The sequence below is a fragment of the Perognathus longimembris genome, chromosome 1, assembly GCF_023159225.1.
Source record: "Perognathus longimembris pacificus isolate PPM17 chromosome 1, ASM2315922v1, whole genome shotgun sequence".
In the NCBI taxonomy this organism is placed as follows: domain Eukaryota; kingdom Metazoa; phylum Chordata; class Mammalia; order Rodentia; family Heteromyidae; genus Perognathus; species Perognathus longimembris.
Genome location: NC_063161.1, coordinates 142,721,563 through 142,848,780, shown reverse-complemented (window position 1 = coordinate 142,848,780; position 127,218 = coordinate 142,721,563). Strand labels below are relative to the sequence as shown.

At 39.4% G+C, this 127,218-nt stretch overlaps 1 protein-coding gene across 6 annotated transcripts; it reads left to right on the top strand.

The window, feature by feature from the left end:
* The first annotated feature begins 13,512 nt into the window (after positions 1–13,512).
* On the top strand, positions 13,513–119,298 carry Ecpas (Ecm29 proteasome adaptor and scaffold). 6 transcript variants are annotated; one of them, XM_048338989.1, is made up of 50 exons: positions 13,513–13,922; positions 21,808–21,911; positions 34,872–35,002; positions 39,159–39,275; positions 41,255–41,373; positions 43,935–44,084; positions 49,357–49,522; positions 52,141–52,280; positions 56,562–56,643; positions 59,112–59,231; positions 65,283–65,368; positions 66,071–66,149; positions 68,351–68,400; positions 69,433–69,499; positions 69,590–69,712; positions 72,342–72,445; positions 74,526–74,649; positions 76,821–76,901; positions 78,224–78,449; positions 78,943–79,034; positions 80,130–80,264; positions 81,444–81,606; positions 82,406–82,578; positions 84,777–84,878; positions 86,007–86,130; positions 90,926–91,071; positions 92,041–92,095; positions 93,256–93,370; positions 93,990–94,058; positions 95,344–95,461; positions 96,091–96,258; positions 97,680–97,759; positions 98,495–98,600; positions 100,057–100,104; positions 100,698–100,819; positions 102,732–102,882; positions 103,268–103,333; positions 104,925–105,014; positions 106,549–106,615; positions 107,183–107,274; positions 107,354–107,420; positions 107,630–107,821; positions 108,976–109,184; positions 110,244–110,287; positions 110,383–110,575; positions 112,632–112,770; positions 114,971–115,076; positions 115,319–115,407; positions 117,764–117,835; positions 119,012–119,298. In XM_048338989.1, the coding sequence occupies exons 2-50, from the start codon at positions 21,890–21,892 to the stop codon at positions 119,149–119,151; spliced, it is 5,520 nt and encodes a 1,839-aa protein (XP_048194946.1). In that variant the 5' UTR covers positions 13,513–13,922; positions 21,808–21,889; the 3' UTR covers positions 119,152–119,298. The 6 variants fall into 6 exon arrangements, with proteins under 6 accessions (XP_048194946.1, XP_048194955.1, XP_048194939.1 ...); XM_048339008.1 differs by lacking the exon at positions 13,513–13,922 and adding an exon at positions 14,526–14,545; XM_048338998.1 differs by lacking the exon at positions 21,808–21,911.
* Positions 119,299–127,218: the final 7,920 nt, after the last annotated feature.

The following is a 127,218-nucleotide window of genomic DNA, read 5'->3' as shown; positions in this document are numbered from 1 at the left end:
AAAAAAAAAAAAAAAAATCGGGGCCTGGGTGCTGTTCCTTAGCTTTTTTTTTTTCTTAAGGCTGACTACCACTGAAGTTTTTGGTCGTTAATTTGAGATAAGAGTCTCAGATGGTTCCTGCCTTGGCTGACTTTGAACGGTGACCCTAAGATCTCTACCTCCTGAGAAGTTAGGATTTGGGGCACCGGCCTACCCAGTACCCAGCCCATGGTTTTGGTCTTTTTCTGGAGGCTTACAAGGTCTGATGAAATCTGGTCACCCATAACCTCCTGAGCTCTCCCACACTTCCCTGTTGCAGTCACTGATGGTCTCACCCTGTTTCACCAAGTTGCCTGGCAGCTGTGCTCCTTCCTAGTAGCCCCAGGGGCCCCACCCCTACAGATCTCAACAACTCTCCCAGGACTTGGCATAGGAGAGAATCCGTGTCACTCCTGGTTTGTGCTTCTAACATACCATGTCGTCTTCTTGCTCATTAGCTTCTGACTGTTCTAGTTTCTCCATCCGAATATGAAATTCCACAAGAATATTTTTATTCAGGTTGCTCCATGTTGTGTTTCCAGGCTGTGCAAAATAATGAGCAGGAGATGCTCAACAGATATTTGTTATGCTGTGTCCATCTAATAATGAGATGACTCTTGGAGAGATGGACATGGGAAAGACATTCTCTACTGAAGGGACAGTGTGAATCAAGTCCCCGAGACCTTAAAAGATCACAGCAACCTCAGGCAAATGAAGTACTGTGTTCATCTCACAGGCAGCAAGGAGAGTGAGGAAACAGGGTTACCTCACAGTCAAGGAGAACCCCAGCCTCTAGACTGAGTGCATATTATTCTCCCATACCTATTACCACCCCTACCCCCCCCACCATACACAGTTGGCTGGCTAAAGATGGGAGGGATATCAGGGATAAATTAGAGAAGGCAGAGGAACATGAAAGAAATTAGCTCATACTTCTAACTGGACGAGTTAGAAACACTTTTAATTAGTGATTTTCAAACTTTAGTATACCTTAGAATCACATATCATACTTTCTTCAAAAGTAAAATTTGCCAACTTCCTGCCCATCTGTTACCGGTTGTCCCTGGACTACACTTTAAGAAACAGTATAATTAGTTGAAATATCACATAACTAAATATTACCAGAGAGTATGCCAACTGTGGGAACTCATAGCCCAACTGCAACTTGTGACTTAAATCAACATTATGGTAAAGATTGATGGGTTGTGCATCAATAAGGAAACAGGAAAGTGGAAATCAATTAACTTCTTTTTTCTTTGTTTTTGTTTTTGTTTTTTTTTGCCAGTCCTGGGCCTTGCAATCAGGGCCTGTCTTCTTTTTGCTCAAGCCTAGCACTCTACCACTTGAGCCACAGCACCACTTCTGGCCTTTTCTATATATGGGGTGCTGAGGAATCGAACCCAGGGCTTCATGTATATGAACGAGATGAACACTTTACCACCAGGCCATCCATATTCCCAGCCCCCAATTAACTTCTTATATAAGCAGTCTGGTCAACCTAGAAGACTAGCATTATTATGAATATATAAGTGGGCTGTGAACTTCTGGCTTCCATATGAAGAATAGATTGGAAAGATGTAAGGCTGAAGTAAAAAAAAGGTTTATCTTGTTGGGAGATTGTTACAATCACCCAGATTAGATAATGGTGATATGAAATAAATGTAGTTTGAGTGATAATAGAAGGGAGAGCTGCAATATGAGAAGATGGTAATATTAGGGCTTGGAGATTCATTGCAACTATATTGATGGGTAGAAACAATGAAAAGTTCAAAAGAATGCAAATGGTGGATTACATTTTGTAAAGATAAGCCACACTAGTCTATATCCTGTCTTAGCTGGGCACCAGTGGCTCACTTCTGTAATCCTAGCTACTCATCAGGCTGAGATCTGAGGATCAAAGTTTGAAGCCAGCCAGGGCAGGAAAGTCTGTGAGATTTTTATCTCCAATTAACCACCACCAGAAAACTAGAAATGGTGCTGTGGCGCAAAGTGGTAGAGTATCAGCCTTGAACGATAAAAAACAAAAAGCTTAGTGACAGACTAAGGCCCTGAGTTCAAGCCCCACAATCAACAACAACAACAACAAATATATATATATATATATATATATATATATATGTCTTCTGCCTCATAAGTTCTTTTTACCATATAATGTTGATATGTTTCCTATAAGAGAAGAGAGTATCAATATTTTTCTTCTTTGAACACAAGTTGATCTTTATTACTACCTGCACCAATAGAATGTGATTGAAGTGGGCCAGGACAAAGTTCAGAGGTAGTGTACTTGGGTAGCATGTAGTAGGCCCTGGTTTTGACTCCCAGCACTGGGATGGGAGGAGAAGAGGAAGAGGAGATGGAAGAGGAGGAAGAGGGAGAGTGGTGAGTCAAGGAAAGGTTGATTTTCCTGCCTTCTTTCTAGGACCATTCCACTTTAAGTAAACTAGAGAGTCAAGGTTCTGCCCACCACTCTTCTCTGCCTTCTATTTTACAGAAAATAAGGCACAGTGCGTGCTACGGACTTGCCCAAGATCAATCAGCTGGTAAACTGGCAGCTGACCAGCTCTGGATAGAAGTGAGTTTTAGAAGGAGAAACCCTTCTCTGTCTCTAGTGGGGAAAGGGCAGGCTAAGACTCCAGTAAAGCCTCCAGAACACGTGCCTAAAAGTTGTTGCTACCTGGCTGTGAGTGAGTCTAGTGGTGTATTCCTATACTTAGACTGGGACAGGAGGATCATGAATTCAAGTAAGTTCATCCTGGACAACACAGGGCCCTATTTCAAAAAAAAAAGAAAAAAGCGGTTGCTGTTTGTGCTAAACTCTAGGACAACTATACAAATGAGAGAAGGATGTTCCTGATTGAAGTCTGCACTTCCTCTACCCAAGGTAGCCTTTGAGATACCTCTTCAGGACCCCGAGAGTGTTGTCTGGAGGCCCTTTGCTCTAAAGGCCCGAGCTGCTTCAAGCATACCAAGCTCTTATTTTCCTAGCTTAGCTGGTATACCAATCCTCTAGGTGGCCAAATCCTGAAAAATTAAAATTTAAAAACAAGCAAACAAACAAAACCCTCCTGTCTGGTTCCAGAAGCATTCCCAGAAGAGAAAGGAAAGAAACAGAAGTAAGCTATCTATAAAGAACTGTAAATTAGGGCTGGGGATATGGCCTAGTGGCAAGAGTGCTTGCCTTGTATACATGAGACCCTGGGTTTGATTCCCCAGCACCACATATACAGAAAACGGCCAGAAGTGGCGCTGTGGCTCAAGTGGCAGAGTGCTAGCCTTGAGCAAGAAGAAGCCAGGGACAGTGCTCAGGCCCTGAGTCCAAGGCCCAGGACTGGCCAAAAAAAAAAAAAAAAGAACTGTAAATTATCCATTAAAGAGAAAGGAGATGACAATGCAAAACAAACGAGTGCTCTGCAAAGTGAAGACTCAAAACGAACAAGCACTCTGCTAAGTGAAGACTCTAAAGACTTTTAGGAAGGACAGATGGACATACCTACCCTAATGAGGCAGAAGCAGCCAGCACTGGTGGCTCACACCTGGAATCCCAGCTACTCTGGAGACTGAGGTCTGGAGGATCATGGTTGAATGCTCATCCAAGCAGAAAAAGTTGCTGGATTCCATCTCTAAAAATAACTATCACAAAAGCAAGGCTGGAGTCATGACGCAAATAGTAGAGCACCAGCCTAGCAAGTGTGAGTCCTTGAGTTCAATCCCCAGTACTACAAGGCAGAGGGAGGTCCATTATTCCTTGCAAGGAAGGAAAAGAGGCAAGAAGGTACAGCTGCAAGGAAGGCATAGATGCAAGGAGATAGGTGACTGATCGTATCTGAGGTTATTTACTGAGGTCTGAAGGATTATTTACTGAAGCCTTGATAAAGCAGACTTGGTGGCGACAGCTATTAAGGAGCATCTAAGCTGACTAGTAAAACACAGCAAGATTTTCCCACAAAGTTATGAGCCCGTCTGAAGTTAGAGACTACCAATTTATGTCCCATCTACCTGTACACTAAATATTTTTTCTCAGAGTACATCAAGTTGGTCTACAATAGGAGGAAACAAGAGGGATAGTTGGGCTTATCCAGGGAGTGGGATTTTGAGCAGGGTAGTGGGTCAAGAAATTGAGTGTAGAAGCAAAATGTGTTTGAAATGTGAATGCTGGGATCCAGTTCAGATAAGGAAGGTAAAGATGGGAGTGTGTGGTAAATAAGAAATAAAAAAGTAGAGAGATCAAAGGATAAGTGACATCAAACCTTAATAAATAATGCACTTCTAATCCTTACTAGAACACCCAGAAGACTCCTTCCTAGGTATTTACACATAAGAAATATGAACATATCCTCACAAAAAGAACATAAAGAAATGTTTGTGGCTACTTTTCTAATAATTGCAAAAAAAAATTTAAGAATAACTCAAATGTTGGCACTGGTGCGTTAGTCTTTTTCTCATAGTGGCAAAGTACTTGAGAAAGCCAGTTAAAGGAGGGAGGATTTTGTTCTGATTCACTTATGAAATGTCTCCACAGGCTCATGTGTAGAATGCTTGGTCTCCAGATGATAGTACTATTTGGAGAGGTGGTAAAAACTTTGGGACCAAGATGGAGGAGGTGGGTCACTAGAGACATGCTTCCGAAGTTATATACCTGGTTCTTTGTTCCTTGTTCTTGTCTTTCCTTCCTGTCTGCCATTAGGTGAACAGCTGCTGCCACCGTCACCTGTTCCTGCCACCATGATGTTCCGTTTTACTGTGGGTTCAGATCAGCAGAGTGCATTCCATTTTGGACAATGTGATCTCTTCCCTTCCTCTCTCCCAGTTTTTCCCTCCCATTCTCCGCCCACAAATTGTATAGATTATTTGCAACATAGTGTTCTGTGAGCATACATGATATTCTAAAAACAAAAGAGGCAGGGTGTTGGTGGCTCACGTGTGTAATCCTACTCTGGAGGCTGAGATCTGAGAATTGTAATACAAAGATAGCCAGGGCAGGAAACATGAGCAACTTTTGGAGATGACTGATGCATTCATGATATTGTGTGGTGTATGGTTTCATGGGCACTAGACATGGTGGCACTTGCCTGTAATACTAGATCTTGAGAATCTAAAGCATGAGGGTTGACGGTTTGAGGCCAGCATGGGCTATACAGTGACTTCTTGGCCAGCCTGGACAACTAAGCAGGACCTTGTTGCTAACAAAACAAAACAAAAAAGGGAACCAAACCAGGAACCAAATCAGTACACAAGAAAAGACCACCTGAAAGAAACCAATTACTGGGCCTAAGGTTGCAACACCAGGGGACAGCACAGAAAGAGTTCATCTTTCCATTGACTGGAAAAGTAATATGTCTGGGCCAGAAAGAAATGTGGCTAGAATGTCTTGACCAATCACTGCAGGCTATAACACAAATGACAGACCCAGCTCGCATCTTGGTTCCTCATGCAAATGAAGGTCTGTGTTTACACTGATCACAGGCCTTTTGCTTAGGCCGCCACAGGAAGTGCTACTCTCTGGCCTGGGTGGAAGTTGAAATTACTGCAGTCATGTAGTTAGAGTTCACTGACAGCTTGTGAGGTGAAAAGTCCACCTCTAGCTCTTTGAAATAGTTGAGCCTTCAGGAGCCAGAGTTGTGTTTTGAAAGCAAGGAGCTGTGGTTGCTGAGTAGCTTCCTCAACGAGTCTGGAGTATTATTCAAAGGACAGTTGGGCTTTTTGTTTGGCTGTTAGCCCTCTTTCCAGGCAGATAGGGACACCAGGAAAGGTATCAGTTGCAGCTTGTGCTCAAAGTGTCCCCTGGCACCAAAAGGAAAAGTAAACATCAAATAGGGTGCTTATAATAAAGGCTTATCATTATCATTAAAAGTTTTCACAGTGCTGTGATAGGGCTTGACCCCTGCCCTAGTACCCCAGGGAGAGCTGTGTGTCCTTAACCTGTCTCTGTTGACCTTTCTTACTCATAATTGATTTTCTTGCTGGCTTAGAAATGTCTCCTTTGCTTGGAGATCTGCTGGGTGTGTTCTCATTTATTTACAGCTTTGGTGTTTGTCTTTTCTATGTATCTCCTATTCTCTACAGTTTTGAAAGTAATTGGGTAGGAGGGAAGAAATAAATCCTATTTGTTTAGACAATGCAATGAATTTAAAGCCCAGCTTTTCTTTAACCCTCACACCTATTCTTAAATAGGAATATTTAGGAATCTACACCTGTTTGTCTTCTAAACTGGAAATCTTGGGAATGGTGCCCTATTTCTAATCTCTATATCCTATCTGTCTTTCGATTGTCCCTTGAATTTGAAATACAGCTCTCCCCTGTTGTTTTCACCTGGAATATTGCAACAGTTGCTGAACTAGTTGCCTGTCCTTTGTCCTTTCTCTCCCATTTATGAAACATCTGAGTATACAAATGAATTGAACATGGAGCAAGTGTGGAATGAGACCGGGCACTCAATCAGTACAAAAAACATGAATCACAAATGAATGCCTGCATTCTTAGTGTCTAATAAGAGGAAATACTGAAGTTTTCCTGAGAAAGAAAAAAACTTCTGGCACTAAATTCTAGGAAAAGCTACTTCTTGTCTACATGACCAATTTCTTTAAGTAGATTTTGAACTTTTTTTTTTCCAGGGCTAGAGACCAAACTCAGGTCCTGTGCATGCTAGGCAATTCACTGCCACAAAACCACATCCTCAGCACTGTTCCTTTGACATTTAAAATGTTAATAGAGGCACATAAACTCTGTGAGCCTGTATAAAAGCCCAAGGCAAAGACCTACAGGCTAACAGAGCCAGTTGAACTACAGAAAATAAAGCATCTGATTTGCAATGAATTATATTTCTAGAAAACAATATTCCAGAGTTGAATTTAATGAGACCAAATGGACAGATAGCCTGTGTTTTTTTTTAAACCCCAAATTACAACATATCTAACTTTGCAGATATAATTGGTTTTATTTGGCATTCAAGAATGGAGGAACAATAGTCCGAACCAAAAGGAAGTGAGGTACAGAGATAGCCAGAGAGGTTACAGCATGTATCAGTCTTTTTTGAACAGAGTTTTAACAGTTCACCATGTCTGATTGGCTGAGACTTAGCTTCTTCTTGCCAACAGGCCATAATCTGTTTACACACTAAGTTAGGTCATAGTTCACTATGTATGAAGAGATCTTCAAGTTATCTGGGGCCAATTTAGCAACAGTAGGCCAAATTTAAGGATTCTATTTGGTTTATGCTAAAAGAATTGTGTCAAATATGCTTTCTATGGGTTAAATCTATTAAAGAATAAGTTCTTAGATAAATGTCTTTAAGGAAAAATCTTTTGTGATTTTAAATATAAAAAGTCCTAGGATAGCAAATCCAGTCAGGTGTGGCTCAAGCCTGTAATCCTGGCTACTCAGGACACTGAGATCTGAGGATCACAGTTTGAAGCCAGCCCAGGCAGGAAAGTGTGTGAGACTTTGATCTCCATTTAACCACAAAACGATGGTAGTAGATCTGTGGTTCAAGTGGTACAGCGCAAAAGCTCAGGGACAGTGCTCAGGCCCCTAGCTGAAGCTCCAGGGTAGGCTAAAATAAAAACAAAAACAAAAAACAAATCCAACTCAATAGCATATCAAATGATGAAGTAGTAAACTTTACTTTTCCATTATAAATATTGTAAGTAGAACTGCGGATACCTAGTGGTATTACCAAGTAAGGTCCCTATTTCCATTTAACCCTTTTAATGTCCCAAGTTTGTTGGAGCATCCTCCATGTTTAATGCAGAACATCTTTCATGTTCACCAAATGAAATATTATTTCCTTCTACTATGGTTCTCTGATTCAGACTGTTCATTTGTTCATATGTAATAGCAGCCATCAGAAGGATGTGTAGCTATCATCATCATAAAGAAATGAGTCAATCAACAAACATACACAGAGTGTATAGGACCAAGAGTTGAGTATAATGTTCATTGCATGCATTGGGTATATTAATATATTTAATCTTCACTGCAGACCTATGTAATAGATGCTAATATTATATCCAATTTACTAAAAAGAAAACCAAGGCATAGAGAGGTTAACTAATTTTACTCAAGGTCATTCAGCTTCTAAGCTAGTAAGGTGACAAAACTAGGATTCTGAAGCAGACAGCAAGGCTCTTGATTCTGTGTTCTGCTATCCCCCATTTCCAGTGGTTTTTGTTTTGTTTTTAATTTTTCTCTTCATTAGCACTTAGGAAACCGATTCTCTCTAATCTTAACTTCTTATGCCTTTCTCAGTACTCTCCTCTGAAATTTCTGCTCCCCAGGATAGATAGCCACAAGGTTCTGAGTGAGGCTCAGATGAACTTGGATCCTGAGAGTACAACCTACATGCTTCTACTCCTTGAGGCCGGGCTAAGTCCTTGAAAGTAGGCATCTATGAAATAAACTTGGTTTTGAGTCACAAACACCAAGTTTGGTGCATTATATTCTATTGAATTGTCTCTTTCCACCAAGCAGAAGCAAGGATGGAGAACTGGGTAAAAGGAGATTCAAACTTCTGCAGGGTACAGTGTCTATCTGTAGGTGTGCCACACACTGTCAAGTTGAACTTTGTCCATGGATCTTGCTTGGAAGGTCAAGCTAGATTTGTCTGCTTGCACAGCAGGAGAAGGCTTTAGATCATTTGATTGCCCTGAGCACATCACCTACAAAACAGCATTTTGTTTTTATTTTATTTACTTCTTTTGTTTTTCCAGTCCTGGATCTTGAACTTGGGGCTGTCTATGAGCCTCTTTGTGCTCAAGGCTAGCACTCTACCATTTGAGCCACAGTGCTGCTTCTGGTTTTGAGTGGTTAATTGAAGATAAGAGTTTCATGGAGACTTTTCTGCCCAGGCAGTCTTTAAACTGTCATCCACAGACCTCAACCTCCTGAGTAACTAGGATTACAAGTGTGAGCCACTGGCACATGGCAGAATTTTGTCTTTATAACATTGTTGCATCGTTAGACTACTGAAGTCTACTTTCCTATTAAATTGAGGTAATAGGGTAAACCAGTGTCTTACATATGTCACTCTAAGTTGGTCTTTTGTGACTAAACATGCTTCATGACATATTTTCAACTACTACTTTTCAATTTATAATGATCATCCAACCAAACCAGTAGATAAGGGAGAAATGTAACATAGTTATTATGGTTTGGGTCTGAAATGTATGGAAGGCTTGTTCCCAATAAAAATGTTCACAGGAGAGGCTTTTGGAAAGGGACAACTCTGACTTACCCAATGGATCAACCCACTGAGTGGTTGGTTCATAATTGAGTGGACTATTGGGAGGTGGTTGAAACTGCAGAAGTTAGAGCCTGACTGACAGAAGCGGGTTGCTGGGGTACATCTTTGAAAGCTGTAGCTCGCCCTGGCCTCATCTCTGTCTCTCTTGACTTCCCAGTTGCTATGAGGTGTGCAACCTCCTCCTTTACATTCTCTCATCTCTGTGATATTCTGCCCTGCTTTAGGCCCCAAACAGTGGAATTAAATAATGATGGACAGGAACTTCTGAAATAGTGAGCCAATGTCTTTCCTATCTTAAGTTGTTCTTCTCAGGTATTTTGTCACAGTGACAAAAATTTAACTATACTTTCCCCAAGAGCCAACTCTTGAAATTTCATTATCAGTCTATAATGCTATTGGAAAGTAGACTCTTTAAGAACCTTTCAGGGGTGGGAACCTAGTGGGACCTCCCCTTGGCCGTGGCTGCCTTGGGTGGGGAGCTGTCAATCAAGCAGTCATCCCCCCACCTTTTTTTTTTTGCCAGTCCAGGGCCTTGAACTCAGGGCCTGAGCACTGTCCCTGGCTTCTTTTTGCTCAAGGCTAGCACTCTGCCACTTGAGCCACAGTGTCACTTCTGGCTGTTTTCTATATATGTGGTGCTGAGGAATCGAACCCAGGGCTTCATGTGTACAAAGCTAGCACTCTTGCCACTAGGCCATATTCCCAGCCCAAGCAGTCCCTTCTTTAGTGATCTGTAAGACTGCCATCATGGCAGCCTGGCTGCTTTGAGCAACTTCACAAGTGCTCTGGTGATTCTCCATTACAGCTGAAAGTACTACTGTGACAATGAGTGTTGCCAAAGCTACAACTCTTTTGCTTCAGGAGGTCTTGTTCCAGTCTCAACTACTCCACACAGCTTGCATGGATTCTGGGAGATTTCCCTTTTTCCATGATAAGCCTCAGTGACCCTTAGATGACCAAGTCCATTTTAAAGCTCAGTGCAAGAGGTACTATCTGTTGTGACTAAGTAAAAATTGAATGATTGGCGCACACAGGAGGTTGTGACATAGAGTCTAGAAGTTATGTACCGTCATGGTGTCACACTCTTTTTCTATTTCTCAGTTCTGTCAGATTAGTCTGAGAGATTTCCCTCCTGTGTACTACCACTTGAAGTTACAACATAAAACCCCAATAAAGGACTTTCTTCAGTGATGCTTTATTTGCCTACTCAGTGGTCTTCATCACAGAGTGAGCCCAAACTGGTAGCTTCCAGTCTTGGTGCGAGGAGATCAGCAGCAGCTCATGACCTTCAGAGAGTGATTTAGGATAGAAAATGGAAGAAAAATAAAAGTGTATAAGATATCAGTTTGACTATGAAGAGCTGCAGGCAAAGAGGCTGCAATGAGCTGGCCCAGTGAGAGCTGCAAGCCCTGGGTTGCTTGGAGAGTTCCAGAGGGACAGGAAGGCCTAAGAGCCAGGGGCTTAGATACCTAAAACTCAGGAGCTGTAACACACTAGCTGTGACCCGTTGGTCCTCAAAAGCCTCCGACCCAAACATCCAGAGCACTTACAAGTCTCTGGCTTTTAAACCTTGGAGCCATAAGCCTCTAGTTCTTAGGGCCTGGAGCTATAAGCTCATGGGTTTCAAAGACCAGCCTGTAAGCTTCTGACTAAAGAGCATAGGGCTATCAACACAAAGGGAACTGTTCCTAGCCCATTCATTGCTTTGCTACTTTCCTCCAAATAGAACACAAAGACTGGGATGTTTGGAAGTCACTTTAGTCACAGAAATAGGACAGCTTATGTGTATCAAACTGTTGACAGGGATTATTTCTAGAGAGTACAATTACAGTATGGTAGGCATGGGGTGAATGGAGAAGCAGGGAGAGATCTTTATACATTTTTGTATTGTTGGTATGTACACACACAATAGCATGGGATACTGAACCTCACGATCCATCCATCTACTTTAGGCTTACCAGGGTTGCTGGGATCGCATGGGTGTACCATGTTCAATCTTCTCAATCTCAGGTTCCTTTGTAGCTTCAATGACAAGAGTGTGATACCACATCATGCTTATTTATTGAGGGGATTGACTCATAACTTTTGTTCTTTGAGGTAGTGCCATTTGAACTCAGGGTATTGCCCTTTTTGTTGTTGTTGGCTGTGGAGCTTGAATTTAGAACATGGGTGCTGTCTATCCCTGAGCTCTTTCACTCAAGGCTAGTGCTCTACCACTTTGAGCAGCTTCACTTCTGGTTTTCGGGTGGTTAATTGGAGGTAACAGTCTCATGGGCTTTCCTGCCTAGGCTGGCCTGGAACTGCAACTCTCAGATCTCAGCCTCCTTAGGAGCAAGGATTACCCTGCTGGTATTGCACTTATAAGGCTGGTTGTCTATCACTTGAGCCTCCTGACCTTTTTACTTATCTTCCTAATAAGGGCTCATCTTCATGCCTTAAAGGCTTGGACCTGCAATCATCTGTTTCTCACCTGGCATGACAAGGGCAGGCCTCTGTGCCCAGCTTTAATTAGGAGAGATGGGATCTCATGAACTTTTAGTCCTCATTGGCCTTTTAAAATAATCTTTCTGATCTAAACCTCTACAGTAGCTAAGATTATAGGTGTGTACACTCTCATGCATGGCCCATGTTTGCAAATATTTCATTGTACACATTCTGGAAGCAATATTAAATTAAAAAAAGCAGGGTGTCTATTATAGTCTGAATTCTGAACAGAGGTACATGCCTGTAATCTTAGCACTCAGCACTTTGAGGCCAGTGTGTGGAGGGACTCTCCTCCAGGCCCCTGCGCGCGCGCGCGCACACACACACACACACACACACACACACAAATGAAATGCTTGGGATGTTGAGGCTGGAGGAACCCTTCAGACTAGCAGCTAGGAGATTGGCTGGAAGACTTGACAATAGGCTAAGTCCCATTTTATTTTATTATTTATTTATTTTTTGGCTAGTCCTGGGCGTTGGACTCAGGGCCTGAGCACTGTCCATGGCCTCTTCTTGCTCCAAGGCTAGCACTCTGCCACTTGAGCCACAGCGCCCCCTCTGGCAGTTTTCCATATATGTGGTGCTGGGGAATTGAACTGAGAGCTTCATGTGTAGGAGGCAAGCACGCTTGCCACTAGGCCATACTCCCAGCCCCTAAGTCCCATTTTAAAAAGAAACAAAAACAAAGTGAAAAAAAAAGACTGATAACAGTACTAAGTCATAAACAAAGAAACAAAAAATGGTGCTGGTAGTGTAAGGTTCTTTGAATTAACATGGAAAAGTGTTTATGGTGGACACACATTTACCTAGACTCCCTATTTCATCAAAACTTGTAGGTGAGGGAAAAAACCTGTAGATGAGGCAGCATATATATATATATATATATACACACATATATATGTATATATATGTATATATGTATATATATATGCAGAGACAAAGTCCTGGAAGATACACACTTTTAACTTTATTCTCCATGCTTTCCTGAGGAGATGAGATGACAGGGCTGGAAAAACTCTTTCACCTTTAGTTACATGATATTTTATCTGTGTTCTTTACAAAGGTCATGCAAATTTCGGTAATAACAATAAAGAATATCTTTGAGCCAGGCACAAGTGGCTCATGCCTGTAATCCTAGCTATTCAGGAGGCTGAGATCTAAAGATCTCAGTTTGAAGCCAGCCCTGGGAGAAAAGTCCCGAAGAGACTCTTTATCTCCAATAAACTACTCAAAAACCACGAGTGGCGCTGTGGCTCAAGCGGTAGCGTGCTAGCCCTGAGCTGATGACAGTCCGATCTTGCACCTAATTTGTCACGACACGACCAGGGTTTGAAAGTACAGCAAAATCACGCAATCCCTTCACCTGAATTCCATGTTACAAAGTATAGATGACCTCATGGACAAAAGGAAGGCACAAAGTTAGAACAGGGGACATCGAAAACAACTTAGATTCTCAAGGAAAAATGTACCCAATCCTTCCCCTCTCCCCAAAGAAAACAAAACTAGCAAAAAAACAAAAACAAAAAACCTCTTGTTTCCAGTTCCTGGAGTTCATTTCGATCAATGCTATTATTTTGAGGGTGAGATGCAATAGGCATTGTGTCTTTCCGTTTCTCCTTTGGCCACACCGTGCGCACACAAGCTTAATGGCTCATAGGAGCGAGTACAGTTCAATGAGAACTTGAGACACCTGGCTTCACTTGACTCCTCGGAGGGTTGGGATTCCCTTCACCCCACAAACCCCTCGTTTTTCGGAGGCAGCAGCAGCAGCAGCCCGGACCTCGACTCCGCGGAGCTCCCGGCGCGGGGCTCGCCCTCCCGGGACTGAGTCAGCGCCGGGGCCCCGGAGTTCGGCGGGAGGCGCAGGGCGGGGCTTCCTCCCGCCGACTCGGGAGCCCAGCTCTACTTTTCCGAGTCCACGTCTCTGCCGTCTGACAGGCGTGGTTCATCCAGGTCGGGCCTGGCCGACGTGACAGCCCCGGTGCTGTCCAGAGGATCCATCTCCTTCCCCTCCGCCCTCCAGTCCCTCCCCGGGGCCTGGGCGGCCACTGAGCGAGCGAGCGAGCGACCGACCAGAGCGCGCGCGCGGCCACTCGAGCCCCGCCGGCCGGCCGAACCCTTTCGGATAGCTCGAGCGCCGAGCGCGGCTTCGGGGCCATGGAGACCGGCTCGGACTCAGGTCAGGGCCGGGGTGGACGTCGGGTTGCTCGGCGCGTGGCGGGGGCCGGGCTCCGGGGTGCACGGCCGCCGCGTGGCGGGCTGGCGCGGGGAGCGCTGGCGGCGGCAGGTGGGCCGGGCGAGCGCGGGAGCGGGGGAGCCGGGGAGCGCGGGCGGGCGGGCGGCGCGCGGGGCCCGGCGAGGGGGGGGGGAGGAGGCCGCGGGGAGGATGGCTCAGCTCTTTCTAAATATAAAGCCGGCGTGAGCCCGGCGAGCGCGGCGCCGAGCTGCAGAGCCGCCGCGCGCGGGGACCCGGCCGCACGGGCGGCGGCGACTCCGCAGAGGCGCGGAGCCTGCGGGAGCGTCCGAGGCGCCGACGCTCTCGTCGCCGCGGAGGACGCCGGGCAGCCCGCGGTGACGGCGGGGCGGGTCTCGAGGGCGCTGTGAGGCCCCGCGCGAGTGACCGCGGGCGGCCTCCCCTCCTCTCCTGCCCCACGCCAGGGCCTCCCCCTCCACCCCCGGCCGCGGCGAGCCCCCCGCGCCGGCCGTCCGCGCCCTCCCTCGCGCGCCCCTCCCCGCCTCCTTCCCTCGCTCCCCGGCGCAACATGGCTGCTGCCGCCGCCTCCGCCTCCCAGGACGAGCTGAGTAAGTGCCGCGCTGTGCCTGCGGCCGGCAGCCCGGGGCGGCGCCACCTGCGGGGGCTGGGGGGCGTCGCGGGGACGGTCGTGGATCAGGACGGGCCGGAGGACGCGGGGCACGGTGGTGGGGTGCTGGGAGGGGGTGGGGTAGGCCGGGGCGCCCGGGCCTGGCGGGCGGGCGGGCGGGGCGCCGGGCGCCGCGGGCGCTTGTAGGCCTCGGGTTTGCACTGTCACCTTGCGAAATTGAAACCCGAGCCCCGGGCGGAGCCACCTCGGCCCGTGATCCGCCTGGGGCCCGCGGGGGCTGGGGAACCCGGGCGCCCCCTCTCCTCCTCCTCCTCCTCCGCCTCCTCCTCCTGGGCCTGTGTCCAGGGCTAGCTGGCGGGCCGGCGCCCCTAGCCGTGGGCCAGTGTCCACCCCGTCCCGTCGGATCCCCGCCCCGTCTTCCCTTCCCCTACCACCGCAGGTCCGGAGTGTGGTTGGGCTACGCTTAGAGCTTTGGGGAAGGGGGAGGAGACACCCCAGGAACCAGCTGAGAGGTCAGGGCTAGGCGATGACCCCTGTCTCCCCCCCCTTCCCCCACCTTGGGCGGAGTGGAGTGGGACGGGCCCCGTCCTGCCCGCCGCAGGCAGGCCGCGGCATGACAGCTGCTGTTGGGGAAGGTGGGCCCGGACACACTCGTTGCCGTTTCCTCGGGGACGGCCATCCATGCTTTCCGGAGAACCGTGGTGGGCATCCTGAATCCCCCTCCCCCCCATCTTGTGGGCACCCCCCCCCCCGGCCTGTCCACCACCCGGGTTCGCCCTGGTGCTTTGTGGGAAGTGTAGTCCGCGGGATGCCGCAGGCCCACGCTGGGGTCATTAATATTCCATTTTTCGGAGATCATGCCTTGACGATTTCTGATGATGTGTGGGGTGAAATGCTTTAGGACTCTTTGATCAGCCCGTCCACCCTCCCACTACACTCCTAAGCCGCCCATCGGAATATGACAAAACCGAGACAAGTGTCATTTGGAAATGATAATGCGTTCTCCACGGGAGCCTTGGGTGAGGTATCCGGAGCTTCCTCGTGAAGCTTATGTTGTTAAAGCTTCTGGATCTCCATGTAAAAATAGTTGTAAACATAATTGATGTTTCTGTTGTGTTTGGCCTCCTTTTATGTTAAGTGATCCCACTTTTCCCCTCCCAACAACCTGTGTGGCAAGTAGGTAGGAATTACCCTTGTTTTAAAGAGGAGGTAGGGCTAGAGACATTTAAGTTCCTTGCTGCTTTCACATAGCGCTGGAGGAGCTAGGGTACTGTGGTCCCTTTTTGAAGCTTTCACTGAATGCTTAATGTGACTCTGGGCTGGATGGAAAGTCAGTGGTGACCAGGTCACTGGTGTGGTGAGAAGCAGATACTGGCTAATAGTCACAGAGTTGCATTGCATGTCCATCAGCTCCAGTGGAGGTGTTCTGAGGAGATAAATTGCCTGATTTATTTATTTTTCAAAACATTTTTTTTTATTGTGATAAGGGACACACAAAAAAAGTTCCCTGCCTTAACCATTTGTAAGTATAGGGTGCATTAACACTGTTGTGCAATCACCACCACTATCCATCTTCAGGACTTTTTTCATCTTGCAAAACTGAAACTGTATCCTCATTAAACAACTCCTCAATCCTCCTCCTCCCAGCCCCTGGCAACCATCGTTCTGCATTGTCTCTGATTTTGACTACTTGTGCTTCCTTATATAAATAGTGTCATTTTTCAATTTGTCTTTTTGTGATTGATTTGCTTCATTCAGCTTAATGTCTTCAAGGCTTATCCATGTTGTAAAATTTGCCAGAATTTCCATTTGAAGGTGGAATAATATTCCTTTGTATGTATCTTTCCTTCCTTCCTGCCTGCCTGCCTGCCTGCCTTCCTGCCTTCCTGCCTCCCTGCCTCCCTGCCTCCCTGCCTCCCTCCCTCCCTCCCTCCCTCCCTCCCTCCCTCCCTCCCTTCCTTCCTTCCTTCCTTTCTTTTCTTCCTTTCTTTTGCTTGTACTCTGCCATTTTGAGGCACAGTTCCACTTCCAACTTCTGAGTGGTTAATTGCTGGTAAGAATCTCAGCTGGACTTTCCTGCCTGGACTGTCTTCCAACCGTGATCCTCAGATCTCAGCCTCCTGAGTAACTAGGATTACAGGTGTGAGCCACCAGTACCCAGCTCATCTTATCCATTCATCTCTATAGACTCATATTTTCTTATCCATTCATCTCTATAGACATGGGTTATTTACAGATTTTAACTTATGAACAACGCTGTTGTGAATATAAATATGTTGTGTACCTCTTTGAGACCCTGTTTTCATTTATTTTGAGTATACACAAAGAACTGGAATTGCCGGATTATGCTACTATTCTACTTGAAAAATTTGAGGGACCATCTGTGTGTGTGTGTGTGTGTGTGTGTGTGTGTTTGAATGCAGGGTCTTGTGTATGCTTCTAAGTTCTTTATCTCTAAGCTGCCTGCCATATTGTTTTTGACAGTGGCCTTGCCATTTTATACTCCCACCAACATCACATAAGGGTTCTATTCCATGTCCTAGCCAACATTTCTATGATCTGTATTTTCCATAGTAACAATTTTAGTAGTCTGATTTTTCTTTTTTTAAAGCTGATGCTGCATAGTGTCTGGATTCCTGTTATAGCACCAAACATGTTAAAAGTCTCAGTTGATGGGCATGGGGAACAAAATGAGAGGAAGAATTGGATATAATTCTGAAGTGGCTGATGTGTTTTCATATGTATAGTGTGCTCTTGTGTGTCAGTTTCCTGGTGAGATGCTGGTAGGTTAAGAGATTTACTGGAGTTAGTACCTCATGGGAAAGTTAGAAGGATAGTCCGTTTCTACCTTTTCTGCTGTGTTCTTTGGTCACATCACCACAGAAATCTGTTGACTTCGTTTTTCTATTTCTTCAGGAGAGATTAAATACTTGGCGATTGGTGCCTTAGAATATCTTTACTTGAAGCCATATATACTGGTTAAGAAACTTCAAACAAAGCATTTTAGTTTGTTTTTGTTCTTTATTGTCAAAGTCAAGTACAGAGGGGTTACAGTTTCATATGTAAGGCAGTGAGTACATTTCTTGTCCAACTTGTTACCTCTTCCCTCATTTTCCCTCCCCAGCATTCTAGTTTTTTAGTATGGATGTATAAAAGGAGAGATAACTGATAAAGGGGCTCCAAAAATCCATAAAGGATGAAATTTTCTGAATATTTGAATATATATGTCTGTATGTATATACACTATGAATTTTTAGAATTATTATAATGGTGATGTACAAAGGGGTTACAGTTACATAATTCAGGTAATAAGTACATTTCTTTTTGGATAATGTCACCCCTTCCCTAGCTCTCTTTATATATAATATATATATTGTACACGTAATATATATGTATTATATATTATATTATATATGTATTACATTATGTGTATAATGTATATTATATGTATATAATATATATTTTAATATGTAATATGTATTATATGTAATACATATTAAATATGTATATATTAAAAAAAATCAGATGAGGGTTGTGTTGCCCAAGCTAGTCTTAGACTTCTAGACTCAAAGTGATTATCCCACTTCAGCTTCCTGAGTAGCTCAGTAGCTGGCTGGGACTACAGGCACTCACTGCTCTACCTGGCTTGCTATTATTTCTGACTAGTAGGTGATAACAGAGGCAGGCCTCTTCCTGTTATCGTCTCTTAATATTTTATTATACAAGTCTTTAAACATGTATGTTCATATGCCCACCACCTGGGCACACTGATAGTTGAATAATTTTTGTTTTTGTGCCAGTCCTAGGATTGAACTCAGGGCCTGGGCACTGCCCCTGAGCTTCTTTTGCTCAAGGCTAGCACTCTGCCACTTGAGCCACAGCTCTACTTCTGGCTTTTTGGTGGTTAATTGGAGATAAGAGCCTCATGTACTTTCCTGCCCCAGCCGGCATTGAACCATGATCCTCAGATCTCAACCTCCTGAGTAGTTAAGCTTACCAGCAAGAGCCACTGGTGCCTGCCTTAACTTTTTTTTTTTTGAGTAGTTTTTCTTATGGCAGATGGGCAGGTTAATCATGTTTTGAGATTTATTAGAGTTTATGATCTTTGCACAAATCTCATGTAATTGTCAGATTGGTCAGATTATAACAATAATAGTAAAATTAATGTTTAATTAGAGTTTAATCATGCTTCATACCTGTTTATTGAGTTCTCAGGGCAGCCCTAAGTTTGGTACTGTCATTATCAGTGGTATAGCTACTCTCATTCTAGAGAGAGCTTGAAGGGAGGTTCTCTGATTCTAAAACTGATGTTAATTTTGCTCTATAGCTATATTAACCTCCTTGCAAGGGAGAATAAACATTTTGTAACAAGATCCACCAGCTTTTCCCTGGCAAGCATCTAGAAGGAATCTTCTATTACACACACACACACACACACACACACACACACACACACACACACACACACACACACACACAAACACAATGTGGCAGGGTTTTGCTGTCTGTGGAAGAGAGGATTTTTGGCTATTAAGCCAAAAAAGAGAATAGTTCAGATTGTTAAAGGTACATCTGAAATCTGGTTTGTAATTTCCTTAAGGTTAGAGTTTGTAGTCTTCTTTATATTTAGGGTCATATTTGGGAATGGAATGAAATTCAGTGCAGGACAGATAGTTTTTCCTCTAATATCTTCTGTCAGTTCATGGAAAAGTTGACATTGTAGTTATGTTTCAGGTGGCAGTCACCATCAGAGGTTTCTGACAGAGGGAAGAAACCATTTAAGACTTTTCATCTGGTCAGCTGCTTAGTGGTTTCATATTCTGGCCCTTGTAATTATAAGGTAGCCTTGGAATCTGATCTTTGTTGGAATAAAGACAATTTATGAAGGAGCAGCCGCCTATAATCTTAAAGTACATACTCTTCAGTTTGACCATTTGACATAGCCATGGGAAAACTCTGTTGTACAAGTTGGCCAGATCATCAGTATGTCAGATATGTTCTGAGATAGCCTCTGCCAGTGCCAGGAATCCTAGTGGCTCTTTTAGAGTATACTTAGGAAGTTGCTTGTGTAGTTGAATATGACCCTTTGGACACACTGAAATAGCTCCAAAGAGATGATCATTTTAATGACAGGCCTACATACTGTTGAGCTGATCTTTTATACAGTCTGTTAAGCTTGTGTACTTTAAATTTTTGTTACTTAACCAAATAGCAAGGTTAAAATGGAAAATGACAATGGTATTTCTGTTTTGTAAAATGAACTTCCATTTTTTCCATTTTTAAAATTTATTTCTACCCTCTTCTGTTTTGCATTAACGCTTTTAGTAACTGTTGTGTTTAATAAAGGCCAATGTCAATCAGAATAGTTGGCACTCAGGCATTGGCCTTGTTCAGAAGGTAGATGTTAAAATCATAAGCACTGCCAGTGTGCTTAGACGGTTTGATTTAGTTGTCGATCTTTCCTTTCAGATCCGGCCAAGCCTCTGCTTTGATGCTTGCCATCTTACATGGTGTGTTTTACCCACATATTTTCCAATTCAGTAATCAGTCTTAAGATTGAGTGAATAATCTGTTGTCCTGTCCCCAGAGAGTTTAAAATTAGAAACACATTTATATTGCTATAAGTAGTTTCTATGAAGAATTATATTAATGATACCATTATAGAGCTTTGGAAACCTCAAGGGAATGAGCTTAGCACTCCAGAGCAAAGGACCTTGAGCTGAGATATGGAGGCAGGATAAAGTGCATTTTCAGAAATAGCTAATTAAACCTGATAGGAGGAAAAGAGGGGTATTATGGCTGTGTGAACCTGGAAAGGAGATAAACTTTGAAAGCTGAGGCTTGACTCATGGCTGCCTTATTATTTGGGATCTTGAACAAATTATCTTGCTTTCTTGAGTCTGTTTCTCTCTCATCTAATTAAGAACACACAATAATGTTACAATTAGTGTTTGTAAAAAATGTGCTATATAAATAATGTATAAATTTTTGTAAATATTTTTGGTGTGGGGTGGGCAAGAACAGATGATGCTGAGTAGGTAGGTTGGGACCAGTGTGTTGTAGGAGTGAGCTTTTTCCCCCCTATATAGATGGTAGGGGTCAAACATGAGTGGATCTGTTTTGTAAGGGTAACAGAGGAGGTAGTGGTATAGCCTTGATTGTAAGGATCCAGAGACCAAGAGCTGGAAGACTAGTTAATTAGGAGGTTGGGCCATCAGAGTGGCTAAGTAAAAGAAACAGTTTGAATTAAGGCAGTGAGAGTAGATTCGGCAAGGAGGTAATATTAATGTAGAATTCCTAAAATAGGCAGAAATTATTGGTGTGTAATACAGGTGTGGATTATTAAAGAGGAAATTTATTATGACTCCAAGAATCTAATTTGAGAAACTGATGTGGAAGAGTAGTCAAATTTAGGAAGAAATTGGAAATGGAAAAAAGATAGTACAGATTTTTTGTTCAACAATTAAATCATCTGTTGAATGAATAAATTATTGGTGCATCCATGTTGACTTATTTGGGAAAAAATGTTTTGAGTTAGGCCTCTGAAATTGGAGTCAGCTGGTTCTGAATCTTGGCGCCACTGCTTTTTGACTAAACATGAATTGGCTTAGTTCTAGGGCTTGCTTTTCTCATTTGTAAGATGGTTACATGGATTATAGGAGTGTGGCAACTTTGTTTCTATACTAAGAGTGGGAAACCTGAGGGATTATGAGGGTGAGAAACATAGGTTACTAGGATCAGGACTGTTACACTTAAATTCTTTTTCTTTTTTGATTCAGGCTTTCCCTATGTTGGACAGGCTGGCTTTGAACTCTGTGTAGCCCAAGCTGGCCTCAAACTCTTGGTTCTCCTGCTTTAGTTTCCCAAGTGCCTGTTTCTCAGTTGGAATGTGTAATAACATGTTATACTTAACCTCATGGAAAACTATTATATAGTTGAGACACTTTCTTTAACTTTAGTGTGTTTATTGTATATGTACAAAATTGAGAAAAATTGTATACTGTATTGATATTACAGCTTAAAAAACTGAATAATTAGTGTATTTTTAGCACTAGCATAGTCTCAGTAATTCTGTTCGTTAGACATTCTTTCCCACGTTTGGTAATTACTATTTTTTTCTCATTTGCAAAGTAGAATATCAAAGATACTAGCAAATAATGAAAAGTGCCTTTTTTTTTCTTAAAATCGTAGCTATATGTATAAGTCTTTTAATTGTATCTTTTTTGGTGTTCTAAATAATAGATTCTTTATACAATTGCCTTTGTACGAGTGGATGAACATACCATTGGTGATCCAGAGGATTTTTGACAAGATTGGATAAACCATGTATCACATTGATTGTAGAGGTTAGTAGATTTAGTTCCTGAGGATATGCACATTTTTTTGTAGCAGCATTTAAAAATATATAGATTACCAGGTAGCATTTCCCCACAGATCTTTTTTTCTGTTTCCTAGCTATTCTGAGAGAATCAGTAAAGTTTATATTAGTTTGTATATGCTTGATGTCTCAATAAACCTAAAAACGTTAGCAAGATGAAAATATAACAGCATGCATAAAAGGAAGACAATGATACTTCACAAGTAACATTAGGTTCCACACAACAGATTTTATATGCCTCAGGAACATCATTAAGGGGCTTAATATTTGTGAAAAAAAGATACTCAGGAAGCATCATCATGGCAATTGGATAGTCCTGATTCTGCTATTTTGACATCGCTTGATTTTTAAAAGAGGCATTTAATTCTGCTCCATTATGAGGTAGAACAAGAGCATGGTGTAAGTTTTACTCTTGGATTATATTGCATAGTCCTTTGATTGAAACCTTGTAAATTCAGATTATAATTCTCTTATAGCAGAGACTCACTATCCACTGGACTGCTTGGGATACGTAACTTCAGAAGTACCTTTTGTTGATGTTTCTAATTTATTTTGGATTAATTTAAGTACTGCATCCCCCCCGCCCTCCCAGTTTCTTTGATTACTTTCCAGCATGTATATTGCTAATCTGGCTTCTAATGCCCTAACATACTTATGTAAATTTTGAAGGATGGCATATTTTATAAACCTGCAATGAACTTTAGAATAATTTTTAATGTATTTTTGCTATTTCATTTCTCTATTCCTAAGGTATAAAGAAGTGGCAAATTGGGAGATTGGAAGAGCTGTTTAACAGAACAATGATGGCTTTGATTGTTCTCTCCTAGGTTCTTGAACTATTAAAGAGTTTTGAGCCTTTGAGAGAGGTGTGACTACTGCCTTTGTGACATACTGAAAACAAGCAGGTCAAACCAGAAAAGCTAGGATTGAAATAGTGACTTCAATAAAAAACATTTTTAGAATCTACACATCCAAATGGATTGTTATTCTAATTAAATGCTTCGTGTGGATTATTAAGTCTCCTACATTTGACTTTTATGCAGTTTGAACTCTTACATAGTGTGTTACCTCACTCAAACTGGCTTTCATAAACTGAAGTAATCCTGCTCACCTCCTTAATAAAACTGATTTCTAATGATATCTGCTGGTTGCCTGCTCCAAGGAGGAAGGGTCTTCTTGGGAAGTGGGATTATTTGTAGATGGTAAAGTGTTGATATATTGGGATCCTGACACTCATTACATTACATGTGGGGGACAGATGTACATAAAGGCTCCTGTCTTAACACCTGGCACATCCTTAACTAAACTTGCCTTATAACTTTCAGAGTAGGGGTAGTAGCAAGGTCATGTCTAAAATGAGTCTTGTTATGAGCCATGTGGGTAGGAGGTTTAAAATAATCTGACATATATAATTGATGGGGGAGAGAGAGTACTTCTAACCTTTCTTTATTTTTGTGTCAGGTCTGGGGCTTGAACTCAGGGCCTGGGCCTGGGCTGTTTTGCTCAAGGCTAGCGCTCTACCACTTGAGCTACAGCTTTCCTGCCTGGGTTGGCTTCATACTGCGATCCTCAGATCTCAGCCTCCTAGTAGCTAGGATTATAGGTGCTTGCCTCTTTTAACCTTTTGAAACTGCCTTAGGAAGTGGGAGAGGGGTAAAAGGAGAATGATGGAGTAGATGACTTTGAAGAGGCTGTAAATTGTAGAAATGTCACAATGAAGTTTTCCTCTATAACTATGCATGCTAATGAAAAAAGGAAAATATTTTTTCCTGTCTAAAGGGTCTAGACACTAGTGTACAGGGGTTCCCTATGAGTGAAGACTGGTGAGCTAGGGAAAAGGAAGCTGATCTTTCAGGTTGCCTCAGTTCTAGGGGTTAGGGATACTAGCATTGACTGCATCAATATGGACCTTCTGCTAAGGACTTCATTGTGAAGGTTCTTGTGCTGTCTCTTGGGCCTCCCTGGCTAGATGGAGGCAACTCCCACAGGAACCATGACATAGTTTCTGGGAAGGCACACTCCCAATATAATTGTATTTGTCTTTACTGCAGGCTGGCTTCATATTTGCCTTTTAAATTCATTTGCTAAATGTTGAAGGTTGGGGTAAGGCAAGCCTGTATTTAAAACCATAGGAGTATCTCATTTGATTTTAGAGCAACACTTAATAATTAGAAATGACACTTAGGAACCAACAGATGAAGTGAACTTTTAACTAAGGGCTAGCACCTGGTTAGATTTATAACTTACAGAATTGATCTTCCAGGAAACAGAGTATCACCCACAGAATGTAAATGTTAGCCAGACACCTGGCTTGCTTATATTGTTTAATGGACTTATAGAACATATCTTTGTTTTCTTTCTTTTTCTTCATAGTTTTACTCTCAAACGAGTAATTAGGAGAAGTTGGAGGTCTTTGTTCTCTTCCTCACTCTTGCCTTGCCTGTTGTCACCTCCAATGTATAATCTAGTTCTGCATACATTTCTTAGTTTCTGTGCTCCCATTTCTGAAAGTGCTGCTTGGGTTCTCCCTATGTTAGTTTGGACATGAAATTATCTATTTGTCTTGTTTATACACCCACCCATATTTGCCTTTACCGAAGAAATAATATTTCCTGAATCCAGCAGGTATTTGAGAATGTGCTCTCTGAAAGGCATTGAGTTAAATATTAGGATTAAAGAGAACTGGAGCTGGAAGAAGATGGAGAGAAATGAGTAAGCAGTCAGTTGGAATCAGATTCAAATTGCTGATAGGTTTAGGGAAGGGAGATTAGGCAGTTATAATATGTAGCAAAAGATAATAATTGCCAGAAGAGGTCTTTGAGAGTCTGTAGGTCCAGGATAGAAGGGAGGTTGTGTTTGTGTGTATCTATAACATGTGGTATTTGAGCTGGACCTTGAGTGGGACTGATTTGGATGCATGGAGAGGGAAGAGTGAAGAGTGGCCTGAAGTAGTTGAGAGGGGTTTCCATGTTCAGTGATTCACTTGGTCAAAAGAAATGGGCTGGGAGAAACTTGGTGTGGTGGTACAAACCTGTAATTCCAACATTCAGGTGACTGTGAGGCTGGCAGATCTCAAGTTTCAAGGCTATTTGGTGAGACCTTGTTTCAAAAAAAGGGCTAGGTGATTATAGAACACTTTAGAAGCTATTGGGGAACTGGGATGTGGTGGTTCAAGTGCTATAGAGATTGCTTAGCAAGTAGAAGACCTCGAGTTTAAGCTCCAATACCATAAACACCAAAACTATTGAGGTTTGGATGACTTGATATTCCTTGTGGTGATATTGGTCCAATCTCAAGGACTGTTTTATTTTTATTTTTGTGAGAATCCTAGGGCTTGAACTTGACCTATGGGCTATGCCTGAGTGTTTTTGCTCAAGGCTAGTTCTCTAAGTGGAGCCAAAGCTCCACTTCCAGCTCTTTGGTGGTGAATCGTGGAGGTCAGAGTCTTAGGACTTCCTTGCCTGGGCTGGTCTCACTGTGTTTCTCAGATCTCATTTGAGTAGCTAGGATTATAGGTATGAGCCACCAGTGCCCAGCTAGGACTTTCTTATCTTACATGGCTTTTGATGCTGCTTATTTGTTCGTTTATGTGGCTGCTTATTTATTTAGCTACTACCAGGGTTGAACACAGAGCCTAATGCTCTCACTTGGCTTGCTTGCTCACAGCTAGTACTCTACCACTTGAGCCATGCCTCCAGCCTGGTATTTTGTTTGTTAGTTGGAGATAAGTGTCTTTTTGACTTTTCTGCATAGCTGAATTTGGATTGTGACCCTCAGACCTTAGCCTTCTAAATAGCTAGGTTACAGGTGTGAGCCACTGATAACCTGGCTTGCTTATAGTTTTTGATGGACTCAGAAATATATCTTTGTTTTCTTGTCCTTTTTCTTTTATTTGCCAGTCCTGGGAATTAAACTCAGGGCCTGGGCACTGTCCCTGAGTGTTCAAGGCTAGCACTCTACCACTTGAGCCATAGTATCACTTCTGGCTCTTTCTGAGTAGTTTATTGGAGATAAGAGTCTCTCGGCTTTTCTGCCCAGGCTGGCTTCGAACTGCAGTCCTAGGATCTCAGCCTCCTGAGTAGCTAGGATTATAGGCATGAGCTACTGGTGCCTGGTTATCTTTGTTTTCTTGGTTAAGATCTTCCATGCAATCCTAGCCACTCAGAGAAGGCCTGACTCTTTGATCCCAATTCTGAATGCCTCAAGAAAGTGCATCAGGCATCCATTCCTAACACAATGGCTGTGGTAAGGATACAAAGTCATGTACATAGGAACATTTAATATCTTCTCCATTGCCTGCTCTGCTAAAACATATTTCAGAGATAATACTTGGGAGGATAGTGCTGTTTCTAGTAAGCATCTGGAATGTAGGATCTCTTTGGGTTTCTGATTCTGTGTCATTAGTTTCCTGACCTTTGGCAAGCCAGTCAGGCCATTAGTTTCAGTGTTTTCATTTATAAATGAAGATACCTGATTTTTTTTCCAGTCCTAGAACTTGAACTCAGAGCTTGGGCAATGTCCCTGAGCCTCTCTGTGCTCAAGGCTAGCACTGTACCACTTGAGCCACAGTGCCACTTGTGGCTTTTTCTGTTTATGTGGTACTGAGGAATCGAACCTAGGGCTTCATGCATGCTAGGCAAACACTTTACCACTAAGCCACATTCCCATACTGTTCTTTTAAAAAAATTATTTTTTATTGAAAAGGTGATGGGGGGGTTACAGTTACATAAGTAAGGTAATAAAGTACGTTTGTTTTTAATCATTGTTACTCCATCTGTCATTATCTCCTGCTTACCTCTCCTTATCCCTCCCCCCACCAAGTTGTAAGGTTCATATCCAACATAGTGTCGATTATCAATGTTGCATTGGTTCATCCTTTGTGCTGCTATTTCTGTGATTCCCTTTCCCTTCCACATGTTGAATCTTATATACAAGACACAAGTATAGAAAACTAAGGAACAACAACAACAACAATAACAAACCCCAGACTACACACAGGACATAATAAAAACCTCTTGTTTCCATATATTGGAGTTCATGTTGATACACTTTGTTATATATGGTCCTAGGCAGTAAGTGACTGGGTTATTGAGATCCCCTGTTCAGAACATCATAGGCATATTCTAGTTCTTACAAATGAGGGAAATCATGCAACCTACTTTTCTTTGGGTCTGGTTTACTTCACTTAATATAATTTTTTCCAAGTCTTTCCATTCCTTATAAATGGGGCAGTGTCATTCTTTGTGATGGAAGCTTCCATCGGAAAGAAGATATCTGTTCTACGCTGTATTTTTCTGTGACTCAAGCCATGTGACTGCTTGGTGCCAATGGCTAATGTCCATAACCTTAGCTACTGTGGAGGCTGAGATCTGAGGATTGCAGTTCAAAGCCAGCACAGGCAGGAAACTTTATGAGAATTTCTCGTTCATTAACCACCAAAAAGCCAGAAATGGAGTTGTGGCTCAAATGGTAGAGCACTAGCCTTGAGCAAAAAAGCTAAGGGACAGACAGCACTGTAGCCCAGTATTCAATCCTGAGCACCAGCACACACACAAGATATATTTATATATATGTGAATCAGAAGAAATTATACTATTAGAAAGAACATTTCTTTGTAAATTCGTCTAGTATAGCCTAGTATATTTCTGTGTAACTCCATAGCATTTAAAAACTATCTTGTAGCCTTGGATAATTTTCTGTTTTATGATGGGAGGTATGAGTGGTGTAGGTATATTCAGCTTTATGTTCGACTTCACCTTCTGCCTAAGACCCTATCCTCATTTTGTAGAAAATTTAATTGCCAAAGATTTTTCTCTTTCTAGTTCACTTAGAGATACACATACTTATAAAGTAAGCTAGTAATGACATAGACTTAAACTACAAAGAATCCTCTGAAATTTCCCCTGCAGGGATTATGACTACTGTCTGTGTTCCGTTAGGCAGTTGTATGCTTTCTTTGCATACTTTATAAGGATTGTTTTGATGTTCATGTTACCCTGAATAGGCGATAACATCTAAGGATACTGATTTATTGCTGTTGCTTTCCTTTCCTTTTCTGCGTTTTTTTTTTTTTAAACTGTTGGGCTTGAACTCTGGGCCTGGGCGCTGTCCCTGAGCTCTTTAGCTCAAAGCTAGCGCTCTACAACTTGAGCCACAGTGCCACTTCCTCTGCTGTGTTTTATTTAACCACCACAAATAATAATATGAATAAAAAACTCCTTAATTGAAGAATATTGCTTTATCCATCCAACAAAAAATTGTTTTTCCTCCTTAGCTCAGAAGTCAAAAAAGCTGTATATTTTGGATAGAGTTTTGAAGAATGAATGGGTTGTGTGGACATTTTTAATTCTCTCAAAGAATTTAATGTTTTCAGAAATATAAGTGACTAAAGGCAGCTAAACAATAGAGTGAAATCCTTGAACTTTTTTCCTTTTTTTGGAGTTGCTTCACTTATGCTAAGAAGAGTTATACCACTGAGCTAATACCTCCCAAGTTTTCAAACTTTTATTGTTCATTTTATACTAAGAGGCAGGAGAAAGGTTTCTCCTTTGTCTTTAGAGAAACTAAAGACAGGTGAATAATAGGAATTAGGGAATTATTTAAACAAAAGTGAGTGAGTGTGTTTATATTTTTAGTAATTTTTCCCCTACATGAATGTAATTTTTGATATGGGATTTCAGATTCTTAGGGTCTTAATGCTTTTCCTTTGAAATCAGATATTCTTATTTGTATCCTTCCATATTCATTAAAGTTCCTTGAATTCAAACTTAAAAATTCTGCAGTTAGCTGAGTGCTGGTGGCTCACACCAGCAATCCTAGATACTCAGGAGCCTGAGATCTGAGGATCAGGGTTTGAAGCCAGCCAGTTCAGGAAAGCCTGTGATATCTTACCTCCAATTAACGACCAAAAAAGCTGGAAGTAGAGCTGTGGCTCAAGTGGTAGATTACTAGCCATGAGCACAAAAACTCAGGGATAGCTCCCAGGCCTTGAGTTCAAGCCCTAGGACTGGCGTGCACATGCATGCGCGCGTGCACACACACACACAAATTCTGTAATTAAATTTTTTTCCTTATACTTGAAATATATGTATTTATGTATGTACGTATTTATGGCTGTGCTAGAGTTTCAATTCAGCACCTTGCTCTAGGCAACAGTTGACCACTTGAGTGATACTCCTAACCCTTGTTTAGGTAAGGTGTCACTTTTCCCCAGGGCTGGGCCCAGACTAGAATCCTCTCACATATCCCTCTATGTGGGGTTTACTAGTATGAACCACCACACCTGGCATGTATGTGTTTGTGTGTGTGTGTTATGTGTATGTGTGTCAGGGTTTGGGCAGTGTCCCTGAGCTGTTTTGCTCAGGGATACCACTTTGAGCCGCAGCTCCACTTCTGTAGAATCAACTTTTTAGTGTTCTTCAAAATAATCTGCTGGAGGGGCTGGGAATATGGCCAAGTGGTAAAGTGCTCGCCTTGTATATGTGAAGCCCTGGGTTCGATTCCTCAGCACCACGTATATAGAAAAAGCCTGGCACTGTGGCTCAAGTGGTAGAGTGCTAGCCTTGAGCAAAAAAAAAAAAAGGAAGCCAGGGACAGTGCTCAGGTCCTGAGTTCAAGCCCCAGGACTGACAAAAACAAAACAAAACAAGATAATCTGCTGGACTGTCATTGGCTTTTATTGTTTGTAGATCAATTTGGGGACAATTTACAATGTACTGACAGAAGTTGAGTAATCCTAATACAAAAAGTTTGGGACCAGAAGTGTTTTGTCTGTACTGCAGTGTTTTCACTTTGGGCCACACACTTGACATGCAGGCATTCTACTACTACCTCTGGTCTTCCCCTTTTCCTTTTGGTTATTTTGAGGTAGGGTCTTGATTTTAGCCTGGGTCCATGTGTGGACTGAGATCTGCCTATTTTACATATCATTGCTGGAATGACAGATATAAGCCAAGATGCCCAACTGCTGTTGAGATGGAGACCTACAGACTCTTCTTTTGGGGTTGGCCTGGAACTGTGATTTTTTTTTTCTAGATTCATTTTCCATGTGGCTAGGTTGACAGGCATGTATCACTATTCCCATCAATTGGTTGAGAAGAGGTCCTGTGTTTATATCTGGGTTGGCCTTGAATTGCGATCCTCCCAATCCAATTGTGATCTTCCCATCTCCGTCTCCTCTGCAGCCTAATTTCAGACTTGTGCCAATGCTGCCCTATCTTAGTGGTTGAACCCAAGTATAAAATCAGAATTCATTTATGTTTGTTTCATGGTACCTTATACATAGAGCCAGAAGGTGATTTCATACAGTATGTTTAGGATACCTGCATTTTGACTGGGACCATTCGCATTCAGTTAGGTAATATTAACTCAGAAAATTTTGGATAGTGGAACACTTCAAATTTTGATTAGGAGTCCTTAGTTGTATTGAGCTTTGTGTTCTGTCAATATGGTGTTCTTTTGGTTTTCCTTTTTTTGCCAGTCCCTGGCTTCTTTTTGCTCAAGGCTAGCACTCTGCCAACTTGAGCCACAGTGCCACTTCTGTCCTTTTCTATATATGTGGTGCTGGGGAATCAAACCCAGGGCTTCATGTATAGGACGCAAGCACTCTTGCCACTAGGCCATATTCCCAGCCCATGGTTTTCCTTGTTTTCTCACAGTATATTTTAGTTTTCCACCTAGTTCTTGCATAACTTTCTCTGGATTAATTTGTGGGTACTTGTTGTGTTTTGTTATTGCAATAGATGTTTTCAATTTTTAAAAATTTATTTATGTAGCCCAGGCCTGCCTCAAACACACGGGCCTACTTTCTAAGCCTCCTAAGGGCTGGCATTACACTTGTGCACTACCATGCTTGACTCTAAAATTTTATTTTGTTGCTTGTATGTAGAAAATCAGGGGCTGGGAATACGGCCTAGAGGCAAGAGTGCTTGCCTCCCATACATGAAGCCCTGGGTTTGATTCCTCAGCACCACATATACAGAAAATGGCCAGAAGTGGTGCTGTGGCTCAAGTGGCAGAGTGTTAGCCTTGAGCAAAAGAAGCCAGGGACAGTGCTCAGGCCCCAGTCCTAGTTCCCCAGGACTGGCCAAAAAAATAAAAAAAAGAAAATCAATTTTTGTGTCTTTTATTATTTTAGCAACTTATCTGTAGATTAATTTGAATTTCTGTGTGCTGTGATACCACCTGCAAACAATGAATCTATTTTCTTTCCCATTTTAACATATTTTATTTTTCTTGTCTTAATTCTGTGAATAAAATTTGCAATACAAATTTGAGTAGAATTTTGAATAGTGAATATCTTTGTCTTACTCTCAGACTCAGGGAGAATGTATTTGGTATTTTACAAGTGTATATTTACTCTTTCTTTCTTTCTTTCTTTCTTATTAACATGAATACCATTTCTGAATATATACTGATGATCACATTATTGTTACCTTTATTGTGTTAATGTGGTTCTGCAGCAATTTTAAACAACATTTAACCACTTTTCCATTCTTAGAGTGAGTCCCATTTTAGCCTAATATGTCATCTTTTTTTGTGCACCACTGGATTTGATTTTCTATTTTACTTATTATAATTTTAATTTTTTTTTGCCTGTATGGTCATATGACATTCATATTACTTACTTGTCTTGGCAAATGCCCTTGTTTGGTTTCAGGGTAATTCTGACCTTGTAGAACAATAGGAAGGGAGTATTTCCTTTCCACCTTTCTGTTATGGAAGAGTTTATAAAAGTGAATTTACCAGTCTTCATAAGGTCTTGCACTTTTTCTTATGCGGAAATATTTAAAAATAAAAATACATTATATATTTTTTGGTAATTTAAAATGACTCCTTGTGGCTACAAGGATCTCAGTGTTTCTGCTTTCAGGACCAATCAATTGAAATTGATCAATCTGTCTTTCTGTAGAAGGGAAATTTGAGGGAAACCTTAGTTATTCTTTGTATCTAATCAGAAAAATGAACAGTTTTCAGTTAGTGATCAGTCTTGTTTTCATTAATATGACTTCTATTTATTTTATTTTATTTATTTATTTTTAAGCACACACGTTTTGTATTTTACTCCACTAAGTTCTCCAGGTCATATGTCCCCGTGAAGTTCTCATTCTTGCAGCACACACATAACAAAAGCTAGTTGAAAAGAAACACAGACATTTTTGACAAATTCCAATATCATAAATACTCCAAACAAAATTCTGTTACAAATCCCGAAATTAACCTAATAACCTCTTAAAATCTAGACTAAGTTGAGAATTGTAAACTTGCTTTCCTCATCAAATTATTTACCAAAACTGTGGAGAAAAAGTAAACATTGTTCTTTACATCCATTTTTTTCATAAAAATTTTATTTTAAAAGAAAAAAAACAGTTTATACTCAACAGAAAGCTTTTGAAAGCATTTTGTGAAAATTATGCTTATAACCAAGGAAATATGAATAAATACTTGGTTTTGGCGTATGGCCAAATGCACCAGTTCACAAAAAAGTGGCCCAGAAATCAATTATAAAAGCCAATTATAATACTAAATATGGGAGAAGTCCTCAACCAAGCAGATAATACTTTCTGTGACATGTTAAAAATAGTGTTTAAAGTATATGGTTCTGGGAGGCCAATAATACGAAAAACTTCCTAGGCTTACTAGTGACAAAGTAAATAGGGTAACATTTATTGGGAATGAGCTTAAATTCAATGTATATGGGCAGAATTTGTTACTTTGGTGAACACCTTAGGAAAGGTTGAGCTCTCATTGTGATTTAGGAAATGAAGTACTTTCGATGTGTGATGGCTTCTACAAATTTAAAAATAAGACAATGTATATCATCAGTGGCACTGAAAGATATTCTGAAAATATAGAAAATACATTAGAAAAGAGTTGTTAAGTAGTATCAAAGTTAGCAAGGAAACTTCAGAGAGATTTCTCTAAGATGTTGGTTTCCTATTCCTCATGGTATTGGCCTCTTCATCTTTGGCTGTTATTTTAATTATCCTATCCACGTTCAAGAACATAAGGTCTTTGGCATTGGTGAGAGGGATTGATTTACAAAGGTTTTTAGCTGTATGACTTCTATTTATTACACTTCTTTCTATTATTTGAAGTAAATCTCAGGAACTATATTAGTTCATCTGCAAGTATTTCAGTCCCTATAAACAAGTAAGGGCTTCTATAAATATATATATATATATATATTTTGCCAGTCCTGGGTCTTGGACTCGCCTGAGCACTGTCCCTGGCTTCTTTTTTTGCTCAAGGCTAGCACTCTACCTCTTGAGCTACAGCGCCACTTCTGGCTTTTTCTGGTTATGTGGTGCTGAGGCATTGAACCCAGGGCTTCATGCAAGCTAGGCAAGCACTCTACCACTAGGCCACATTCCCAGCCCCTATAGATATATATATTCTTAAATGGAAGTATAATATGTACAATAGAAAGTATGAAAGTGTAGAAATTGATGTCTTTTTTAGGAACATATATATGTGTGCAACTATCACCCAAACCAAGACACATGAGAAGCACCCTTATTGCCATGGATAATTTGGTAAGAACCTTCAAAAAGCAAACATGACCATCAAGGTCATAACAATTAGGATACTGCTGATGATTGCTTGCTTAGGTCACATTCTACCACTTCAGTTATACCTCTAGTCTGTCTTCCTGAGTATTTTGGAAATGAAGTCTTACAGATTTTTCTGCCCAAGTTACTTAGCTTTGAACTGAGATCCTTTGAATCTCAGCCTTCTGAATACCATTGTAGCACCCTCTCCCCTCCCTCCAGTGGTGGGGATTGAATCTAGGGCTCTACATGCTAAGAACACCTAAAATTTTAACAATAATTTCTTACAATGAAATTGTCTAGGTGTTTATGTAGGTTTGTCTCATTCTTACCTTCCCTTTTACCCTGTAATGCCTTGGTTGAACGTACAGGATTACTTGCTATCTTTAATCACAGTGTGAGCTTTACTCTGCACCCCATGGTCTCACCTAACCTGTTTGTCATAATGGCTCTTTGAATGGAAACTTGTCTTACTCTGTAGTTCAGTAGTTCCAACATAGTAAAACACAGTACTGGATAGTGATTCTGTTTTTGGAGAAACGTTATTTCTACAATGGTTTCACCAAAAGATAGGTGGTCCCTGGTATCTGATTGAAGTTCTTTGCCTTGGACTTCTTTCTAGCAACTGAATTCTTTGAAAACCTGAGTAACTTTGCATGTAAAAAGAGAATTCTGGTCGGGGGCTACTCCTGCAATCCTAGCTACTCAGGAAGGGGAGATCTGAGGATTGATTGCAGTTTGAAGCCAGCTGGACAGGAAGATCCATGTGGTTCTTATTAACTCCAATTACCCACTTAGAAGCTGGAAGTAGAGCTGTAGCTCAAGTGGTAGAGCCCTAGCTTTGAGCATAAAAGCTGATGGGCCAAGCCCCATGACTAACCCAAGAAAAAAAAGAAAAGAAAAGGAGAATTCTGTTCCTTTTGGATTTGTTTCTGTTTTTATTTTATTTTTATTTAATTTTTTCCAGTCCTGGGGCTTGAACTCAGGGTCTGAGTACTGAGCTTCTTTTGCTCAACGCTAATACTCTTACCATTTAAGCCACAGTGCCACTTCTGGCTTTTTTGTTTGTTTATGTGGTATTGAGGAATTGATCCCAGGGCTTCATTCATGCTAGGCAATCACTCTACCTTTAAGCCACATTTCCAGCCCTCCATTTTTATTTTTATTTTTATTGTTTTTAGAGACTAAGTGATTAGAACAGTTGTAGGAGCAAATTAGGTACAATACTTTTTTAGGGTTGCTTTCTAAACTTGTCAGAATCATTCCTGTGCAGGACTAGTTCCAACTGAGGACCTGCAATATAGAAAAACAAGTAACCAAAAATTAGTCTTGATTAAGTGTGATTTGCCAAGTTCTGTTTTTTGTTTTTTTTATTATAGATCAGCTTGAACGGGTCTTTTTACGACTTGGCCATGCTGAAACAGATGAACAGTTACAAAATATTATATCTAAATTCCTTCCTCCTGTTTTGCTCAAATTATCCAGCACCCAAGAAGGAGTACGGAAAAAGGTAAGCAGTATGTTGGGACTGTTGGGGGTAATTAATTAGTGAATAAATGGGTATGTATTGGGAAGTGAATTTTCTGTTCCCATTGTTGAAATACAGGCCCATGATTGTAAATACAGTTTTTGAGAGTGGATAACTAATGTAAAACCAATTTTCATGATTTAAAAGTAATTTGGATGCTCAGCCTAGCCCTAACCCTAACATTTCGCTCCAGCTATTCTCTTGGCAGATAAAATAATCACAGATTATTCTGGACTGAATACAGGCCCGATTTAACATCTATGTCTTGATTCCAGTATGGAAGTTGATATGGTAAAGGGCAAAAAACCTCTTTAGTCATTTGCTAACAGTGAATAAATATAACTTTTACAAATGGAAAGCAAAAAAATTGTCTTGAAAAGCAGAATATTCTTGTGTAGCTTATGTTTTAATATTTTGCAAAAGACTACTTAAAAATGATGGGTAACTATAATATCAATATTTTATTTTGAAAGTGTTCTACATGTAGCATTTTCCTCTTTTGATTTATAACATGGTTTATTAGTAATCTTCTGGCATATTTACAATAGATCTTCTAGTCTTTTAGCTATCATCAGGTTTCATCTCTTGGGGAAGGATCTCTGACTAGTTGGCAGTGAATTCCTGGAGGTCTGACCTTAGAGGGATTCTGAGGCCTGATTTAGGTTCAGTGGGGAAAGAGTATCTTTAAGAATGTCTGTTTAGAGGAAGGAGTGACATTCTTGTCATATATTTATGGTGCCTGTTATTAATCCTTCATTGAGATAGATGTGTGTTTGGTCATGTCACTCTTCTGTTTAAAACCTCCTATGGCCTTCTCTTATCTAGCAGGGTCTAAAAGGCTCTTCATGAGTTGATGCCTGTTTACTTAGTTTTATTAGTTAGGTTATTTACTGTCAATAATCTTGACTGAGTGTTAGGCATGTGCTGGTGAGTGAAAGCAACTCTTATGGGAGGAGCCTGGTGTTAAACAATCAGGTGAATAGTGTATAGTTTATGATTCTTGCTAAGATAGAAAAAGAAAGGATTCAGTGAAGAACATACCTGGGAACATGATTTGGGCTGTTGGCAGGAGGCCTCTTGGTATTCAGTAACCAGCAAGGCTGAGAGGTGGGGGAGACCACTGAAGTCAGAGAGTCTGGGTACTAGAGTCCTGAGCTGAGGCTGAGGGTGATGCCTTCAGGGAACACCCTGATGTGGTCAGTGGGTGAAAGGAAGACAGATAGGTAGGAGGAACCCAGGAGTCAGCGGCACCAGCTTAAAAGGGAATGGGTGGTAGCAAAACAGTCACCCAGGCTGCTGGAGTGCAGACCCCAAGTGGAAGCCATGAGACAGAGAACCTCCTATCAGTTCAGGCCAAGGATTTTTTTTTGAATCTTTTTAAAAATGATTTTTCTTTTAGCATATATTAATTACATAAGTTGTGACGCTTCCATTCGTATAATGTATTGCAATCAAATTCATCCCTCCTGTCATCTTCCTTTACTTCCCCAAACTGTATCAATATTGTATTTTCATATATGCAGATAAATTTCTTTGATCATACACATCCTCCTTTACCCTCTCCTGCCTCCCTCCCCACAGAGCCTTTTACTGTCATTCATAATTTTAATGTGTATTAATTTTTAAACTCACTTAGGATATTTTGATTCTTTGTATTTTAAAAATTTGTTTATTTAGAAAACCACCTGTGATCATCTTTTTTTTTTTTTTTCTGGTCCTGGGTTGAACTCAGGACCTGGGCACTACCTCTGAGCTTCTTTTGCTCAAATCTCATGTGGTACCACTTGAGTCACAGCTCCACTTTTTGCCTTTTGGGTAATTTATTGGAGATAAGAGTAGAGGTAACAAAGAGTACAAGAAATGTATCCAATGCCTAATGTATGAAACTGTAACCTCTCTGTACATCAGTTTGACAATAAAAATTAAAAAAAAAAGTCTTACAGAGTTTCCTGCCCTGGCTGGCTTTGAACTGTGATCCTCAGATCTCAGCCTCCTGAGTAGCTAGGATTACAGGTGTAAGCCACTGCTGCCTAACTGATCATCTTTAAATTTTAGGTGATATATCCTTTACTTTCTTTTAATTTTATTCTTTCTTCCTAATGTAGGAAATTCATCCTTGTTCTCTGTTCTCAATTTTATTAATACTATCAAATATTTATCTATGTTTATGTTTTTTTGTGGTATTAGGTTATTAACGTAGGATCTTTAGAAAGCTATCACTGAGCCCAGGTTTAAACTTTTCTTATGGTCATTTTGAAAGGCAAACCAGCTTTTACGTTGATTTTCCTTTTTGTTAAGTAAATTATTTCTACTTTTGTTCAAATTATTTCTACTCATAAGATTATTATTTACATAATAGTAATAGTTATGGTACAACTATTATTTGTGTAATAATAATAGTAGTTACTTTGTGTTAAGCAAGTGCTGAGGAGTTATATTTTTACATGATAATGTGAGGTAAGTCTTCAAATTTTATGGATGAAACAGGTTTGGGATGATTAATGAACTTGTTTAAGATAGGTATCAAACCTTTATCATAACAATGTTATTATAAATACAATAGCTATTAAAAATACAATAGCTATTATTTAACAGAAAGATAGGTATCAAGTATAAACTTCAAAATGTAAGGTTGGCTGCCAAATTAAATACTTACTTTAAATAAAATCATGGTATTTGTTTAAAAAGCTCAGAGCCACCAACAAACTTCAGTTTATTTATTTGATTATTAGTTTGTTTATTCCCTATGGTTGTATTGATATGCAGTGTTTAGTTTCATTTTTTGAGTTAATTAGTAATTTATAAGAGCATTATTTTTAGCTAGAAATATTTGGTATAAGATTTGCCCAGTTTTACTGCTTTCTAGCCTGAAATCAAGTGTATTAAAATTATGGCCTTTAAAATTGTTTTTCTTTGGTGGTGCTTAGGATGAAACTCCAGGATCTTGTACATGCCAAGCACATACTAAGCACATCCTTTGAACTTTTACAGGCTGCCAAACAAATTTCAAAATGGTAGAGATTATGCCTGTAATTCTAGCTATATAGCAAGCTTAGATCTGAGGGTTATGGTTGAAAGCTAGCCTGAACAGGATAAGTCCATGGTACTCTTATCTCCAATTATCTTCCAGAAAACTGGAAGTGGCAATGTGGCTCAAAGTAATGGAGTGCTAGCCTTAAGCAAAAGAGCTCAGGGACAGAGCCCAGGCCCCTGAGTTCAAGCCCCATGACTGACCAAAAAAAAAAAAAAATCTATCTCAGAGCTCAGTGTTTTTCTCTCTTAGCAACATAATCTATTGGTGCAAGATGGAAACCATTTGTTATAAGCTTCTATCCCTCACTTCCCACCCACAGGAACCCGTTGACTTGATAATTTCTATTTTTGTTCTCTTTTCTCAGTAAAGGAATAGAAGCTTGTTATTTCATACATACATACACACAATTTAGAATAAAATAAATGCTTTAGTGTTTTGTCAGACTTTTTATAGTCTGCACTTTGCTTTTATAAATTTTTAATACTCTTGAGCTTCTGTAGATGTGGTGTACTGTATTATTTTAGACCCCAATACTTAGAACTGGTTCTTGGCTTGGAATTCATCCACTTTCTAGGACTCAAGTCCTCGTGCTCCCCCCCGAAATACTCCCTGAAGTTGCAGACTAGTAGGAACTGGAAACCAGTAGGATCATCTTATCTATCTATCTATCTATCTATCTATCTATCTATCTATCTATCTATCTATCTATTGTGTGTGTGTGTATTTCATGATGTATTTCAAGACATGTTTTGACCTACACTCTGACATGTGAGGTTTCATGTTCTTTAAAACAATAAGGGTGTGTTGATACATGTCTGTAATCTTGGCTACTCAGGAGGGTGAGGTAGAGGATTCTGGTCCAAGACTGGCCTGCACAAAAGTCCAAGGAAGACCCTCTCTGCAATGCAAACTAAAGCAAAAAGGGCTGGAGGCATGGCTCAAATGTAGATTACTTATCTAGTAAACTCTAGGCCCTGAGTTCAAACCCCAGTACAGACAAACAAACAAGAAGAAAGAATAAGGCAACTATAATTGACTAAAATAAATATCTGAGAAACGAATTTGTTTTTAAGATATGATTGATAATTTCTGGCTCTATTTTAGGTAATGGAACTACTGGTTCATTTGAATAAGCGTATAAAAAGCCGCCCCAAAATACAACTCCCAGTAGAGACATTGTTGGTTCAGTACCAGGATCCTGCTGCAGTTTCCTTTGTCACAGTAAGTGTTGTTTTGGAATATTTTTCTGGGTTACAGTAAGTTTACTTAATGTTTATATTCAGTGTATTAGCATGCTTATAATTTTATCCTGGACTACTTCTAAGTAAAAACAGGTATTTCTTTTTAATGACATACTATTTTGTTACTGAGTTCCAATCCTGAGGAAATACTACTTTAGAAGAAATGGTAGGGACAAAGAAATAAATAGTTGTTCACACTGGGCAAAGAAATGCTGGTTAAGTGGCTTGCCAGGTGTGTTGATATAAAAAAGAATGATCTCTTATAGAATCTAAAAATGTTGATCTTCTAGAAATTGAAAGTAAGTAGTAGTAGGAACTGGTGAGAAGAGAAGAAGAGGGATGGGGAAAAAGTTGACTAATGGTTACTAAATTAAATTTGGAAAGGAGCAAGAATCTCTATTGTGCTGTTACAGTAGGGTGGAGTACATACGACAATATAGTATTGTATAGTAGGGTGAAGTACATAGAACAGTAATGCACTTTATGGTTCCCAAAGCTTGAAGTACCAGCTATGGCACTTGAATGATTGAGGCAGTAGACTTGAACTCAGGCAGTCCAAACTAGCTTGGATAACATAGTAAGACCTTATCTCCAACAACAACAAAAGCCAAAACAAAACAGCACATCATAACAAAAAACAAGCTTGGAAAAAGTTCAAGGAAAGGACTTTGAAAGTTTCATCATAAAAAAGGATACTGAGGCAATATGTTCAATGTAAAATAAACATTACACAGTATGTCCATATATTGAAACATTATCTCACTAATATGTATATTTTTATGTTTTATGTAACAGTTAAAAAGTGAGGTTTAATTAATAAGGATAATTTTTAGTAAGGGATTATATGAGACTGGTGTGATTAAAGAAAGAAAGGGATTCTGTAGCATAGCCATGGATAAAGGATAGTAGAAGGAAATGTCAAGAAGACAGGAAGGTTTGAGGGAAGAAAACAGCTTCTGTGTTTCTGATATGACTGTTCAGAAAGATATCCTTTCAAAAGTGAAGTGAATCTGAGGCTGCTAAATATTCCTGGTAAAACATTGTCTTCATGAACATGAAATGTAAACATTGCCCATGCCCTGTGAAGACAAGTAATATTTTTCCTCTGGGTCTTTGCAGTTCTTGGCATTGAGACAGAATGTATTGAATCTTAACATTAAGAGTTATAAAACTTTTGGAAGCATTTTGTGGTTTAGACATCTTGTCTGTGCCTGTGTTCTGTTCACAGAGCTCCATTACAGATGTCCCTTTCTTTAAGCAAATAGAAACACCATGTGCCAAAAGACGTGCCAGCTAGATGGTATTTGAAGTGATAATCGTATGCCGCCTGTTCATTTTAGTGAAGAATCCTTCAGAAAAGCAACTCTATCTTATGTGCTAATTCAGACTTGCCTTCATGGAAGGGCGGGGGAGAAGTTGCTTCACGTTTAGCTTTTATGTAGATTATAGAGATAGAATATGCCCACAGTCCTCAGCTTCCCTTATTCATCACTCATTGCTGAATAACGAGTGAGGAATCACAAAGTGCTATAGTATTCTAAGGTTGTTTTAGTAAGTGACCTATTGGGAAATGGCAGCTTGGGATTGGTTAACACGTGGTCTCCTAGTCGGTAAGAATGAACAGATAGAACAAGATTGGGAGATCTGTAATGTGTGACATAGAAGTTTAGATAGATTAAGTGGGCATTTTTTTCTTCTTGTTAGGGATAGGTAATTGCATATGTAAGTGCTTTAGGTTGAGCTGTCTTTGCCCACCTTAACGTGAGTAGTTGTGTGTAGGATGACTTGAGTTCTTTCTCTTAGATATAGTTGTTGGTCAAAATTCTCATAAACCTGGGGAGAAACTGATTCATATTTGCAGTGTTTTTCTTATAACCATATTTCCCTACTAATAAATAAGTCTTTTGAAATTATACAGTGTTTCCTTTATGCTCACTTGCTTTTCTCTTATTGTATTAGAATTTTACTATAATTTATGTTAAGATGGGCTATCCTCGTCTGCCAGTAGAAAAGCAATGTGAACTGGCCCCTACACTTCTTACTGCCATGGAGGGGAAGCCTCAGCCACAGCAGGACAGGTAGGGTTCACTTGGTTGCTTTATTTTCCACCTACAGGAGTCAAAACTCTCTTTTTTATTATCTTGAAGTAGCTGTACAAAAGAGTTACCATATATCAAATTAGTTTAGGAATATAATGCATTTGATGGTTGTTATTTTCATCATTCTCCCTCCTTCAGTTTTCTTAATTTCATAGGATTTGCATTGAATATTATGACTTCACCTTTAAATGCAAGTTCACATTTGGTTTCACTTGACAAATGGGAAATTTTGAACTCAAACAATAAGTGCTTGATACCTGTGGTACCTCTGAGTTACTGCATATATTTATGCATTATTTGAATTTTGAAAGGTATACAATGGGGTTAAAATTTAATGTGTCCATATAAGTGTCCAGAAATCCCTCCCTCTCTCCCTCCCTCTCTCCCTTCCTCCCTTCCTCTTTTTCTTTTGTGCCAGTCCTGGGGCTTGAACTCAGGACCTGGGCACTATCCCTGAGCTTTTTCATTCAAGGCTCTACCACTTTGAGCCACAGTGCCATTTCCAGGTTTTTGAGGGTTAATTAGGTAAAAGTCTCACAGCCTTTCCTGCCTGGGCTGGCTTCAAACTATGATCCTCAGATTTCAGTCTTCTGAATAGCTAGGATTACAGGCATGAGCCACCTGTGCTTGGCTTTCTGTCAAATATTTGTAAACAGTTTGTGTAATGGCAAACATCAGAACCTTTTTGTTTTCTGCCATTCCTGGGGCTTGAACTCAGGCCTTCTTTTTGCTCAAGGCTAGCACTCTACCACTTGAGTCACAGCACCATTTCTGGCCTTTTCTACATATGTGGTGCTGAGGAATCGAACCCAGGGCTTCATGTATACAAGGCAAGCACTCTATCACTAGGCCATATTCCCAGTCCCCCCACCCCCCTTTATTTCCCCATCCAGGAGCTTGGACTCAGGGTCTGAGCACTGTCCCAGGCTTCTTTTTGCTCAAGGGTAGCACTCTGTCTCTTGAGCTACAGTGCCATTTGCGGCTTTTTCTCATTATGTGTTGCTGAGGAATCGAACCCAGGGCTTCGTGCATGCTAGGCAAACACTCTTCCGCTAAGTCACATTCCCAGCCCCCTAAAAATCTTTTTCATGAAAATATTTCTATTGTAGAGGATAAAAAAAGTCAGTTGGTAAGTTTTTTTTTTTTTAAATAAGTGACAGCACTTAATTGTGTTAATATGGGTATGGGCAAAGTAGAAGAGTTTAGATAATATCACTTGTTTATAAACATAGCTAAAACATCTAGCTAAGGCCTCTAATAATGAGAATCATTACAAAGATTGCAGGAATTGTGGAAAAGTGATAGAGTTAAATGTTTTTAATAGCTTAGCACTGGTAGCTCACACCTTGTAATCCTAGCAAGGATCGATTGTTAAAGATAGTGATTTGAAGCCAGCCTGGGCAGGAGCGTCTGTGAGACTCTTATCTCCAATTAATCACCAAAAGCCAGAAGTAGAACCATGGCTCAGGCGGTAGAGTGCTAGCCTTGAGCACCAAAGGTCAGGCCCAGGTTCTGAGGTCAAATCCCAGGACTGGCACACACATTAAAAAAAAACAACAAACCAACAACAACCCACAAGCACTTTTGAAATTGACTTCATGTATTTAAAAAATAACAAAATGTGTTAGTGGTGCCAGGTGCTTGTGGCTCACACCTGTAATCCTAGCTACTCAGGAGTCTGAGATCTGAGGATCATAGTTCAAAACTAGCCGAGATAGAAAAGTTCTCTTGAGACTCTTATCTCTAATTAACCATCAGAAAACTAGAAGTGGAGCTGTGACTTAAAGTGGTAGAGCACTGGGCTGGGGATATGGCCTAGTGGCAAGAGTGCTTGCCTTGTATACATGAGGCCCTGGGTTCAATTCCCCAGCACCACATATACAGAAAATGGCCAGAAGGGGCGCTGTGGCTCAAGTGGCAGAGTGCTAGCCTTGAGCAAAAAGAAGCCAGGGACAGTGCTCAGTCCCTGAGTCCAAGCCCCAGGACTGGCAAAAAAAAAAAAAAAAAAAAAAAAGTGGTAGAGCACTAGCCTTGAGTGAAAGAGCTTAGTTCTGAGTTCAAGCTGTACAATGATGACCACTACCATTACCACCACCAAAAAATGTGTTAGTCACAAGGTAGAAATTCTAATAGTATTCTCAAGATATTGTTATGATTGAAGCATCTGAATTTACAATAACTTTATTGTAATTGTGAGAAAGAAAAAATTTATTGAAAAGATATTGCATAAGATTTAATATAAAATCTCTAGGTAATTGTAGAGGCTAACATTAAGTTTGTTTTATGGGCTTTTTTCCCTTTCAGATGATTTTAGTGATGAGTCATCACTAAAAATACTGAGCCATCATCACTTAAATACAGTGAATGGTCAAGAAGAAAGCAATCAAAACAAGTTCTAGACTAAGACTTTGTATATGGGTGGTGTTGCAAATGAGTAGCTGTTGTTAGAACTACCAGTTTTTGTTGTGATTTTTGTTTTGTTGTTATATAAAAACCATATTTTTAAAAAGTAGTTGCAATAAATGTAATTATTTTTTCAGCTTAATGCATCTTTTAATACCAACCCTTTTTCACATGAAATACCCTGTTGAATCATCAAAATCAGCTTCTCCGTTTAATCTTGCTGAGAAACCAAAGACTGTGCAGCTGCTTTTGGACTTCATGTTAGATGTTCTTCTAATGCCTTATGGGTGAGTGAAAAAACAAAGAAAAGCTAAGCAGTTTGTCTTTGACTGTGTGTATTATGCAGAAAGTAAGTGCTATTTTAAATGGTTCAGATTTCACTTGTTAATGGACACATCTGAGAGTGTTTGTTGATCCCCATTCTCCTCTGAATTCTAGTTCTAGTGCTTATTGGCCTTCTAGATGCAGAGTTGATTTCATACTCAACTGGTCCAAGCACTTTTTAAATGATTATTGATGCTATGATGATTTTCCTAGTCACCTTGTTGCATAATTATTGATGGTCTCCAGATTTCCTGTTCCTGCTACAATGACAGTTCCATAGTATCTCCTTCTTCCTTGATGTCCTGAAACCATTCCCACTGCATCATCGGATCTGTGCAACGTTTGTCAAAATGTCTTTCTCATCTCTCATCAAACCTCTCAACAATGCTGTAGAGTTTCCTGAATTTTTGTTTTGTTTTTTGGTTTGGTCCTAGGACTTGAACTTAGGGCCTATGTACCGTCTCTGAACTCCTTTTTTGTTCAAGGCTAATAAGTTCACTACTTGAGCTCTGCTTCTGGCTTTTTGAAGTTAATTGAAGATGAGACTCATTGCCTTTTCCTGCCCAGGCTGGCTTCAAACCACGATCCTCAGATTCCAGCTTCCTGAGTAGGATTGAAGGCATGAGCCACCAGTGCCTGCAGTTTCCTGAGTTTTAAAACAAAAAATCTTAATAATTGTCATTCCTTAAAAGCGTTACGTTCTCATTTTCTAGCTATTAACTACATACGTACATTTCATGCATTCTTATCTGTCTTTGCTTTATTTTTATGTATATTTTTTTTTTTTTTTTTTTTTTTTTTGGCCAGTCCTGGGCCTTGGACTCAGGGCCTGAGCACTGTCCCTGGCTTCTTTTTGCTCAAGGCTAGCACTCTACCACTTGAGCCACAGCACCCCCTCTGGCCATTTTCTGTATATGTGGTGCTGGGGAATTGAACCCAGGGCCTCATGTATAGGAGGCAAGCACTCTTGCCACTAGGCCATATCCCCAGCCCCTTTGCTTTATTTTTAAAGAGAATGCCATTCTTTCTGTTTAAAATGCTTCCCTATGGAACAGAAGGAAAGAAATACAGAGAGGAAGATAATAACAAAAGGTCACTTTGAAGAACATCTTTAACTGACTTAGAGGTCACTTCTGTCTCGGACAGGATTTTCTTACCCTCGGCAGATATAATTGTACTATTTTCCATATCTCCATGACACAAAAGGGCATTGTGGGTTTTTTTTTTTTAAATCACATTGTTGACATTTCTGCCTCTATTAGTAGACTGTCAGCCTGTTGTAGTCAAGATGTACTCTGATTTTTGAATCTGGCTTAGTGCTTAGGCTGTGATCTGCTGTTAGTTTAGTTATTTTGTCTTGCTGCCAGTGGTGATTTTCCAAAGTGCTGCTTTCATCATGTTTTCCCAATTGCTGGTGTATACATACGTGGTGAACTTAGCTGTATATCGTCTTGCACTCTATGCACAGACAAGAGAGGGCAGACTGTCTTGATTCCTTTCCTCTCCATTTTGTGCTCTTCTGGGCCTCAACCACTTATTGTTCACCGTGAAGAAAAGAAAGATTAAAAAAAAAATACCGGAGGGGGAACAAGTAGAAAATTATAAACAGAAAAATAAAAAAAAGATACATGTGTTTTCACAACTTCTGTTCTTACCATTTCTTAGCTTTCTATGGTTTCTTTGTATCTGATAACTTAGAAAATGCTTTCCTTTGTATCCTGTTGTTATTGTATACACTTGCTGTGAAAGGCAGTCTCAGATCTTGTACTACCTAATATGGAATGATAGTTTATAGAGTGTTGTATGTTCAGAACTTGTTAGTAGGTTTACTTATTAGTCAATAGTCTTTTTTAAAAATTTATTTATTAATTGAACACAAATTTTTTGACAAGGTGTTGTGCAAAAAGGGTACAGTTACATAGTAGGGCAGTGTGTACATTTCTTGTGATATCTTGTGCCCTGTTTAATAGTCTTTTTATAGTTTAGAAATGAATGAATATTTGGCATGTAAGGAAGATAGCCAGAATTGACAGGTGATGATGACATTGGCAAATAAACTTTGAAATCCAAATTTTATTTAGGAAAATAATGTACCCAAGCTAGTGATTTCTCACATTTTCCTTACAATGACAAACTACCTCATGTATGTAAAAGTATGAGAGGAATTCATTTTAACAAGTTTTTGTGTTTCGTTTTTTGCCAGTTCTAGGGCTTGAACTCAGGGCCTAAGCACTGTTCCTGGCTTTTTTTTGCTTAAGGCTAGCACTTTACCACTTGAGTCACAGTGCCACTTCTGGCTTTTTCTATATATGTGGTGCTGAGGAATCGAACCCAGGGCTTCATGTATACAAGGCGAGAACTTTACCAGTAGGCCATATTCCCAGCCCCTAACAAGTTTTTAAATAAAGTGTATTTGGAGTCAGGCACTGGTATCTTTTTTTTTTTTTTGGCCAGTCCTGGGCCTTGGACTCAGGGCCTGAGCACCATCCCTGGCTTCTTCCCGCTCAAGGCTAGCACTCTACCACCTGAGCCACAGCGCCCCTTCTGGCCGTTTTCCATATATGTGGTGCTGGGGAATAGAACCGAGAGCTTCATGTGTAGGAGGCAAGCGCTCTTGCCACTAGGCCATATTCCCAGCCCAGGCACTGGTGTCTTATGCCTGTAATCCTAGCTACTAAAAGGAGGCTGAAATCTGAGGTTCATGGTTTGAAGCCAACCTGGGCAGGAAAGTCTATGAGACTATCATCTCCAATTAAGTAACATATAGTTGGAAGTAGAGCTGTGGCTCAAGTGGTAGAGTGCTTATCTTGAACACAAAGAGCTCAGGAGCAGTGACTAGGTTGTGAATTCAAATCCCAAGACCAGTACCAAAAATAAAAAGGTATGTTAGGGAATTGAGTGAATGTGGCATAAAATGAAGTGAAATAAATAAATAAATGATCCTTCCATCAGGTTCCACGTTGTTTCTTTGACATTTTTTATAGTGGTATTTGACTTTTTTTTTTACAGTGATACATTACTGTAATATCTATTATGAAAATGGTACTTATCAGTGTAAAATTTTAGAGTTGGGTGATTTAGGTTAATATTTATATTAAAATTTTCATTTTGTACCCGAGGAATATTAATTTAATTGAATCAAAATGGATTTAATAGAGAATTTTTTTTAACTTAGGGAGGTGCTTTAACCATGTTAGTCATTTCCCAAGCTCACTTGCCTTAGTTATTTTCCAGATAGGGTCTATGACTTTGGCCTGGGGCTTGCTTGAACTGAGTTCTACCTCTGTCTCCTACCTAGTTGAGATTACAGACTTGTTCCACCACACCTGTGGTTTGTGCGTGCATGTGTGCATGTGTCTGTCTGTACTGGGGCTTGATCTTAACTGCCTGGGTACCATTCCTTAGCTTTTTCACTCAAGGCTGTAGCTCTAGCATGTAAGCCACATCTCCACTTTTTGATGGTTAATTGGAGATGAGACTCTCACACTTTCCTGCCTAGGCTGGCTCTAAACATTGATCCTCAACTCTCACCCTCCTGACTCTTAGCTTACTGAGTAGCTAGGATTATAGGTATGAGCAATTGGCACCCTGGCTCTGGCCTGTTCTTCCTCTTCCACACCCCCCCTCCTCCTCCTCCCCCCCCTCCTCCTCCTCCTCCTCCTCCTCCTCCTCCTCCTCCCCCTCCTCCTCCTCCTCCCCCTCCTCCCCCTCCTCCCCCTCCTCCCCCTCTTCCCCCTCCTCCTCCCCCTCCCCCTTCCCCTCCTCCTCCTCCTCCTCCTCCTCCCCCTCCCCTTCCCCCCTCCCCCTCCTCCCTCCTTCCACTCCCCTCCTCCTCCCCCTCCCCCTCCCCTCCTCCTCCTCCTCCCCCTCCCCTTCCCCCCTCCCCCTCCTCCCTCCTCCCCCTCCCCTCCTCCTCCCCCTCCCCCTCCCCTCCTCCTCCTCCTCCCCCTCCCCCCTCCCCCTCCTCCTCCTCCCTCCTCCCCCTCCCCCTCCCCCTCCCCCTCCTCCTCCTCCCTCCTCCCCCTCCCCCTCCCCCCCTCCCCACCCACCTTGGACTCAGGGCCTGAGCACTGTCCCACTGTCCCTGGCTTCTCTTTGCTCAAGGCTAGCACTCTACCACTTGAGATTTTCTATATATGTGGTGCTGGGGAATTGAACCCAGGGCTTCTTGTATATGAGGCAAGCACTCTTGCCACTAGGCCATATTCCCAGCCTCTCTGGCTTGTTCTTTGAGGTAGAATCTGCCTTACATTTTTGTTCAGTTTGGTTTTGAACTGTATTCCTCATATCTCTATCTCCTAAACAGCTGGGACTATAGGCATGAATCACTGCATCTAGCCTAGAGAACTTTTTATTCTATACAATCTTAAAGATAAATAGAATAATTAATAAAAAAGGAATATAAAGGGTTTGGTGTATTGAAAAAAGGGATGGTTATCTTTTATGACTTTTCCTCTTTGGAGGAATTTTAATTTTTTTTTTTTTTTTTGGCCAGTCCTGGGCCTTGGACTCAGGGCCTGAGCACTGTCCCTGGCTTCTTCCCGCTCAAGGCTAGCACTCCGCCACTTGAGCCACAGCGCCGCTTCTGGCCGTTTTCTGTATATGTGGTGCTGGGGAATCGAACCTAGGGCCTCGTGTATCCGAGGCAGGCATTCTTGCCACTAGGCTATATCCCCAGCCCCGGAATTTTAATTTTTTAAAAAACTTTTTGTGTGTTATTTACTTGTGTAGTAGGTGATTGTGTAGGAGGTGTGTTTTCTACTAGAGATATAGGAGAAATAGGAAGAATTGAAAATGGTTTATAACTTAATAGAAATATGAATGACTGAAAATATGGTTTTAGATATAGAACACTAGTGACACTCCCTTCCTCTTCCTCCACCAGGGCAGTTAATAAACCTGTGTCTCTATCACTCAAATGCTGAGCCCATCGTGACTCACAGAGCAATGATTGGTAGATGGAGAATGACCAAAATAGCTCTATTCATTGTTGATAACTGCTGTAGCTGATTTATAACTGCTATACTCTTTGGGTGATGTGTTCTTCTGGTTAATTTGCTAAGGATACAAATAACTTGTTTTTATATGCCTTTAATGTTCTTCACGATAAAATTTTTATTTTAGGAATTCTAAAAAAATACTGTAGGAGACAATATGTAAACTGAATGTTTCATGTACTCTATTGCGTGTGCTTATGCAAATACACAGAGGGTTAAACTTCTGTTTCCTTTCCAGATATGTGTTAAATGAAACCCAGAGTCGCCAAAATTCGTCATCAGCACAGAGTTCTTCGAACAGTGGGGGAGGTTCTGGAATCCCACAGCCTCCCCCAGGAATGAGCTTTTACGCAGCTAAACGCGTTATCGGTGATAACCCATGGACACCCGAACAGTTGGAGCAGGTATCCCACATTGGTTGCTCATCATGGGACTCGCCCCTCTGAAGTTCCTGCAAGCATGTGTGATATAATTCCAGTTTGTTCAGGCTATGCTTGAAAGGAGCAATTGATGTAATGTGTTCTTTTCATCATCATAATTACTTGTGAAAGCCCGAGGGAAAGGGAGGAGTGGGAAATGCTCTTAAGGTTTGCGGACATTGCTCACATAGTTCAAGTATTAAGTACAGCCAGTTTATAAGTTGACTATATTTAATTTTTAGCATTGTAGTTTTTAATTTTAGGTTTAATAATTGGCTCCTTTGGTACAATTAAAATATAATTTATCTTACATGATTCAACTTTTTTAGGGCTGTATGTTTTGGGTAAAGTGAAGAACCTCTGTACTTCAGAAGTGACAATGTGGGGGAAAAGCATGACTCCCTTTTATATTTCTTCCCGGGGATTTAAAACATTGGAATTAAGAATTTTATTCTGGATTTAAACAGGACACAGATGTTCTCTGAGCAGCTTTTAAAATGCCTGGTGCTCTACAGAGAAGGTGCCTCACTGTGTCTTGTGTCATCAGGCACCTCAGGGAAGAACACATGAGATCAGTATGTAATTATTTTGGAATTCAAGCAACATGGGTTAGTCTTCTAATCCTTCCTTTATTTCTCCATGGCAGTCTCAATGATTTGATCCTTTATCTTTTGGGAATGTAAGTGACCATTGATCAAAGCAGTGTTCCCAGGAGAGGGCAGAAGGGTCAGGTGGGCCACTGCTCTTGCCGCTCACAAATTTATGGAATGTTTTATTCAGTGAGGGTTATAATTTGGTTGGATTCACTTCATGTTTTATACATTTAAAAATTCTTTCTTAAACTATGATGTAAGTAAGGTAAATACTAACCGAAGCTACTCTTTACTGAGTGTGATTTGTGACAACAACTATACTGAGTACTTTGAATATATCACCTCTTTTAATTCTCACAGCAACCCAGTAAGGTTGATGTTAATGCCATTCCAAAAAGGCTCTGAGGTTTTAGAAGTCACCAAGGTCTCATTTCAGTTACCAGAATGTCTGGGGTTCAGAACTATGAATGTTGGAGAGTCATTGTTAATGTTTACCTGTAATCTTACCTTGGTCATTATTTACTGGAGTAAAAGGGCCTCTGTATGTATGTTATCAGTTTTGTAAGCTGTTGACAGAACACACACTTTGGTTTTAAGAATGAGCGCTATTTTCTTCTAAGCTTCTAAGCTTAAAGTTTCCAAGGCTTATCTTTTCTTTTATACCTTTTCTTGCAAATAAAAGCCCCTCTCCCCTTTTTTTCTGGAAAAAAGAGGAAAGTTTAAATCCTTAATAATAGGATAGGGGCTCGGGTGTGGCTCACTGCTCAGGTGCCTAGTGTGTGCCGGCCCCTGGATTGAATCCCCTGTACTGGGAAGAGAAAAAAATATAGATGGAAGTAAAAATTGCTTGTTACCATGGTTTGTTCTTTTATATCTTGCTTTCTCTGCTTATGCATGTGTATACAGTTTTACACTGCATTTTTATTTGTCAGCCACTTGTAGTGTACTTGTTTTTATTTCATAGTCTTCCAAGATTTAAAAATTATATTCTTTTCAGTGTTTATGTACAATTTAATTACAATATTTTAAACTAGTCTCTTGTTGATGGATATCGGTGTCATTTTCAGTTTTCTTTTACACTTGTTTTTACTTATATCTTTGCAACTGCCCTTTTTACAGCTTTTTTTTTTTGGTAGCTTTTGTTAGAATAAGTTGTTGTGTTGAGCAGGTGAGGGAAAATAGGTCTCGTCGTAATCCATTATATCTTTTAAAATTGCTTCTTTTCTTATTTAATAATTAAAGCCCCTTAGTCCCAATTCATCTGTGCAAGAATGGTTATATAACTGACTTTTAAAAGAGAAGATAAAATTACACATTTATCCTAGACAGATTTGTGTTGAAATCAGTGGCTTGTTCACATTGCATGGAATTCTCACCAGAACCTGTTTCTAGTCTGTGTTTCATTTCAGTCAGTCAGATCAAATACTGTTGGACTAGAATTGTACTTGGATTGAGTTGAATATGTTTGAAAATTACATTCCTTGTTTTTAATACCTAAGCATATAGAAGATAGAATTTGTATAACAGAATAATGCTGTCTGGAATATGAATCATTGAGTTGTTTTGAATTGTTGCAAATATCCTTAGGGTACTTGTTAATGTACTGTCCTCTCACCTGGAGACTACACATAGGGATCTCAAGGCTTCATTGCTAGGGAGTTACATAACCTCAGTAGGGAAGCTTGTATTCTAATAGTTTTGTAGGGAGAGACTTGAGTTTGATTCTGCTTCCATCCCTTACTATGTCTTAATCTCTTAAGCCCTCCTCAGTTTTCTCATCTGAAAGAAATGTGTATAATAAGGTCTACCTAATAGGTTGTGAGAGTCAAATGAAATCACAAATATCTATGGTTTAGTACAGTTTCTGGCACACTGTGAGCCCAGATAAGAGCTGCTACTGTTGTTGTATTCATCCTTGGTTTATGACCATACTGTATGTTAAGCGGTACTTTCTATGGGTGTTCCTTGGGTTCCTGACCACTTTTTCTTATTCCCTTCATTCATCTACAGTGCAAATTGGGCATAGTGAAATTCTTAGAAGCTGAACAGGTGCCTGAACTCGAGGCTGTTCTCCACCTGGTGATTGCTTCTAGTGATACTCGCCACAGTGTGGCAACAGCAGCAGACCTGGAATTAAAAAGCAAACAAAGGTAATTACCTCCTTACCAAACTTGCAGAGCTGAAAGGGTTTCACATATTTTGTTCTTTTCAGGATCTTAAGAAATAAGATATTCAAGGGGGCTGGGAATATGGCCTAGTGGCAAGAGTGCCTGCCTTGTATACATGAAGCCCTGGGTTCGATTCCTCAGCACCACATATGTAGAAAACGGCCAGAAGTGGTGCTGTGGCTCAAGTGGTAAAGTGCTAGCCTCGAGCAAAAAGAAACCAGGGACAGTGCTCAGGCTCTGAGTTCAAGCCCCAGGACTGGCAAAAAACCAAACAACCCAACAGGGGGAAAAAAAAGAAATAAGATATTCAATTTTAGAGATTATGAAGTATACCTCGTTTGAAATAAATCAAGCCCCACAGCTAAAAGAAAAAAGGCTGCACGTGTTGCAGTTTTCCCTCTAAGAAAATCACTACAACTAGTTGTAATAAAATAAGGAATTAATATCATGAGCTATTAGCTTGCTTGTTGAAATATGTGACTGGGCAGTGGTAGTGAATGATAGTGGTTGGGTATATCCTACCACTGGATGTTGTCATTAGAGGCAGCTTAATTCTCTTCATGCCTCTTGCTAGCTTAGCTTTTTTTTTTTTTGGCTTAGCTTTTCCTAACAAAATTAGAGTATATTTATTTAACATTCTCCCCGAGTCTAAATTTCTTCCTATAGCTGAATTACTTTGGATGTTTTTCACTGATTTGGTTTTGAAGTATCAAAACATTCTTCCTTTAAGGCTTCTTGTGTTTGAGCTGGCCCTATTCTTCATACTATACTATTGTAGGGAGTACAGCTGACTCCATCTTGACTAGGGAAACATGGTAGGAAATGTTGGGGGGAGTAGATTAGGTCAACCTGACCCCAAAATTCTGCTTCTGTAAGTGGCTTGCTTAACTTGTTTGTTTCTTGCCGTACTGCCTGTATCCTACATCTGCGCTACGCTTTTACCTTTATAAAGCCCAACTTGAGGACTGCTTGGGTCACAGTGTTAGCTCCCGAGTCTGTACTATGTCCCTGGCCGGTCAGCCCGCTTTTCACTGTCACAGTTTCAGCTCCCAAGTCTGTGCTGCGTTCCTGGCCGGTCAGTTCCCTTTTTGCTTCCCCAATAAGTGCATCTTTTTGCTTGAGACTGCCTCTGAGTGGTGGACTCTTGGAGGGATGGGGACTCCCCTCTCTCAAACCCCGTAACACATACTATGCATTTGTTAATTGGGACATGCATATTTGTTGCTTAGGGATTAAAAAATTAAATCTGTGCATTTTTCTATAAAAATAATGTCACATTTTTAAGAGATAAAAAGCTAGTTGATGACATTATATGGATATGCTGTTAGGTGGATATCTACATGAAAGCAGAACCAGTGTCAAAGAGCTGTATGGAAAAATGTTAGTGTAAGGTCTACCCCCCCTCGGGAGGGCTCCATGCAGAAGCCCCCCACCTGTCTAAGTGTGCTCCCAGTACCTGAGTTACCTAGGTAACTGGCACACCTGGAGGCAGTTACCTCTTCTGAGGTCAGATCCAATCCACCTGGCCATATCTCCCACCTTTTCCTATGTAATCCGGCTCAACACGGTCCCCACTCTCTTTTTCCTCTTACTCTCTCTTGCTCTTTTCTCTCGTTCCCTTCTTCCTTCCCTTCTGTCTCCTCATCTTCTTGTTGTAGGCTGGCAGTTTGCTTTCCCCCCAGTAAACTCCTTTCTGCCTGAACCATGTGGCGGGTTTCTTTTCCGGGCTAACCTTACATCTGGTACTGTGACTTGGATGGGGACAGAGTCAGGAGTTGCTGGATCTCCTCCTCTTCTCTTTTGATGGTTAATCTGCCTCCTTGACGGCCCCTCCTTGGACCAGACTGCCAAAAGCCGGAGGAAACTCACTTTGGACTTCTTGCCTTTACCATTGCTGTCTATGCATCCACCACACCATCTCCTCTCTAAGTCTGGTGAGTGACTCCCTCTACAGGTCCTCTGTCTGACCATGCCAGAGGGACCCCCCCCCCCCATGCCTTTTTGGCCAGGCTGTTCTCATTTCAGGGATGCCTGAATTGAGAATTTGACTTTATGTCCTTGCGAAACCCCTGTCTATGTCCTTGTGGACCCTCATTTATGTCCTTATGGGCTCCTATGTTCCCACCAGACTACTCCTTAAAATCAGAATGCCTCATAGGCTAGAACATCAATCTCAATGGCCCAACCTTTTGGCTTGTGCCCTCGAGAGTGCGACACAGGCTGGGTTCCAGGGACACCCCCTCCCCACCCCCCAGTTTGATCTACTCCACAAGCCAAAGGAAAAAGCAGGCAGTTTTAGAGAAATAACTCTGACAAGTATTTGTGGTCAATTCCTAATAAGCTACAGCTTCTGCTTCATGAGACTTATTCCAGGCTTCATTTAAGGACTGGCCAAGGGACAGCTGCTGTTTGCCTTCTCCTGGAGGGGCCAAATCTCTACCTTTTACCCCTAATGTCAATGCCCCTTGCAGCAGGAAGTAGCCAGAGAGAGTCAGCACCCTTTTTCATAATTATTAAAAGGCCAGGATGTAAGGTCCGCCCCTGGGAGGGCTCCATGCAGATGCCCCCCCATCTGTCTTAAGTCTGTGCCCAGTACCTGAGTTACCTAGGTAACTGGCACACCTGGAGGCAGTTACCTCCTTCTCTGAGGTCACTTCCAATCCACCTGGTCATATCTCCCACCTTTTCCTATATAATCCACTTAACATGGTCCCCACTCTTTTTCCTTTGCTCTCTTACTCTCTCTTGCTCTTTTCTCTCTTTGTCCCCTCTTCTTTCCCTTCTGTCTTCCCAGGCCTTCATCTTGTGTGGACTGGCAATTTGCTTTCCCTCCAATAAGCACCTTTCTGCCTGAATCATGTGGCAGGTTTCCTTTCTAGCTAACCTTATACTTAGCACCAGTGAAATGAAGCACTGCATGACTGCTGGGTTTGTAAAATGTTTGAATGGGTTTACTATGTGTAAAGGTAATCACCTTATATCTTTTTTTTTTTTTTTTGGTCAGTTCTGGGGCTTGAACTCAGCCTGAGCACTGTCCCTGGCTTCTTTTTGTTTGCTCAAGGCTAGCTAGCACTCTACTACTTGAGCCATAGTACCACTTCTGGCTTTTTCTATGTATGTGGTGTTGAGGAATCGAACCCAGGGCTTTATGTATATGAGGTGAGCACTTTACCACTAGGCCATATTCCCAGCCTCAGAGCTTCCTTTTGATCAAGGCTAGCACTCTACCATTTGAGCCACAGCGTCTCTTCTGGCCTTTTCTGTTTACGTGGTACTAAGGAATCGACCCCAGGGCTTCATGCATGTTAGGCAAGCCATCACATTCCCAGCCCCCACATTATATCTTAATCTTCTTAGTAATAAATTTCAGTGGCAAAAGACAATATGACTGTTCTGAGGAGTTGGGTGCTGGCAGATAAGGGAGAGAGGGACCCTGTGAATCAAATGACATGATATTAGAGAAGCCCAGTGGTTTCAAACTTCCCAGGTTATGACTTTAAAGGGTAAAAATGTTTTTGTACTTTAATCACTTTTGGATTTCCAAGTGGTTAAACAGTCATCCCCTGCCCCCCAGCTTTTTGAATTTAAGCATAGTGTTGCTCTTTTCTGTTGATCTGTCCTTTGCCGTTGGCCTTGAGAGCTTATTAGTAGAAACAGTGTCCAGTTTTCTCCTGTGCTACTACAGTTGGGCTATTGGATACAATAATCTGTGGAAGCAAAGTTGAATACTGATTTGCATTTTTCTTTTTTTGGCCAGTCCTGGGGCTTGAAATCAGGGCCTGAGCACTGTCCCTGGCTTCATTTTGCTCAAGGCTAGCACTCTACCACTTGAGCCACAGCACCACTTCTGGCTGTTTTCTATATATGTGGTGCTGAGGAATTGCACCCAGGACTTCATGTATACGAGTCAAGCACTCTTGCCACTAGGCTATATTTCCAGCCCTGATTTGCATTTTTCTAAAGTGACATTAGACATTAGACACTGTCATTTTTTTCTCTTCTGCAGTGCTAATTACCCATCTCATTTGGATGTTTTTAACATTTTCTTTTTTTTATTGTCAAACTGATGTACAGAGAAGTTACAGTTTCATATGTTAGGCATTGGATACATTTCTTGTACTGTTTGTTACCTCATCCCTCATTCCCCCTTCCCCCCTCCCTAACATTTTCTTTTGATAATCAAGTATTGGGTTATGATTTTTTGAAACCATTGAAGTGGAATGAAAAAATGATTTTAATAACTGGTATTGAAATCTTTTGTAGCTTAATTGACTGGAATAATCCTGCCATCATTAATAAGATGTGCAAGGTGTACCTTGGAGACATACCACTGAAGACAAAAGAGGTAGGTTTTTTCCAATCAGCATAAAAGGAATTTTGTTGACATAAGCTCTCATATAAGGTGAGCACTTTACCACTAGGCCATATTCCCAGCTATAAGCTGTCTTTATTTGTTAATTTTCTCCTAGATTTTTTTTTTTTTTTGAGACAAGGTCTTGCTTTGTATCCCAAGCTGTCTTAGGACTTGAAATCTTGGCTCAGCCCTTGAGTGCTGAGGTTATAGGCATGTGCTATTATGCTCTATTTTTCCTAGTTGTTTTGATTTAAGATGAATTGCTTAAATGATATATATATATGTATATAATATATATGCCCTATTTTCCTAGTTGTTTTAAGTTGAAATGCTTAAATTATGAAATAATACTTTTAAGCTTTGCTAGTCTGGGGTGAATTAAAATCTATCCCTAAATGGCTGCACATGAATATGTTGGAAAGATAAATTTGGCTAATTGCAAAACTTCCTGGCCCTCATGTTTGGTCTTTGTGTAAAAAATGGAGTCCGAGTCGAATAGTGGTTCTCAAACTGTGATTTAAGGACCTTTTTTTGGGGGTGGGGGGTGGGATACCACTTTTTAGGTAGATCTACAAAAGCATAATTTTAAAAATTCCTAGTTGGTCTTTGTGTTGACATTAACCAAAGCAATAGTAGATGTACATGCTAGGATCCTTACCAAAACTTGAAGCAAATCTGGCTGGGTTCATGGCTCACGTAGTAGAGTGCCTGTCTAGCAAGTGTGAAGACCTGATTCAACCCCTGGTACCAAAACAAATCTGTGTCACTAGGAGCCATTATGGTCTTCACTGACACCTGTTCATTCATGCAGGCTGAATGAGTAAATGAGTGAATGAATCAGAGTGACTGGGCAAAAGGGAAAGGGGAAAAGATAAGGGTATGTGTGTGGGGGGTGGGGGGCGATGACAAAATGAGAACAGAATTCAGCTTAAAAATACCCTAATGAGGGCTGGGAATGTGATTTAGAGGTAGAGTGTCTGCCAAGCATTCATGAAGCTCTGGGTTCGATTCCTCAGTACCACATACACAGAAAAAGCTAGAAGTGGTGCGGTGGCTCAAGTGGTAGAGTGTTAGCCTTGAGCACAGAATGGCTCAGGGACAGTGTGCCCAGACCCTGGCCAAAAAAACCCAAAAAATCCTATTGAAGCAGATGTTTGAAGAGTACATAAGTAGTAAACTGATTATGGAGATAGCCATTCAGTAGGTATCTTTTTTCTAAAAGAAAAATGCCTTTTTCTTTCTTTTTTTTTGGCCAGTCCTAGGCCTTGGACTCAGGGCCTGAGCACTGTCCCTGGCTTCTTTTTGCTCAAGGCTAGCACTCTGCTACTTGAGCCACAGTACCACTTCTGGCCGTTTTCTATATATATGTGGTGCTGGGGAATTGAACCCAGGGCTTCATGTATATGAGGCAAGCACTCTTGCCACTAGGCCATATTCCCAACCTGGGAAAAATATCTTTTTCTGAAAGTATTTTTCTAAAAGAAGAGATCACTTAAAATTTATTGTTATTATAAAGACGATGAACTGAGGGATTATAGTTACACAAGTCAGCTAAACAGTACATTCTCTTTTGGACAGTGTGTCTAAAGGGGTCACCCAAGAGGCCACTTTTTGAAGACAGTGCAACAATTCTGTGGGAATGATAAAAGTTGAATATTCAAGGAAAAGTTAGAATTGTGAGAAACTTGATTTCACCACAGATACACAACAGCTTAGTAATACATGTTCTGACGCAATTGGTGGTGATGTGAATATTTGCCTTGTGTGTTTGTGGGGGAGTACTGAATGAAGAACCAGTTGCTTACCCAATGTAGCCAATATTTTCTAGATGATCAGTGATGTTACAAAACCATAAAACATAAGGAGGCCAGCCCAACTATAAGACATACCGATGGAATTCAGTATAATAGTGTAAGCCGAAGCTCAACTGATCTGGTTTAAACTCCAATTTGCAACTGACCTTTAAGAAACAATTTTTAAAGTTTCAGAATAGTATCAAAAGGTTCACAATTGCTGAAAAGGCTAAAAGCACCCCCATTTTCCTAACCACATATATGTGTAAGCTGTTTTTTAAAATATAAAAACATACTTCAACCTAAACAGCTCAATACAGTAGACTGAAAACAGAAGAACGCTCAAGAGTCAGCTCTCTTCTAGTAAAGTGGGTGCTGAAGGTATTTGTGTAAAGGTATGAAAGAGCACTGCTCTCACTGCAGTGTTTAGAAAAAAAATGGTTATTTTTATGACAGTGTTTATGAAACTGTGTAGGAGTTAAGTAATGCTTTTGCATGCATAAAGAATAATTTTTAGATTTCTTTGCTTTAATGTTTAATATAATATTAATGTTGGCAGGTTATACAGATACAAATAAAAGATTTTTGGAATATTTAGTAAGTTTTAAGAACAAAAGTGGGCAAATGATTTTAAATGTTGACTTAAAACCAATGTATGTTCTCCAGGGAGCAGTTCTGAAGCCAGAGCTGAAACGAGACCCAGTCAGCACCAGAGTCAAATTAAAGATCGTCCCCCATCTTCTTCGCTCTCGACAAGCTGCTGAAACGTTCCCAGCTAATATTCAGGTAATTTGGATTTTCCAAAGAAAAATAGCTTTCCAGAACAAATATCTGTTTAAGAGAAAGAAATGTATTACTGGAGATTTAAGAAGGAGGTTGAGGTTGATGTACATAACAAGATCAATGATATTCTTTTTTACTGTTGTCAGTTTAGCTACAGAAAAAAACTTAAAAATTTGTTGTAGAATATTTACTGTGTATGATGATAGTTCCTGTCACATTAGTGTGTGTGTGTGTGTGTGTGTGTGTGTTTTCCCTCTAAAAATGTTGCCACCAGAAAGTCATTTAAAAAAAAGTGGAGCCGCCTTTTTTTTTTTTTCCCCGCCCTTAAATGAAACTCACATGAAGGCAATGGTCAGCTCCTCTTGATTTTGTATTCCTAATAATGTCTTCTTGCTTAATGCTGGTATTAATTAAGATGGTTATATTTTGTTTGTGTTATTGCAGGAGTCTTTTTACTTTGTCTCTCTTCTCCTAGTCTGACTCAGATTCAGTTCTCTGCGTTGCCACCTGTATTGTCTTTGTACTTGGAAATTTTTATATTCAGTGTTGGTAAAGGACAAAAGCCTTTTCACAAAAAGCCTTCTCTTTAGTTAAGTCCTGGCCACCTTAGCTATGGAGGCAGTATGCAGAATAATTTATTTGGATGAATTATTTCTTCTGTTTAAAAAATGGTGATGAGTTGGGTACTGATGAGTACTCCATTAGACTCTTAACCTCCAATTAACTACTAACGTGGATCTGCACCTCAAGTGGTAGAGTACTAGAGTACTAGCATGGACCCCCCCCCCTGCCAAACAGTACTCTGGCTCTGAGTGCAAGCTCCATGCACGGCACCAAAAAAAAAGTGGTGAAATAAATGTAAAATTTGCTCTGTTCTGTAAGTATGCAGTTGAGTGACCGTTTGTTTGTTTATTTATTTGTTTTTTGCCGGTCCTAGGGCTTGAACTCAGGGCCTCGGTGCTGTCTCTGAGCCTCTTTATGCTCAAGTCTAATGCTCTTCCACTTGAGCCACAGCACCACTTCTGGCATTTTCTGTGTAGCATATGAGGTAAGAGTCTTACTGACCTTCCTACCTGGCTGGCTTTGAGCCTCAATTCTCAGATCTCAGCCTCCTGAGTAGCTAGGATTACAGGTTTGAGCCACTGGTGCCCGCCTTTATGTTTGGTGGTACATACATAATAGTAATTTTCATCATTGAGAAACTGCCATATTGTTTCCATAGTGAACGCACTATTTTACACTCTTATCAACAGTGCATAATGGTTTCCAATGTCTCCATATCCTCACTGACGCTCATTTCCTGATTTTTGTTTTTGTTTTTGTTTTTGATAGCCTTCCTATAATGGGTGTGAGGAAGTAGGTCTTTGTAGTTTTCGTGGCTCCTTGGTGATCTCTCTCTCCTTTCTTCTCTTACACACATTGCTGTACTTTTGATTTGATACAGGGTCTCACTATGTTGCTCAAACTGGTCAAACAACTGGGCTTAACTGACCTTGCTTATTCTCCAAAGGTTATGTTAGAAGAGTTGTTTAGTTTCGTGAGTTCTGTCTTTGTACTAGCTATTACTCCCTTATCAGCTGGGTGGTTTGCAACTGTTTTTCCCCCATTCTATAAGTTGCCATATTTTCTTCTTCTTCTTTTTTTTTGCCAGTCCCGGGGCTTGAACTCAGGGCCTGGGCACTGTCCTTGAGCTTCTTTTGATCAAGGCTAGCACTTTGCCACTGGAGCCACCATGATACTTCTGACTTTTTCTTTTTTGTAGTACTAAAGAATCAAACCCAGGGCTTTGTGCATGCAAGGCAAGCACTCTACCACTAAGCTATATTCCCAGCCCCATATTTTATTCTTTTGACACTGTATTTTGATGCACAAAATTAACAAATCATAAAGTCTAGTTTGACTTTTTTTTTGTTGTTGTTGTTGTTGTTGTTGCCTGTGCCTTTCTGGTTATTTCCAACAAATCAATGTCAACTTTTGCTGTGAAGTTTCTGCCCAATTTTGTTTTTCTATGAGCTGTATATTTTCAGGTCTTACATTTAGGTATTTGATTCACTTTTAAGTTGTTTTTTATATGGTGTTAGGTAAGGGCCCAATTTTAGAGTCTTTTCAGTACAAATATCTAGATTTTATAGCATTGTCACTTAGAAAAGACCATCATTTTCCCATAGAATGGTGTTGACATCCTTTTAAAAAAGTAATTTCCCCAGAACTGGGCACTGGTAGCTCATGCCTGTATCTAGCTACCCAAAGGGCTGAGATCTGGAGGATCATGGTTCAAAGTCAGCCCAAGTAGAAAAGTCATTGAAACTCCATCTCCAGTTAACCAGCAGAATGCCAAACTGTAGGTAAATCAAGTGGTAAAGCATCAGTGGTAAGCAAAAAAGTACAGAAAGAACACAGGACCCTGAATTCAAGTCCTGTACTACCACCCCTACCATCAATTGAAAGTTGATACATAGGCAAAGGTTTATTTTTGGGCTCTCTAATTATTCAATAAGTTTTTATATCTATCTCGTGTGAGTATCACTTACTGAATTTCCTTTTCTTTTCCTTTCTCCTTCCTTCCTTCCTTCTTTCCTTCCTTCCTTCCTTCCTTCCTTCCTTCCTTCCTTCCTTCCTTCCTTCCTTCCTTCCTTCCTTCCTTCCTCCCTCCCTCCCTCCCTCCCTCCCTCCCTCCCTCCCTCCCTCCCTCCCTCCCTCCTCTCCCTCCCTCCCTCCCGTCCTGGGCCTTGGACTCAGGGCCTGAGCACTGTCCCTGGCTTCTTTTTGCTCAAGGCTAGCACTCTACCACTTGAGCCACAGTGCCCCTTCTGGCCGTTTTCTATATATGTTGTGCTGAGGAATTGAATCCAGGGCTTCATGTATATGAGGCAAGCACTCTTGCCACTAGGCCATATTCCAAGCCCCCTCTTTTAGGTTTTTGAAGACGTGACATCTTGCTTGCTATATAGTGTAGCCTTGCCTCAGACTCAAGATCCTCCTGCTTCAAGACTCCTGAGAAATGGGATTATAGGCGTGCACTTATTTTATTTTCCTGTGCATAGACTGAAGAAAGATTCAATCAAATAATTCATCACCTCACTTTGTTGTAAAAAAAAAACTCACTTTGTAATTTTTTTTGAGAACATTAAAGATCTGTTCTTTTAGCAGTACCACATTATTTTGAACTGCAGCATTGTAGTACGTTTTGGAACCAGGAGGAATGAGTCCTTCAGCTTGGTTCTCTTATAAGTTTTGGTGTTTTGGTTACTTGAGATCCTTGAGATTCTGTATACATTTTAGGATAGGTTTGTCTGTTTCTATAAAAGCTGTGATTGAGGTTTTTTTTAAAGAGAAACTACAATCTTCAGCTTGCTTAGGTAGTGATGATTTCTTACAATATTAAATCTTTTAGTGCATGAACACGAGATATACTTGCATTAACTTATATTTAAAAAAATTATTTCAAGCTGGGTGCTGGTGGCTCACGCCTGTAATACTAGCTACATAGGAGGTTGAGATCTGAGGCCCACTGTTCAAAGCAAGCAGGGGCAGGAAAGTCCAAGAGATCTATCTCCAATTAACTGCCAGAAAACTGGAAGTGGTACTGTGGCTCAAGTAGTAGAGCTCTAGCCTTGAGTTGAACAGTGTCCAGGATAGTGTTGGATAGTGAGTTGGATAGTGTCCAGGCCCAGAGTTCAAGCCCCTTGACTGACAAAAACCAAAACCAAAACCAAAAAACCCACTAACATTTCAGCAATACTTTGTAGCTGTCCAATTCTTTTTGATGCTATTAGAAATGGAATAGTGTTTGGTATTCCACTGGAGATTATTTATTGTTATAGTATAGAAAATTGAAACTTTTTTGTGCATTGATTTTTTTTTAATCTTGTTAGCTTACTAAATTCATTTGTTTTTAACAACTCTCTGTGCTTTCAGTGAGTGCTAGGAGCACACTTTGGCCTCAGCATCTCTCTCTGTCTTAAGGCTGATGGGTAATATGGCCCATTTGTTCTTCTAGAATGGACATTCAGCTTTAATGTCTGGTAACCCTGTAGTAGACACTTTAATATTTGACTAATTTCATATATTCTCTAGGGCGTTTCTATAAAAATAAGGTAGCCATGTGGTCTCTAAGCAACCTTTCCTAGGCAATATCTTGAAAATTTTGATTCAGAAAATATTACATGATAAGCTACTAGAATGTTTGGACAAAATACTCATAGTTTTACGCAATATTTCTATTTATTTCTTATTGTGTTTTCTTTTTTGGCACTGAGAATTGTACCTAGGGCATTGCACTTGCTAGGCAAGCACTTTGCCACTGAGCTACATCCCAGCACTATTTCTATTTCTATGTTTTGAAAGTAAGTCTAGCTACAATGAAGCATCAAGAAATTAAGACATTTCCTAAAAATCCTTTTTTTCCCCCCTTATATTCACACTTCTAATGATGGCATTCCATTCCTCTACATGGTTTGTCCTGCCCTTTTCTTCATCTGTCAGTTGTAGAATTCTTCATGGTGTCATTTAGATGAATGTCTTCCTTCATGAGATACTTTTAAGAAGACAAGTGTTAATGTCACTTCAGTTTTTGCACACCTAAAAACACTCAGCATGGTTGGGAATATGGCCTAGTGGCAAGAATGCTTGCCTCATATACATGAAGCCCTAGGTTTGATTCCCCAGCACCACATATATAGAAAATGGCCCGAAGTGGTGCTGTGGCTCAACTGGCAGAGTGCTAGCTTTGAGTAAAAAGAAGCCAGGGACAGTGCTCAGGCCCAGAGTCCAAGGCCCAGGACTGACCAAAAGAAAAACAAAACAACTCAGCACAATTCCTCACATGTAATATATATACACCATAAATTTAATTTTTCCCCATAGAACCTCACTTAACATTCCAATCAATCCTTTTGCTTTTATTCTATATAATATATCAGACTAATAATGTAAGAAAGAAATATGAACCAAATAATGTAACACTGGAATATATTTTGTTCTGTATAATTTTTAACATAAGGAGTTACTTTTAAAATTTTCAATAAGATCTAGTATCTTGGTTGCAATGTTTGTTTTTAAATCTCATGGTTCTTAGCATAGTGGCAATTATAGAGCCAGAAGCTCAGTGCTAGTCTCTAGCCTACATGTTATTAAATTTATGAGCAGGGTACTGACAGTAGTTTTAAAAATAACAGTAAAGAGGTTTTGTCTGTTTGTTTTATTTGTTTTGTTTTTGTTGCCAGTCCTGGGGCGTGGACTCAGGGCCTGAGCACTGTCCCTGGCTTCTTTTTGCTCAAGGCTACCACTCTACCTCTTGAGCCACAGCACCACTTCCGGCTTTTTTCTATATATGTGGTGCTGAGGAATCGAACCCAGGGCTTCATGTATACGAGGCAAGTACTCTACCACTAGGCCATATTCCCAGCCCTTGTCTGTTTGTTTTAATACAGTATAAGAGTAATGTATAATTTTAGGAATAAATTTGCAGAATTTTTTTAAAGTATAAGAGTAATATTTTTCATAAAATGTAAAAATCTGGCTTAGGGATCTTTGATATTGATGGTTAATACTGGAACTTGAGAGGGGTGCTTCATGCAACTCATATACATGGTAGTTTCTTTTTAGACATGATCTACATAATATGAGGAACAGTTATATACCAACTGAACATTTCTGGAATGTTTTTTGATTGTTTTTGTGAAGCTTCTCATATAATTTGGTTTGAATGGCTACATGTAATGGAGAAAATTTACTGTTCCAGAATGATCTTGTCTGCTTCTGTGGTGTAGAATGCAGAGGTGGTCCACTGTAGTTGAACTCTTCACTGCTCCCTAGTGGTAGACTCACACACTTTCCAGACTTGTGAGATTAGCCTGTACATTTAAATAATACACTACTGATAGGCACTATAAACTGGCTTTCTAATAATGACTATCTGTGTAAGAAACAAATGCATGAATTTTGAGGAACAGGTGTAGTGTGAAAAGTCTATTGACTCCTGACTTTTATTTGAGAATAGTGAATTGACATTTTTACTAATTATTGTCCTTGACTTCTGTTCTTTTTACACAGATAGTATATGACGGACTTTTTGGTACAAATACAAACTCAAAGTTAAGAACATTATCCCTGCAATTTGTACATCACATTTGTATAACGTAAGTTTTCTGAACAATTTTCATTATAAAAATTTTAACTGATGGAGTGGCCAAATGGTTCAGGTGTATTGTTTTCTGTCTCATCTAGAAGCAATTATAAATAAATATAAATATATATATATATATATTTATTTTTTGCCAGTCCTGGGCCTTGGACTCAGGGCTTGAGCACTGTCCCTGGCTTCTTTTTGCTCAAGGCTAGCACTCTGCCACTTGAGCCACAGCGCCACTTCTAGCCATTTTCTATATATGTGGTGCTGGGGTATTGAACCTAGGGCTTCATGTATTCGAGGCAAGCACTCTTGCCACTAGGCCATATTCCCAGCCCCGCAATTATATTTTTGTACTAAAATCTTTGGGCTTTAGTAGAGTGATTATTTCATTTGCTGCAGATAGTTCTAAGTAATCATCTGAAATATAAATCTTACCTTGCTTTGAAATACAATTCTTTTTTTGGCCAGTCCTTGGCCTTGGACTCAGGGCCTGAGCACTGTCCCTGGCTTCCTTTTGCTCAAGGTTAGCACTCTGCCACTTGAGCCACAGTGCCACTTCTGGCCGTTTTCCATATATGTGGTACTGGGGAATTGAACCCAGGGCTTCATGTATATGAGGCAAGCTCCCTTGCCACTAGACCATATTCCCAGCCCCTGAAATATAATTCTTATCTTGCTTTTTGCTTGTATTTTTTTTTCTTTTGAAAAGCTGTCCAGAAATCAAGATTAAACCACTAGGTCCAATGCTTTTGAATGGCCTAACGAAGCTAATCAATGAATATAAAGAGGTAAGCTATTTTTATTTTAAATTGTAACATTTGATAATTTAAAGTATTTCTTTGAATGAATCTTTCTGGTCTAAATGTTGATGTAGTTAATGTTTGCTATTATTAACAGTTTTACTTGAGGTGGTGCAAATTTCAGAAACTACTGCCCCCTTTAAACTTCTTTCTTTAGAAATAGATGTTGAAACTGATATATATCTTGGGGGGTCTTACCACTTCCTTAAGTTACATATTTTAAAGCAAGTCCACTTTATACCTCTATACAAAAATTATATTTGAGAAAATCCATTTGTTTCCAAATGAGGTTATTTATATTTGCTTTCTACTGGTAAACTGTTAATTTTGGGGGGTAGAGATTTTATTAATTGAGGATTTTATAAAAAAATGAATTCAGTAAAATTTTGATTCTTGAACTAAGAAGGATTAGGATTCCTCTGATTATAGGTTTTTGTTTTTTGGTTTTGGCCAGTCCTGGGGCTTGGGACTTAGGGCCTGAGCACTGTCCCTGGCTTCCTTTTGTTCAAGGCAAGGACTCTACCACTTGAGCCACAATGCCACTTCTGGATTTTTCTGTTTATGTTGTGCTAAGGAATCGAACCCAGGGCTTCCTGCATGCTAGGAAAGCACTCTACCACTAAGCCACATTTCCAGCCCCTGATGATAGGTTTTTGAATCTTTTTTCCCTGTTGTGTATTTTTCTATCTCCAAAATTTTAGGAGAATATACTTCAAATGTAAGATTTTAAGAAATCTAGTCAGCATTAAGTTCTTTAGTCACAGTTGAACCTGAATGCGTATTTCAGTAGTATATAGTCAGATTAAGATCTTACCATCTGAAGTTAGGATTGAATTTAAATGTAGGGGCTAGGAATATGGCCTAGTGGTAAAGTGCTCACTTCATATAGATGAAGCCCTGGGTTCAATTCCTCAGCACCACATAAATAGAAAAAGCCGGAAGTGGCACTGTGGCTCAAGTGGTAGAGTGCTAGCCTTGAGCACAAAGAAGCCAGGAACAGTGCTCAGGCCCTGAGCTCAAGCCCCAGGACTGGCAAAAACCATACCAAACCAAAAAAATTTAGGTTTATTGTTTGTTGAGTTGGGCTTTTGTTTCTTATCAAAAAAATGAAAATAATAATGCTACCTCATTGGATTATTGTGAACAATAAATGACTTAATACATGTAAGTTTTTCAGCACCGTCCAGGTCTACTTGTAGATATAACTCATAAAAAGTTGTCCATTTGTTGCGCAGCTGTACTTTGGGCATAGCTCTCTTAGTTTTTATTTACCTATTTATTTATTTATTTTAAATCCTATTGAGTAATGCAGGCCTGCTTTTTAAAGTTTAGACTATCTTTCACTTATGTGTGGCATAGATAATCAGTTGCCATGAGTGATTGGTAGAAATAAAAATGCTTTGGGGATTTTAGAGAGAAACTATACATTTCAAAATAGGTAATAGAATGCAGTTAAACCACAGGAACCTTATCGTCCTACCTTCATTCAGGTGGCATTTGCCTGCCTTCCTAATCAATGAATCAACGAGAATGGCTGTTCATATGTAGAAGGTTGAATCCTAGATTAAATGTATAAACTTCGTCTGCCATTTATTACTGTGTTCTTAGTAATTAGACTGTTGTTTTTCATAAGACCAAGTAAAGTTTTGTCTTTATCTTTAGGAGGGAACCTTACTGATTCATTTGATTATTCTGATGGCCTATATTAGATATGGTAGAAAAATGAGATGAAGCTGTTTATTACAGTACAGAGCTTTAGAAAATAACATTTCTATTTACTGCAATTTTGCTGTGAGAAGAAGGATCGCTACCAGACTAGTGATAAATTTTCTGATAATTAAGCTATCTCCTAGTATGAATGACATGGTGTTGAAAATATCCTGACTATAGCAGCCACAAAGAGAAACCTTTCACAGCCTTTTTCTTGTAGAATGAGTTAGTGATGTGAATTTTTGTTTTGTTTTTCCTTTTAGTAGTGTGATAGATTCTGGATTTGGATATTTTTGTTGTCCAGATATCATTATCATGTGGTTAAGTAGAGTGAGGTTTAACAAGGAGTAGGATAATGCATGTAAATTGCAGCGAAAAGGTTTTACTGTTTACTGTACTTTTTGTTTTGTCTGTTTTGTTTTCGTTGTTCTTTTCTGGTCTTTTTCTTTCTTTTCTTTTTTTTTTCTTTTAATTTCAAGGACCCTAAACTACTGTCAATGGCATATTCAGCTGTTGGAAAACTCTCCAGGTGAGTAAACCTTTTTTAGTGAGAGATACCTTGTTGGCAGATAAGAAATGTTATGTGGCATTTAGTAATAGATGGAAAATAAAATTGTTATGGATCTGAAAGGGAATGTATGTAATACCCACAGGTTGTTTAGCGATAACATTTGTAGAAGAAAAAAAGGTGTGCTACATTTTAATGTACATTTGAAGATGTACTACTACGTTAACTATAGTCCTGAACTGAGATTTTTGAATTGAAATGTGTCATAATGGAAAATAATTTTTGTACCCTAGATACATTTGATTAATCTTAAGTGTCCTTGTTACTTACAAGTAAACTTTGTAATCCTAGGGATCAAAGTTTGTTTAGTGATTCTTTTTTTCTGACAAGTGTTTTTGGATTTGGATGACCCAATTTCAAAAGATGGATTTATTTACTTCTCAGTATGACTTCATCTTTCTAATTCCTCTCAGTTTCATCTCCCTTTGTTGTATTTCAAAGCAGGGAAACAGATGAAGTAACCTCAGGGGCACCATGTGCTTCTACAGCCCCAAGTGCAGGTTCTTTATTGGTTAGTGTAGACTCGGTCTTAGCTCCTCTTTACTGGGCAGGGGAAGGAGCTTTGAGATTCAGAAGAAAGTGACCCCAGGTCTACTTATAAAGCACAGGGTTGTCGGCAAACCTTGTCCCTTGTCTGTTGGCGTGAAGTAGCAAAGCCCTTTACCATGATGGCTTTTAGTTTAAAATGCAGTTTGGTCTTACCTCCTTTCTTCATGTTAAAATCAGAGGTGTTAACTGAAAGCATGGGATATTATAAAAGGATTATCTGAAAAAGAAAATGCATGTATTAATTAGGATTAGTTGGATTACATAGTTGAAGAATTAAATATTTTGCTTTAAAAAATATTCAGCTCTTGAGGGAAGTAATCCGATGATGCTGACATTGTGTTCAGGGAGATGAAAATGTGAGCTCAGTGTGTGTAGTTTCATTTTCTCCCTTTTTCATCTCATGGAAATTTATGATAGTAATGATCCTCTCATATTCTCTTACAGTCGAATGCCCCAATTATTTACTAAGGATATAGCTCTTGTGCAGCAGCTTTTTGAAGCCTTGTGCAAGGTAGGGAAATAGCTGATAAGTTTATACTCTGTTTGAGGCTTATCTGGATATTAGTAGGGGAGGGAAACACTGTTTTTATCTTCTTCTTAGGAAGAACCTGAGACTCGACTTGCTATCCAGGAAGCATTGTCTATGATGGTTGGAGCTTACAGCACTTTGGAAGGAGCACAGAGAACTTTGATGGAGGCACTTGTGGCTTCATACTTAATAAAGGTAGGTCCACTGTGAATGACAGTGGCTAGTATAAATACACTGAATTATTATTATTGTTACTATTTTGGTGTTGGTCTTGGGGTTTGAACTCAGGGCCTGGGTGCTGTCCTTGAACTTTATCCCTCAAAGCTAGAACTCTGCCACTTGATCCACTGCTCCATTTCTGGCTTTTTGGTTAATTGGAGATTAGAATCTCACAGACTTCCTTGCCCTAGGCTGGCTTTGAGCTGTGATCCTCAGATACTAGCTTCCATTGTAGCTAAGATTATAGGTGTGAGCCACCAGTGCCCAGCTTACATTTTATAGACACGTACTACTTATACACATTTATTATATGATCATACCAAACATGATAATGTTTTGGTACATTTTACATTGTATACTATTCAAATTCAAGGCACACATATCCACGAACATCATTTCTTTCTGGTGTAAAGTTGAAAATTCTAGGGTTTTTGAAAAATACAGGATATTATGATCTGCAGTTACCTGTGATGTACTAGAATAGCAAAATTTCTTTATCTCTCGTTATCTGTAAGTCAACCTTTCCCCCTCTTTTCCTATTTCTTACTTTCCCAAAGATGCTGGTAACTACTATTCTACTCCCAATTTCTATGAGATCAATTTTTTTTAGATTTTACATCTGAGTGAAATCATGTGGAATTTGTTTTCTGTCCTTGGCATGTTTGACCTAACACAATGTCTTCTTGTCCTTCCTGGGTTGTAATATTTCTTTTTTCCTTAGCAATGCTGGGGATTAGACCCTGGACCTTATACTAGCCAAGTGCTCTACTACTAAACTATACTCTTAAAGAGTATTTATTAGATTTCTAAGAACAAAATTGGAATTACTTTTCTCTTTATTAGTTTAATTTTTGTGACATATGTTCTACTATTCTTCATGATGGGAATTAGACTTTAGGGAATGAGTTATACTCTCCACAGTGATGCTACTTCCTGTGGAAGAACTATTCTCAATGTCATACTTTCCACATTGGAAATGTGCTTTCTTAATAGTAGGTGATTACTACAGCCCACTGGAGTAGAGTTCCTAGGTAATGTTGTTACAGAAAGGCAGAAGGAAACAATGACAGATTGCATGTGTCAAAGTGAGTGAGTCTGTATGAACAAACATGTAGTATCATCATACATGTTCTTCTTTCTTCTTGCCCTTTATATTGGATTTAATGAGAGTATGCAGGAGAATTTGGAATGCCTGAACACACACACACAGACAAACACACACACACACACGCACACACACCTATTGCAGTGTGCAGTATGAAATTATTTATTAAATTTTGCTTTAGTTCTTGGTCCTGAAATTGGGAAATTAGGAAATTGGGAAAGGTAATGATGCCAGTAAATTGGGTGAAATTAATATAAATTATGTATACCAAAATTAGGCTGAGGTGATTTAATCCAGTTACATTGAACTTTTAGAGGCTCAGAAAGGTATCTGGTTTCTATTAAAATAGGTTAGGATTAAATTGTGCTGTTATGTTCACTCAGAAAGCTTACCATCTAGACAGCTCCATTGGCAAGGGCTCCTAGTGTCTAGTTCACATGGTAGCAAGGATTGTTAGGCTTGTCTGATAGCTTATTAGAATCCAGGAAAACTTGCCTAGGTCACTTTGTAAGTAAATGTTGTATATCTTTTGTATAATTCTTGTAGATACTGATTCTACTCTTGCAGATGAAATCATGTTGCAGTATTGTATACAATGCAAAGCTAATTTTATTTCAAACTGTATTTGAAGCAACTGAATTTTAGGCTAAATAGTATAATTTAAACTAGTTCCTTAATGTAGCCTGAAGAACAGTATGTAGCAAGTATGCTAGAATGAGTGGGACAATATATATTTCTTAATATTTTACCTGTTGTTCGTGTGTGTGTGTGTGTGTGTGTGTGTGTTTAGAGGAATGAGCTCTAGAGAAGGGAAGGTACATGAGAGTAAGCCTTCAGGCTCAATTAATCCTAAAGCCTATTGAACTTCGTATTCCTAAATTATTGGTCTAATGTAAGTGAATATATTTATGTAGTCATTGTTGACTTTTGATCATTCTGAGAATGCTGGAAGTGATTTTTGCTTCAAATTTGTAGGCATTCCAAGTGAGCTCTGATTCTATTCCTTGCAAATCACGTAAATTCACTTGGTATGGCTGAAGAATTTGAGACCTGAGCAGGCAGAGATAGTGGTAAAAAAACTGTCACCAGAGACCTTAGTCTCAAAGCTTGTGCTGAAGATATACACGCACAGATTCTGTAGTTAAGGTCTTTGTAAATCTTTCTTGCTTTACTTGGGAGTATCTTATTAAACATATGCACAAAAGTACATTTTAAGTAATGCACTGACTCAAAAACTTACTTGTAATTTAAGGTCTTGAACAGGGTAGAGTGCTTGTGTCAGGCCTTTTGTTTGATTCACCAGCACCCTCCCCTGCCAAAAAGAGATATTGAACAAATAATAAGTCTTGGCTTTATTTAGGCACTTATTTATTAGCCTGTCCACTTAAATTTCGAGTAGTTTGCAGTTAGAATGACTTATCATGACTGTGCTGAGTTACTGCTTGTTGAAATTTTTTTTTTTTTTTGGGGTGGATATCTGTGTGTGTCTGTATCTGATAGCCTGAAGTTCAAGTTCGACAAGTGGCTGTGAAATTTGCCAGCACGGTGTTTCCCTCAGATCATGTACCTTCCAGATATTTACTCCTACTGGCTGCAGGAGATCCGTAAGTTTCACATTTTAGAATTTGAGTTCTTCATTTGAAAATTATCAAGTATATGTTGTTTGCAAAATCGGGTCTGTGAAACTGAGAAGCAATTTATAAGTAGATAAAAGTGTGGCCCTTGATATGATGTCTAATCATGCACCTTTATATTTGTAACTATAGGTTGAATTGTGTGTAGTGATTGCGTGTATATCTATAGTATAGCATTTATAAGAGAAATGCTTATGAAAGAATCACATGTAAAGAAAACCAATTGCATAATTGTATATATAATATATCTAAAAATGGTCCCTATATAAAAGCAAATGTCATTGGTTATTTATATGCATATTTTAATATTTTCCTCATAGAATATAATTTTAATTTTAATATACTAAGATTTTTCAATGAAGTATATATATTGAATTTTAGATGAATTAATACATTTGTAGATTGTATAATTCATTTTTAAAATCATTTAAATGTTTCTGAAATTGACATGACTTTAAAAGCAGTATGCAAATATAATGGGGTATATTAAAACAACTCATTAAATGTGTTAGGTGTCTTTATTAATGGCAGTTTAAAATTCTGTGAAGCACTATAATGTAGGTATAAAACTAAATCATTATTGCACTTAAGGTATAGGATTTTTGTATCTTTAAAGTGAGATTCTCATTTTGACATTTCATTTATGCTAATGAAAGGTTTAGATAAAATTATACATCGTTATTTTGCTCTGATTTTCTTTTTTGGTCAGTAGTTTAAATATCAACTGAATATCATGGGTATTGCCAGGTCTTTTGGGTGGTGGGTTTTTTTTTTTTTTTTTGGCCAGTCCTGGGCCTTGGACTCAGGGCCTGAGCACTGTCCCTGGCTTCTTCCCGCTCAAGGCTAGCACTCTGCCACTTGAGCCATAGCGCCGCTTCTGGCCGTTTTCTGTATATGTGGTGCTGGGGAATCGAACCTAGGGCCTCGTGTATCCGAGGCAGGCACTCTTGCCACTAGGCTATATCCCCAGCCCCTGGGTGGTGGGTTTTGAATTCAGACTTTTGCACTAGCTAAGCCAGGTACTCTGTCACTCAAGCTATGCTCCCTGCCCAGAATTGCCAGGTCTTGACTATTTTTATTTTTTTTTTTTTGGGCCAGTCCTGGGGCTTGGACTCTGGGCCTGAGGACTGTCCCTGGCTTCTTTTTGCTCAAGGCTAGCACTCTGCCACTTGAGCCACAGCGCCACTTCTGGCCATTTTCTGTATATGTGGTGCTGGGGAATCGAACCCAGGGCCTCATGTATATGAGGCAGGCACTCTTGCCACTAGGCCATATCCCCAGCCCCAGGTCTTGACTTTTGATTTCTTATCTGGACTCATCTGGTCTCCTCATTTATTCACATTTACACTTGCTGAAATGGCTTTGTTCAAGGTAGCACTCTACCACTTGAGCCACAGCTCCACTTTTTTTTTTTTTGCCAGTCCTGGGGCTTGAACTCAGGGCCTGAGCATTGTCTCTGGCTTCTTTTTGCTCAAGGCTAGCACTCTGCCACTTGAGCCACAGTGCCACTTCTGGCCTTTTCTATGTATGTGGTGCTGAGGAATCGAACCCAGAGCTTCATGTATAGGAGGCAAGCACTCTTGCCACTAGGCCATATTCCCAGCCTTCCACTTCTTTTTTTGTGGTTAAACGGAGATAAGAGTCTCACAGATTTTCCTGCCTTGGGCAAGCTTCAAACTATTATCCTCAGATCTCAGCCTCCTGAGTAGCTAGAATTGCAGGCATGAGCCACTGGTGCCCAACTATGACTTTACTTTTATAGGGGTAAAGCACACATATAGCTGCTTATATAATGAATTGCAGTATCTTATCTTGCTTTTCCTTTAAGACTATAAAGTACAAGGCAGATGACTTCAATCTCATTGAATTTCCAAAAAAAAGAAAGTAATTTTTTATACTGCATTTCATTGACTCTTTGCTTAGGTAGATAAAAATATATTTTTAAGACATTTTCTCAGAGCTGTAGTTTCTAAGTAACATGCATTTTTTTTTCATTTGCTAAGTGACCATTCTCTAATTGATTAAGTTTATTTTTCATTCTTTTTGAAAGTCGAGAAGAAGTTCATGGAGAGGCACAGCGAGTATTAAGGTGTCTTCCTGGGAGAAACTCAAAAGAAAATGCTTCTAAACAAATGCCTTCTTTTCCAGAAATGGTACATTATATCCAAGAGAAGGTATGGGTGTTAACTTGAGACAAATTATATAATGGATGATGAAGTTAAAAGTAAACATGTATAACGTTAAAAATGTTATCACTAAATGTTGAATAATAATAGCCACATTAATATTTACAGTAATAGGGAATTACATAATGAGGAGAAAAATACAATTCTTAAATGTAATTTGTTTCACATAAATCTCAATGACTTATAATTCCTTTCATGCTCATTGATATTTTGGTTGTTTAAAATACTTTCCCCTTAGTGTGATATCCTTAAAATATGTCCTTTGAGATAGTCTCTTCAATAATTGGTGTTGGGACAACTGGATGTCCATATGTAGAAAACTAAAATTGGGTCTCTGTCACCTTATACCAGTATTAACTCAAAGTGGCTCAAAGACCTCAATATCAGACTTGAAATTTTGCAACTACTGCAAGATGGAGTGGGAGAAGCCTTAGAACTTGCGGGCATAGGCAAGAACCTTTTTTTTTTTCTTAAACCCAAAACAAAACAAAAACAGTCCCAGAGTCACAGCAAATAGGAGAGAAACTTGACAAATGTGATATCAAACTAAGTTTCTGCACTGCAAAGGATATAGTTATTAAACTAGAAAGACAGCCAATAAATTGGAAGATCTTTACCAACAATACATAGAACAAAGGCCTAATATCCAGAATATACAAGGAGGTTAAGAAATTAGCCCCCCTCCCTGCCCCAAAATGAACACAAAAGGAAATGCTCAACATCCCTGGCCATAAAGGAAATACAAATCAAAATAACATTGGGATTCCATCTCAACTCAGTTAGGTTGACCAACATTGAGATTTCCAACAATAACAAATAACAATAACCAATAACAGATTTGGGGGGAAAGGAACCCTATTGTACAGTTGGTGGGAGGTAAACTAGTATAACCACTCTGGATGGCAGTTTGGAGATAAAAAAAAACCAAACATAGATCTTCCCTACAGTCCAGCCATACCTCTCTTGGGCATCTACCCAGAATATTACAAGTCAGAATATGGTAAAGATACCCACACATTCATTGCTGCCCTGTTCACAATAGCCAAGTTATGGAAATAGCCCAGATGCCCTACAATAGATGAGTGGATAGAAAATGTGTGGTATCTGTGCACAATGGAATTTTACTCATCCTTTAGAGAGAATAATATGTCATTTGCAGGGAAATGAATGGACTTAGAACAAGTCATGTTAAGTGAGATAAGCCAAGCTCAGAGAGGCAAATGTGGAAGCTAGATCTAAAACTTAACTGGACATGATAACTTATACAGGGCTTTGTGCATTTACACAGAATCAGACTAAAGAAGGATATACTTAGGGGAGGAACCCAAAGGTGTAATGTAATTCTTCTGGACATCTAAAATGGTACCTACCAAAACAAATTCTAGGAAAGAGGGGAAAAAATAGGTCTTTTCGTTTCTGTTTTAGCTTTTATTACTTATTTATTTTGTATTGTGTGGGAGTTCAAGTCCAGGTCTTGTGTTTGCTAGGTGAGTGCTCTACCACTGAGCTACATCCAAGCCCCTTCTTATTACTTTTAGGGACATTATTTTGGGTACCATAAGTTTAAGGATGCTTTAGGGAGTGGGTTCAGAGGTTTTCAGTCATGATGATTGCATCTGCTTTGCACAGTATTTTCTGCTGAGTGAAGAGTATTGGCATTAATCATCCCTTACTGCCCCACAATTTTCTTTTACTGGTGGGACATCCTTTACTGCCTGTATCCTGTTGGTGATTCTAGCTTTTGGCTAGGTAGGCACCATAAGGGCATTGGATATAGGCAAGCAGCAGCCATTATTCTCTTTTCCATAGCAGTGTCGTTTGTGTTCTGAAACTGTCTTTTGCTCATATTTTCCTGATACTTCCATTAATAATGAAAATAATTGGCACTCAGTAGCCTGGAGTGACCAGTTACTAGGTGGCTGCCTGGAATCATTTGTCCTTTTAAAATAAGGCAGTAAAATCTGTGTGGGGAAAAGTCAACATATCTGCCGTTTAGAGTTTGAGGGAAATACGCAATCATTGGCATTAGTAGTAAAGTTTTGGCTAGAAAGATGCAAATCACTGATAATAATGTAGCTAGAAATCCAGTTTTTTGAGTTGAGGAAGGGCATATATGCCCCAGTTTTTAAATAATTTTGTTTGGTGTTTGTTTTTGTTAGGCTTCCCATCGAATGAAAACTCCAGTCAAATACATGACTGGGACCACTGTCCTCCCATTTAACCCAGCAGCATTTGGAGAGGTAGGACTTTCATATATTGCTGTTTGCTTCTGTGAAGGCTCTAGATGATAACAATACACCCAAAGGAATTTATGTGGTCTTTTTGAGTTATAGGTACATCCATATTACATGTAGTAGCATTATTTTTTTTTCTAGGGTGTTCATTTGGTAATTATTCACTTAGGTTCTTTCCTTCCTTTCTCTCTCCCTGTGCTGGGGGTGAAACACAGGGCCTCAACAGCAAGTGCTATACCATGGAGCTACATTTGCATCTTAGCAAGATTCTTGTGAAAGAATTAGTTAGATGCTTTACATTAATTATTGTTGGGCTTTTAACACACATACACACACACTTTAGAGTGGTTAACAGGTATAGTGAGTATTGTTGAACCTTTGCAGCAAGTTAAGAGTATTAAAGCCAATGTATTGTTGAATTTGTTAGCATTTTCTAGGCTTGAAGTTTAGAGGGGATACATTTATCACATTAGGGGGAATTTCATGTTTCAGATTATTGATTTATACTCATTAAATGGTACATGAAGCTATCTTGTTCACAGTTGAGTAACAATAGAGGTAGGGGTAGGCTTATCACATGAAAGACCCTGGGTTCAATATCTAGCACCAAAAGTTTGTGTCTGTATTTTAATTTCATTAAGAAAACACTTTTGAGTTTGGGAAATTTGTTTTGTTCTATTATGATAATTTAGTGAACACACTGACACATGTTCCCTGGTTCCCATGACAGTTGGGAAGACTTTGTGAAGGAGATGGAGAAGTCAAAATGGGAAATCTCTCTCTCTCTCTCTCTCTCTCTCTCTCTCTCTCTCTCTCTCTCTCTCTCTCTCTCTCTCTCCCCTCCCTCCCTCCCTCCCTCCCTCCCTCCCTCCCTCCCTCCCTCCCTCCCTCCCTTCCCCCTCCCCCCTCCTCTCTCTCTCCCCCTCTCCCCCCTCCCTCCCTCCCTCCCTCCCCCCTCCCCCCTCCCCCTCCCCCTCCCTCCTCCCTCCCTCCCTTCCCCCTCCCCCCTCCTCTCTCTCCCCCCTCCCCCCTCCCTCCCTCCCTCCCCCTCCCCCCTCCCCCCTCTCCCCCTCTTTTCCCTCTCTCTTTCCTCTCTCATCTCTCTCTCTGCCAGTATGGGGGCTTGAACTCCTTGGGTTTTAGATCAAGTCTGCTACTCTATCACTAGAGCCCAAGCTCTACTTCTGGCTTTTTGGTGGTTAATTGGAGATAAGAGTCTCATGGACTTTTTCTGCTAGGCTGGCTTAGAATTGGAAAACTTGAAGACTACTTTCCCATACTGACGTTTTGAGGAGCTTACCTTCTATTTCTCTTCATTATGCTTTTAGATAGTTCTATACTTGCGCATGTGCTTGGCTCATAGTGCAGGAGTGGTCCCCACCTCTCAGAGTTTGGCTGATATGCAAGATCATGCTCCAGCCATTGGTCGCTATATACGAACTTTAATGTCAAGCAGCCAGGTGACACCTTCATCATCTTCTAATAAGAGTGGAGAAACCAATCCTGTTCAGATCTACATTGGCCTGCTACAGCAGCTGTTAGCAGGTGTTGGAGGTAAGACATTATGATGCTAAGAAAAGATACTGAAACACTGAAGCATCAATTTAATTTCTAAATTTATTTGACTCTCTGTCGTTTTATTATTTAAAAAAAAATTGTGACAGAGTCTCACCCAGTAGCCCAGGCTGGCCTAGAACTCACTAATAGACTGGCCTTGAACTCATGATCCTCCTGCCCCAGCCTCATGAGTACTGTAATTATAGAGGTGTGCTACCAAGCCTTACCTTGAGTCCCTTAATAGTAAGATAAGTTAACAGCAGGTAAACATTTGTTGGGTCACATGTTTATAGATACGAAGAGCAGGACCTTGTTTTGATAAATAACTACAAAGTTGTATTAAATAACACCCAGTATTTATCATTTGTTTTTGTAGAACTGAAGGAGTTAGTGCTTAAGCAGTAGCTTCACATACTTTAGGAGAATTTGATGATTCTTGCTTATTTATTCTTTTTATTGGGGCTGATAATGGTTCTGAATTCTTACTTAGGTTTGCCTGTCATGTATTGTCTACTGGAAGCTGTGTCAGTATATCCGGAAAAACTAGCTGCCAAATTTGTAGACAAAACAGAATGGATAAAGGTATGTTCTTACAGGTGTATTTCTTTTTGAATCTGGGTATTTCAGACTTGTTCTGTATGATTTCTTCTTGCCATTGTCACGTTGATCTTTTTTGTCTTTAAGTCATTTTGAAAATTCTCTGTAAATAGATAGGAAAACATGTAGGTTAATATATCTCATTGACTTATCTTGGTGAGATGAATTTGATATTTTACATGTAAAAACAATTCATTTTCTGATTCAGTGTTGTTGTTTTTTTGATGTTGTTGTTGGTTGTGGGCCTTGAACTCAGAGCCTGGGTGTTGTCCCTGAGCCTCTCTGTGCTCAAGGCTAGCTCTTTACCACTTAAGCCACAGTACCACTTCCAGTTTTTGAGTGGTAAATTGGAGATAAGACTCTTATGGGGACTTTTCTGCTTGGCCAGCTTTGAACCATGAACCTTAGATCTCAGCTTCCTGAGTTGCTGCTGGGATTATAGGCATGAGCTACCAGTGCCCGGCTCAGTGTTTTTATTTTAAATAAGCAATAGATTTGTACAGGTAAAAAAACAAAATATTCTTTCTATAAATGTTTTCTAGCTATCTAAATCTCTCTAGTGTTCTGTCCTCACCTTTTTTTTTGTAGGATAAGCTTACAGAGTTTTCTTCTTTATGCATATACATAGGAAATGCGGCATTAAAATTTTTCACTTTCTGTTACACAATGGTAGATTTTGTTATATGATTCAGCTTTTTTTTTTTTTTTTTTCCAGTTGTGAAGCTCGACACTATCCCTGAGTTCTTTTGCTCAAGGCTAGTGCTCTGTCACTTTGAATTACAGCACCTCTTCTGGTGTTCTGGTGGTCAATTGGAGATAAGAGTCACAGACTTTCCTGTATGGGCTGACTTTGAGCTGCAATCCTCAGATCTCAGCCTCCTGAGTGGCTAGTATTACAGGCAGGAGCCACCAGCACCTGGCTGATTCAGCTATTATTTTGCTTTAGAATATTTTATTTATTTATTATCAATAGATTGAACATCAAAATGTACCATTTGTTTTTGTAATTTTAAATGTTAGATATTTTTATGAGGAAAATGATTATAGGTCATGCATCTATTTGTTTTCTGCCCTGCTTAGAGTCTGATGAATAGCAGTAAAGAAGAAATGCGTGAATTGGCAGCGTTGTTTTATTCTGTGGTTGTATCAACGGTGTCAGGAAATGAGTTGAAGTCACTGATAGAACAACTTATAAAGACTACAAAAGACAATCATGTATGTTACCAGTTCTTTTTTTTTTAGGATGTAGCAAGGTTTTATAAAAGTATTTAACCTGATTCTAGTTTTTGTTTTCCCATCTATAAGATGAACTTAGAATTTCCTTGCTTTTATAATTATAAAGTAGGTAGATAATATGTTGATTCACACTGATTTAGGTGCTGTTTATAATGGTGGTGGGTACATACATGAGATTTGCTATTGCTACCTGGTCTTTAGAAGTCTTAGCTTCTTTTTTTTCATGTCTACTGCCACTTACCACCATGCTTTTCAAAACAGGAAATAAACTGCTTTCAAATCGTTTGTCTTCCTTGTGTTTGGAGGTTTTAGAAATTAGAAATAGAACCTGCTCATTGTATTTTGCTGGCAGTAGGAAGAAAATGTGCTAGAACAGTATGCTGTTTTCTAGCTACACAAGTGGTAGAAGCCAGAAGAAAGCCTGAGTTTATAGGAGCATTTTAAGAGAGTCAGTGTACCAGTTGAAATCTGTGTGAGCTTAGAGTAGCAGTGTTTTGTTGTTCGGATGGGTATTGGGGTTTGAACGCAGTGCCTTGTGCTTGCTTGGCCGGCACTCTATTGATGAAGCCACACTTCTAGCCCTTTTTGTTCTGGTTATTTTTGACATAGGGTCTCCCTTTTTGCCAGAGCTAGTGTGAACTGTGGTTTTCCTGTATATGCTTCTTATTGTAGCTGAGGACAGGTGCATACCACCACACCCTCCTGTTGAGATTGAATCTTGTGAACTTTTTTTGTGCAGACTAGCCTGGAACCATGCCCTTTCTGATCTCAGCCTCCTGCATAGCTGGGATGACAGGTACAGGCTACCACCCCTAACTATTGGTTGAAATGGGATCTCCTGGACATTTTTCCAGGGTCAAACTTTGATCCTCCTAATCTCTACCTCCCAAGTAGCTAGGATTCCAGGTGTGAGCCATCAACGCCTGGCTATAGAATCTAAATCTTGAAGTAAATCAAGACTGAGCCTAATTTCTCAGCCTTCTCTTTGTTAGAAATTCAAGTTTGATTCATTGGCATCTAGTGAACCCCATAATGACCAGCTTATTTTGTTAGCCTTCTGCCTTATTGGAGACATTCTCTTAATAACACAGTTACTTCAGTGTATTCTTTCATGTGTGAGAAAGAGATAGACATATGCTATTGTGTTGTCACATTCAGAGCCCCGAGATACAGCATGGATCTTTACTTGCGTTGGGATTCACAGTGGGAAGATACCTGGCTAAAAAGAAAATGAGAATGGCCGAGCAGCAAGACCTGGAGACTGATGCAAATTTCCTGCCTGACCAAGAGGAGCTCATTCAGACTGCCACAGAAACCATAGGTCATTATGCCTGCTCTGACTTGGCTGTTGTGGTTTTTTTTAATTCTGTTAACTTTTAACATATTTTAATTTCTTCTTATAGTGTCCTCCCTCCCTCTAGACTCACACTATATATATAGCCTTTGCTGCTCTTGAACTCCAGATCCTCCTGTCCTAGCTTCCTCATTACAGGGATTACAGGCATATGCCATGACACTAGTCTCACTATTTTATCTTTTTCTTTCTTCCTTTTTTTTTTTTTTTTGGTGGGTTATGGGGCTTGAACTCTGGGTCTGGGTACTATCCCTCCGCTCTACAGCTCAGGGCTAGCGCTCTACCACGTTGAGTCACAGCACCACTTCTGGTTTTCTGGTGGTTAATTGGAGATAAGAGTTTCATGGACTTTCCTCCCTGGGATGCCCCCCCCCCCCCGCCCCTCCGCCCTAGCTAGGATTACAGGCATGATGTACTAGCTCCTGGCATCACTATTATAGTTTAAAGGGACAAGATTTTCTACCAAAACTTAACTCACTGTTAAGTAAATTCACTTTTTTACTTTTTTTTTTTTTAGTAAAAGTGAAAGTATTTTATTGTATATTTACCCTGTATTTCAGTATGACAGGTAGTTACTGTGTTGCAGTTTGGCCATAGTGTCTTGTTACTGAATAAATGTTAACCACTGGCCAACTAAAAGATAATACAGACTTTGATTTTATTTTGTTGTGTTTAATAAAATTAAAACGATTGTAATACCTTGCTAATTGCTAGGGATCACAAAGGTAAATAGTATATTTTTCTGTTTATCTAATTATGCTTACAGGTTCGTTTTTGGACAGTACATCACCACTTTTGGCGATTGCTGCCTGTACGGCCCTGGGTGAAATTGGGAGAAATGGTCCACTCCCAATCCAGAGTGAGGGGCCTGGCTTCACCAAGCTGCATCTTGTTGAAAGCTTACTAAATAGAATTCCTTCTAGTAAAGAAACAAACAAGGCAAGTCTCTTTACTTCTTCGTTTCCTTCTGAAATTCTTTTTACTTATAGATTTGAAAATGTACAAAATCAGATTATAATGAGGATATATGGAATTGTAGCTGGAAGAAAAAGTTACTAATGTATAAAAAAATGATAATATCATCCAGGTGTTTGCTTTTGATTTATAGATGATTTTTTTTAATCATTTACATGTATTTTATTCCCATGAGCTGATTGTGGAATTAAAATCCTTCTGTATACTGACATACAATTTAAAATATAAAATAGCCTGACACACAAAAAGTGAATATCATCATTACATAGTCTTTATTATCAAGATCCTTTATAAATGATTTTTGTAAACTGTACTGCTCTATGCATCTGTTGGTCAAATTACTCCAATTAAGCTCTTGTTTGTTGGTTTGTTTTTTTGCCAGTCCTGGGCCTTGAACTCGGGGCCTGAGTACTGTCCCTTGCTTCCTTTTGCTCAAGGCTAGCACTCTGACACTTAAGCCACAGCACCACTTCTGGCCGTTTTCTATATATGTGGTGCGGTGGAATTGAACCCAGGGCTTCATGTATACAAGGCATGCACTCTTGCCACTAGGCCATATTTCCAGCCCCTTCCCTCCCGTTCCCCCCCCCCCCCCCACTTTTTTTTTTGCCAGTCCTGGGTCTTGGACTCAGGGCCTGAGCACTGTCCCTGGCTTCTCTTTGCTCAAGGCTAGCATTCTACCACTTGAACCACAGCACCACTTCTGGCCGTTTTCTATATATATATATATGGTACTGGGTAATCGAACCCAGGGCTTCATGTATACGAGGCAAGCACTCTTGCCACTAGGCCATATTCCCAGCCCCCAATTAAGCTCTTGACTGTTAAGATTTAAGTAAGCTACTAAATTCACCAGGAAATCTTTCATCATGCAAACATTGGGTCATAAGTAGCTAAATAATTTTGTGATTTTTTTTGTAAAACATTTTTTTTTTTTTTTCGGCCAGTCCTGGGCCTTGGACTCAGGGCCTGAGCACTGTCCCTGGCTTCTTCCTGCTCAAGGCTAGCGCTCTACCACTTGAGCCACAATGCCACTTCTGGCTGTTTTCCATATATGTGGTGCTGGGGAATCGAACCGAGAGCTTCATGTGTTAGGAGGCAAGCACTCTTGCCACTAGGCCACATTCCCAGCCCTGTAAAACATTTTTTTTTAACAGCAACTCTAAACCTTAACCTTTTAAAGCCAATTTGGTTTTAAGAACTTTGGGCATTAGCAAGCAATGTGAATAATCTGAGGAAAAGGATGTTTGCAGGTTTTTTTTTTTTTTTTTTTTTAGGTTTAGATAAGTGATTTTTAGAGAGCTTAAAAGATTCTTGGTAATCAAAACATCTTTATATTGAGGAATAGGATGATTTAATGAGCAGAAAAATCAGTTTACTGAAAGTTTAGAAAACCAGGATAAGGTTGTTCTTGGACTAGCTATTAAAGACTTTTTGAAATGATCAAATAGTGAAGTTTTTATTAGCTGTTATTAACCAATCATTGTCAACCTTTGTTTGTTTTGTTTTTTTGCCAGTCCTGAGGTTTGAACTCAGGGCCTGAGCACTACCCCTGGCTTCTTTTTGCTCAAGGCCAACACGCTACCACTTGAGCCACAGCACCGCTTCTGGCTTTTTCTATATATATGGTGCTGAGGAATCGAACCTAGGGCTTCATGTATATGAGGCGAGCACTTTACCACTAGGCCATATTCCCAGCCCCTTGTCAATCTTTGTTGAGCACTGTAATGTGCCAGGAAGTTTGCTAAGGGTTTTCTGTGTATTCAAATTCTCCAAAAAGTTTTAGTGAAGCAGGCAGAATGGTTATCTCTGTGAAATAGCATGAGGAGGAGAACTAACCATAGGCTACTAACCATAGAGAGGCAATTTGATTCTATGTCTTCTGAGTCCAGAGCCTGCATTTCAAATATTGAAGGTTTAAAGGCAATAAATCTAAAGGATTTTCTCTTTCATTTTATAACTGGGGATCCTTGATGGATTCAGTTTTGTGTCTTTCTGTCTTCAGTGCCTTATAATACTTTAAAATTGGGTGTTTTTTATAAAAATGTAATAGAAATGTAGGCAGATGTGTTAGGCCGGTTGTCATCTTATCTTGGTAACACTGTTCTGAGATAAAGCTGTTATGTACTTTGTTTAAAAGAAAAAAAAATCTGTCTTTCCAGATGAAAGAACGAGCAATCCAAACATTAGGATATTTTCCGGTTGGGGATGGGGATTTTCCTCATCAGAAACTTCTCTTGCAAGGTCTGATGGATTCGGTGGAGGTATTTATATTGTTATCTGATTGTAAATTGTTCAAACAGAAAGCATTGTTATAATTCTGCATGCTGTGAGATAATGTACGTAAACCTTCATTTGTTTATTCATCTCACACTTAATTTTGAACGCTAGTGTTAGACTTGTTGTTATGCTAGTTATAACTGACAAACCATCTATCTTTGAAAGACCTTCCTTTACAATTTTTGCATGAAACACAGTGTAGTGCAGCAGAAGGGGAAAGCTGTTCAGTCAGCCAGATATGGCAAGTCATGCTGCTATTCCATTTGCTCTGGCATATGGTAATTTAGATGTCCAATGTAGTGTAGAAAGAAGACTTACAAGTGGTTAGTACTAGCATATTGACATAAGGTCTTGGCATAACCTGATCTGTCTTCTCTTTTTAGTTTATTATTGTACTCCATGAAAAAGTTCTTATAGCCCTTCAAAATAGAGTAGATTGTTCAGTTATATGTGGTATCATGCCCCATTGCTTTTCTTCCCAGTGTATGTCACAGCTTCTAATTGTCCATTCTACTGAAAGTAGAGTCTTTCTTACCATTACAAAACAAATGTCCAGCAAACCTCCTTACATACTCCCATTCTAACCCACTTTTCAACTAGCAAGTTAGCTGAAAGCAAACCAGCAAAAAGAATGAAAATAAACTGGGCATGGTGGCTTACACCTAAAATTCTAGCTACCCATAAGGCTGAGATCTGGAGGATCACAATTTTAAACCAGTCTGCCCTCCCCCCCAAATGCTTGCATGACTCCATCTTAACAGAAAAAACAAAAAACCCAAAACTGGATGTGGTGGTGAATGTGTATCATCTCAGTTATGGTTAGAAGCATAAGCAGGAGGATTGAGAACTGTCCTGGACTAGGCTAGACTGTTCTGGGCAAAAAGTGAGATTCTTTGTCAAAAACAAGCAGAGCCAAGGGAGTTGGAGTTGTGGCTCAGGTGGTAGAGTGCCAGCCTAGCAAATGTGTGGCTCTCGGTTCAAATTCCAGTACTTAAAAAAAATGAAAATAAAGCATACCAGGAACAAAAATACTGAGCAGCAGCATTTCTACAGAAATGATAATTTGGGAAAATATTATTTTTCAATAATGGCGTTTGCTTCCTTCTTTGTAGGCCAAGCAGATAGAACTTCAGTTCACCATTGGTGAAGCCATTACCAGTGCTGCAATAGGAACTGCTTCCGTGGCTGCCCGAGATGCCTGGCTTGTGACTGAAGAAGAATATATTCCCCCAACTGGTACTTAATTTTTACTTACTCAATTTATTTATTTTTTAAAATTTACAAAGAATTTTATTACCTTTAAATATTTGTACAGAGTAGGTACCATATAATAAAGAGTTTATGGATATAGTGCCTCTTTATCACTGTCACCCCCTTTTACCTAATCAATTCATAATTATCAAATAACCCCTTTTTTGTTCTTATTTCGTGTTTGTGGTAGAAAAAAAGAATACTAATGGCTAGGCGCCGGTGGCTCACATCTGTAATCCTAGCTACTCAGGAGGCTCAGATCTGAGGATCACAGTTCAGAGCCAGCCCCAGGCAGGAAAGTCCACGAGACTCTTATCTTCAATAAACCACTAGAAACCTGGAAGTGGCGCTGTGGCTCAAGTGGTAGAGCACTAGCTTTGAGCTGAAGAGCTGAGGGACATTGCCTAGGCCCAGAGTTCAATCCCCACAACCGGCCAAAAAAAACACAAACAAAAGGAAATAAAAAAAGAGTACTAACTCTTTGTGAAATACTGATACATACCTTACCAATTTGGTTCACATATGTAAAATAGTTGATTTAAGAAGTGTGTGAGAAAGCCTAGAACACAGTAAACAAAGGGGCATGATCTCCTTGATATATGACTGTTAAGGTGCGGGGAAGGGGTGACAGTAGAGACCAGGTCTGTGAACCCAAAAACTTCTTGTCAAATGGTATTTCCCACAGGTTTCGGTCAGTGACTCTACATTATGTAACTAAAACCAAACAACTACTCAACATATAAAGGTCAAAAAAAGACCTCTCAGTGGATCACAATAGCTCAAAAGCTATGTATAAGACACGGATAAGCAAACTCTATTGTTGACGATACATTTAAAGTCCTAGGTGAATTTCCTTTGGTGTAGGCCACGTGGCTACTGTATATGTTTTTGGTACACTGTGTATTGTATATATGTCTACCTGATCTAGGGAAGGGAAAGAAAAACAGGGTGTAAGATATCACAAGAAATGTACACACTGCCCTATTGTGTAACTACCCCTTTTGCACAACACCTTGTCAAAATTTTTTTTTAATTAATAAAAAAAAAAGAAGTGTGTGAGAACCTTTTTCCAGTCTTCTGGCATGCAGACCAAGGAGTTAGTTTGGATTTCCTCCAAACTTTAGCTCTTTTACTTTAGCTAGTTTCAGAATTTGAGGCATAGTACTTTCCAAATTATGTGTCTCCAGTCCTTTATTAGATAGTGAAGTCTCTGCCTTCTTCTTGCTGTGAAGGGTCATTGGCTTTTAATGACTGCATAGTTGAAGGCCCATGTGGTTCCTGACTACATGCTACAGATACTAAAATTTCAAGTATCTTGTGCTTTTATTTGAATTTGGAATTGAAAATACTTTAGTATTTGAACCAGAATTTTTTAAATCCTTAAAAGGAAAAAAAAAATCACCAAATTTTTAAAATGTTATTTCAGTTGGAGAAATTAAGAATGCTGTTATGGTAACAATTGCATCAGGAGTTGTATTTCATCATGGGTATTTTAATTTAGCTGTTGCACCTAATGTTGTAGTTAACATTTAATATTACAGTATTATTTCACTTGTCATTTTATTGGCCACTATAAAGAGATTGAAAGGAAATAGACAAAGGACATAGCTCAAGTATTCACATTCCTGCCTAGTAAATGAAGGCCCTAAGTTCAAATCCTGGTACTGTCAAAATAATACGCTGAGGGAAATAGAAAACCACACTTTCCTTCATATTGTAAGCTGTAATTAGGAAGACTGGATTGAAAGACAATCAATTCTTTCAGACTCCTCTTTGAATACATATGAAGTAAAGCAAGGAGAAATTTGTATAGCAAGAAGATACTCAAAGGAAGTGACCGTTAACAAGAAATCAGTTAAATCTGAGATGGAGATTGCATGTGAGTGGTGAGGTGATATCAGTGGCCTAACAAAAGTGAGATCACAATAATGAGTGGATTTGCTGTCAGAGACATATTTTTAGGTCCATGACTGAAGCAAGTGGAGTAATGGGAAAATAAAAAGAGGTATTCAGTGTGACTTTAAGAACTAAGTTTATGTGAGTAGTGAGGAACTATGACAAAATGAGGAATTGAGGGTAGAGGAGGAGGAGAATCAGCTGGGTCATGAATTATGGATAGTTCGGTGAAGATGGAGAGTTGAGAAGTGACAATGGATAGTTAATGTGACTTTTGGGGATAATTTATGAAGAAGAGAAGAAAAAGTAATTGACTGATTCCATCTATGTTCAATTCAGGTCATTCAGCTATCCAAATGTCTATATCCTTTACTAGATTTAAGAGGTTTTTTTACTTTTGCTTTTTTTGCTATATTTTTATTGAATAGCTTTGTACCTCATCTTCTCCTACCTCAGAGATTCATAGTTTTGGTTTCTTGATTATGTCTTAAGAGTTTTTGCAATTTGTGGTGATACTCAATAAATCTTTTCTTTATTGCTGACTTAATAATGTAGTAATTCCTCAACCTTCTCTTCAATCCTTGATATTCTTTTTCCTGCTTGATCTAGCCTTTGCCAAAACTTTTCACTGTGATTTTTATTTAAAATGCCAACTTTTGCATTTTCAATATATATTAAAACAATTTGAATCTCAATTTTTTTTTTATTGAATTTTCTCGCTCATACTGCTAACTTCCTGTCTAGGTCCCAAATTGACTTTCCAGCTGCTTCATTTATCTGTCTGAATCTTCCTTGGGATTATTATTATCTTTTTTTGTTGGTTGTGGGGCTTGAACTCCGGGTGTGGGCTCTGTTCCTGAGCCTCTTTGTGCTCAAGGCTAAGCCCTCTACCACTTGAGCCACAGTGTCACTTCCAGTTTTTGAGTGGTTAATTGGATATGAGTCTCACAGGAACTTTTCTGTCTGAGCTGGTTTAGAACCGTGATCCTCAGAGCTCAGCCTTCTGAGTAGCTAGTGTTATAGGCCATGAACCACTGGTGCCTGGCTTGGGATTATTTTTAAAACCAGATTTTGATTGGGGGCGGGGGCTGTGTTGGGCTGGCATTTTAACACTTTCCCTATCTTTGGGTTCAGTTATGGAGGAGTTAGGAACTTTTGGAGGAGTGATACTGCTTTAATTTCACACATTCCTATGTTGAGATTCATGCATCTGTTAGAATCAATATGTCTTTCAGTTGTTTTTTCCCCTCTTTTTATTTTTATGAGGATCTTAGAGGGCAGCCTTGAGGTTATAATCCCTATTGCTAGTTAGGTGAGATGAAACTGACAACAGTAACATAAACAACAGTTCAAAAGCCAGGTAATTAAATGTAGTAATAAACTAGAAATATCAGCTGTATTGCCCAATGGGATTAGAAAAGAAAGCCCAGTTGGGTACTAGTGGCTCACATTTGTAATGCTAACTACTCAGGAGGCGAAGACCCAGAGGATCAAGATTTGAAGCCAACTTGGACAGAAAAGTCTGTGAGGCTCCATCTCCAAAGTAATTAGAAAACAACTGAGCTGGAAGTGTGGTTCAAGTGACAGACCGTCAGCCATGCAGACAAAGGCCCTGAGTTCAAACTCTGGTACTGGCATAGAGAGAGAGAAGAAAGAAATTGTGATATTTGTAAGATAAACTAGGAATTTAAAAATTATTAAAGCTAAAGACACAACTAATTGATAAAAAGGAGGATAAGGAAAGGACAAAGAGAAGACCAGAAAGAGAAAAAAAAATACATGGGACAAAGGCATAAGAAATCACAGCAAGAGAAAATACAATAAAATAAGTATAAAGAGAAGAAAATCACAGGTCTCACCAGTCAATATTTCTGAGAATAGTATGGATCCTTCCATTCTTGTCTTTAACAAAGTCATCAGACCAAAGCAATCTTTACTGGCTGGGCAGGACACAGGTCTTGGATCGAACCTGTGTGCCTTGGGTTTACTGTTCTGTCCTAGAACCCAACTCATGTTCACACTCACTAGAGATTGGGCTCTGTCACTGTTTTCACGACTAGCTTCACTCTGTGGTAAAGCTCCATATTTCCCACTCACATAAATGCATGTTTGTGAGCATGTATTGTGACTTGAGACAAAGCCACAAGTATTTTCCTGAGTCTACACAGATTCTTAGGTGGTCACTTATGTAGTGGTGGCATGGAGGTGGCCTTTGGGGTTTGGACATATAAAAATGCAGGTTCTTCTGTTTTTCCCATCTGAGCTGTTTGACTGTAAAGCCTGGAAGATGATTCTACTTTACTACAATAGTGCGCAAACTGGGAAGTACATGGGCCCATGGACCCTTTCTGGTATCTGCTTGTTGTGAAGTATGCAGATCTTTTGTCTTGTATTTTACTTTGTGCAGAGTGACAGCTGTGATTCCATTGATTTTTCCCAAGGTTTTTCTTTTCTCTTTTGTTTGCAGCTCTGGGGTAGAAGAGGTACTTCTCCCCTTTGCCTGGAGTTTTGTTTTGTGCTTTCTTAGGATTCCTGGTCTCTCTTATAAATCTAAAGTTCAGTATTTCTGGATTTTACCTATTATCTCTTTACTGTTTCCCTTTCTTTCTTTCCTATACTCCCACACCTCTTCTTACAGTCCCACGCTTGATTTTCAGAATCTTGGCAAATAGGAAAGTTAATAGTTGTTTCTAATCTGTCATCTTCCCTCTTATGGTAGGTTTTAAAATGAATAATCACTAATTTCTTCAGTAACTACATTTTAGTTGTTTGGATGTTAATGAATGATAGTATTATTCTACTGACTATTGCTTTAATTTTCTTAGGAAACTGTATATAGTTACTTTAATTATTTACTGTTTTTTTGTGTTAAACCTTTCCCCAGGTGCCAAAGTGAATGATGTGGTCCCATGGGTTTTGGATGTTATATTAAACAAACATATCATCAGCCCTAACCCACATGTAAGGCAAGCATCCTGCATCTGGCTCCTTTCCCTTGTAAGGAAGCTAAGTACCCATAAAGAAGTGAAGGTGAGCCAGGCTGAATGTGTTATCAACTCTGTTGGGAATCACAGTATTTATAAACGGACAGTGGAGAGCAAAGTATATGAAAGTGAGATTTTTAAATTAGCTGAACATGAAAGGTGATGGCATGGTAAATATTGGTAGGAAGATGATCTAAACTTGAAGGTATAAATCTATAAGTGCTAGATGAGGAGTCTCAGAGTGGGGTAAAGGTTAGATTGCATGAAGTAGGCTACCTGTCAAGGATACAGCCACAGGTAATTTGAATACCTGTGAAGATGTGGCATAATAGAGTTTGTGGTTACTGTGGTCATAAAACTTTACAACCTAATGTGCCTAATAAGTAAAATTCTTAGTTTCCAAAGTGGAGTTGGAGTGTTTTGTTTTTCCAACAAAGTAATTCATTTTTTTTGAGAGACTAAATTTAGTACAATATTTTCATAGCATTCAACGTCTGTGACAAACTTTTCTGTGTATGGACTGTAATGGAGCAATCTATTTTATTTGACTACCCTCAGTGTAATTCTTTCACTAGTTCTACGGCACAGAGGTAATCAAAGTGTTTCTCGCTACATGGGTGCTGGTGGCTCACACCTGTAATCCTAGCTACTCAGGAAACTGAGATCTGAGGATTGCCAGTCCAGGCAGAAAAGTCTATGAGACTGTTATCTCCAGTTAACCAAAGTTGGGGTGTATGTGTGTGTGTGGAAAAGCCAGAAATGGAGGTATGGGTCAAATGGTAGGGTGCCTGCATTGAGCAATAAAGCTAAAGGAGAGAGTATGTTGTTCCTGAGTTTAAGCCCTAGTGCTGGCACCAAAATAAAGTTACTTTGGCATTCTCAATCAGTTTCTTCCACACATTATCTAAAGAAAATTTGTGGTATGATTATACTCTTAAAACAAAACAAAACAAAAAAAACCAGACCAGGATTTCTAAAGACTCTCAATATTCTAAAGTTCTTTTTCTTTTTTCAGTCTCATCTTAAAGAAATTCAAAGTGCATTTGTTTCAGTTCTGTCAGAAAATGATGGTAGGTTGTTCACAAATATTTGACTTGTAAACCTCATTGAACTTGTATTTTAAATTTTGAAAAGTATAGATTAACGAGCAACAACAAAAAATTTTCTGAGTTACAAATGAAAGCAAGAAGTGAGTGATGGTCTAAAAGCAAAAAGAAAAGTACACTTTATTAGTGATAAATTGTTTGTGGCTGAAAATAAAAAAAATTCTAATTATGGTACAGGACACTTGAATCCTGTTTATTTATATGTCAGAACATATTCTTTAGTTTAACTTTAAAAAACTGGAGCTGAGCTTGGTGCCGGTGGCTCCCACACCTGTAATCCTAGCTACTCAGGAGGTTGAGATCTGAGGATCCTGGTTCAAAGCCAGCCAGGGCAGGAAAGTCTGTGAAACTCTTAGCTCCAATTAACCACCAAAAACCTCGAAGTAGTAGAGCACTAGCTTTGAGCAAAAGAGCTCACTTTGAGCAAAAGTGCCCAGACCCGGAATTCAAGTCCTAGGACCACCGCCCCCCCCCCCCAAAAAAAAAATGGAGCTGAGCCTTTGGTAACATTATTACCTCTCCTAGATAATTACATTCTGATTATCTTTTCTCTGTGATTGAAGCTAGAATGATTGGGTTAGGCATGTAATAGTGGCTTTTGAAAGCATGTAGCTTTTATTGACTTTTCATATTTACAAAATTGATGTGGGTTATTGAAATTCTGTGAGGGTGTTTTATCTCTGTTGTGTATAAATTACATTGATATTTTGTTACAATGCACCATGTAGTAACACTGTAAAAGTCCCATAGGTGTTGTCTTGGTTTGTGATGGACCTTCTGTGAAGGTCAGTCTCACTTAGAATAATGTGTGCTGTCATGCCTTCTAAGATGAATCAGTACATTTTAGCAAAAGAGGCAAAATGATTCTATTCTCATTCTTTGCCTTGTTACAGTTTTGGATTATGTTTAACTAGTTAAAAATTGACTTTGTGACCAGAGACCATTTTTTAAAAAAAAGTAGTAAAAATTTTTCTGATTTTTTTTCAAATTTTTATTATCAAACTGATGTACAGAGAGGTTACAGTTTCATACGTTAGGCATTGAATACATTTCTTGTACTGTTTGTTACCTTGTCCCTCATACCCCCCCTCCCCCTTTCCCTTTCTTTTCTGATTTTTTTGTAGAACTTAGCCAAGATGTTGCCTCAAAAGGCCTTGGGTTGGTTTATGAATTAGGAAATGAACAAGATCAACAGGAGTTGGTATCCACACTTGTAGAAACACTCATGACTGGCAAAAGGTATGGCAAATTTAAAATTTTCAGAGTTGAAGACATTAGATATTATGTACATGTGCACATACAGAGTATGTGTAGAAGCAGTCTGCTTACTATTTAATATTTGTTATAACCCTTTTCTACCTTTTAAGTCAGTAGTTGTTACACAATGTAGTTATTCCTATGTGTACTTTCTTTTAGTAAGCACTAGTTGGTCAAGGTTTCAAAGTTGAATGGTCCCAGGACATTTAAAACATTGAATTAAGAAAAATGCTGTAATTATGCATGGGCAAATGAAACTAACATGTGAAGAATCAGCTTGCACATTACCTGTAGTCTGATTTGTGAAGCAAATCAGGGTATCATCCTCGTAATTGCTTTCTACTTATGTTGCTTTCTTTGTTGCAGGGATAGCTTTTCATGTGAGCCTGTCTAATTCAGTATAACTTTATTTGGAATTGTTTTAATGTCTGCTATTTTTTTTCAGTCTACATTTGGATTTGTAGAATTCCAAGCTAATGGAAAAGAATAGCTTACTTAAAAAAAATCTTTCGTGCAGTAATTTTGTCAGTTTATAAATATATCATATGTTGAATGCTGGTATGGAATATTTGAAGTTAATTCAAATTCTTCTTTGGTTTAGAGCTAAACATGAAGTTTCTGGAGAGACAGTAGTGTTTCAAGGAGGAGGCCTTGGCAAAACACCTGATGGGTAAGTGTGCCACATCCATTGATCAATTAGGGTAGCTATCTTCAATTTTTTTTTTTTTTTTTTTTTTTTACAGTTGAGTAAGTAGAATAGTCATAAAGGTGATGTCTTCTCTTGTAGGAAAAATTGTTTTTGGTAGAAAAAGACTTGTATGGGAGAAGCCTACTATCTTAGATTAGATTTTCCGGGAAGCAAAATCTGTGATGGAGAGTTATATATGGGAAGTTTATTGGGGAATACTTTGGGGAGCTTTTTTAGGGGAACAAGCAAGTAGGATAGAGGTGATAGTCAAGGGAGATATCAAATCAAATATTGAACCTTTGAAGAGCTCTGAGCTGGGATGGCATGACCCTTCAGAGTTGTCCTGCTTTAAAGCATACAGCCTGCACCTTTATATTCCCTTCATACACCTTTATGATCCCTCCATGAGTCGTCATTGGTACTGGACTGTTCTGTGGGATATCAGGCTGATTTCAGGCTGAAAGCTGAGACTGACTAGGCTGAGAGCTGCCAGCTCCCGAGTCCTGATCAAAGAGCTAGCTTGTCACTCAGTGTACCTAGCTTTTAATGGGGAACTCAGTGTCCTAGAGACCACTAATTTAACAGTTCAATTTAGTTCCTACAGCTTTATGTCCTTTATTTTATCTTTATTCTAGTGTGGTTGTATTAAGTTTTCCTTTAAGATTGTCAGATAAGTCTTACTGCTTTACTGTAAATTGTTTCTAGCCAGAGAAAGCTGTAGGTTTTTTGTTCTGTCCTTACGTTCTCCTATAGCTCATAGTTTTTGCATTGGAAGTTTTCATTTCACTTAGTTTTTGGTAGATTCCCTTTGAGGGTTTTTTTCTTTTGCCTTTGCTTTTGTTTTGATGAAGTAGCAAATAGTATTTTTTGGGGGGGGGAGTGGATAGTATTTGATCAGAGGAATATTAACAGAACTTAATTAGATTTAGGTTAGTCTAACTTAGAAAATATTTAGGGAAGATGAATGTTGTCTTTGAACATGACCATTATGAGAGAAGTTTGTGTCTAACATACTGAAGAATTACCAAGTTGCCTTAGACTGTGGTAAGAGCTCCACCACTCTGGGAAACACAGGCTATGTTATTTACCAGGAGCAGTATAGGACTTGAAATCATTGATATTGAAGTACATGACTCTTACATTCTTCTCAACCTAGTGTTCTGTCTTCCTCTTATGAGGAGTTGCATTGAAAATAGAATTTTTAAATGGTGATATAGATGTTGCCACCTGTATTAGTATAACATACTTACTTTTGTTCGTTTCCAAGCCAGGGGCTTTCTACATATAAAGAGCTATGTTCTCTGGCAAGTGATCTTAGTCAGCCAGATCTGGTGTATAAATTTATGAACTTGGCCAACCATCATGCAATGTGGAACTCAAGGAAGGTAAGTTGCTCTCGCAGGACAGTTTTGTCTATTTGATTGTGTTGGGGTTAGCCCAGGATCTCACATATGCTCAGCAAGGGCTCTGCCACTGAGCTATAGCTCCGATCCTGACGATTTTTTTACTTCCTTCCAAAACTAAGCCATATTGACAGATAGTGCCGGTTGTTATGTAGAATGTTCTTTAAAATGACTGTACTTGGGGGACTGGGAATATGGCCTAGTGGTTGAGTGCTTGCCTCATATACATGAAGCCCTAGGTTCAATTCCTCAGCACCACATACACAGAAAAAGCCAGAAGTGGCACTGTGGCTCAAGAGGTAGAGTGCTAGCCTTGAGCAAAAAGAAGCCAGGGACAGTGCTCAGGCCCTGAGTTCAAGTTCCAGGACTGGCCAAAACAAACAAACGAACAAACAAAAAAAGAAAAGACTGTACTTGGGAGCTGAACCATTGCATAGCTACTGTGATGTGAAGCTAAGATACCATAAATAGGCGATATTTCCATAATTACCATAAATAGGCGTGACTAGTAGTTCAGGAGGGAGACATTTGTGGTCTTCATGTACTTAATATGTTAACATTTTACTGAAACAAATGTGTCTGAATGATTTGACCATCCTATTCATTTTTAGGGTGCTGCTTTTGGTTTTAATGTAATTGCTACCAGAGCTGGAGAACAGCTTGCTCCTTTTCTGCCTCAGCTAGTTCCTCGTCTTTATCGCTATCAGTTTGATCCCAACCTTGGTATTCGACAAGCTATGACAAGTATCTGGAATGCATTGGTTACTGACAAAACAATGGCAAGTATTTGTGAGTCCCTGGTATATTAGGACAACACTGTGGTTGGTCTGTAATCATTCAAAAGCATTTTCAATGCAGTGTTCATCTTTTTTTCTACATTGTATACTTATTTGTTTTAATAAATAAGCTTTATTTTAAAGCATCAAAGATATTGATGTCAACATATATAGAAATCTAAAAATATGGAAGCGGGCTGGGGATATGGCCTAGTGGCAAGAGAGCTTGCCTCGTATACATGAGGCCCTGGGTTCAATTCCCCAGCACCACATATACAGAAAACGGCCAGAAGTGGCGCTGTGGCTCAAGTGGCAGAGTGCTAGCCTTGAGCAAAAGGAAGCCAAGGACAGTGCTCAGGCCCTGAGTTCAAGGCCCAGGACTGGCCAAAAAAAAAAAAAAATATATATATATATATATATATGGAAGCAATCTAAATGTCCACTGAGGGGATGGCTAAAGGAATAGAAGAATATTTCTACGTGTGAAAAGCTCTATGTTGATCGGTATTATATATGGATGCCATGGAGAAGAAGTCACACAGTTACACTTTTAAGGAATTTCCTTGGTTGGGGAGACAGACAGGAAGCAGGCAGTTAGCATACATTTTTTTTTTTCTGTCCATCTGTCACAATTTTGGGTATTACTATTTCTTAGGGTTTGCCTCTGTGTACCTGTTTTCTCTATCAATTCCAGGGCATACAAATATTGTCTTTATTACAATTGTTTTGTTCTCAGTCCTGTAATGCTGGTCCAGATGCGACATGAACTCCAGACTTAAATATCTAAGGGCTTTTTTTTGGTCAGTCCTGGGGCTTGAACTCAGGGCGTGTCCCTGAGCTCTTGTTCAAGGCTAGTGCTCTACCACTTGAGCCACAGTGCCACTCCGTTTTCTGGTGGGTAATTGGAGATAAGAGTCTCAGGACTTTCTTGTCTGGGCTGGCTTTGAACTATGATCCTTAGATCTCAGCCTCCTGAGTGGTTAGGGTACCAGGCCTGGGCCACCTAACTGCCTTCTTGGACATGTCCATTTGGCTATTGTTTCAAGATATGCTGGAGTTAACATGTCCAGAACAAGACTTCTTAGGACCCAACATCCTCTATTTTCCTTTCTGTTCACATATTCACCTAAGCCAGGACAGAGATATATGTGCCATGGGATACTACAGCAGGCATTGTAACCAAGTCCAGGTGATTGGGCTTTACTTTCGTGAATATAGGAATACAGGAGAATCAGCTTTGTATTTTTGAATGATTACTGTAATAGCTTCCAGTTACCCAAACAGGAGAGATTTGTAGTCTTTGAGACATAGAAAGACCTATTTACACTGTTGACAACAGAATAAAGGTCAGTATGGTTGAGAGGTGAATAATTTGGTTGTTGATGAATTTTGTGTTTTCAATTTTATCCTTTTGCTTTCATTAGGTGGATAAGTATTTGAAAGAAATTCTTCAAGATCTGATTAAGAACCTTACCAGCAATATGTGGAGAGTCCGAGAATCCAGGTACCATTTTGAAATATGAGTTAAATAGAATAATTTTTTTGCTTGAATTTCTAAATTTTTACTTTGAAAAAAATTAAAACTACTCAAATATTTCTGGTTGGATTAGACAGTTTTCATTAACTGTTTAAATTGTTTAAATAGACTGTTTAAAGGCCAGTAATTTTCCTGAGTTAATTTATATAAACGTATTGATAGATGTTAAGACATATTTATATACTCTCATGATGATTGCATAGAGTAGCACTTATATATGCAGTTTATATTCATTCAGTACCTCTTATGTGCTTGGCAGTGTGCTAGCATTTGAGGGCACACTAGGATTATATAGAAATTATAAGAAACAAACTCATTTTTGTTGTTGTTGGTTGTGGGGCTTGAATTTGGGGCCTGAGTGCTGTCCCTGAGCTCTTTTTTTGCTCAAGACTAGCACTCTAAACTTTGAGCCACAATGCCATTTCACAGATACACAGACTTTCTTGCCCGGGCTGGCTTTGAACTGAGATCCTCAGATTACAGGCATGAGTCACCAGTGCCTGGTTGAAACAAACTCTTGATGATTGCAAATGCCATATATATGGGTTATATTTGAGGTGCTAAGAAAGAATGGTCGTTGACTGTCTTGGGGTGACTGGATTAGGTCTCAAAATATACACAGAGTATATTGTTTGATATCAATGTCTCATAGCAAAATATGGAGCTTTATTACATATTTGAAATCAACCTTTTTATTTTCAGCTGTTTAGCTTTGAATGACTTATTGAGAGGAAGACCCTTAGATGACATCATTGATAAACTTCCAGAAATTTGGGAAACACTTTTTAGAGTGCAAGATGATATCAAGGTATTGTAGAAAGGAATCTGCATTTATTTATAGAAAAGCTTAAAATGATTTTTTTGAATAAGATTCATAATCCAGGATTCTATATTCAGACAAATTTTAAGAAACCACAGAATCTTCCCCAGATTTCATTACTGAGGTGCCTGTGAAGTTGCAAAGGTTGCACATCTTAAATCTAGATTGAGTTGATTTAAAAGAAAAAAAAAAAAAGGCTAGGAATATGGCCTAGTGGCAAGAGTGCTTGCCTCCTCTACATGAAGCCCTGGGCTCAATTCCCCAGCACCACATATACAGAAAATGGCCAGGAGCGGCACTGTGGCTCAAGTGGCAGAGTGCTAACCTTGAGTAAAAAAAAAAAAAAAGAAGCCAGGGACAGTGCTCAGGCCTTGAGTCCAAGACCCTGGACTGGCAAAAATAAATAAATAAATAAATAAATAAATAAAAAGAAAAAATTAAAAAATTAAAAAAATTAGGCTATAGCCTGACTTTCTTTCGGTTGAGCTCTCATAACACTATTGGATTAGAGACAAGTAACTATTTTGAAGTAATTCATAACTCTACTTTGGATTAACTCTACTTTGGTTTCATAAATTGAGCTAGTTGTTGCCAAATAATGTGATTAATGAAATGTTTCTCTTAATTTTTTTTTTTAGTATGTGAACTCACTTTACTATAATGGAATACTTGAGATACGTATAAAGAGTTAAGGGTCTTTTTAGTTCATACTGTTGGAGGTTCCTGTATGTGATTGGTTGGTCCCATAGTTTGGGCTTGTGGCAAGGCAGCACATCACATGGGAACCTGTGGCAGAGCAAAACCACTTTGCTCAAGACTAGAAAACAAAGACAACGAGGAAAGATCCTGCACTCACCTTCTATAGCACATTCCAGTGACGTCAAGACCTTTCCCTTGGCTCCATTGCTCATAGGTTCCTCTAGTGCTTTTAGCACATCGACTTTTGGGGGACAAATAAGTTCTAAATTATAACACTGGGTAGTTTAAATTTTAGGTATTTTCATATTCTTAAAATTACTTCTGGCTTGTCCTTTTTTGTTGTTGGCTTATTCATTAGAAAATTTTAAGTCAGAGTTCTTACACAGATCTTTATATATTTACTTTTATAATACATTTGTTTCTGACCTATTTTACATCATAGCTATATATTTATAGCTATTAAGATCATACATGGTTTTTTAGAAATAGAAATACAGCATAGTAGTATATTTCTTAATAGGCAAAGAGCCTAATGAAATATGTGTGTATATTTATATATACACACACGTATGCATGTATATATACACATACATATATACATGCATGCTTATACACATATATACCATATAGTCTAACATTGAAAGATGTTTTTGTTTTTTGTTTTGCTATTCTCAGTTAATTGCACATTGCATAGAAGAGAATTATTCTTCTAAGTTATATAATGCCAGGTTTTTCTCACTTTTAGGAGTCTGTACGCAAAGCAGCAGAATTAGCGCTGAAAACTCTGAGCAAGGTGAGAATTCTTTTATTATAGTGGGTATGGAGTTGGGCAGTGTTCTGTAGAATCTTGACAGTACTTTATTTTTTTGGCCACTAGATGATATTGAGTTGCCACGTGATTATCTTTATGTTAGAGCTCACTGCTCTTACAATGAATGAGAGAGTGGGTGCTGTTACAATCTAATACTAGTGTCTTGAACACAGCATACCTGTAGTCTCTTTAAATGGTGAGCTTCTGTGTGTCCTCACATAAGGTGTAACTTGTACTTGATCTGCAAGAACACATCACTTACTTGGATCAAGTGACATATGTCTTTTCTTATATATTTCTTTTACTGTACATTCCCACCTCATCTCTACCTCTTGTTCTTTATTACATAAATCAGAAAGATCAAAATTTAGAGAGTAAAATGCAACCCTAAATTTTATATTCTGTTATTGGCAGCCCTAGGGACTCATTGACAGTACTCATTTCTCTGTTAAAGTATACTGTGTCATAGAAAAATAGACATTCGCTTCTCCTGAGATAGCGAAGCAAAAATCACTTTGTCAGAAGAGTGGTTGAGAGGCCAGTGTTTACTAATGATCATGCTCTTTGTATGTGAGGTTTGTGTGAAAATGTGTGACCCTGCCAAAGGAGCAGCGGGCCAGAGAACCATCGCTGTCCTCCTCCCTTGCCTTCTGGACAAAGGAATGATGAGTCCTGTGACAGAAGTCCGAGCCCTCAGGTGTGGATCAGTTGGTGAAATGAATGTTTTGGATTTACTTAGATCTAACCATTTAGTACAAGTTATGTTTCTTTGACTGTTAAGTTCTCGAAAATATGGAGTAATAGGTTGACGAGAGTCCACTGAGGTGATCCGAATCATTTAGGAGAAGTTATAGGTTAGAATATTTTCTGGGTAACATTCTTGTAAGGACTTTAATTTGACTGGCATTTTGAGTTATGTTCCTCTTTTGTCATTTGCCCCTGTCCCCAACAAGCACATCTTTCTGTTATTCCTCAGGAGCTTGCTTGTTGGTTATAATACTTAGTAATATTAGTATCAGTGTTTTGCTGCTCTCAGTAATCAACATACTATTCATCAATGTCTCCTAAGTCCATTGAGTAAAAGGCTGATTAGGAAATACTTTAAGGTGGTTTAGGCCAACCAAACTTTTTTTGTTTGTGTGTCTATGTGTACCAGTCTTGGAGCTTGAACTCTGGGCCTGAGCACTGTCTGTCCTTCAGCTTCTTTGTTCAAAGCTAGTGCTCTACCACTTGAACCACAGCTCCCATTTCCAACTTTTTTGGGTAGTTATTTGGAGATAAGAGTCTCATGGTCTTTCCTTCCTGGGCTGGCTTTGGATTTCCTTCCTCAGACCTCAGACCTCAGATCTCAGACCTTTAGCTTCGATTACAGGCATGAGCCACTGGCGCATAGCCTTTTTTTTTTTTTTTTTTTTTAAAGACAGTTTTCCTATGCAGTCCAGGCTGGCCTTGAAAACTTGCCAGGTACTAAGATTATGTGTGTGCCCCCTTCCCTTTTTAAAAAAAATAATTGAATTTGAACTTGATTTCCTATACATGTGTACAAGAAATAGGGAAACATGTTAAATGACACAACTTTATATAATCGGTGAGGACAAATAAGCAAACAGGGAGGAAAGAGAGGACTATTAAAAAGTTTCAAGAAATTCAGTAAAGTTCAAAGGATGACCTCTACAACTTGGTATCAACAAATCAATTCTGTTATTTTAAGTCTGGGTATTTTGAGACCTAGTCTCTCTATGTAGCCTAAACTGACCTTGAACTTGCTTTGTAGTCCAGGCTGGTCTCAAACTCCTGACCCACTAGTTTCAGCCTTTCAAGGGCTGGGGTCATAGGCTTGTGCCAAAACCAACCTTTTTTCTTTTGTTTCTGAGTCACACTGGCTTCAAATTCATTCTTTCTGCTTCAAACTCCTGGGTGCTGGTTTTACAGGCATATAAATTGGTATCAAAAGACAACTATTAAATTTGGTGATTAAACAGGGAGAATTGGATGTTAGGTGATAAAAGAACATTACTAATATTTTCAAAGTGTAGAAATATGTTCTAGTCTTTATTTCTTAGGGATACATGATTGAAATTTAGTTACAAAGTATGCTTTCAGATACAGTGACATGTAAATCATTATACCTGAATGTATAGAGGAGAGAGAGCTATGAACAAAAAATACTTGGCTAGTTTTTACTAATTGTTGAAATAGCAGAGAATACAGGTGCAGTTGTACATACTTAAAATTTCATTTGCTTGGGAGACATAGATAGGATGACTGGAGTTCAAGGTCAACCTGAGTAATAGCATATTACTTCATCTAAACTAAAAGTAAAAGGACTGGAGGTGTGGCTTAAATGGTACAATGATTTCCTAGCAAGCTTGAGGCCTTAGTTTGATCTCTAATACTGCTCCTTCCCCCCTAAAAAAAGTGCCAAGGAATTAGAGACCTTGGCTTCAATTGCCAGTACTCCCCTCATTCTACTCCAAATTACCAGGATCTGCAAACTTGTAAGTGCATGCCTGAATGCAATAAGCTGCAAAATGTCCTCATGGTTAGAAGTGTAAGGCTTCTTAATTGTGGTAAAAAGGATTTAGAAGTTGTGTTCTGTGTGTCTGTAGCATTAACACCCTTGTGAAGATCAGCAAAAGTGCCGGAGCCATGTTGAAACCACATGCTCCTAAACTCATCCCTGCTCTGCTGGAGTCTCTAAGTGTATTGGAGCCCCAAGTTCTCAATTATTTGAGCCTCCGGGCTACAGATCAAGAAAAGGTAAGTAGATAGCACAGGTATATTGCAAATGTTAATGGATAACCTCTGTTAAGGTATGAAGTCTACCTGAATAATCCTTCAAATAATACAGTCACCCTTCTTGTCCTACTACGTGCAGTGGTTTATATTTTTTTTTAGAAGCGATTGGAAATATGGCTTATACAGATTTGAGAATCAGATGAAGACAGACCACCCCATCTTAAAAAATGCATTAATATAAACACTTTTAGAGTTCTGGCCTATTATCCTGCCCTGAAAGTCTGGCTTTGTCACAGATTATCTTTTAAAAATTTTAGTTTGGAAATAAAGACTTTTGTTGGAGCTACATGTGGCTGATTCCTAATTAATTGACTTGTCCTGAGTGACTTGAATTTGCCTTCTTTAGGCTGCGATGGATAGTGCTCGACTAAATGCTGCCAAGTCGTCTCCTATGATGGAAACTATCAACATGGTAAGTGCTACAAATGAGAGAGTTCATGTGCTTCCTTTCATATGCATTCTTTCAGGACTACATGGAATAGCATGTACTGAAGAGATCTGTCAGTGAACTACTGTGGCTCCACGTTTTCCCTTGTAAAACACTTTTTTATTTTTAAATGTTTCATGTATGTAAAGAGTTGTACAGCCAGGCACTGGTGGCTCATGCTTGTAATCCTAGTTACTGAGGAGGCTTGAGTTCTGAGAATCACAGTTGAAAGCCAGCCCAGAAAGGAAAGTCTGTGAGACTCTTATCTCCAATAAAGTACTCAGAATAGATTGGAAGTGGTGCTGTGGCTCAAGTGGTAGAGCATTAGTCTTAAGCCAGAGAAGCTCAGGGACAGTACCCAGGGCCCCGAGTTCAAGCCCCAGGACCAGCACAACCCCCTCCCTGTCCTCCCCCCTCCCCAATTGTACACAGTTATGGGAAGTTTTTTTCTTCTACACTCATAAATAATTCAATACTAGAATTAACTAGTTCAAATTGTTCTTTTTTTTTTTTTTTTTTTTTTTTTCCTGCCGGTCCTGGGGCTTGGACTCAGGGCCTGAGCACTGTCCCTAGCTTCTTTTTGCTCGAGGCTAGTACTCTGCCACTTGAGCCACAGCGCCACCTCTGGCCTTTTCTATCTATGTGGTGCTGAGGAATTGAATTCAGGGCTTCATGTATATGAGGCAAGCACTCTTGCCAGTACACCATATTCCCAGCCCAACTAGTTCAAATTGGAGTTATGGGAAAGAAGAACATATCAAGAGATTCCTCTATAGATAGGTACCCGTGTATCTTTTGGTCTACATGCCTAGAAAGCTTCCCGTTAGCTTCCTGAGCAGCATAGAAGATAGTGAAGGAGAACTGAGTGTTGGTGAGATGTTTCAGGTCCAGGAAGGAGTTTGCTGTGGAGAGCTACATGACACCTGGAGGTTCTGAGTTCTAAAGTTCCTGCAGGCTCAGCAAAATCAGCTTTGCTACAGGCATACCCCATAGTAGTTAGCTACTATGCTTGTGTGCTATTGAAATTTTTTGCTAAGTTGATTAAAGAAAAATTGGCCAAGTAATTGTTGAAATAGGCACAGAATAGGTTGAGAAATGCATGTTTTCCACTGCCTACTAAGGATTACTACCAAAATTTGATCTAAAATTATATCTTAGTTGAATTATTGGAGGAAAATTAAGTTTAAAGTTAGCAAAAACCATATGGACATATTCACTAAAAATAGAATATATGCTTGTATTCCGAAAAAATATAACTATACATTGTAGGGTAATTCATCTAAAAGAATGGAGGTATTAAGGGTGGTTTACAGTAGGCTACTGAAGAAGATCAGTTTTAATCTTTTTTTTTAGATTAAACAGATTGATAAAGAGGAATATGTCTAAAAATAACTTTTATTCTTGGATTTTTTTGTCATTTTTTTTCTGTTGCTTTTAATGTTGAGCTACTAAATACTAAAATCAGAACAAAATCAAACCAATATTTTTCTGTCAAATTCAGTGAGTTTATAACTGAAAATGTAATACTGATTTAATTATTGCAAATATTTGCCTTTATATTTATTCTTTCCTGCAGTGCCTGCAATATCTTGATGTGTCAGTGTTGGGTGAACTAGTTCCTAGGTTATGTGAACTGATCAGAAGTGGCGTAGGTCTTGGAACTAAGGTAAGACAGTGTATATTTCACAAGGTGTACTAATCTTTGTTAGTGTTTGAAATAAAAGTATAACCATCATATTTGAAATGCATGTTTCTATAAAAATATTAAACATTAAGCGTTTTGTGTGTTTATACTAATAAATTAAAACTAGTAACTAAATTTGAAATAAAACATGTATCTGACTTTTTTAGTGGAGCCATTGCTGCTCATTGGTTCCTATACAAAAGCACTTGGGCTTTCCTTTATTGTGGGTTATTGGAGGTGCTTACCTAGTTCTCAGGAATTGCTTGAGGTTGTAATTAGAATTTTTCCTAGAGGGGTCAGCAGGAGTATGGATAGAAAAAATGCCTACATTTTCTAGATCTTCTAAGCATCATTCACCCTCTCTTGATCCTGTTAGTTTTGAGGCAGGGTCTTGTTCTGCAGCTTTAAACTCTATCCTCTTGCCTCTGCCTTGGAGTGTTGGGATTTACAGCACTTTATATTACAGGTGTGGATCACCATGCCATCTTTGTCTCTTTTTTGGGTGGGTGGGGGACTGGGGCGGGAACTTGAACTTGGTATCTGACTCTTTCGCTCATTGGCTGATGCTCTATCACTTGGGTCATGTCTCCATTCCCCTCTGTCTCATTTTTAAGACAAACATATAACTTGCTTTTTTCTTCCTCATGACTGGTCATATATATATATTTTAAACATTTATATATCAGGAGACAGTTAAGAAAGCTTATTTTATCATGCAGAGGAAACTGTTCTTTATAGTTTGTGTTTCTTTCCAGTGTATTTTCTCTCTCTGTGTTATAATGTCACTTTTTAACATTTATCAAGGGGCAGCTCACTTTTTATTTTTCTTGTCCTAAAGCACTGTGGTAACTATCTTTGGGTATATCCCAAAGATACTTTTTTCTTAGCTTTTTGTTGATGTTGGGGTTTGAATTAGGTTCCTTGTGTTTGCCAAGCAGGGTGCTTTTATCACTGAAGTACACCTTCAGCTTTGATTTTTGGGATAAAGTTTTACTTCCTGCCTGTTTGCCTACCTGAGCACAGTCTGCCAATGATAAGTTTCCTGTTTAGGTAGAATAACAGCTTTGTGCTGCCTGGTTTAGCTCTTCATTGAGAAGAGGTCTCAAAACTTTTCTTTCTGGGGTTGGCCTCAAACAGAAAGTCTTGTACTCTCAAGTTGCTCTGATTACAGTTATGAGCCACTGGCACATGGCTCCAAATGTATTTCCTTCAGTTAAATTTCTAGAAATGAGAATGGTAGCAAAATACGATAACTCTACATTACCTTCCCAGAGAGTTTACCAAGTTTTTAATTTATGATGTCTAAAATTGTTCATCTTCCTGCTGGAGGACTTGAAAAAAATAATCTCCGCATTCATAGTTTAAATAAGTTTTCCTTTTACTAGATTGAATCCTGGAGGGGCCATTAGGCTTCATGTGCTTCCTGTCTTTAAACCTTTGGTATCTAAAACAAATGGCTTGATAGATAGAACAATTGTGACCATTAGATTTAGACCTTTCTTTTGTAACCCTGCAGGGAGGCTGTGCCAGTGTCATTGTGTCTTTAACCACTCAGTGCCCACAGGACCTAACACCTTACTCAGGTTAGTTTGTTATTTGATGTATGGAATAGCGTGTTTGTGATGCCATGTGTGCTTTTCCTTCCTCAGGTCCTGTTCCCCAGTCTTCTATTTTCATTGTCTTAAAAGTGTTTGATAATTAATTACTTTCTAGTAGTATTAGGAAGTAAAAGTACTCGTTTGCCATTTATTGCTCATGCCTTTTCTCCCCCCCCGCCCACCACCTTGATGGTTATGGGGATTGAATTCAGGGCCTCATGAAGTGCTCTAATAGTTGAGCCATTTCACAGGCTGGTATCTAATCTTATCTCCGTTCTTTCCTTTTCTTCAGTAGGCTCGTATGAGAGGCTATTGAATTTTATATATCTCTCATTTTTTACAACTTTTGTCATAATCTGAAAACAGGTTAATTTGTGATTTTATATCAAGTAAAAGGAAGCACACAGTATATAGTACAAATAATGACATTCAAGAGACCTCAACTATCATGGAGCAAATCAGATATTAATTTCAGGGTTATAGATATTTCTTTGATTTGGAGAAGATGTGCTTAAACAAGTATCAGATGATTTTTTCATTTATTTCTGATAGGTAAACTTATGAGTGCTTTGCTTAGTGGCCTGACAGATCGGAATAGTGTGATTCAGAAATCCTGTGCATTTGCTATGGGCCATTTAGTCCGGGTGAGTTAAATTTTTTCTTTAGGTAAATAATACTCTTTCATAATTATAAAGGAATGATGAAGATTGTTTTTTTTTTCAGACCTCGCGGGATAGCAGTACTGAAAAACTGCTGCAGAAGCTTAATGTCTGGTATATGGAGAAAGAAGGTTCTTTTTTCTCTTTTATGTCATTTGTAATTTTGATGTTAATCTAAACATATGAATGCATTCATACAGATCTTACTGCTAGGAACATTTCTACTAGATTTATGTTCATTTGTTTTGAACAATACGCTACTTAGATTAATTCCCCTTCCTCCCCCAGACAGTAAGTGTCATAAAAAGTGTCACAAAACTTTTGGTTTTTTTCTTTTCAGAACCCATCTATAAGACCTCTTGTGCTTTGACTATTCATGCAATTGGACGATACAGCCCAGATGTATTGAAAAACCATGCCAAAGAAGTTCTGCCCTTGGCATTTCTAGGCATGCATGAAATAATTGATGAGGAAAAACCTGAAAAAGAAGAATGTGACTTATGGACTGAAGTTTGGCAGGAAAATGTGCCTGGTTAGTAAACAGTAGCTGTTAGTAAGCCTGTTTCTTAGGAACCACAACTAGATTTATATGTTTATTTTTGATAGTACTGGTATTTGAACCCAGGGGCTTGTGCTTGTCAAGCAGGCACTCTTTTTCTTGAGCCATATTGCAATCCCTTTTTGGTTTTGCTGTTTTTCAAATAAGGTCTTGCTTTTGGCTTAGGCTAGCCTGGACCATGACCCTCCCTCTTTATAAGTTATTGTGTAGCTGCAATGACAGACACCTATCAATGTACCCACCATTTTATTAGTTGAGATGGAGTCTTGTGAAGTTTTGCCCTGGCTGTTCTTAAATCATGATCTTCTTTATCTCAGCCTCCATACTTAGGATTACAGACATGAGCCACCATGCCCAGCCCCATTATTTTTTCATAATCTCCTCTAAGAGTTACTTTCCCAGGACTTCTGACAACATACATCTCACTTAATTTAAAGTCCATCCGATTTTCTGAGTTTACCAGGTTGACACTCTTTTGTTTTAAGTCATTGATGTCCTTGTGAGAGTATATAAACCCTGCCCAAGCAAAGTGGAACCTAGTATTAGTTGAGAGTGTTACAGTGTTTGTATGTTGCTTTACAGTATTATTTTAGAGCAATGTTTCTCAGCATTTTACCTTGACATATATTAGTGAATGATGACCATTTGCATGGCACTCTCCTGGTAGTACATCCAGGATCATAAAGTCCTACTGTTATAAAAAGAAGCCACATCTCCCACTCCCTCCCTCCCTCCCTCCCTCCCTCCCTCCCTCCCTCCCTCCCTCCCTCCCTCCCTCCCTCCCTCCCTCCCTCCCTCCCTCCCTCCCTCCTCTTGGTTGTGGGGCTTGAACTCAGGGCCTAGGCACTGTCCTTGAGATCTTTTTTTTTTGCTCAAGGCCAGCACTACCACTTGAGCCACAGTGCCACTTCTGGCCTTTTCTGTATATGTGGTACTGAGGAATCAAACCCAGGGTGTTGTGCATGCTAGGCAAGTACTCTATCACTAGGTCAAACTCCTTGCCCCATTGTCTTTTTTTAAGAGAGTTGGCATTTGAACAGTTGACAATTACTGCTTTAAGCTCCTGACTTAAAAAAAAATTAATATTTTTCCTGTTAAAGTATTTTAAATTTGCTTTTTTAACCTAGGCTCCTTTGGAGGTATTCGATTATACCTGCCAGAGTTGATTACCATTACCCAGAAGGCTTTACAGTCTCAGTCTTGGAAAATGAAAGCCCAGGGTGCAATCGCCATGGCATCAATTGCAAAACAAACCAGCAGTCTTGTACCTCCATATCTGGGGATGATACTGAGTGCGTTGCTACAAGGCCTGGCTGGAAGAACATGGGCAGGAAAGGTAAAGGAACCATTCATGCCCAGTTACATTTTAAGTTATCCCTAAAGGATTGTGACTTTGTCTTTCATTTTCTATAAATGTAAGTGTCTGGTTTTATGTGACTTGGAGTGCACTGTTTTTGCAAAGTAGATTTGCCAGCCATTGGGGGACTGGGTAAACATTGCCTGATTATGATCTTTTGTTGCAAAGAGTAGCACACATGTCCTCAAAATAATGCATACTAGTGTGGAGATTGATGTATTTTACACTTGCAGCCTTACAAGTTACTACCTCTTAAACTAGGTTGTTATACCTGTTGACCTCATAAACAGTTCAGGATTGGCCACATGAGAAGTCAGAGAAACTGTTTTAATTCTGGGGCTGAAGATGCCCCTATTTGGGGCGTGTGAATTAGGAACAGCTCTGTATATCTCTGTGTGTCTTACTGGCCTTTGGACTCAGCCTTTTTTGCTTTAGTTTAGTTTTCTGTTTGGATTTTATGTTTTTGCCCAGGATGGCTTGGGCTCTCTGGGGCCATGCTCTTCCTGTGTACCTGGGATGAAAAGTATGTACCACTGGACTGGGCTCCTTTGCTGAGATGGTATCTCACAAACTTTGTCTCCTGAGCAGCTAAGATTATGGGCATTAGCTACTTATGTGGCCAGAGAAAGCGTCTTTTACAGAAGGGCTATAGGAGGTTGCAAACAGTGAGCATTCTCTGGAGAGCATGATGTTGTGGCACTGTGAAATGCCCTACTTTGTTTAATAAAGGCCAGTGGGCACCAGTGCATCACTGTGGCAATAGTACTGGACTGTGAGTTCAGATGCCATTCCGATTTGACACTTCTACCATGTGACCTTGATTAGAGCAGTTCTCAAGCTTTTATATAATACAGGTGACGATAATTCATGTATCAGAATAAATGTTGATGTATACATGTCTAACAGTGAAGTACATTAATGATACGATGCAGCTTAGTAATGTTTGTTGTCACAGTTTAATACTCCTGAAGCCATTAGAGTCGTAGAGTCGTGACAAGTGTGGCCTTAATATTATTCCCTCATCTTTCAACCCTTCAGGAAGAACTATTGAAAGCCATTGCCTGTGTGGTGACAGCTTGCAGGTAAATGTTCTTTGAAAGAAGATGCCATTTCTTAAACTGAAGCTTAAGCGGCAGCCTTTATTAACTGGTCTGATGCTTTTGTGTGGATCCTGTAGTGCAGAGCTGGAAAAGTCTGTGCCCAGTCAACCCAGCACAAATGAAATTCTTCAAGCTGTTTTGAAGGAATGTTGCAAAGAGAACCTCAAATACAAGATTGTAGCAATCAGCTGTGCAGCTGATGTTTTAAAAGCCACCAAAGAGGACAGATTCCAGGAGTTTTCTCACATTGTCATACCTCTCATCAAGAAGGTAATGGCGGGGCTGGGGAGATAGCCTAGTGGCAAGAGTGCCTGCCTCGGATACACGAGGCCCTAGGTTCGATTCCCCAGCACCACATATACAGAAAAACGGCCAGAAGCGGCGCTGTGGCGCCAGGGACAGTGCTCAGGCCCTGAGTCCAAGGCCCAGGACTGGCCAAAAAAAAAAAGAAGGTAATGGCCACCTATATCTTCATCAGGTCTGGCTTATCCTTAAAAATTTTTAAAAAGATTTTCCTAGCTTCCAAGTGCATGTTTTCACTAGGATTAATTTAGCTGTAAGTATCAGAAAACCTCAATATATCCTGGCCTCATACAAGATAGAAGCTTGTCTTCCATATAATAGTTGAGAGCCTCACAGCCTTCACGGATTCTGGTTAATTGTAGTCCCCAGTCTAGCCACTCCTCTTTCCTACCCATCATCCTATGATAAATGAGAGATGACCACATTGAAGGAATCACAACGGGCATGCTACTTCTCTAAAGGAAGGTTCTGGACACCACCATGTGACATTTGCACTTATACCACCCTGACAAGTTCTGTACCACCTGATGACAGATGAGTCTAGAAATGGTATTCTTCATTCTAGATGGGCGCTGTCCCTTCATGGAGAGAGTAGGTTGGTAGTGAATGAACAGCTGCGGTGCCAGTAAACTTCCCATGCAAACATGGTGGAGATCCCTGTGAAGACAGAGAGCCCATGGCTGGTGTGGATCACTACTGCAATGCACTGGACAATTCTGTCAACTTTTAGTTTCTTCCTTTCGTGTGTGTGTGTGTGTGTGTGTGTGTGCGCGCGCACGCACGCGCACGCATGCTGGTCCTGGAACTAGAACTCAGGGCCTCGGTGCTCTCCCTGGGCTTTTTAACTTGAGGCTTGCACTCTACAGCTCCACTTCCAGTCTTCTTAGTGCTTAATTGGACTTTCTGCCCAGGCTGGCTTCAAAATTCGATAATCAGCTCTCAGCTCTCCCGAGTAGCTAGGATTATAGGGGTGAGCCACTGTCACTTGGCATAACCTTTAGTTTTATTTGGAAAATGAAGTGCTCTCTTGTTTTTTTGGGGGGGTGGGTGGGTAGTGGTGCTGACTTAGGCACTGTCTCTGAACTTTAGTGCTCTCCCATTGTGTGCCACAGCTCCACTTCCAGCCTTTGGTTAACTGGCGATAGGAGTCTCACGGACCTTCCTGCCCAGGCTGGCTTTGAACCAGGTTCCTCAGATCTTAGCTTCCTGAGTAGCTAGGGTTCCAGGCCTGAGTCACCAGTGCCTGTCTTGAAGTACTCACTTTTAAAAGACTGGGTACAATCTTTTAAAGGGTGGGGTGCAGCTCACCTAATTATTTATAGAACATGAAATATTTTAAATAATACTATTTTTTTGTGTTGCTGCTACTTTACAGTTGTTTTCCTTCAGTATAAAAGCTGATTAAATCATATAAAATACATAGAGACAAAGGAGGAGGAGGGGAGAATGCAGTCAAAAATTTAGTATATATCCTACAAATTAAAAAAGTGAAGGAGGGAATGGGTTGGGAGATGTGGGTGAGAATATTGAAAGTGTTAACATTGATCAAGATGCATTATGTCCATAAACTGCTTTGTTAAATGGTAATTCTTTTGTACAACTACTTAAACATACTTAAAAACACATAATGATACTGTAGGAGACCTGTTTTAAATGGATTTTATCACTACCTAGCTGTCTGATTACTTTGTCTTGTTCCCAGTTTATCAAGAATGAGTTTGGATCATTACAGAATTTCTTTAATTATTTAAATCTAATTCAGGTCTTTTTAGTTTGTATTCAGAATATTGCATATACAACATTTTTCTACTCTACTGAAAAACATTTCCTAGATTTGTTAGAGATGTGCATTCCTATTAAAAGTTTTTACTACAAATTAGAAAACTCATGATACAGAAGTCAGCATTTTGTTTCTTGGTCAACATCTCCTGTTTTGGGACCCTGATTGCATTAAAAACAAACTTGTGATTTTGAAGAAGAAAATTTTAACTTTGGCTTTGTTTTCTCTTTGATGGTGTCTTAGAACTCACTTGAAAGCATGGGAGTTCAGACAACCAAATCTGAAGATGAAAATGAGAAGGAAAGGGAGCTGCAGCTGGAGTCTTTGCTGAGTGCCTTTGAGAGCCTGGGCAAAGCCTGGCCCAGAAACGTGGAGACTCAACGTAAGTACCACAGCCTGCATTTGAAGAAATAGTAGTCAGAAACCACTGACTGAGAACGGATTCTTTGTATGACCTAGTATTATTTCTTATGGACCCCAATTGAGTAATAGAATTACCAAGTATAAATTTTCCTCCTACATTAGCAAGTAATCTCATGGATCATTATATTATTGTACTAGGGTTACCATAAGAAAATACCACATACTTGATGGCTTGAATAAAAGAAATTTATTTTCTCACAATGGTGGAGGGTAGAAGTCCAAGATCAAGGTGTCAGCAGAGTTGGTGTCTTATGAGAGTTCTGTTGGCTTGTGAATGTCCTTACACTGGCTTCCCCATATGCCTCAGTGGCGTAGTCTGTTATAAGGACACTTATATTAATTGGAGTAGGGCACACCTAATCTGTCCCTCTTTAAAGTCTGTATCTTCTTATGCAGTCACATTCTGAAGCATAGGCTTTAGCACGTCATTGTAGGAATTTTGAGGTAACAACCATGATTCAGCAGACAATTAGACTATAAAAATCTTCCTTAAGATCTTTACTGTGAGGAATCCACAAATTTTTTAAAGTTGCTCATGCCTGTAATCCTAGCTGCTTAGGAGGCTGAGGTCTGAGGATCACAGTTCAGTACCAGCCTTGGTAGGAATGTCTGGAAGACTCTTTATCTTCAATTAACCACCAGGAAACCCGAAGTGGTACTGTACTTCAAAGTGGTAGAGTGCTAGACTTGAACAAAAAGAGCTCAGGGACAGCTCTGAGGCCGAGTTCAAACACCATGACTACCACCACACCATGACGACGACCACCACCACCACCTTCTTTGGCTCAGAATCAATAGCCTTGCTATCAAGTCTTTAGCTAGCAAGTGAAGTTTATTTTACCGAGAACCTCATGACTGAGAAATTTCAAAGTACTAACAGAAAGCCTTGATTATTGAATCAGGTTACAATTAGTTTATAGTCCTTTGACAGGGCCTTAAACTTGGGCTAATACTACTATTTTAAGTTTGCCTTGTTCTAGAACATGTCAATATGTCAATTGTGAATGTTTCAATATTGGTAAATGTTATAAAAAGTCTTGTTGACTATTCATGAGTTGCTTCTCTAAGACTTAAGATCCTCATTGGGTCATTCTTTGTTGTATGAACTTATATTTGCTATTTATAAAGCAGACTTGCTATGTATAAGAGGAATTTCCTAAAGATACTGTGTAACTTTATGAGTGGTATTCCAACCAAAATATATGACATACAAAAGCAGTTTGTTTTTACATACAACATATGCATTTATTTGTTGTTGAAGAGAGAGAAAAAGACTTTAAGAATTTACTGCTTATACACTAGTTTCTCACATACATCTTACTTGTATTATTGGTAATTTCTAGTTTTTGTTTCTTTAGAATAGAGACAAAAAATTACAAACTTTTGTGAAGCAATCCCAAGGAAATGTTTTAAAATCTTACCTTCCCTCACGTTTACATTTATTTTTAAACCCTCTTGAATTCTTCAGCCTTTAAAAAAATTGTCTTCTAGCTGGTAATTGGTGGTTCACACCTGTAAGCCTGGCTTCTCATGAGATCTGAGGATCATGGTTCAAAGCTAGCCCAGGCAGGAAAGTTCATGAGACTCTTATCTCCCATTAACCACCAGAAAAGTGGAAGTGGCAGTGTGGCTCAAAGTGGTAGAGCGCTAGGCAAAAGATCAAGGACAGTGACCAAGTCCTGAGTTTAAGCCCCATGACAGACAAAAAAATCTTCTGTGAGTTTTATGCTCCTGATTTATCTACTAGAATAATATTACAGTGCGATGAGTTTAGGACAAAGGACTGCTGCCCCTTTGTGAGCTTACAATTGGCATAACCAGCTAGCTCTTTATGGCATGGTTCAGGGAATTTTAAAGCAAAGGGGAGTGTGGTTAAGCTGCCAAGTTCATGAAGGATGAAATGCTCTGAAAGCAAGCACCATGAACAGTTAGATGAACCTTTGTGTGAGGAGGTGGAGAGAGGTTCTGTTTGCAGTTTGGATACAAAGTCATGCTAAAAGTTTGACAGAATATTTATGTCTTTAATTAAAAGCATTTCTTGTTCTTCTCCTTCCTCTCCCCCTTCCCTTCACTCTTCTCCCTTTCCTCTGGTCCTCATTTATTCTTTGTCACTCCTTCTCACGTACTTTCCTTCTCTGGCCTACCTGGTTTTCCCCCAGGTTGTTATCGTCAGGAACTGTGCAAGCTGATGTGTGAACGGCTGAGACTCAGCACCTGGAAAGTGCAGCTAGGGGTCCTGCAGTCGATGAATGCCTTTTTTCAGGGGTAATTTGTGTCATGGTTCAGTTTTTGTTTTTTTTTTTTTCAAAATTTGTTCCCCTTTTTTATCTTCCCACTAGCCTACTATATATAATCAATAGAATTCTTACATACTTTTAAATTAGCTAAAGTGGCATGATAATGATACACATGCGTTAAAAAAATAAAATCAAGTAAAAATATACTCACAGATATCGTCCCCAAAAGGTTTCTAAATAGTAGCATTGTTTTGTTTTTGATTTTTATAGGTTAATGCTTTTGGAAGAGGAACACGCAGATCCTGAGGCTTTGACGGAAATTCTCCTTGAAACTTGTAAATCAATCACATATTCTTTAGGTGAGTCTGCTAACCTGAAATTGGTGATGTGTTATGGTACATTTTTATTTCCATGCTGGGGGTTTGAACCCAGGGCCTCACATATGCTAGGTAGGTTCTATGCCACTGAGCTGCATTCCCAGTTTCTTTTTCTTTGAGAAAGGGTATCTCTATTGTACCTGGACGAGGTGCAAACTCATGGTCCTCCTGCCTCAGCTGGGATTATAGATGTGTGCTAATGCTTAACAGGTCCTAATTTTAAAGCTAAGCGCTGAGCTTCAGATACTCATTTTTTTATTTTTTTTATTTTTTGGCTAGTCCTGGGGACTGGTCTCAGGACCTGAGCACTGTCCCTGGCTTCTTTTTGCTCAATGCTAGCACTCTGCCACTTGAGCACAGCGCCACTTCTGGCTTTTTTTTGTTTATGTGGTGCTGAGGAATCGAACCCAAGGCTTCATGCATTGAAGGCCAGCACTCTACCACTAAGCCACATTCCCAGCCCCAGATATTCTTTACTTTGTCCTAGAAACTACATTTCTAGAAAAACTAGTGAAATGTCCTATATGTACTTGTATATTTTGATGCTTTTCCAAACTGGAATATTTTAATTTGAAATTGTGGGATTTTTTTTCTTTACACCTGTGGTAGACAAGTATTAAAAAAAAAAAAAGTTATTTGGAGCCTGGCATTAGCGGCTCACACCTCTAATTCTAGCTGTTCAGGAGGCTGAGATCTGAGGATCACGGTTCAAAGCCAGCCCAGCAGGAATGTTTATGAGACTCTTATGTCCAGTTAACTGCCCAAAAGCTAGAAAGACTCTGAGGCTCAAGGTGGCAGAATACTAGGCTTGAGCACAAAAGATCAGGGTTAGCACCCAGTCCCTCCCAGAAGTCAAGCCCCAAGACCGGCATAACAAAGCAAAACAAAAGGATTGCAGTCCAGACTGGTTTACTGAATTTATTTTTTTAATCTACAATTTAGTCTCCTTTAATCTGGGAACACTTCTTTAGCTTTTCTTTGTCTTATATGACATTGATGATATTGAAGAATGAAGTATCCTTGTTCCCCCTTTTAGAAAGCAGCATGTTTCAATTGTTTGACATTTCTTCATGATTAGATCAGTTTATGAATCCCCACATGGGCTATTACATAGGTGATAATGTTTTCCCTCACATCAACATCTACACAGTGTCCATCTCTCCTGATTTGTGATCTTTATTACCTGGTCAAGGTACTTCATTTGACTGTATTGTTCCTATTTTTCCCCTTGCATTTAATATGCACCCCTGCGGGAACATGTTTTTAAGACCATTCAAATAATCTCTTAAAACTGCATTGAGTACACTCTGTGAGAAGACACTAAAAGAGCAAGCACAAACACTTCTCTGGAATTTCTTTCTAGACCTAGCACACATTGATGATTCTCTGTTAGCAATTTTTCCATTGTTAGCATTTAGTTTTTGGTGTTCTTTGTAAGCAAGATTATTCTCTTCTTTTTATCAGGCAGCTCTGATTCATGGATTCCTTCTATTCTCCCCAGTGATGTGTGTTTATAAATCCGGTCTTCTCTCCCTCCTCTTTGCTTTGTATCTCCTTCTTTCTGTACTGGAGTTTAAACTCAAGAGACTGTACTCTCTAGGCAGGTGTTCTACCGCTTGAGCCATAACCACAGTCCTTATTTTTCTAATTTGTTACTGAGATTATCCTGGATATGCCGGTGGAAGTCCCTTCAAGCCCAGTCTCTTTTCCTTTGGCAGGACATCCTCATTCTTTGTTAGCACTTTCTTCCCTGCTATGGACTTAATTACATGTTAATTTTCTTGGTAGACAGTTTCACTGTAAGCTTGATACCATGCCAAATAGTAGATATCAAAAAAGCATGGTTTAGTTGTGATTCTTGGAGGTAGCATGCTTTTAATGAATAAAGAGCTCGTAGCTAACAACTGTAGCCCTGAGGGAGTCCAGGTGCCTCTGTGGTGCTCCAAACACTGAGTGGTATAATGTTCTTTGGTAAAATGAAGAAGTATCATGCAAACCTAAAGATGGGAATGTAATGTGAAGAAAGTGATGTTTGAGAACAGTGTCTTTTGGTCTCCCACATCTAAAATTGGTGCTTTAAATATTACCATTTCTTGTAGTGACTGGTAAGTTTGCCTGAGATCCACACAGCACTTGAAAGTAAGGAATGGGGGCAAGTTACACGCTTCACATATTTGATGACAATCAATTAGTAGTGAAGGCTTACTTTGGAAAACAAAAATGGAATGTATTTTTCCATTGGGGTTATAATTTCTGAACATCTTGTTTTTAGTAATAATTTAATCTTGGAACTTCTGTCTTTAAGGTATACATGTAAGTGTATGAATTTCTTTTTTAGAAAATAAGACCTACTCCTCTGTAAGAACAGAAGCTTTGTCTGTGATAGAATTACTGCTTAAGAAACTTAAAGGTAAGTTCCTGATAGTTCTGATTGGAAGACCATAAAACGTATTTTAGAAATTCATTTTCTGCTTTTTTTTTCTTTTAACATACAAATCATATATATATATATATACACACACACACATATATGCACATGTAAGTAGAATATATAAAGCTAATTGAAAGAATTAATAGGCTATGGTGCTTTCAAAGTAATAACATTTTTGTTTCTGTTATAAATTCTGATTTGATCTTGGTTAACTACACAGAAAGTGATGGCAATGTATAGTAGAGCTCATATATACATCATATAAATAAAATGACATTCTGGATCAAGAATTATTTTAACAGTTACTCACTTGAGATATCAAATTTGATTGGAGCTAATTTTTTTATTCTGTTTCTTTTTCATCTACTCCATTTCTACTTTTTCTTTTTTGTTTAAAACTTATCTAGAGAAGTAAATGTCTTGTATTAGTTTGTTGTTTCAGTGGTAAAAGAAAACTATTAATGTGGTGTATTTGTCACTGGTTTGAAAAAAGAAGCCTGTTTTTCTATTTCTGAAAAATTATTTTAACCTATGGATTAAGAATGCAGAGAAGATAACCTTTTTTCTCTACAACCTTTGCTTAGCAATTAAAACATCTCCTCTAGGTCTCCATAAAGCATGCCTTTTAGGCTCACATAATCCTTTTCCCCATTAAATGAAAAGAGCTGGCACTTAGTTCTTTTATTGCTGAGTTCTCATTTTTCCTAGTATGTACTAATCATATTCTAGATGAGGAAAATTAGGCTTATGGTTAACTAATTTGCTGGAAGCCACACCACTAGCAAGTGGCAGATATTTATGAATAAGATTTTGATATATTCTCCTAGTTTCTAAAATTTTTAGTCTCCATATAGCTCTTACATGTTTTCATTGATGAAAAAATGGATAAAGTATTTAAAGTGATCTTGTCATTTTAACTGAGTATATCTAGTAAGTGGCCTTTTGTTTGCTGAAATGACTGTTGTAATGGTTATGAGCCTTGCTCTGATACTTCCTTAAATTATATTGTCAGTATTGGGGTAATGAGATACTTGTTGAATGTGTAATTATTTTATAGGTCTGTTAGTCAAGGGGTTTGGATATATGAAGAAAAAGTAGTATTTTTGTTGTTCTTTGCCCTAAGAATTGCTTTGTTTGTTTTGGTTTTCCACTCAGAATCTAAACAGTGGGACAGTTTGACATCTGAATGCAGGGTGCTCCTGATTGAGTCTTTAGCCACTATGGACACGGACAGCAGACCTGAGCTGCAAGAAAAAGCATCGTTTCTAAAGAAGACACTTGAAAATCTGGAGTAAAGGGGAATGGGAAGATACAAACAATTGCTGTGGTCACTGGGGGTTGAAATGGTGTTCTTTAAGATACCAAGTGGGGAAAAGTAAAGATTAATCTGTAGCATGCATCATTCCTTGGCTGAAATAATAATAATAAAAGCCTTAAATTTTGCTCCTTACTAGCTTTATTTTAATCCATGTTTTATAAGTATGTGGACTAAATGATCATAGTAGAACCTTGGGTGTTTGAGCTGTGTTCATAAACAAGACTGGCAGTAGTGGCGGTTAAAAGGAATTAATATTGCTGGGCGCCAGTGGCTCATGCCTGTAATCCTATCTACTCAGGAGGCTGAGATCTGAGGATTGAGCCTTGAAGCCAGCCTGGGCAGAAATGTCCTCCAATAAACTGCTCCAAAAAACCAGAGGTGGCACTGTAGCTCAAGTGGTAGAGCACTAGCCTTGAGCACAAAGGCTCAGCAAAAGCTGACTGAGTTCAAGCCCCAGAACGGGGCGGGTGCGGGGGTGGGTGGCGGTGGGTGGCAAAGGAATACACAAAATCACAGGGCACGTGGATAAAAATCTTAGACCTCATCCAAGCTGAAGTTTTATTAGGAAGGATTCCTCTATAGCACATAGTTTCATTCCCTTCTGTTACACTTGAACAAATAGGCATAGAGATGATCCAGTTTCCTTTGAGGTCTGTGCTAAGGACAGACGCAGGTCTGCCCACTGTACTTTCTTGGGTAGCCTTGTTGCCAAATCAGTGTTCACTGGCTTGCCCTAGAAATTCGCAGCATGAGGTATATCTAGGATGAAGTACAACCTCACTTCGCTGCTAGTCGCTTTGAGGTCAGAAGCTCATCTTTTCTTGTGTTTACATAGTTAATTTTCAGATTGTTTAGCATCTTTTCAGGTTGAGAAAATAACTCAGTCTCTAATTGTTACTGAAATCCTTGCAAAGGCACATGGAAATAGATCAGGGCAAGATGGTCCTGTCTGTGTCTGTGGTTATGTATTATGCAAAAACAACCCCCCCCCCCAAAAAAAAAAACACAACAAAATAGCAGACTGCCTAGATTTAGGCTATTTGTAATCTCAAAACTGTAATGACAGCTTAAAATTTTCTGTCATTTTTCTCCTAACCATATGACTTTAAAAGGTAAAAAGAACACCTTTTAAGTAACCATCTGCAATTTTTTTTGTTAATTTTTGCCAACATAACACGATACCACGCCAAGTAAATAGTTGGAGCCAGGTTCTTTGGCTTTGATTTTTTCCCCCCTTTCCTTCTGCTGGTCCCTGCCTGCCTGCAAGTATTTAAACCTAAGTGTTTATGGCAAGCTGAGAACTCTCTAGCTCACCTTTTATTCTGAAGCACAAAACGGACATATATTCAGTACTATCTGCTTATTTAAATGAACACCAGGAATCTCCATGTTCATTACTTTTGGTGGAAATTCCATATTTATTAGTTGTAGTAGTCTCCTTTGATCAGTGTATTTTAAGGTTTTTGACTATGACACATAATAAAATTAAATTTTAACATAATGCAGTGTGTGTGCATGTGTGTGTATGTGTGTGTAAATCTTCAACTGAAATAGATGTTTTGTGAAATAATAGTTGGTGTGTGTGATACACTTTTATCTCTGTGTCTGTTTCTCTGCTGTCTGTTTCTTAGGCCCACTAAGTTCAGTTTCTAACTCAAAACTGGGTTACTACTCGCAGTTGGAAAAGCACTGCTGTAGGTAGTAACTGAACTTGCCTGGCATTGCTTCCAATTGAGAAAAGGGTTTCCAAATAAAAAGTTCTATATTTCTTATCAAAACCCTCCTTGCTGATACTGAAAAGTGATTGTGAGCTTTTATAGCATTGTGATTTTTAAGGAACCTATCATGGACTTGCATTTGAGAATGGCTTTTTCTTGGGTTGGGTGGGAGGGATGGGGGAGGGGAACCAACTATGAGTAGTCCTCAGAAGTTTGAGGTGCTTCTCAGGACTTGGTGTTTTTCAGATCAGTATTTCCCACCACTAGGAGCAAGCTTACACATTCAGTACCCAGGATCCCTTCCTCCCTCCCTCCCTCCCTCCCTCCCTCCCTCCCTCCCTCCCTCCCTCCCTCCCTCCCTCCCTCCCTTCCTTCCTTCCTTCCTCCCCCCTCCTTTCTCCCTCCCTCCCCCTTTCTTTGGAATGTCAAACAGGACAAGTACTTTAAGGCAAAGGTGTAAGGGCAAAAGTTGAAACCTTGTCAATTTTTGTGCTTTCTCCCTTTTTATTTAATACTCGGGATTTTCCTTGGTGCTAAGAGTGGTGCTAAGACACTAGAACCTTAGTGCTTAGAGTGGTTGAGTTGTATTCCTTTTAACTTCTGAAGGACATTTGTAATTTACATACTAACTTGACTAGCCAAGTCTTTACATAGCTAATAATGCTAAGTTGTATTTGGTGCGTACATGTTTACTTTATAGAGTTACTTGATACTTTGATACCTCGTTCCTTACAGATGCTTTAGTCACACAAAGGACTGATTTTGTAGGGTCTGCTGCTGAACTTCTTATTCCTGGCATTGGTGTACTTAGCTATGTCTTCACAAGTTTATTGGTAGGTGAAAAGAAGATGCCTGAAGTGAAAAGATTTGGAAATAACCATGGAGCTGGCATATAACTCTGTTTTGGTGTTAAAGAACAGCTGTTGTAATGAATATTTGCTTCTAATTTGCAGATCCAAGATCTGCCTGTAACACAGCCTTAACTCTACAAGAGTGCTACCCAGTCCCCTTGCTTTATGCTTGTACCACCTTTTCCTCATGTACCTACTAACAAGGACAAGAGAAGGAGCAAACATATGACCTTGCTTTTCTGCTTTAGTTGCTCTTTGTAAACACTGCCCTCTGAGGGGCATTGCTACCCGCTGTTATCACGGTGTATGCTGCTTTTAAAATTCAGGGAGTTACTCTGATGTTGATATTCACTGTAATGTACACTGTTGTTAAATGGATACATGGAACAGATTTTTGTATTGTATGTGATGTGTTTGCAGAATTCCCTATGTACTTAGCTAGTGATAAGACTTAATTTTAAAAGAAATCCCCACTCCCATATCCAAGAAGATATTAAATAGTCAATAAAAGATGGATGATCTGTTCTTTGGAAGTGATGCAATATTATTATTATTATTTATTATTATTATTTTACCAGTTCTCTAGGAAAATAGTTCAACAGCCAAGTCACTGACTAGTTTATCCTTAAAAAGAAAGAAAAAGTCCTCATTGCATGCCTTTTCTGAGCTAACTCTAGTGAGTAGAAATTGCTGGCTGAAGTGTCTAGAAGTCTCAAGGTAAAGCAGAAGCAGCCAGACATCCTGACTACTGCCAGACACCGAGAGAAGTTGTGATTGAGATGATTTTCTGGTAGAAACCATTTGATGTGAGTATATAGTTTTGATTAAGATGAATCTGCATGGCTGTGAACACACTATATCAGAGGAACAAGCAGTAAACTGAACAGATGTGAGGTGTGTGTCTACATCTCATGTCGTGGCCGCTAACTATCTCCTGGGAGCAAGCTCCTAGAATGATTTTTCTTTCTCTTTCCACAAGGTTTCAAGTTGATTGATTGGAATGCAATAGCCACTTTTCCAAGCGGTGATGTTTATGGACAATTTGAAGTGTTTCTTTACTTTGAAAAATAGTATGTTCCAGGGCTGGGGTATGTGACTCAAGTGACAGAGTACTTATTAGCCAGCACAAGGTCATAGACTGAAACCCCAGTACTGCTCTCTTCTCTTCTAGAAAAAGAATGTTTCTTACACACTTAAGTTGTACTCATAAAACTTTCATTGAAAAGAAAAATGTGAAGGAGGCTAGAAGTGTGGCTCCATGTTCGATCACCTAGAACAATCTTCAAATACAAGAATCTTTCCGAACATTAAATCATTTAATTACTGGGGCTTGAACGGAGGGCTTCACATTCTTGCTTTAGCTTTTTTCTCACTCTTCCACTTGAACCACACTTCCAGTTCCAGCTTTTTGCTGGCTCATTGGAGATAAGACTCTTGATTTGTTTCTGCCTGGGCTAACTTTGAACTTCAATTCTCAGATCTCAGTTTTTGGAAGTTACTAGAATTATAGGCATGAACCTTTGATGACTGGCCAATTAAGATTTTTTTCTTTTTTCATTGTTATTATAAAGATGATGTACTGAGAAGTTATGGTTACAAAAGCTAGATACTGAATATTTCTTTTTGGACAATGTTACCCCTTCCCTCATTCCCAGTTTAATTCAAGTAATTTTTAAAGAAGAACTTATTTCTGTACTGTCACTAGCCTTCCAGCATAATTTAATTTCTTGGTTCTTTGGATGGGTGTGTAACTTTACTGTTTGTTTTCATGATTTTCTTTACGTTGGATTTTTAGCACTTAGACTATGATGTAATTCAGTGTGCTTTAATTTATTTTAATCCTGCTTGAGAATTACTGAGGTTTTTCCCTTTTGAAAGCATGTCATGCGTTTGACATTTTTGGGAAGTCTGTTTACTCAAGTATGTTTTTTCTATGCCATACTCTCCTTCCTCTTTGGACCTCCGCTTAAACGGATGTTAGATCATTTGTTTTTCTTCAGTCCTCAGTTAGTTAATAAAAATCGACCTTTTAAGCTTACTAACTTTCTCTCATGGTCATTCTAGTATTGAAGCCTGTTCAGTGAACTTTTATTTCAGATTTTAAAAAATTTTCAGTTCTAACAATTACTTCTTTTTTGGTGCTACTGTGTTGCTTTATTGACATTGGATTAGTGGTAACATTGAATACATTTTACTACTGAATACAATTTTCATCTCTTTCCCAACCATTTTCATAACAGTTAAAAATGAGATTGCATACACAGCAAAGATGAATATCTTGTGTCTCTCCCTATATATTGTTATGCATGAGCCTCTATACTACCAAAAAATAAAAAGGAAGAGATTTTATTAAAAAATACTTCATCATAAAGCTGATGATAAGCAAGAAGGAGATTTCTTGGCTATAAATGATTTCCTGGCAATGAACAAATGAGAAGCAAAATTGAAAAGAAAAGTATCATTCGACACTGAGTTTGCTTCTTTTTCGAAACTGTGCGTGCCAGTATTGTACTGTACTGTTCTCATATTTAAAAGAAAAGAGAATCATGTTTCTCTGACAATGTGGCCAAGTAGAATGCTTGCCTAGCATGCATGAAGCCCTGGGTTCGATTCCTCAGCACCACACATACAGAAAAGGCTGGAAGTGGTGCTGTGGCCCAAGTGGTAGAGCTCTAGGCTTGAACAAAAAGAAGCCAGGGACAGTGCCAGGCCCTGAGTTCAAGCCCCAGAACTGGCAAAAACAAAAACAGCAACCAGAACAACAACAACAAAACATTTAATGTACATATTTTTATGAACATTTTGGAAGAAACAACATAGGGCCTAACTATAATCACTATTTCATTAAAATGTCTGCTTTTACAGATAATTGTGGATTGCCTTCCCCTAACCCTACTATTTCTTTCACATAATCAGTGTTTGGAGTTATATCCTGGAGCTTGAGAATGTAATGTGGTGGAGAGTTTAGACTGTTTCTGCAGAATTACTTTTGACAGATAATTAATGTGGTTAGATCCAGATTAAAAATTCTCACACTGTTGGTAGATGACAGATCCTAGTTCTTTCTATTCTTTATTCTTAGCTGAGCTAAACTGTTTGCCTTCTTCCCTGAGCATATGGTTAAGAGGTCAATTAGAGACTTAGAGTTTCATCATAGAAACTCAGGTTTTTTTCCCCTGCCTCTTTTCTCTCCAGAAATTCTCCTTCACCTCCTCTCTGTCTTCTTAGGTTGGAAAGATAGTGACTCCTGTGCCTTCCATTGCTTGTACCTATCCTCAGGACCAAGCCCTGTAGTTAGGAAACTCACCCTGTGCCTTCCATGTTTTGGTTCTCCAAAATCTGTCTTTCTGGGCGCTTAGAGGAAATGTTTCTTTTTTCTTTTTTGTATTTTTTCTAGTGTTTATAGTTACAAACATTTCAATCTCTTGGAAAGTTACACCATCATGCTACAACTAGAATTTGAGAATACTTTTTTTTGAAAGTAGTAAGACTATGCCCTTCCCATATGAGTTTGCTTATGGGCATATTCCCAGATGAATTGAAAATAAAGGACTATGTAAAACCTGCATTCAAATGTTTATTGCATCCTTAATTGTTAAAACTTAGGAGCAACTCAAATGACCTTCAGTGGGTAACTATAGAAACCTGGCTACTTCTAGACATGGAGTGTTGTTCATTGTGCAAACACAATAGCCATCAAGCCATGAGAAGACATGGAGGAACTCTAAAGCATCTTAACTCAGTGAAAGAAGCCAGTATGAAAAGACCACAGACTGTGAGATTCCACTAGATGACATTCTGAAAGGACGCTGTGAAGAGTTTGTTTGCTGAGGCTCAGGGAGGAGGTCAATGAATGTGCTCAGGATGCTCTCATCGTAAGGGCTGCAAAGCATGTGTCCACGCTCATGCACTCTACGCCACCAGGAGTGAGCCGCAAGACCAACAATGGATCCATCCAGTACTGGTAACACATGTCCAGTGTGGCACAGGATGCTGGGGTTGTTCGTGTGTAGGGGTGGCAGATTTATATACCACACATTTTCCTCAATCGTGCTGTGAACCTAAAATGGCTCTTAAAATGTAAAAATTGTGTATGTTTGTTTTGGATTAGAAAGAGAAGAAATAAATGTTTCAAAATAACATCTTAAAAGGAAAATGGAGATCACCTATATCCATCCAAAAATAACATCTGTTAATATTTTGGTGGGTATCATACCAGGAATAATAATTATTAATGGCAGTTGTTAGTAGTGCAATAAATAGAATTAATTTAAAAATAAAAGTCAGACAGGGTTTTATGACCTTTGTGTATTAATGAATTATGAAGTGTTTGTGTTGAATGTTCAACTCAGCCCTTTAATGATTCCAGAATGCATGTAAGGCTGTGTCAGTCATTTATTGGTGATTATTGAGAGGTCATTAAGTTTCCTTTGTAAACAAGGCTGTAGAGCATATTCTTTTTTTTTTTTGTTGTTGTTGTTGCCAGTCCTGGGCCTTGGGCTCACTTGAGCCACAGCGCCATTTCTGGCTATTTTTTATATATGTGGTGCTGGGGAATTGAACTCAGGGCTTCATGTGTACAAGGCGAGCACTCTTGCCACCTGTAGAGCATATTCTTGAACTCAGCTTTGTTAAGTCTGTTCAGTTACTTCTGCTGAAGAATTTGTTGGAAGTAGATTTACCAGAAAAAATTTAAGAGTGCTAAAGTATTTTGTGGCAGAAAATGGAAGCATTTAGTTTCTTAGTTATTAGCCTTTTATAATTATAGGTATTATCTTTTATTTGAAATATGTAGATATACAAATGGATTTGTGATGACATGCAGTCATTGTTAGTAAAATGGTTGTAAAATTATTGAATAGAAATATCAACTATGAACTTCTCGATATACTTTTAAGTCTTAATTTTAATCATAAATGCTATGATGCTTGTTTTTAAACCATGAAAAATATCACTGAATTACAGTCAAATGATATGCAATATTTAAAAGATGCATGTGAAATTGATCGTGAGAGACAGGCTTTTCTATTTTCTCACATCTCAACAGTTATAAAAATAATGGACGTAAAATAGCAAATTGAGGCCTACTGACTTAGCTAATAGACTGTATAAAAGTATACATATTTCTGAGCTGAGATGTAGCTCAGTGACAAAGTGCCTGCCTGGCAAGTGCAACATTCTGGGTTTGGTTCCCAGTACCACACACACACACACACACACACACACACACACACACTATGCATAATAGTTGATTTCGATATTCATTTATCAGTATGTCCTATCTTTGGTATTTCATACTTGTGAGAATTCTTTTGTATGTTTGCCAGGACTGGGGCTTGAAGTCTGGGCCTGGGCCCTGTCTTGGCTGTTTTGCTCAGTGTTAGTGCTCTACTACTTGAAGCACACCTATACTTCTGGCACACCTACACAGTTGGAGAGAAGAGTCTCAGGAACTTTCTGCCCTGGGCTGGCTTT

Bases quoted from the DNA above. Each gene is read 5' to 3' on its own strand.
- Ecpas (XM_048338982.1), top strand. From the start codon at position 14,506: ATGGCTGCTGCCGCCGCCTCCGCCTCCCAGGACGAGCTGA. The intron at 44,085-49,356 runs GTGAGTGAAAAA...TTTCCTTTCCAG, and splicing joins GTTCTTCTAATGCCTTATGG to ATATGTGTTAAATGAAACCC. The intron at 59,232-65,282 runs GTAATTTGGATT...CTTTTTACACAG, and splicing joins CGTTCCCAGCTAATATTCAG to ATAGTATATGACGGACTTTT.